General features: G+C 44.0%; 3 protein-coding genes and 1 long non-coding RNA gene across 47 annotated transcripts in view; 3 read left to right on the forward strand and 1 right to left on the reverse strand.

Moving 5' to 3' along the window:
• The first annotated feature begins 6,792 nt into the window (after window positions 1-6,792).
• nfil3 (nuclear factor, interleukin 3 regulated) lies at window positions 6,793-12,738 on the forward strand. Of its 2 annotated transcripts, none has more exons than XM_035775400.1 (2): window positions 6,793-6,960; window positions 10,931-12,738. In XM_035775400.1, exon 2 carries the CDS (start codon window positions 11,086-11,088, stop codon window positions 12,469-12,471), a length of 1,386 nt encoding a protein of 461 aa, XP_035631293.1. In that variant the 5' UTR covers window positions 6,793-6,960; window positions 10,931-11,085; the 3' UTR covers window positions 12,472-12,738. The 2 variants fall into 2 exon arrangements, with proteins under 2 accessions (XP_035631293.1, XP_035631294.1); XM_035775401.2 differs by lacking the exon at window positions 6,793-6,960 and adding an exon at window positions 7,066-7,414.
• Window positions 12,739-15,023: 2,285 nt separating this feature from the next.
• auh (AU RNA binding protein/enoyl-CoA hydratase) lies at window positions 15,024-76,397 on the forward strand. The gene is made up of 10 exons (XM_052525105.1): window positions 15,024-15,292; window positions 19,783-19,850; window positions 19,930-20,017; window positions 20,377-20,463; window positions 22,634-22,726; window positions 24,878-24,934; window positions 68,006-68,193; window positions 71,648-71,698; window positions 75,142-75,189; window positions 75,553-76,397. Exons 1-10 carry the CDS (start codon window positions 15,070-15,072, stop codon window positions 75,628-75,630), a joined length of 981 nt encoding a protein of 326 aa, XP_052381065.1. The 5' UTR covers window positions 15,024-15,069; the 3' UTR covers window positions 75,631-76,397.
• A 63,452-nt stretch (window positions 76,398-139,849) lies between these two features.
• The window catches only part of syk (spleen tyrosine kinase), a 40,989-nt gene continuing 36,659 nt past the window's right edge, over window positions 139,850-144,179 (reverse strand). For both annotated transcript variants that reach the window (XM_052525107.1, XM_052525106.1), the window contains 2 exons: window positions 142,787-142,899; window positions 139,850-141,105 (listed from right to left, as the gene is read on the reverse strand). In XM_052525107.1, the coding sequence (XP_052381067.1) occupies window positions 141,030-141,105; window positions 142,787-142,899 (189 nt within the window). In that variant the 3' untranslated portion in view covers window positions 139,850-141,029. The remainder of the gene's footprint in view (window positions 141,106-142,786; window positions 142,900-144,179) is intronic.
• LOC127931722 (uncharacterized) overlaps window positions 143,104-144,179 on the forward strand; it is a 1,649-nt gene continuing 573 nt past the window's right edge. For 16 of the 42 annotated variants that reach the window (XR_008142685.1, XR_008142683.1, XR_008142680.1 and 13 more), the window contains exons 1-2: window positions 143,311-143,674; window positions 143,968-144,179. The exon at window positions 143,968-144,179 is cut by the window's right edge. This is a non-coding gene — a long non-coding RNA (uncharacterized LOC127931722). Of the gene's footprint in view, window positions 143,741-143,835; window positions 143,902-143,967 lie in introns of all 42 variants that reach the window. The other 26 variants (XR_008142724.1, XR_008142715.1, XR_008142723.1 and 23 more) reach the window with 26 other exon arrangements.

Consider the following 144,179-nt stretch of genomic DNA (forward strand, 5'->3'; position numbering starts at 1 on the left):
GAAAACCAGCGGCATACATTGCAATATTTGCACAAATGGCATTATAACCATGGAGGCAGGTACACTATATATACAAAAGTATGTGGACACCCCTTCAAATTAGTGGATCGGCTATTTCAGTCACACAATTTGCTGACAGGTGTATAAAAATCGAGCACACAGCCATGCAATCTCCATAGAGAAACATTGGCAGTAGAATGGCCTGACTGAAGAGCTCAGTGAGTTTCAACGTGGCACCGTAATAGGATGCCACCTTTCCAACAAGTCAGTTGTCAAATTTCTGCCCTGCTAGAGCTGCCCCGGTCAACTGTAAGTGCTGTTATTTTGAAGTGGAAACATCTAGGAGCAACAGCGGCTCAGCCGCTAAGTGGTAGGCCACACAAGCTCACAGAACGGGGCCGTGATGTGCTGAAGCGCATAGCATAACTTTGGGTCTTCCTTTCCTGTGGCGTCCTCATGAGAGGCAGTTTCTTCATAGCGCTTGATGGTTCTTGAAATTTTCCAGATCGACTGACCTTCATGTCTTAAAAGTAATGATGGACTGTCATTTTTCTATGCTTATTTTAGGTGTTCTTGTTATGGTTCCACCTGTCACCAGGAGGCGGCAAAAACCGTCCTAGAGACATTAATGACACTCACGTGTGTTCTATAACTCATTATGATTTCCCTGTTAAGAGAGGTGTGTTTTCTGTTTCCTTTTGCAGAAGCTTGATTAGTTTGTCGTGTGTATTTGTCTCCTGAGTGAGTTTTCGAGACCTAGTGTTTGTTGTTTCCCCAGTGTTACTGTGATCCTCCTGTTATCGTTTCTCAGTAAAGTATTTATGTTTATCCTAAACCACTGATTCCTCCTCTGGTCTCTTCTCGGCTCCTGGGTGCAACCTCATCACATCACAGTTCTTGCCATAATATGGACTTGGTCTTTTACCAAATAGGGCTATCTGATGTATACCAAACCCTACCTTGTCACAACACAACTGATTGGCTCAAATGCATTAAGAAGGAAAGAAATTCCACAAATGAACTTTTAACAAGGCACACCTGTTAATTGAAATGCATTCCAGATGACTACCTCATAAAGCTGGTTGAGAGAATGCCAAAAGTGTGCAAAGCTGTCATCAAGGCTAAGGGTGGCTACTTTAAAGAATATTTTTGTTTAACACATTTTTTGGTTACTATATGATTATATATGTGTTATTTCATAGTTTTGATGTCTTCACTATTATTCTACAATGTAGAAAATAGTAAAAAATAAAGAAAAACCCTTGGATGAGTAGGTGTGTCCAAACTTTTGACTGATACTGTATAAAAAAACTATTTTTGCTTTGTCATTATGGGGTATTGTTTGTGGACAGGGGGGAAAAACGATTTAATAATTTGTAGAAAAACGCTGTAATGTAACAAAATAGAAAATGTAAAAGGGGTCTGAATACGTTCTCGAATCGACTGTATGTGTTCACTAAAAGTTTCAACTGATTTTTATTTATTTTTTTATTTCACCTTTATTTAACCAGGTAGGCTAGTTGAGAACAAGTTCTCATTTGCAACTGCGACCTGGCCAAGATAAAGCATAGCAGTGTGAACAGACAACACAGAGTTACACATGGAGTAAACAATTAGCAAGTCAATAACACAGTAGAAAAAAATGGGCAGTCTATATACAATGTGTGCAAAAGGCATGAGGAGGTGGGCGAATAATACAATTTTGCAGATTAACACTGGAGTGATAAATGATCAGATGGGCATGTACAGGTAGAGATATTGGTGTGCAAAAGAGCAGAAAAGTAAATAAATAAAAACAGTATAAAAACAGTATGGGAATGAGGTAGGTGATCAGAGTAAACCTGAAAATAAAAGTCAAACAAAACTATTTCTTATTTTTCATCATTCCACGGGAGTGTAACTGAATATGTACAATTCAATCAATACAGTGCCCTCCATAATTATTGGGACAGAGAAGCATTGTTTCTACAATTGGCAATGACTACAAGGTTAAATTGCTGTCAGAACTTTAATTTGAGGGTATTTTCATCCATATCTATAAGGTTCTGTATTTATATTCTTAGTCAACCTTGTGTTCTGTTTCTTTGTGTTCTTGAACGTAGCCCTGTTTTTCATTTTTTGTTCATTGATTTCACCTGTGTTAGTTACTCACCTGGTCTCATCAGCTCCTTATATTAAGTTCATTGTGTTTGTGCCTTTGTGAGGTATTGCTCGTTTTGACTCTATTAAGCATTTTCCTAGCTCGTTTGTGAGAACCAGTTATAGCCTTCAGTCCTAGTTTTTGATTCACCTGCTTGTTTGCCTGCCTGTGACCACGATTCCTGCCTTCTGCGAAGGCGAAATAAACACCTGCCGCGCTCTGCGCGTGAATCTAATCTATACCTTTTTCACTACAATATCGGGTAAACCGTTGAGACATTACAGCACTTTTTTGTACACAGTACACCCATTTTAGGGGACCAAGAGTATTGGGACAAATTAACTTATATATGTATTAAAGTAGTAAAAGGTTAAGTATTTGGTCCCATATGCATAGCACGCAATGACTACATCAAACGGTTCACTCAATATGGACGAAAATACCTTCAAATTGAAGCTGACAGTCTGCTCTTTAACCTCCTAGTCATTGTTTGATTTCAAATCCACATTTCTGGAGTGTAGAGCCAAAAGAAGAAAAAAATGCGTCACTGTACTAATAATTACGGAGGGTACTATATATATATATATTGTATTTGTTATACCCACTTCATCCCCTGAAGAAGAGCGATGTAATGTAAATTATTTTGTTGGTAAAATATCCTCTGCTGATATTTTTTTCAAAGAAAAAAGGGGAGAAGGTTCCTTTTACATAACCGTTACCATCAAAAGACAAAATATATAAATGCATTACAATGAACATACAATAGTATTAAAGTAAGAATATTTTAAATAATCCTAATCTTTGCAGTGAACATACAAATTGAGTAGTTTTGCTGGCATCCCATTTTACGTTTTTGAAATTGGCCTTGGTTCGGCTCAAAACGTCAAGCGCTGTAAAATGCTGCATTGTGATTAACAAAAGTGCATGAGCTGCCCGATGCTGGGCTGGCGCGTAAAAACATAACAGACACAGCTTCACTCGATTTATCCTTGTGGTTTTGCAAAGTGTAGGCGTGCCTCACTGATCCAACTGACAATGACAGCATCCTCGAATGTCATTCTGAATTCATTTAAAAGGCATGGACATAGATGGACCTCGAAATTGTGGCCTACAGAATGGACGTTGCCCGTGTACAGAAAAAAGGTTGGATTTACGCACATCATTTATGGCAAAACAATGGATAAGTGTAGGTGGGATGCAGACTAGCCAAGATACATCGCTTTATCCAAAAGTGATGTCCACGACCATCATGTTGTCCTCTCCTTCTCAGGAGTCTGGTGACAACACCAGCAGCCCTGTGCGTCTTTACGCAAACTCAGTTTTGGGATTAAATTCGACCTTTCGTCCTAAAGGGAGACTACGAGTGCGCAGAAAGAGAGAGTTCATACCCGAGGAGCAAAAAGATGGCAATTATTGGTTCAAAAGGAAAAGAAACAACGAGGCAGCGAAAATGTCAAGGCAGCGTCGGAGAATGGAAGGGATTATGTTAGAGGGACGAGCAAATGAGCTTCTCAGAGAGAACGAAAAACTAAGAGCGACCCTTTCAGCCGTCCAATATGGCGCCATTGGAGTGGACCGTGGTCTTGATAAACCCGTTGATGAACAACTCTTCTCAACGCATTGTTTTCATCCGGCCTCAACTAGTGTCCCTCGTGCGGCTCCATGGATGCTGCCACCTGATGTGTCATTTGGCACGACGTTAAATGTTTCAAAAGATGTGTCGGACAATACATTTACTCCTGGATTCACCCATAACCCAGATTCCCCCGATAATGGCACCTGTCGAAGAACCCATCTTATTAACTGTTCAGATGTTACTCACCAATTCCATTCTCCGGACAAGGAATGTTTTTCCGGAGCTGGAGTACCCGATTCTTATCCACCTGTGCCAATTTTGAATGACTATCAGTGCTACAGAAATGTTGGTATTGCATGCAATGTTGGACATTATCCTTCTCATATATTTGAATCACCATCCAGATATAGCACCTCTCCAAATGTCGGCATATCATACTCAGTGATTCGGACAAGCGCTCAATACTCCAATGCACGTGCGCACCATGCGCGAGATGCCAACATTGAAGATTTTGCAAATGGAAACACACCTGTGGATCTCGACCGCGCAAATAAAGTAATCTCAACTGACGGTCAGAGTCACGGTACAGAACCGTGCTCTTCGGAAATAACTGAAAGGGGCGCACAAGCCCATGACAGAACAACCACCGAAGCATCTGACGGTGGGACAATGTACCTTTTACCTCACAAATTGAGGTTCAAAGCTAACAAACCTCTAAAAGAACAAACGAATTTGTTGAACAGAGCTTCTACAGATAACGACAATGAAATAAAGAACAGTGGTCAACTGTGCATCTACAATGGGACTAGGCCTATGCGCCATATGGATGAGCAAGAATTGATACAATGGGATTGCGAAAAAGAAAGTAAGCCTAATTCAAGTAGGTCTAACACTCAACCTGAAAAAGATAACTTGCCGCAATATTTTGCCAGCTCTTGCAGTAAACTGTTAGAGTCAAAAGAAGCAACGACGCCAGAAATAATGACAAGTTCACCTGCTACAATCGTCTCAGGTGAAATGATTGAGAATGGACATTTACGGCATCAGTTGGCGTCGCTATGTGCCGAGGTGAAAAACCTAAAGCAAATAATTTTGGCAAAATCGCACAGATTGTTGGAATGAATCCCCATTGACTGTTCTAACCTTATTTTTTTTTGTCAAATTTAGTTGTTGATATTATGCTGCTGTGTTGCCCTTCCAAAATCAGTTTTGGCTTAAAACTATTGAAGCCTATTATAAAATGTAAGTTAACGGTATGTTTTGATTAAAATTCCCTAAATGACAATGGTCCTATTGTATGCCTAGTTCGTTTATTATTCAAACATACGTTGAACAGTAAATTACATGAATATGGACTTTGCCGCCAGGTGATGTCGCACTTTCTTTATAAAGAGCATGAGTCTGTAAGCCCTACCTACACATTAGTACTGCTCATACTAATTCGTTTTTCATCCTTCATCCCATAATTTAGCAATTTGGATAAATGATCTTACTTGTGTTAATAAATTAGTCTAGTCATTGTTGAGGGCAGGTGTAAATAGTCATTGTTGAGGGCAGGTGTAAATAGTCATTGTTGAGGGCAGGTGTAAATAGTCATTGTTGAGGGCAGGTGTAAAATAAATAGGCACGGTTATATTGCTCATGTTCCATTACTCCAAGTCTTTTTCTTGAGTAGCCTAGAAACTAAACTGCACTCGATTCATATAAATTGGCCTAAATTATGGTCATTTAAAAAAATATATATATATATATTATATATATTGTAACCAAAATTATTTAAACGGCCTATAAATATGGCATCAAATATGGCATCATATCTAGTTTTAATCTATTTTAGTCAATAGAGGACACTTGTTTTGCAGGGTCACGTCATTGTTATAAATGTACTATATATGGTGGTGTATGTTAGCTCACTAAAGAGTTGACTTTGGTTACTTTAATGCAAAAATCTTTAACATTCATGTTTTTTTTTCTAGAATCATATTTGTACTCGAAATGTTTCCATCTAATTCAAATATTAAAAATTGCCATCAATCAAAATTCACAATGTTTTAAATTCTTCCATTGATATGAATATCTCCTTGTTACTGTGTTTCCCGAAAAAGATTTGCGACTTCACGAGCATCGGACTTGATATGTCTACTGGAATAAAGAATCATTGGCTCAAAACAGAAAATGCTGGGTTTCAATTGGCTGCGTGGGCTTTCACTCACTGCACGCCGCCAATACACTTCTCCACTGACCTACTAACACAAATTCATTAGGCAGCGGTCACTTCGATTACTGTTCTCCTGGCAACAGGATATTATGCTCGAAGCACGATTGCAGATTTTTGTTTTTTTCTAAGTAGGGTTGGGAATACCCAGTAGGGTCTGTAGAATCTATATATGGGTTTTGTTTCTTGGGGGACTGTGGTCTAAAACACCCAGCATCACTTTCTACTCCACCCATTCCATTGGTCCAATTCCAACACACTGTAGGGCCTATCAATTACATATTGGCTTATAGAGAAATAAAATTTGCTAGTGTTATATATATATTTTTTTTATTACCTCATTTTTTCTTTATAAGCCAATGTATCATTTATAGGCATTACAGTGAATGGAATGGTTGGAGTATATACTGCTGCTGGTATATAGACCTAAGTACCCCCAAAACACCATCTATAGATTCTACAGAGCCTATTGAGTATACCCAACCACACTTTAATTAAAGGCACATAGAATCGTTTTTTCTCTATAAGCCAATATGTAATATATAGGCCCTACAGTGTATTGCATTCGGACCAATGGAATGGGTGGAGTGGAAAGCCCAATATTGTGAACATTGTCTGAACATTGTTTTTTCGATATGGTTGTCTTAAAAAATGTTTATAGAAGCATATGTGTAATTGTTTCCATAAAGTCCTTATTTCATTCGCTTCTAATCACAATAAAAATGTCCATTGATTCAAATCTAATGTCTTAAATGAATTAGTTAACCACATTGCAATGTTTTGAAATGCGGGCTTTTATTTTGAAGAATTCTTCATTAGCATACGTCACCGTTTGTGCTGCTGGCAGAATACTAGTGTCACTCCGAAAGGAAAAGCGAAGCAGACAAGGAACGTTTCTCCAAATGTACTGGATTTTTACCTCCGACAAAACTATTTGTTTTTGTAAATCAGAAACTCAGCCTATACTCTTTTACACGGTATACATCGGAAAACAATACTTTTTTAAAAATCAACCTGATGCTTGAAAAGGTAATTTTTATTTTAGTTAAGCGTTGGAAAGCCAGCCATACTGGTGGAAATTATGTTTACGCAGTCTAGTTGGCCGCCCTAACTATTTAGTCTCTATAGACACAATTTCTAGCTATTGTATTGCACCATATTAATTAATTTAAAAAGTTTACCTGTTATTTTTTTTTAAACGTATTACATTAACTCATAACAAGTGTATTACTGTGTAATTAGCTAGTTGGATAGCTGTGGTATCACGCATGATGTTACGTACGAGGTTCGCCTGCTTGGTTAGCTGTAACCGCTGGAGACTTCACATGTTGCTACAGTAGCGAGCGTGCGGGTTAGTTTGATATTTTGTATAATTTTAGGCTCGATAACTACCAGTAAACAATACGCGCAGACGGAACATGGCACAGTGACCTGGAATTCGATGTGGGTGGATTTGCTGCTGTCTCTCTGCGGATGGAAATAAGTAAAAACAAATGTTTTAAAAAATCTTATATATATATATAATAGCCTAATATGCCCGTGTTGGTAGTTTATCCAAGCACTTCTTTACATCACACCGTTGCAGTTTAAAATGGGCATTAGCCTACATACCCATACAGCAAGCAAAACATGCATGGGACTACCTATGTGTGATGCTTTCCATTGAGGAAATAGGCTTGGATAATGTATTTCAAGTCGACATGTATGTGTTCTTAGTGTTAGATATTTTTTCTTTAAACCAATTTACCAGTCCTGTATAGGATAACATTGCATAACCTCTTCAGCCACATAATTTGCTGGGGAGGGATGGAGTTGATCGCGCTTATTTTATAATCCTGACACAATGAAGTAATCAGGGGCAATGGGACATGACGGTGAACGAGCACCTCATTCTTTCGGGTCCTGTTCTGACTGACAATCAGAACATTCCGTCGCTGTTTAACGATTGAGGAACTTTGCACGCTACACCTATAGACTGTCTAGAGTTGTTGCCCATAGGCTAAAATGACTCACAAATCCGAGCATGGTATCAAAAAAAGAGCGGGGAATCAATATTTGCAGAGTGTATTGTTCAATTTGGTACGCGTTTGGCGACATTGTAAGCAACCGTAGTATAAAACGTTATTGTACCGTTGTTGCCTACACTATTGCCGCGATATTGACTCAAGTTCATTCCAAAAAACAACTCCATTATAAATGTATAAAAAACATCGCAGACTCATTCGCACGTGTTTCGGGCCTTTAGTTAGCATAGTGTCAATTGTGAGAGTCTGACGTCATTGTTCCCTGATTTTGTTTTTATTTTGTTGTTTTTTCTGTCCGACCACGTGTGATGATTATGACTGGACGCATTCCTTTGTTCCTTGTTTTGGGGAGTTATGGGAGCACCGTGTAGGCTTCAATATAGGAACACAATTTAACTACAGTATAGCTGTGTATTTTTTTTTATTCCATTGCTGCTTAATCTGACTATAAGCCTAGGCGGTGGTTACTAAAGGACCACGCCTTTTGTAAAGCCCACGCATTTGGCTCCGAGCTGTTTATCTCATTCGATTTGAACGCACCGCCGAGTTTGACCATTGAAGGTCATTGTCAGGCAGTCTCTCAGCTCTTTTACGACTGGAGCTAAACATCTATGTTTAGGGTAGTGGGTTTACGGCACTAATAGATCTTGCTGTTCAACTGACTTGCCGCAAGAAAATAGCAAATAGCTTTCCCTCCGAGACTGTTTTGAAACGGGCATTGTTTCAGTGTGCATGACTTAATGCTTAGACCTCTGGCGATGACATCATTTGTAGAGCCTGAATGGGGTCGTGCGCGCTCAAAAATCGCATAATTTTCGCAACTCTCCGACCAATGGATTTCGCAGTTGTGTTATCCTAAAATGTCAGATTAGTCTTGTCCTCCATTCGTCCTGGAAAACGTTGTACTTGTTACACGCATCTACTTTGTCTGTAGATACAGATGGACAGTCTAATGTATTTATGATAATGTTTTTACCTAATTCATACATGGTACTTTTAGAAGGAGAAAGAGAGAGAGGGAGAGAAAGAGATCAAGAAAGACTTGCTTTGGCAATGTAAACATGTTTCCCATGCCAATAAACCCATTTGAATTAGAATTTGAGAGGGAGAGAGAGAATGGGACCCAACTAATGGTAATAGTTGATACAACATTGAATCCACTGTAATACATTTTCTCTGGTGAAGAATGAAGATAGGGCATCTGATTGGTCTGTTATAATAGGGAAATAGAGACCTGATTCAGCAAGCATATCCCTCTTGATATGGTGATCTCAAGAGGTTGCAAAGTTTAACCGTTTATGTCCCCTCTTAGGATGAGTAGCATCAATCAATCAAATGTATTTATAAAGCCCTTTTTACATCAGCAGATGTCACAAAGTGCTGTACAGAAACCCAGCCTAAAACCCCAAACACCAAGAAATGCAGATGTAGAAGCACAGTGGCTAAAGAAAAACTCCCTAGAAAGGAGAGGACCTAGGAAGAAACCTAGAGAGGAATCAGGCTCTGAGGGGTGGCCAGTCCTCTTCTGGCTGTGCCAGATGGAGATTATAAACCTAGAGAGGAATCAGGCTCTGAGGGGTGGCCAGTCCTCTTCTGGCTGTGCCAGATGGAGATTATAAGAGTAGATGGCCATTAAGGCAAGATTGTTCTTCAAGATGTTCAAATGTTCATAAATGACCAGCAGGCTCAGAGTTGTAAGATGTGTGGCCAAGGGCCACCCTCAGTGGTGTAACCTGCTCACAGGCACCCTGTCAGTAAACAATACAGAATTAAACAATAAGGCCCGAGGGGGTGTGGTATATTGCCAATATATCACAGCTAAAAGCTTTTCTTACGCATGAGCCTGGATACAGCAATATTGTCCAAACACCACAAGCCCCTGAGATGCCTTATTGCTATTATAAACTGGTTGCCAACATAATTAGAGCAATAAAAATAAATGTTTTTGTCATACCCATGGTATACGGTATCTGATATACCACAGCTGTCAGCCAATCAGCATTCAGGGTTTGAACCATCCAGTTTATAATAAATAATAGTACATACCTATACCTAAACAGTGTATTGGACATCGACTGGTGTAAATCTACTGTTAAGCAGGAGGTGAATGTTAAAGCCATTACATAAGCTTACTATGCAGACATTCCGTCATTTGTTACGAAGCTCAACTGAGCTCAGACATTCATTTTCCTCTGCTGTAAAAGTCGCTTTACATTATGGTGTAATAATACAAGATGTCCAAAGTCTAGATTACAAAATGGGTTTTAAATAATGGCGTGGAGGATATTTCACGTCTCAAAACCGCTGGGGATTTCAGCTACTTTGAGAGTCAGTTTATACTAAACGTTATGAGATTATTATGGCATCACTAACTCCAGATCCAGTTTTTCAAGTTCATCCATCTATAGCTATAAGTTTGAAGACAAAACCATATTATGGTGCCTAGGCTTGCTTAACTAGCCTGGCTACTCCTTTTTGGGTATATATTTTATTTTACCTTTATTTAACCAGGCAAGTCAGTTAAGAACAAATTCTTATTTTCAATGACGGCCTAGGAACAGTGGGTTAACTGCCTGTTCAGGGGCAGAACGACAGATTTGTACCTTGTCGGCTCGGGGGCTTGAACTTGCAACCTTCCGGTTACTAGTCTAGCGCTCTAACCACTAGGCTACCCTGCCGCCCCATATATGATATGTTCTGCACAAAAAAATCCCCATCATAAACTTGAAACACAAAACTTGCCCTTTATTACGCAGTATGTAGAAAAGGTCAGCGTGCATATAATCTTCAAGAATGTGTTTCTTACAGTACTCTATGAGTACTAAGCAACATCTATGTTTACTCAACCGAAGGATTAATGTGATAGTGATGTACACTGTGACTAAACACATGAAATGGAAGCCAAAGACAAATGTGAAAAGCCATCTGATCTTAAACTTTGATATCTAAAACTTCCCCTTTTCTTTTCTCAACAGCTTTGGTGAATTCTAAAGGACCATTCCCCTGTTGGAACTACCATTGTTGGACACAAATGTCATTGGTACCTTTTGGTTTAAGATAACGAGATGTCCAGTCAAAAGGACTAAGGACCTATGAGTTTCTTGAACACAAATATCCCAATCGTTGAAATATGCAGACCATCAAGAGTGAGCCACTGTCAAATGGCTCCTACAGCGGAGAGGACGCCCTGGTTCTGGCTGTGGCCCTTCAAGGGGCCGACAGGGATCTGATGGACGACAAGCTCTCCACCATGCCCTTCAAGGCCAAAGGCACCTCCTGCCGCAGGAAACGGGAGTTCATCCCCGACGAGAAGAAAGACAATCTCTACTGGGAGAGGCGGCGCAAGAACAACGAGGCGGCCAAGCGTTCTCGGGAGAAGCGTCGCCTCAACGACATGGTGCTGGAGAACAAGCTGCTGGCCTTGGGCGAGGAGAACGCTTCCCTCAAAGGAGAGCTGCTGGCCCTGAAACTCAAATTCGGCCTTGTCAGCACTGCGGCCTACACGCAGGAAGTGCAGAAGATCTCTGTGTCAACGGCCGCCCTGTACCACGACTTTGTCTCGCCGGGCGAAGCCCGAGGCTCTTGCATCAGGGACCTAGAGTCCCCTCACCTGGGCAGCAGCTGCATATCGGTCATCAAGCACTCTCCTCACAGCACGCTGTCTGACATGGCTGAAATCTCTGCAGCGACCAAGGGTAGCATGTGCAGGACCCCCGAGATCATCAAGCAAGAGCCAGCCGAGCACGGAAGCTACGTGCGTGAGAGGAGCAGTCCATACGAACTGTACAGGAACTACATTGCCAGCCCTTTCTCCGGGGTTTACTCCCAACCCTCTCCGTTCCTGCCGCTCACCAGGTCTATCAGCAACTCCCCGAGGACCTCGGACGACGGGGCCGTGAGTAAGTCCTCGGACGGCGAGGATGAGCAGCAGGTCCCCAAAGGCCCCATGCCACATGCCGCTGACCCGAAGAGCGTCATCGTATCCCGCCTCAAAGTGCCAGATGCTTGTTCGTCGGCTCTGCCCCACAAACTGCGGCTCAAGAACAGGGCCATTCCAATAAAAGTGGAGGCCATCGACCCCGACTACAACTCTTCTGGAAAGTCCTCCTCTCCCATCGACATGTCGGTCAGAGAAGACTACCAGAGGGGCCAGGGTGCCGTGGCAGACTACATGCAGTCGCCCCTCAGCCCCTTGTCACTCCAAGTGACCAACATCCGGGATTGGACCCACCGGCCAGAGCACTGGCACAAAGACAGCTCAGAGAAGCCACAAAATGGCTACCAGAACAGGCTCTCCCCGGTCCCTGTCTCCAAAAAACTCACTCTGGACCTTGAAGACGGCTCCTACGCCCACTCAGACTCTGAGAACTTGTACTTAAAACGAGGCATAGCTGACCTGTCTGCAGAAGTTTTGTCTCTGAAAAGACTGATAACATCGAGGCAAGGGTCCGTGATAGAATCAACCAAAAGCACCTCTGATCATGAGTCATTATCGAAAGGATGTTACTCAAAATGAGTTCTGTTTGCACAATGCTTTGTTTTCCACTGTATTTACTATTGCACTGTGCAGTTGATATGGTGTATAAATGCAGTACATTTAAAATGAATGGTGTGTTGTGCACTTGCTGTTGTAGTTCGGCGTATCTTCTTCATAACTCCACCTGTAACCCAAAGCCAAATGTCAGGCTGAGGCTACTGTACATGCACATTTTATGTCAACTTTTGAAAGTTTTGTTGTAAATGGTGACTTTTTTGTTGACAATAAATATGTGTAAGCACTGAACCTTGTGCGTGTGTGTCTTTTAGCAGTATTATTTTCAGTTGATCCGTTAAGTATTTCAACAAACAGTTCACGACAAGGATGCAAATAAATCATTGTCTCTGACACTGGTAGGATTAATGCAATACACTCATCAGAAACTGTTCATGTCCATTACGATCTCTGAAGAGTTTAGCAGAGGAAGCAGGGGAAAAAGTACAGGTGAGACATGTATATGAAGGGAGCTCTGCAGATGCCCACTTTTGTGTTCCCAACCCAGACAAGTTAAAGAAACACTACGTGCGTTAAATTGCTTATTGTTTACATACAATTTTTGGATAGAATCTTTGCTGAATGGTTCAAGTCATATACATTTATGATAATTATCAATTTCTTACAGTATATCATGAAACCACACAAAGTATGAGGCCAACAATAGCCTATATGCTTTTTGCTGATAAGTGTGGGGAGGTGTTGCCCTTTCTGTCCAATGAGGTCATTTATGGACAATATTTCTGTCCATTTAAAGGGACCCTTTTTGGCCCAAGAGCACCCCTAAGCAAAACTAGTCTTTTTAACCATGAAAATCAGCTGATTAACATACAACTAACTATACACCCTTACCTTGAAATTAGAACATTACATTTACATATACAGTAAATTAATAATTATGAATAAATTAGTGCCATCTGAAGCCAACAAATATATCCCATTGAGAACTTGTTTTCTCACAGCAACCAGCCTAACTTGCATTATGTCAAAAATAGTTTATTGATTTCGGTCATATGGCCACAACTATAACAAAGTTGGCTCTGTCCCCAGTATCTTGGTCAAATCAAATCACATTTTATTAGTCACATGCGCGGAATACAACAGGTGTAGACCTTACAGGGAAATGCTTACTTACGAGCCCCTAACCAACAACGCAGTACAAATAAGAATAAGAAATAAAAGTAACAAGTAATTAAAGAGCAGCAGTAAAATAACAATAGTGAGACTATATACAGGGTACCAGCACAGAGTCAATGTGCGGGGGCACCGGTTAGTCGAGGTAATTTAGGTCATATGTACATGTAGGTAGAGTTATTAAAGTGACTATGCACAGATGATAACAACAGAGAGTGGCAGTGGTGTAAAAGAGGTGTGTGTGTGGGGGGGGGTCAATGCAAATAGTCTGGGTAGACATTTGATTAGATGTTCAGGAGTCTTGTGGCTTGTGGGTAGAAGCTGTTAAGAAGCCTCTTGGACCTAGACTTGACGCTCCGGTACCGCTTGCCGTGCGGTAGCAGAGAGAACAGTCTATGACTAGGGTGGCTGGAGTCTTTGAAATATTTTGGGCCTTCCTCTGATACCGCCTGGTGTAGAGGTCCTGGATGGCAGGAAGCTTTGCCCCTGTAATGTACTGGGCTGTACGCACTACTCTCTGTAGTGCCTTATGGTTGGGGGCCGAGCAGTTGTCATACCAGGCAGTGATGCAACCATGCTCTCGACGGTGCAGCTGTAGAACCTTTTGTAGATCCGAGGACCCACCTGAGGACCCATGCCAAATATTTTCAGTCTCCTCAATTACATTATAAGATAATGCCTGGGATGTAAGTCTAGACACATAATAATAACAATATCTCATTAAACCTGGGTCAGGAATCCAGCCTCATCACAGCAAAAACTACTATACAATCGGCCTGTCTACATTCCTTCACTGGCTGACTGGGGTACGACTGAAATTATTGGTTTAAAGACTACAGTCTCAGTCATTTAAAAGATTGAAATACCACATAATTTTCATGAATAGCCTACCTTAATGAGATCAATAGAAACTGTCTTTCTTAATCCATTATAACCATAAAACTAAGCCACAGGAGAACAATGGTGTCATGCACAGTCATGTTTGCTAATAGCCAAACTGCTTAATTTAATTGAATGTCATTCCTTGAGCACTGCACACAGGATCAAAGGGCAGTTACCATGTAAAGAGATACAGCACACTGCAGTGTTTACATTTTGTTGGTGGTTTCACTCTTTCATGGACAACCTGAGACCAATGCATCTTGAGTGCAAGCAACAATTCAAGTTGCTTCGTTTTTGTCCCATCTAATGCATGTTTGGGTAAAACATGCGTTTGTGCCATAGCTCAGAATTTCACTGTAGTGTTATTACGGCCTCGACGAAGATACACAGGTCAAAGTGATGGATTTCGATGGCGAGTTTTTTGTTTGTTTAAAAAAGTATGAAGAGAGCATTGTTTTATGGCTGTAACTAGCAGAGGGAATCATATTCTGCGGCTGGTCACGTGGTCAACCTCACGTCACACTCGGTTCAAAGTTGAAAGTCAAAACAACACTGCAGCACGACAGTATGGCGGTTCTTGTGGGTTGCCGAGTACTTCTGCAAGCTATTCGACCCCAAACGGGTACCATCGAAGGAGTGCGCAGATTGCAGGAGCATACGAAGTCTTTGCACAATGTCCTCAACAACAAACTACAGTACATTCGTCCGACAAGCAATGGAGCGACCCGTCATTACAGCTCCGATATTAAGGATGACTTGAGCATTAGATATCTGGACGGAGAAGATTCAGGTAGCTAGCCATTGCCATTAGTGTATAAAACAATCCCAAATCGTGTTGTTGGTGTAAGACGACTTTGTTTCAGGAAGTGTGTTGCCAAATCAAAAAGCTATAACAACTCAACGCGACACGCTTGAGTTGCCTGCAGATAAACCTGCTCTGTTAGCTGCTACGCTATCTATCGCTCAACGTCTTAACTGTCAAAAACAATGTTGCAGTGACTAATCCTTTGAAAGAGAAACATTGTTTCTAAAAAATGTTACAATGTCCTATGCTAATTATCAAACGTTGAAAGAAAACGTATAGAACGAATCCTATATCACGAGTGTAGACTGTAAAATAAATGCTGTGGTGAAACCACTAATCATATCACTTGGTCCAAGCTTCCTGACATCTAGACTCTTTATACCAGGCGGTGTCAGAGGAAGGCCCCCAAAAATGGTCAGACTCCAGTTACCCTAGTCATAGACTGTTCTCTCTGCTACCGCAGGGCAAGCGGTACCGGAGCGCCAAGTCTAGGTCCAAAAGCCTCCTTAACAGCTTCTACCCCCAAGCCATAAGACTGCTGAACAACTTCTACCCCCAAGCCATAAAGCTGAACAACTAATCAAAGGCCACCCGCCTTTGTTTTTACACTGCTGTTACAAGCTGTTTGTTATCTATGCAAAGTCACTTTACAAATTACCTCGATTAACTCTCTATAGCCTCGTTATTGTTATGTCCTTTTCTTGGTACTTTTTAATTTAATTATTTTACCTTAGTTTATTTCTTGAACTGCATTGTTGGTTAAGGGCTTGTAAGTAAGCATTTCACGGTAAGGTGTCTACACCTGTTGTACATGACCTATTGCCTACATAGCGGATTTGAATGACTGACACATAACACTAAAGAAAGCTTAAATTGCCAATATTTTCTTTATTTTAGTATTTTTGGGTGGGGACTATTTTGGTAGAACGATTCCCAACTGATCCAATTGTAAAACTAGATAAATCATCTCCAAAAAAGATTTGTCACATTTTCTCTAGCTATGTCAGAGATAACTATCCAGAAGTCAACTACATAGAAAAACCTTTAACTTTTTCAATGGAAACTACGTACAACATCCATGTTCAAATTGACTGCAAGGTATGTCAGTGTCAATTACTTGACTCTCGCAAGATCTCACCACTTCCCAACCTTGTGACCTTATCCTAATGTCAATATAAAGGATGACGAGTTTGGTATTATCCCTTCAATCCCCAGTCCAGGACTTGCCAGTTAATGTCAAAAGTATTTTGATCAATTCCTCGCCTGCTTATCGAAATATCAGAGAGAGTACTGCTTCCCTGTGACGTTTTTCATGACCCCCCCGCCTTTTTTCTGCTGCTGCTAATCGCTGTTTTCTATGCATAGTCACTTACCCCCTACCTACATGTTGATATTACCTCAATTACTTAACTATCCTGTACCGTGCACATTGACTCGGTACCGTTACCTCCTGTGTATGTATATGTGTGTGTGTATATATATATATATATATATATAATATAATCTTTAACTAGGCAAGTCAGTTAAGAACTAATTCTTATCTACAATGACGGCCTACCGGGAACAGTGAATTAACTTCCTTGTTCAGGGGCAGAGTGACAGATTTTTACCTTGTCAGCTCGGGGATGATTCAACCCAGCAACCTTTCGGTTACTGGCCCAAACCTCTAACCACTAGGCTATAGCCTCATTATTGTTATTTTGAGTTACTTTAAAATAAATAAAAAAACTTGAGTTTATTTTTCTTAAAACTACATTGTTTGTTAAGGGCTTGTAAGTATGCATTTCACTGTAAGGTCCAGGATTTTCCTTGTCGCCTCAATCAAATCAAATGTTATGTCACAGGTGTAGGTCACACCTGTTGTATTCGGCGCATGTGACATAACATTTGGTTTGTTTTGATTGAGGAGGCAAGGAAAATCCTGGAGGATTGTAGAAAAACACTTTTGATGTACTATATTGACTGTACTATATTCAATCATAGTGCTATGGTACTGTACTATATTCAATCATGGTACTATGGGTGTACTATATTCAATCATAGTGCTATGGTACTGTACTATATTCAATCATCGTGCTATGGTACTGTACTATATTCAATCATAGTGCTATGGTACTGTACTATATTCAATCATAGTACTATGGGTGTACTATGGGTGTACTATATTCAATCATAGTACTATGGGTGTACTATATTCAATCATAGTACTATGGTATTGTACTATATTCAATCATAGTGCTATGGTACTGTACTATATTCAATCATAGTACTATGGGTGTACTATATTCAATCATAGTGCTATGGTACTGTACTATATTCAATCATGGTACTATGGGTGTACTATATTCAATCATAGTGCTATGGTACTGTACTATATTCAATCATAGTGCTATGGTACTGTACTATATTCAATCATGGTACTATGGGTGTACTATATTCAATCATAGTGCTATGGTACTGTACTATATTCAATCATAGTGCTATGGTACTGTACTATATTCAATCATAGTGCTATGGTACTGTACTATATTCAATCATAGTGCTATGGTACTGTACTATATTCAATCATAGTGCTATGGTACTGTACTATATTCAATCATAGTGCTATGGTACTGTACTATATTCAATCATAGTACTATGGGTGTACTATATTCAATCATCGTGCTATGGTACTGTACTATATTCAATCATAGTGCTATGGTACTGTACTATATTCAATCATAGTGCTATGGTACTGTACTTTATTCAATCACAGTACTATGGGTGTACTATATTCAATCATAGTGCTATGGTACTGTACTATATTCAATCATAGTGCTATGGTACTGTACTATATTCAATCATAGTGCTATGGGTGTACTATATTCAATCAGTGCTATGGTACTGTACTATATTCAATCATAGTGCTATGGTACTGTACTATATTCAATCATAGTGCTATGGTACTGTACTATATTCAATCATAGTGCTATGGTACTGTACTATATTCAATCATAGTGCTATGGTACTGTACTATATTATAGTATTATGGTACTGTACTCTATTTTATCATCGTACTATGTTACTGTACTATATTATATAGTACTATGGGTGTACTATATTCAATCATAGTGCTATGGTACTGTACTATATTATAGTATTATGGTACTGTACTCTATTTTATCATCATACTATGTTACTGTACTATATTATATAGTACTATGGGTGTACTATATTCAATCATAGTGCTATGGTACTATACTATATTATATCATAGTGATATGGCACTATACTATATCATGCTACTATACTATATCATAGTACTATGGTGCTGTACTATATTATATAGTACTATGGGTGTCTATATTATATTGTAGTACTATGGTACTGTACTATAGTATAGTACTGTACTATATTATAGTATTATGGTACTGTACTCTATTTTATCATCGTACTATGTTACTGTACTATATTATATCATAGTACTATGGTACTGTACTATATTATATAGTACTATGGGTGTACTATATTATATCATAGTACTATGGTACTGTACTATATTATAGTACTATGGTACTGTACTATGTTTTATCATAGTAGTATGGTACTATATAATATCATATATCATGTCTGTTATTCATGGCCCCCCACTCTGTCTGTTATTCATGGCCCCCCACTCTGTCTGTTATTCATGGCCCCCCACTCTGTCTGTTATTCATGGCCCCCACTCTGTCTGTTATTCATGGCCCCCACTCTGTCTGTTATTCAAGGCCCCCACTCTGTCTGTTATTCATGGCCCCCCACTCTGTCTGTTATTCATGGCCCCCACTCTCTGTTATTCATGGCCCCCCACTCTGTCTGTTATTCATGGCCCCCCACTCTGTCTGTTATTCATGACCCCCACTCTCTGATATTCATGCCCCCCCACTCTCTGATATTCATGGCCCCCCACTCTGTCAGTTATTCATAGCCCCCCACTCTTTGATATTCATGGCCCCCACTCTGTCTGTTATTCATGGCCCCCACTCTTTGATATTCATGGCCCCCACTCTTTGATATTCATGGCCCCCCACTCTGTCTGTTATTCATGGCCCCCACTCTGTCTGTTATTCATGGCCCCCACTCTGTCTGTTATTCATGGCCCCCCACTCTGTCTGTTATTCATGGCCCCCACTCTGTCTGTTATTCATGGCCCCCACTCTCTGTTATTCATGCCCCCCACTCTCTGATATTCATGGCCCCCACTCTCTGTTATTCATGGCCCCCCACTCTCTGATATTCATGGCCCCCACTCTGTCTGCTATTCATGCCCCCCCACTCTGTCTGTTATTCATGGCCCCCCACTCTCTGTTATTCATGGCCCCCCACTCTCTGATATTCATGGCCCCTTCTCCGTCTGCTATTCATGGCCCCCCACTCTCTGATATTCATGGCCCCCCACTCTCTGATATTCATGGCCCCCACTCTGTAGTCCTAACGTTTCATCTATCTTTTAGGGATTGTCGTCTTTGGGATCAATCGACCAAAGCAAAAAAATGCCATCAGCAAAAACCTTGTCATTCAGGTATGTATGGAAATCCGTGAGGTAGCCTACACATAGTGTGGCTGTTATTAGCACCCGTTTTGATTGTGTTCTCTGTTAGATGACTGAGGCTGTGGAGAGTGTAAAAAAGAACAGCAAAGTGCGGACGGTCATCATTTGTAGCATGGTGCCTGGAATATTCTGTGCAGGTACACAACAACTTTATATTTTGGGTGACAATAGGGGTCAGACAGTTTGAATTATACCCATGATGCATTTACAGTGTAAGTGATAGTCTTAAAAATAAATACAAAATCTATGGGTATGTTGTTAATTTAAAGGCAGACATTTACGAGTGTACATTTCAAAATATCCTGCATGTATTTTTTTATAACTCACTGGAGTGTGGAATCAGTTACTGCTAGCCATAATCTGTGTACATTTTTGTTGCTTTTATGCTGTCTGTAACTGTAGCGTAGATACTGGCGGAAAAGCTGGGGGGGGGGGCACATTTTCATTCATTTCATGATTCATTGGATGACAATGACATGTTGTTTTCTCTGTACAGGTGCGGACCTTAAAGAGAGGGCCAAAATGCACCAAAGTGAAGTTGGACCCTTTGTGTCCAAGGCAAGGGCACTAATCTCAGAACTTGGTGAGGGAATTGTTGACGACTTATTTCATAGGGCCGGGACGGTACCAGTATCGCAATGTTTTTTTTTCCCAATACAAAAAAAAAAAAAATTTTAAAACACGAAGCAGACCAAACTCTTTGCTACTTTAAACAGACATATGTTTTGTATTATAGAAATTAGATTTCCGCAGGGGCGTGGACATCGACTCCTAGGATAGGATAAGTAATCCTTCTCACCCCCCCTTTAAGATTTAGATCCAGTATTATAAAGTGACTGTTCTACTGGATGTCATAAGGTGAATGCACCAATTTGTAAGTCGCTCTGGATAAGAGCGTCTGCTAAATGACTTAAATGTAATGTAATGTAAATGTTAAGGGGTTAAAAAACCTGCTGTATGTAAAATATTGTGTGCTATAGCTTGGAAAATCAGCTAATGTGACTCTGGATGACAACATAATGATGTTTTTCTTCTTCCAACATTAGGGACGTTTTTCCTAAAGAAGTTAAAATGCGCTTCGGGTTTTGTTTCCTTTCCACGGTACTAACTAGTATCGCGATACTGGTATTGTCGCGGCCCTGTTGTCGCGGCCCTAGTATTTCACACAAATTAGTCTGGACATTATGTCTCAAATTGTTTCATGTTCACAAAGCAGCACATGAATCATTTCATCATCCTCAAATCCATTCGAGTCATTGATGATAATTGCTCATTTCCTGTGGTTATAAATTCATGCCAGGTGGACTGGAATGAGATGACTCATTCCATTCCATTTTTAGAGTCTTGTTATTCACTAGGCCAGGGGTATTCAACTCTTACCCCACGAGGTCCGGAGCCTGCTGGTTTTCTCATCTACTTGATAATTAATTGCACCCACCTGGTGTCCCAGGTCTAAATCAGTCCATGATTAAAAGGGAACAATGTAAAAAAACAGTGGAACTGGCTTGGAGGTCCAGAGTTTAGTTTGAGGGCACCTAGGCTATATGGGATTAACACTGAGCTGCCACACTGCACCTACAGTGCATTCAGAAAGTACACAGTCCCCTTGACTTTCCCCACATTTTCCCCTTCTAAAATTGATTAAATAGTTTTTTTCCCCCTCTTCAACCTACACACTATACCCTTTTAATGACAAAGCAGAAAAAGGCTTTTAAATAACAAAATGGAAATATTACATTTACATAAGTATTCAGACCCTTTACTCAGTACTTTGTTTAAGCACCTTTGGCAGAAATTATAGCCTTGAGTCTTCTTGGATATGATGCTACAAGCTTGGCACACTTCTATTTGGGGAGATTCTCCCATTCTTCTCTGCAGAACCTGATGGTCACTTCCCTGACCAGGGCCCTTCTCCCCCAATTGCTCAGTTTGGCCAGGCAGCCAGCACTAGGAAGAGTCTTGGTGCTTCCAAACTTCTTCCAATAAAGAATGATGGAGGACACTGTGTTCTTGGGGACGATTCAATTGTGCAGAAATTTGTTGTGACACAATCCTGTCTCGGAGCTCTACAGACAATTCCTTCGACCTCATGGCTTGGTTTTTACTCTGACATGCTCTTCCAACTGTGGGACCTTATATAGACCGGTGTGTGCCTTTCCAAATCATGTCCAATCAATTGAATTTACCACAGGTGGGACTCCCAAGTTGTAGAAACATCTCAAGGGTGATCAATGGAAACAGGATGCACCTGAGCTCAATTTCGAGTCTCATAGCAAAGGGTCTAAATACTTATGTAAATAAGGTATTTCTATTTTTTATTTCTTATACCTGTTTTTTCTTTGTCATTATGGGGTATTGTGTGCAGATTTGATGAGGGGAAAAAAGTGTTTTAATCAAGTTTAGAATAAGGCTGTAACGTAACAAAATATGTGAAAAAAGTTAAAGGGTCTGAATACTTTCCCGAATGCGCCATATGTATTTACACATTGGTTTACACAAGGTTCAGTTCTTCAGGGAGAGGTGTTCATATTGCCTGTACACATTTTACTCTGTTGTGATTGAGGGCTAAGGACTCATTGCTAATTCATAGAGTCATTTATACATATTTCATTTTGTTTTTGTTTTATGTTGTGGATGTGTGTGTCTTCAGATAGATGATCGATGACATGTCTTCTTATATTCTTTGTGTCTACTGGAGGAAAAATGCTTTCCATCCATACTCCATTTTGACAAATACCCCCGTTTCTGTGTAGGTAATCTGCCCATGCCAACGATCGCAGCTATCGATGGAGCCGCCCTTGGTGGTGGTCTGGAGATGGCTCTGTCCTGTGACATCAGAATTGCCTGTAAGTAACCCATTGTGCTAAAATGGGTGTGCCGGTGCTTGTATGTAAACAGGTACATATAGGTAGCAGGTAGCCTAGTGGTTAAGGGTTTTGGGCCAGTAACCAAAAGGTCACTGGTTCGAATCCCAGAGCAGACTAGGTGGAAAATCTGTCGATGTGCCCTTGAGCAAGGCACTTAAACCCTAAATTGTTCCTGCAAGTCGCTCTGGATAAGAGAGTCTGCTAAATGACTAATATATAGGGGTGTAGCACAGACATTACAGTACACACAGCTAGAATTTCTCTAGAGCCTCCAAAGATTCATACTAGCAAAACAAAGTGTTGACACAGTGTCTTTGTGCTTGGTCGATTATGAGACATGATAACATTCCTGTTCAACAGAGTTAATGTACATGTTTTTTCAAATACTCTACTGCTCTAGTTGAAAAATGATCACGAGCAAATATAAGAGGGTGTACATGCCCCCACATGCCCTGATGATTGAATAGACTGTACAGAACAGATTTAGTAGAATGTACCTGACCTATATTTTGTTTCCCCACATTGAGAGATTAGACTATGGCAGTTGGTTGATTCATTTACTGATGAAATGAGTATAATTTGATTTGGCGTTATGATATTTGTAAGATGAATGCCTATCTAAAACATCACTGGTTTTGATCAAATTGTTGTTGAACATACACGTTGTTGTCCTCGTCAAGCGTTTACAAGTCCCTTCCATTGAGATGCACACGGCTTCCATTCGCTGGAGCGAATCAACGCTCCATCTTTAAAATGACCAAGGAACAGATGTCAGCGTGTGCAATGTTTTTCCTCAGCCTCAGAATTAAATCTGTTCCTCGTTTCTAGCACGTCACTCCCCTTCCCCGTACGAGAGAGCTGCGATATTCCGTATTTTTTCACACATGTTCTCTGATGAGTTTATTAGCATCTATTTTAAGCATCGGATTGGATGGGGGGGTGTACACAGATGAAAGTGGCTTTAAAGTTGGCATCATAGCACCATAGCACCACATCATAGCACCACAGATTGGATGTGATCATGCATGCCAGACTTGAGTGACTCAAGAGTCCTCTCTGAATGAATCAACTGTCGACTGTCAACTGTCGACAGCCATAGTGGTTGTCATTGTTGTTAGTGAGGGATGAAACTAAAGTATTTTGTGAGGGCCGACTCAGTAGCTGTGTGGTTCTTGGTGCCTGGGTGGGTGCAGAAAACATTTTACAACCTAGAATGTATAAGTCCCTCCTTTATTTACATTAAAGATACCTGCAGCAGTTCTGTGGCCTGTAAGCCAAAGGTAAACACCAAAATAAGGACCAATGGGATGGTAGATATGTTTTTAACCATTGCCGTCTGTTACCGATATGAATATATGGTGCATCCTTACAACAACAAAAAAGGTCACTCACATTTCACACCCTATGTAGGGATGGAGAGCAACTTACACCCTCTCTCTTGTTTCCCTTGTTTTCGCAAACAAACAACTAGACTTAAAGTCTTTCCATATTTCCCTTGTTTTTAAACAACACCTGCAATGGTAAGAAAGCATACACAAACACGCTTCAGCCCAGCTTGAAACTAAAAGGGGAATCGGGTGCTCGACCCAGGGACTCCCCAAAATATTTTTTACCCCAGGACACGTCAACTGGTGAAATAAAGAAAAAAGAGCACTTTGTTTCTGCATTATTCATCCAATATTTATTGGCAGGACATGAACAGGCTTACCTTCCTGCAATGGATTCACTTTATAAGTTACTGACTTCAAAACTGGGTGGTTCGAGCCCTGGATGCTGATTGGCCGACAGCCATGGTATATCAGACCATATACCACGGGTATGACAACATTTATTTTTACTGCTGTAATTATGTTGGTAACCAGTTTATTATGGCAATAAGGCACCTCAGCGTAGCGCCGAAGAACAGCCCTTAGCCGTGGTATATTGGCCATATACCACACCCCCTCAGGCCTTATTGCTTAAGGATAAGTCCCTCTAAATATACATATTCAAGCCAAGACATGTGGGATTTGTTAGTTTGCTCTGAGCGATGCTGGAATTCCCTTTCCATTGAAAGGAAATAGATCAAAGATGTTTGTCTAGAACTGATTGATTCCAGATATTCTAACTCACATTTCCCTTTTTCTGTAGCTAACAATGCAAAGCTCGGCCTGACTGAAACCAAACTCGCCATCATTCCAGGAGCAGGTAAGGTTTCATTTCCTAGAGTGCTGTTGTGCCTTTGTGTGCTAAGACTACAATTCGTGAAATTGACAATCAAACCAAAAATGCTTACCTTTCAAATTTGATCACAAGCGATATGGTGAATATACAACCACCTTCTAAATTACACCCTTTTGTATTTCTAAGAAATGTCAATATCAAGTGCATGTTGTTGTTTGAAATAAATTGCGGCATTTGTCCAGGCGTGACGTGTGGCGACATTCTCTCTCTTGGCTGTTAACACGTCCTACGTCGATGGGCCACATGGCTTTTTTCTTTCCCAGAATCCCTGAGGGTTCTTTATTTAGTATCCCTGGTGTACCAACTCTCAAATGTTGACCAGATATTTTTTTATTTATTTTTTATTTCACCTTTATTTAACCAGGTAGGCAAGTTGAGAACAAGTTCTCATTTACAATTGCGACCTGGCCAAGATAAAGCAAAGCAGTTCGACAGACACAACGACACAGAGTTACACATGGAGTAAAACAAACATACAGTCAATAATACAGTATAAACAAGTCTATATACAATGTGAGCAAATTAGGTGAGAAGGGAGGTAAAGGCAAAAAGGCCATGGTGGCAAAGTAAATACAATATAGCAAGTAAAACACTGGAATGGTAGTTTTGCAATGGAAGAATGTGCAAAGTAGAAATAAAAATAATGGGGTGCAAAGGAGCAAAATAAATAAATAAATTAAATACAGTTGGGAAAGAGGTAGTTGTTTGGGCTAAATTATAGGTGGGCTATGTACAGGTGCAGTAATCTGTAAGATGCTCTGACAGTTGGTGCTTAAAGCTAGTGAGGGAGATAAGTGTTTCCAGTTTCAGAGATTTTTGTAGTTCGTTCCAGTCATTGGCAGCAGAGAACTGGAAGGAGAGGCGGCCAAAGAAAGAATTAGTTTTGGGGGTGACTAGAGAGATATACCTACTGGAGCGTGTGCTACAGGTGGGAGATGCTATGGTGACCAGCGAGCTGAGATAAGGGGGGACTTTACCTAGCAGGGTCTTGTAGATGACATGGAGCCAGTGGGTTTGGCGACGAGTATGAAGCGAGGGCCAGCCGACGAGAGCGTACAGGTCGCAATGGTGGGTAGTATATGGGGCTTTGGTGACAAAACGGATTGCACTGTGATAGACTGCATCCAATTTGTTGAGTAGGGTATTGGAGGCTATTTTGTAAATGACATCGCCAAAGTCGAGGATTGGTAGGATGGTCAGTTTTACAAGGGTATGTTTGGCAGCATGAGTGAAGGATGCTTTGTTGCGAAATAGGAAGCCAATTCTAGATTTAACTTTGGATTGGAGATGTTTGATATGGGTCTGGAAGGAGAGTTTACAGTCTAACCAGACACCTAAGTATTTGTAGTTGTCCACGTATTCTAAGTCAGAGCCGTCCAGAGTAGTGATGTTGGACAGGCGGGTAGGTGCAGCTAGCGATCGGTTGAAGAGCATGCATTTAGTTTTACTTGTATTTAAGAGCAATTGGAGGCCACGGAAGGAGAGTTGTATGGCATTGAAGCTTGCCTGGAGGGTTGTTAACACAGTGTCCAAAGAAGGGCCGTAAGTATACAGAATGGTGTCGTCTGCGTAGAGGTGGATCAGGGACTCACCAGCAGCAAGAGCGACCTCATTGATGTATACAGAGAAGAGAGTCGGTCCAAGAATTGAACCCTGTGGCACCCCCATAGAGACTGCCAGAGGTCCGGACAGCAGACCCTCCGATTTGACACACTGAACTCTATCAGAGAAGTAGTTGGTGAACCAGGCGAGGCAATCATTTGAGAAACCAAGGCTGTCGAGTTTGCCGATGAGGATGTGGTAGTTGACAGAGTCGAAAGCCTTGGCCAGATCAATGAATACGGCTGCACAGTAATGTTTCTTATCGATGGCGGTTAAGATATCGTTTAGGACCTTGAGCGTGGCTGAGGTGCACCCATGACCAGCTCTGAAACCAGATTGCATAGCAGAGAAGGTATGGTGAGATTCGAAATGGTCGGTAATCTGTTTGTTGACTTGGCTTTCAAGACCTTAGAAAGGCATGGTAGGATAGATATAGGTCTGTAGCAGTTTGGGTCAAGAGTGTCCCCCCCTTTGAAGAGGGGGATGACCGCAGCTGCTTTCCAATCTTTGGGAATCTCAGATGACACGAAAGAGAGGTTGAACAGGCTAGTAATAGGGGTGGCAACAATTTCGGCAGATAATTTTAGAAAGAAAGGGTCCAGATTGTCTAGCCCGGCTGATTTGTAGGGGTCCAGATTTTTCAGCTTTCAGAACATCAGCTGAATGGATTTGGGAGAAGGAGAAATGGGGAAGGCTTGGGCGAGTTGCTGTTGGGGGTGCAGTGCTGTTGACCGGGGTAGGAGTAGCCAGGTGGAAAGCATGGCCAGCCGTAGAAAAATGCTTATTGAAATTCTCAATTATGGTGGATTTATCAGTGGTGACAGTGTTTCCTGTCTTCAGTGCAGTGGGCAGCTGGGAGGAGGTGTTCTTATTCTCCATGGACTTTACAGTGTCCCAGAACTTTTTTGAGTTAGTGTTGCAGGAAGCAAATTTCTGCTTGAAAAAGCTAGCCTTGGCTTTTCTAACTGCCTGTGTATAACGGTTCTAGCTTCCCTGAACAGCTGCATATCACGGGGGCTGTTTGATGCTAATGCAGAACGCCATAGGATGTTTTTGTGTTGGTTAAGGGCAGTCAGATCTGGGGAGAACCAAGGGCTATACCTGTTCCTGGTTCTACATTTCTTGAATGGGGCATGTTTATTTAAGATGGTTAGGAAGGATTTTTTTAAAATATCCAGGCATCCTCTACTGACGGGATGAGATCAATATCCTTCCAGGATACCCCGGCCAGGTCGATTAGAAAGGCCTGCTCGCTGAAGTGTTTCAGGGAGCGTTTTACAGTGATAAGTGGAGGTCGTTTGACCGCTGACCCATTACGGATGCAGGCAATGAGGCAGTGATCGCTGAGATCTTGGTTGAAGACAGCAGAGGTGTATTTAGAGGGGAAGTTGGTTAGGATGATATCTATGAGGGTGCCCGTGTTTAAGGCTCTGGGGGGGTACCTGGTAGGTTCATTGATAATTTGAGTGAGATTGAGGGCATCAAATTTAGATTGTAGGATGGCTGGGGTGTTAAGCATGTTCCAGTTTAGGTCGCCTAGCAGCACGAGCTCTGAAGATAGATGGGGGGGCAATCAGTTCACATATGGTGTCCAGAGCACAGCTGGGGGCAGAGGGTGGTCTATAGCAGGCGGCAACGGTGAGAGACTTGTTTTCAGAGGGGTGGATTTTTAAAAGTAGAAGTTCAAATTGTTTGGGTACAGACCTGGATAGTAGGACAGAACTCTGCAGGCTATCTTTGCAGTAGATTGCAACACTGCCCCCTTTGGCAGTTCTATCTTGTCTGAAAATGTTGTAATTTGGAATTAAAATGTCAGAATTTTTGGTGGTCTTCCTAAACCAGGATTCAGACACAGCTAGAACATCCGGGTTGGCAGAGTGTGCTAAAGCAGTGAATAGAACAAACTTAGGGAGGAGGCTTCTAATGTTAACATGCATGAAACCAAGGCTATTACGGTTACAGAAGTCATCAAAAGAGAGCGCCTGGGGAATAGGAGTGGAGCTAGGCACTGCAGGGCCTGGATTCACCTCTACATCGCCAGAGGAACATAGGAGGAGAAGAATAAGGGTATGGCTAAAAGCAATAAGAATTGGTCGTCTAGAACGTCTGGAACAGAGAGTAAAAGGAGGTTTCTGGGGGCGATAAAATAGCATCAAGGTATAATGTACAGACAAAGGTATGGTAGGATGTGAAAACAGTGGAGGTAAACCTAGGTATTGAGTGATGAAGAGAGAGATATTGTCTCTAGAAACATAATTGAAACCAGGAGATGTCATTGCATGTGTGGGTGGTGGAACTAATAAATTGGATAAGGTATAGTGAGCAGGACTAGAGGCTCTACAGTGAAATAAGCCAATAAACACTAACCAGAACAGCAATGGACAAGACATATTGACATTAAGGAGAGGCATCCTTAGTCGAGTGATCAAAAGAGTCCAGTGAGTGGAGTGGTTGGTTTGGGGGTCACGGCGATTTAGACAGCTAGCCAGGACATCGGTAGCAAGCTAGCATAGGATGGAGGTCTGTTGTTAGCCACCTCTTGCGTCAGTAGATTAGTGGGGTTCCGTGTGGTAGAGGGGATTAGTCCAAATCACAAAAAAAACAAAAAAAACAATAGATATAGTTATAGAGGCCCAAGAAGAAACATAATAATAAAAATAAATAAATTGTCAGATTGTCTATTCTGAGAGCAGCCGGTAAGACAGCTAACGGTTAGCAGGCCGCAGATGGGCGTTCAGGTAACGACGCGACGGAGGAGCCAGCCGGATCTCCTTCGGGTAGATAACGTCGGCAGTCCAGTCGTGAAGGCCCGGTGGGGCTCCGCGTAGGCGGTAAAACGGGTCCGGATAGGTGACTGCAGCCCAGGAGTGATTGACGGAGCTCAGGAGTGATTGACGGAGCTGGCTAGCTCCGGAGTAATTTATGTTTGCTCCGGAATCGACGAGAGCAGATAGACACACGGATAGCAGCTAGCTAGCTGTGAGATCCGGGAATGAATGTCCAGAGAGCAGTTGAAATCCAAGGACATGGAGACGCCGTACAAAACGGGCGATAGATTTTCCAGCTAAAGGATAGCTGATGACCACAAACCGTGGTTAGCTGAATACTAACGATTTGCCAGTAAAGAAGCTAACTAGCTTCTGAACTAGCTTCTGATTAGCTTCTAGCTAGCTCCTGGCTAGCTTCTTGGAGTTTCTGGCTAGCTTCTGGCTAGCTTCTTGGAGGATTGCAGATTTGAGGTAAATAATACTTATTTATAAATATAAATTGGTGAGGCGGGTTGCAGGAGAGTGTTTTTAAGATGAGTTGATGGAAAATAAAAATAAAATGTATGTGAAAAAAGTTGTAAATATATATATGTGGTCCTTCTGTGGCTCAGTTGGTAGAGCATGGCGCTTGTAACGCCAGGGTAGTGGGTTCGATTCCCGGGACCACCCATACGTAGAATGTATGCACACATGACTGTAAGTCGCTTTGGATAAAAGCGTCAGCTAAATGGCATATATTATTATTATTATTATATATTATATATATATACACAGGACACGACAAGACGAGGACAAAAGACGTCTGAACTGCTATGCCATCTTAGTTTCAAGGTTGACTGGGACAATTTGGATAAAATGGTGCACCGCATGAAAATGTACACAGAGATATATTTTGGTTGCAGAATTGTTTAATGTGGCATGAAAATCAAAGCTTAAGAGAGTGTCTGTGTCTCTGTCTAACCTAAAAGAAAAGCTGCTCCGATATGTTAGCAAGGGGGAGATATGTATCATTGTGTCCTAGCTATGTATGTGGTAAATGCCTGTTTGTTTCCTGCCTTTTATCATCAATTGTAACCAGGAAGGAACACACTTCTCATTTGTTCGCCTACAAATGTACACAACCTTGACCTGCTGTGGGTCAGCCTTTTATTAGGAGAAGCTTACACTGACTCATTCTAGCACATATTCCTCAACCGTTTTTATGGCACATTCAGTATACTACCCAAACTCTTTGGACATCACTTAACCAATATAATTGTGCCATATTTGCAACATGAATTGATGAGTAGTTATAAGGGAGGTCACAGTAGGGAACTTTGTCAATCCATGTCTGATTGAGCTACACTGGTGTTGAACCCTCTCCAAGGATTGTTTAATAAAACCAGCTTACTTCTCTCCAGTCTAAGAGTAGAGAGGCATCAACAGAGGTCTTGTGTCTGTTTATAGCTATTAGCTGCACAGCCACCCAAAGGGGAACGGAGAGAATTCTGAAGATGTGTAGAAACCTGTCGAGCATAATGCAATGTAGTTCTCTATGGTAGACTGCATCTAACGGCTTTAATGAAGTGACAGCTGCGTTCAAATAGATGATGTCGCCGTAGTCTAGGACCAGTACGAAAGTCGACTGAATGATCCTCGTTCTACTATGAAGCGAGAGGCTTGACCTGTTTCTATCTTTCTTGTTTTTATAGAAGTCCCTTTTTATTCTCAGATTAATAGTTAACTCATCAATGTGTTTTTTTTAAAGACAACGTGTTGTCTATCCAGATACCCCCCCCCCCCCCCACCAATGTGCCACCAATGACATTTCTCTCACTCAAATGTATGGAGCACCATGTTGGGCCTATCTGTCACAGAGATGTACATTCGTCTGTCGGTGTGAATTCTGTTTGGACAGGTGTTCTGATAGGTGTTCTACATTACATGGAGCATGTCAGTCATTTCTGAGGCACCACCAGCCCATTGCTGTACGATTCATCAGGGCTGATGTCGGACCTTTGTCCGTCTCTGTTCAGTCTCATCCAGGGATTCAGGTGCCCTTTGTCTTCGTCTCTCGCAAGGCCTAAGGGATTTAGCTCTTGACATTTCGCTGGCTGCCTCTCTGAAAAACAATTTCTCTCTCGGCTGATCCTCTCCTCACACTTTATTTTTTTGTGGGATATTTGACAGCCACAGTTATCACGCGTTTCATTATTTTTAAAGTCAAATTTGACTATTGAGGATTGACCTAATGAACTGTCAATGGCCTAAAATGTATCATTTTAAATTGTAAATTATTTTATTTGATTGCTTTTCTGGTTTTTGTGAAAATGTTGCGTGCTAATTGCTACGATAAATGCTAAAATTCGTCTCGGTCCTTCTGTAGCTCAATCTTGTAACGCCAGGGTCCACGGACCAAATGTATGCATGACTTGCTTTGGATAAAAGCGTCTGCAAATGGCATATATTATTATATTATATTATTATTATTATTATTATTATATTATTATCATTGAAGTTTTACTTGTGATTTGTTTTCATTACAGTATCAATCGTGTCCACGGAAAAGCTCTTGCAGCGTCAAATGTTTCCCAAAATAACAGATTTGATGTCGATGGATTCAAACCCAAATTAACTTTAGGAAGACAGCTGGTGGGTGATTGCATCGCATGCAACTCATTGTTGCACTATTTACTTAAATCTCGTGTAAATAACCTCTGCCTTCTCGCTGGGCATCGTTTAACATTTTACATATCACTTCCCCTTAAAAATAATGTTCTACGGATTATTAGGGGATTCTTTTTTTTTTTTGGGGGTGTATGAAAGGTCCTCTAAATTAAGAGCAACAAAGAGCTCTTGAGGTTCTCCAGTATCCACAGCTGAGAAACTGAAGGAAGTCAGTCCAAGGGTGTGTCCCAATAATATCTCCTTTCTCCTGAAGTGTGCACTTGCATTGGATTGGTGTAGCCGGAGGCTAGTGGGAGTGTTTCCACCGTATTTCTGACACATGTCATTTCCTTTCAAGTCAGTGAAGGGAACGGAACAAGTGCACACTTATGGAGGAAGGAGAGATAATTGGGACATTATTCAACACTATCCTCCCCTCCCACTCCATCAGGCTGAAGGAGCTTCTAGAGCCCTGTAAAAGCAGTCATTTTATTATTCGCCCCCAAAATTCTCACAAATGTCGTTTTTCCCATTTTGTTTTTCCAGGTTTCAGTTTTCAAATTTTTTTTCCTTCAGATTTTTGCTTTCAAAATCACACTTTTTGAAATAGAAAAAAAACAAAAATGTATGTTTTAAGTCCACAACATTAACCCACATCAGTAGACCACTTTTTTAACTCTTGGGGAAAAAAATCTAAGAAATGTAGATTTTTTAAAACATTTTAGTAATTTAGCAGAGGCTCTTATGCTGATTTGCAATTAGTGCATTCATTTTAAGATTGCTAGGTGGGACAACAACACATCACAATCGTATCAAGTACATTTTCTCTGAATTTTGGGGGTAGTTACGTTTGTAATGCAAGTGCAGACCAACCATTGTTTTGCTGGTGTTTCTTAAGTGCTCATGGGATTGCAGAGCTTGCAAAACAAATGGCCACTGGAAGGATGCCAATAATCATAATTTAATTATGCAAGGTAAGGCATAGGCTACTTTGTAGTTAACATTTTATTGAAAAGGTTTTTGGGAAAGCATTTCCATCTACTAGCAGACAGTTATCGTTAGCATTATCGCTAATGGCTACACAAAGTGTAGACTAGACATACCTGCGCCACGCAACACACACTGACGGGAATTCCTATGCCCTTTAAGAAATTTGCAGGAAAATACCAATCACTGATTCAAATTTGTTCATGTCTTATGATTAACTTGGCCAAATTAAATAATTGTCTATGAAGTTCAATACATTTAGTTGAGTTCCTACTAAATTCAATACATTTTGTTGGTATTATACTAAGTTCAACACATTTTTGAAAATTCTGTGATTCTGTGATTCCGTTCGTGTTTTCCGCAACATAGATTTTATACGGGCCCAAAGCTTCACTACAACAGCTGAATAGACCCGTGACCAAGCAGCGGATCAGAGAAGACTGCCTGTCTTCTAATGAGGTCTCACTAATGCACCCAAATGCCTTTATTTATTTATTTTTAAATCTGTTCGGTCTCTATTGAAATTTGAGAGCGAGATATTCTTATAGAGAGAGAGAGGGGAGAGAGAGAGGGGAGAGAGAGAGGAGAGAGAGAGAGGAGAGAGAGAGAGAGGAGAGAGAGAGAGGGAGAGAGAGGAGAGAGGAGAGAGAGAGAGAGAGAGAGAGAGAGAGAGAGAGAGAGAGAGAGAGAGAGAGAGAGAGAGAGAGAGAGAGAGAGATCCATGAAAATAGGTCACCAAATCCTTGGCACCCGTCCAAGTCTTTAGAGATTTATTCACCGCTGCCGCCGCACTCCCTGGAAATGTGGGGGTGGGGTGACGTCAGCAGGATACAGTTTTTGTGGGGGTGGCGTGTCGTCCTGTGCCCTGGAAGACATTTACTCACTGGCCTGTTATTAAGCGGTATCTATCTGAAGGGCTGTTGCAGTTACCCACGGAAATGTCTGGCCCACCATGTCTGACCACTGGCCCTCCAACCTGTCTGTCTGGGTGTGCGCTGTCTGTCTTTCTGTCTCTCTCTTTGTGTGTGAGCTGTCTGTGTGTTGTGTGAGAATTTCCATGAGAAAAATGTGGGAGAAGATTTTAATTTCTTGGCCGTTTTCAGAAATGTACCGGTGCGTAAATAATTAGCATTCATCTTAACATACCGTGCAACTCCTGTAATCAAATAAAACATAAACACTGCACCTGATGTGAACGGTACGTAACAGAGAGGAGAATCTCCCTCATAGGTACACTTCAACTGTGAGAGACGGAATCTAAAACAAAAATCCAGAAAATCACATTGTATGATTTTTAAGTAATTCATTTGCATTTTATTGCATGACAAAGTATTTGATACATCAGAAAAGCAGAACTTAATATTTGGTACAGAAACCTTTGTTTGCAGTTACAGAGATCATACGTTTCCTGTAGTTGTTGACCAGGTTTGCATACATTGCAGCAGGGATTTTGGCCCACTCCTCCATACAGACCTTCTCCAGATCCTTCAGGTTTTGGGGCTGTCGCTGGGCAATACGGACTTTCAGCTCCCTCCAAAGATTTTCTATTGGGTTCAGGTCTGGAGACTGGCTAGGCCACTCCGGTACCCTGAGATGCTTCTTACGGAGCAGCTCCTTAGTTGCGTGTTTCGGGTCATTGTCATGCTGGAAGACCCAGCCACGACCCATCTTCAATGCTCTTACTGAGGGAAGGAGGTTGTTGGCCCAATCCATCCTCCCCTCAATACGGTGCAGTCGTCCTGTCCACTTTGCAGAAAAGCCTCCCCAAAGAATGATGTTTCCACCTCCATGCTTCACGGTTGGGATGGTGTTCTTGGGGTTGTACTCATCCTTCTTCTTAAAAGCTCTATTTTTGTCTCATCAGACTACATGACCTTCTCCTATTCCTCCTCTGGATCATCCAGATGGTCATTGGCAAACTTCAGACGGGCCTGGACATGCACTGGCTTGAGCAGGGGGACCTTGCGTGCGTTGTAGGATTTTAGTCCATGACGGCGTAGTGTGTTACTAATGGTTTTCTTTGATACTGTGGTCCAAGCTCTCTTCAGGTCATTGACCAGGTCCTGCTGTGTAGTTCTGGGCTGATGCCCCACGAGGTGAGATCTTGCATGGAGCCCCAGACCGAGGGTGATTGACCGTCATCTTGAACTTCTTCCATTTTCTAATAATAGCGCCAACAGTTGTTGCCTTCTCACCAATCTGCTTGCCTATTGTCCTGTAGCCCATCTCAGCCTTGTGCAGGTCTACAATTTTATCCCTGATGTCCTTACACAGCTTTCTGGTCTTGGCCATTGTGGAGAGGTTGGAGTCTGTTTGATTGAGTGTGTGGATAGGTGTCTTTTATACAGGTAACGAGTTCAAACAGGTGCAGTTAACACAGGTAATGAGTGGAGAACAGGAGGGCTTCTTAAAGTAAAACTAACAGGTCTGTGAGAGCCGGAATTCTTACTGGTTGGTAGGTGATCAAATACTTTGGTCATGCAATAAAATGCAAATGAATTACTTAAAAATCCTACAATGTGATGTCTGGATTTTTGTTTTAGATTCCGTCTCTCGCAGTTGAAGTGTACCTATGATAAAAATGACAGACCTCTACATGCTTTGTATGTAGGAAATCCACAGTGTATCAAATTCTTGTTCTCCCCACTGTATGTGAGAATGCTATTCATTACAGCTCAGCGTTCAACACCATAGTGCCCTCAAAGCTCGTCAATAAGCTAACAACCCTGGGACTAAACACCTCCCTCTGCAACTGAATCCTGGACTTCCTGATGGGCTGCCCCCAGATGGTAAGGGTAGGTAACAACCCATCCGCCACACTGATCCTCAACACGGGGGCCCCTCAGGGGTACGTGCTCAGTCCCCTCGTGTACTCCCTGTTCACTCTTGACTACACGGCCAGGCACGACTCCAACACCATCATTACATTTGCCGATGACATAATAATGGTAGGCCTGATCACCGACAATGACGAGACAGCCTATAGGGAGGAGGTCAGAGACCTGGCCATGTGGTTCCAGGACAACAACCTCTCCCTCAACGTGAGCAAGACAAAGGAGATGATTGTGGACTACAGGAAAAAGTGGACCAAGCACGCCCCCAATCTCATCGACGGGGCTGCAGTGGAGCAGGTTGAGAGCTTCAAGTTCCTCGGTGTCCACATCTCCAACGAATTATCATGGTCCAAGCACACCAAGACAGTCGTGAAGAGGGCACGACAAAACCTATTCCCCTTCAGGAGACTGAAAAGATTTGGCATGGGTCCTCAGATCCTCAAAAGGTTCTACAGCTGCACCATCGAGAGCATCCTGACCGGTTGCATCACTGCCTGGTATGGCAACTGCTCGGCCACCAACCACAAGGCACTAAAGAGGGTAGTGCGAATGGCCCAGTACATCACTGGGCCAAGCTTCCTGCCATCTAGGACCTCTATACCAGGCGGTATCAGAGGAAGGCCCAAAAAATTGTCAAAGACTCCAGCCACTCTTTTTAATTTTTTTATTTCACCTTTATTTAACCAGGTAGGCAAGTTGAGAACAAGTTCTCATTTACAATTGCGACCTGGCCAAGATAAAGCAAAGCAGTTCTACACATACAACGACACAGAGTTACACATGGAGTAAAACAAACATACAGTCAATAATACAGTATAAAGAAGTCTATATACGATGTGAGCAAATGAGGTGAGATAAGGGAGGTAAAGGCAAAAAAAAGGCCATGGTGGCAAAGTAAATAAGATATAGCAAGTAAAACACTGGAATGGTAGATTTGCAGTGGAAGAATGTGCAAAGTAGTAATAAAAATGACGGGGTGCATAGGAGCAAAATAAATAAAATAAATACAGTAGGGAACGAGGTAGTTGTTTGGGCTAAATTATAGGTCTGCTATGTACAGGTGCAGTAATCTGTGAGCTGCTCTGACAGTTGGTGCTTAAAGCTAGTGAGGGAGACAAGTGTTTCCAGTTTCAGAGATTTTTGTAGTTCATTCCAGTCATTGGCAGCACAGAACTGGAAGGAGAGGCGCCCAAAGAAGGAATTGGTTTTGGGGGTGACCAGAGAGATATACCTGCTGGAGCGCGTGCTACAGGTGGGTGATGCTATGGTGACCAGCGAGCTGAGATAAGGGGGGACTTTACCTAGCAGGATCTTGTAGATGACATAGAGCCAGTGGGTTTGGCGACGAGTATGAAGCGAGGGCCAGCCAACGAGAGCATACAGGTCGCAATGGTGGGTAGTATATGGGGCTTTGGTGACAAAACGGATTGCACTGTGATAGACTGCATCCAATTTTTTGAGTAGGGTATTGGAGGCTATTTTGTAAATGACATTGTCGAAGTCGAGGATTGGTAGGATGGTCAGTTTTACAAGGGTATGTTTGGCAGCATGAGTGAAGGATGCTTTGTTGCGAAATAGGAAGCCAATTCTAGATTTAACTTTGGATTGGAGATGTTTGATGTGGGTCTGGAAGGAGAGTTTACAGTCTAACCAGACACCTAGGTATTTGTAGTTGTCCTCGTATTCTAAGTCAGAGCCGTCCAGAGTAGTGATGTTGGACAGGCGGGCAGGTGCAGGCAGCGATCGGTTGAAGAGCATGCATTTAGTTTTACTTGTATTTAAGAGCAATTGGAGGCCACGGAAGGAGAGTTGTATGGCATTGAAGCTTGCCTGGAGGGTTGTTAACAGTGTCCAAAGAAGGGCCAGAAGTATACAGAATGGTGTCGTCTGCGTAGAGGTGGATCAGAGACTCACCAGCAGCAAGAGCGACATCATTGATGTATACAGAGAAGAGAGTCGCTCCAAGATTTTAACCCTGTGGCACCCCCATAGAGACTGCCAGAGGTCCGGACAGCAGACCCTCCGATTTGACACACTGAACTCTATCAGAGAAGTAGTTGGTGAACCAGGCGAGGCAATCATTTGAGAAACCAAGGCTGTCGAGTCTGCCGATGAGGATGTGGTGATTGACAGAGTCGAAATCCTTGGCCAGATCAATGAATACGGCTGCAAAGTAATGTTTCTTATTTAGGACCTTGAGCGTGGCTGAGGTGCACCCATGACCAGCTCTGAAACCAGATTGCATAGCAGAGAAGGTATGGTGAGATTCGAAATGGTCGGTAATCTGTTTGTTTACTTGGCGTTCGAAGACCTTAGAAAGGCATGGTAGGATAGATGTATGTCTGTAGCAGTTTGGGTCAAGAGTGTCCCCCCCTTTGAAGAGGGGGATGACCGCAGCTGCTTTCCAATCTTTGGGAGTCTCAGACGACACGAAAGAGAGGTTGAACAGGCTAGTAATAGGGGTGGCAACAATTTCGGCAGATAATTTTAGAAAGAAAGGGTCCAGATTGTCTAGCCCGGCTGATTTGTAGGGGTCCAGATTTTGCAGCTCTTTCAGAACATCAGCTGACTGGATTTGGGAGAAGGAGAAATTGGGAAGGCTTGGGCGAGTTGCTCTAGTCATAGACTGTTCTCTCTGCTACCGCACGGCAAGCGGTACCGGAGCGCCACGTCTAGGTCCAAGAGGCCTCTAAACAGCGTCTATCCCCAAGCCATAAGACTCCTGAACATCTAATGGCAAACCAGACTATTTGCATTGACCTCTGTTGTTTTCATCTATGCATACATTGAGGGAAAAAAGTATTTGATCCCCTGCTGATTTTGTATGTTTGCCCACTGACAAAGAAATGATCAGTCTATCATTTTAATGGTAGGTTTCTTTGAACAGTGAGAGACAGGATAACAACAACAAAAATCCAGAAAACGCATGTCAAAAATGTTATAAATTGATTGGCATTTTAATGAGGGAAATAAGTATTTGACCCCCTCTCAATCAGAAAGATTTCTGGCTCCCAGATGTCTTTTATACAGGTAACGAGCTGAGATTAGGAGCACACTCTTAAAGGGAGTGCTCCTAATCTCAGCTTGTTACCTGTATAAAAGACACCTGTTCACAAAAGCAATCAATCAATCAGATTCCAAACTCTCCACCATGGCCAAGACCAAAGAACTCTCCAAGGATGTCAGGGACAAGATTGTAGACCTACACAAGGCTGGAATGGGCTACAAGACCATCGCCAAGCAGCTTGGTGAGAAGGTGACAACAGTTGGTGCGATTATTCGCAAATGGAAGAAACACAAAAGACCTGTCAATCTCCCTCGGCCTGGGGCTCCATGCAAGATCTCACCTCATGGAGTTGCAATGATCATGAGAATGGTGAGGAATCAGCCCAGAACTACACGGGAGGATCTTACTTACGAGTCCCTAACCAACAATTCAATAAAAAAAAAAAGATGGTTAAGAATAAGAGGTAGAAGTAAAAAGTAATTAAAGAGCAGCAGTAAAATAACAATAGTGAGACTATATACAGGGGGGTACCAGCACAGAGTCAATGTGCGGGGGCACCGGTTAGTTAAAGTAGTATGTACATGTAGGTAGAGTTATTAATGTGACTATGCATATGGGGGGGCAATGCAAATTGTCTGGGTAACCATTTGACGATATGTTCAGGAGTCTTATGGCTTGTGTGTAATGATCGTGGGTCAGGTTTCTCTGTTAAAGTTGAGGGTGTGTGCACACCTGAGCACATATAGACATAGCCTACCTGACCTGCTGCTCATAAATGTAAGGAAGTGTCCATTGGGGGATGTCTGATTGTCTTAACTCACCTCGTCCACCACTAATAAGCTCTGCTTCTCAGTATTTTTTTTCCTTCACCTCACACAGTAAGTCAACAAAGTATATGTATTGCGAATGATAGCCTAATAGTTCCTCACAATAGTCCTATTTGAAAAATCTTTTCAACAATCTCCCCCTCGATAATCACCAAGCCTCATGTAAAAGAGCAAAATATCATCATCTGATGATTCCATATATCCGGTATAAACATCTTAAAATATATTTTCCTTGCTCAAAAATAGCTGTCTGTCCTAAACTCACTGGCAAATATACCTCTGGAATAGACTAGTTTATACAATGTTGCAAATTCGCCAGAGACAGCTTTTGGCTGGATCCAGTTGATTGATTTGATACAATGTTGCGCTTCACAAGCAGTAGCTCAAGTCAAGACAGATAGAAGGGCAGACAGACAGGCTTGTAGAGAGATTCATGTGATTGAATGAACCTGAATTTTAATCAGTATATTTTCTACTGTTTTTATTTGTCGGCTTTATGTATTTTTACTTGGTTGACAATGGAAGTTATAGGTCAAGGGCTGCATTGGCCATCTCAGTTCCATGTGCTCATTTAGGCTATTTTTATCTGCCAATGATGACGGTGTATCACTGTGTCCATATAGCAGAGGCCAATGATCACTGTGTCCATATAGCAGAGGCCAATGATCACTGTGTCCATATAGCAGAGGCCAATGATCACGGTGTATCACTGTGTCCATATAGCAGAGGCCAATGATCACTGTGTCCATATAGCAGAGGCCAATGATCACTGTGTCCATATAGCAGAGGCCAATGATCACTGTGTCCATATAGCAGAGGCCAATGATCACTGTGTCCATATAGCAGAGGCCAATGATCACTGTGTCCATATAGCAGAGGCCAATGATCACTGTGTCCATATAGCAGAGGCCAATGATCACTGTGTCCATATAGCAGAGGCCAATGATCACTGTGTCCATATAGCAGAGACCAATGATCACTGTGTCCATATAGCAGAGGCCAATGATCACTGTGTCCATATGCCAATGAACGGTGTATCACTGTGTCCATATAGCAGAGGCCAATGATCACTGTGTCCATATAGCAGAGGCCAATGATCACTGTGTCCATATAGCAGAGGCCAATGATCACTGTGTCCATATAGCAGAGGCCAATGATCACTGTGTCCATATAGCAGAGGCCAATGATCACTGTGTCCATATAGCAGAGGCCAATGATCACTGTGTCCATATAGCAGAGGCCAATGATGATCACGGTGTATCACTGTGTCCATATAGCAGAGGCCAATGATCACTGTGTCCATATAGCAGAGGCCAATGATCACTGTGTCCATATAGCAGAGGCCAAGCAGAGGCCATATGCCAATGATCACTGTGTGAGGCCAATGATCACTGTGTAGCAGAGGTATCACTGTGTCCATATAGCAGAGGCCAATGATCACTGTGTCCATATAGCAGAGGCCAATGATCACTGTGTCCATATAGCAGAGGCCAATGATCACTGTGTCCATATAGCAGAGGCCAATGATCACGGTGTATCACTGTGTCCATATAGCAGAGGCCAATGATCACGGTGTATCACTGTGTCCATATAGCAGAGGCCAATGATCACTGTGTCCATATAGCAGAGGCCAATGATCACTGTGTCCATATAGCAGAGGCCAATGATCACTGTGTCCATATAGCAGAGGCCAATGATCACTGTGTCCATATAGCAGAGGCCAATGATCACGGTGTATCACTGTGTCCATTTGCTGGTGCTCTCGATTTAGTTCAGTTTTTACTTTTATATTTGTATCGTTTTCATTCAGATTTATACAGCATGATTAACCACGTGATTTTGAGAAACAAAAACATAATTATTGAAATTAAACTGTTCCACATGTGCACATGAAAATCATAACTGGCACGCAAATCGCTAGAAATAGTAGCTTGAATACATTATATGCTTCCCCAAACTTCAAATTCTCGCGCCTCCTATGAAGTCTTTATAATGCTTTTATGGTTGGATTTTCGAGCAAGGTAAAACCTGAAGTAAAACATTCAGGTTTCAAACAGGTTTTCCAATTTTTTTGTTGTTGATAAAAGCCGTTGATTACCGGCTAACGGAAACCCTGGTGTGGGTGTGTGTGTGGGTGGGTGTGTGTGTGCGCTGTCTGTAAATAGTCATTAAGGATGTAACCATATTTTGTGTCTTCATTTTTAGCCCCAGTCAGAGTGTAGCCCCAGTCAGAGTGTAGCCCCAGTCAGAGTGTAGCCCAGTTACTTCCTCACTAAGGAATTGGAGCACACTAGAATGCGAGATGTGTTTGAACTATTTTCATGGCTCTCTGTGTGTTTTATTATAAAAAATAACGAGTTGTAGTCTCTATTTATCATTAGCTGACGGATCTCAAGTCAAGCGGACTATAAAGCTTAATTCCGGAAGAAGATATACATTGACACGCAGATCTAGATTTAGGAAATGAGAAAACACCGGCCCAGAGGCCACCACCAGTTAGGTTAGAACCACCGATTAGAACCACCAGTTAGAACCACCAGTTAGAACCACCAGTTAGAATCACCAGTTAGAATCACCAGTTAGAATCACCAGTTAGAACCACCAGTTAGAACCACCAGTTAGAATCACCCGTTAGAATCACCCGTTAGAATCACCCGTTAGAATCACCAGTTAGAATCACCCGTTAGAATCACCAGTTAGAATCACCAGTTAGAATCACCCGTTAGAATCACCCGTTAGAATCACCCGTTAGAATCACCCGTTAGAATCACCCGTTAGAATCACCCGTTAGAATCACCAGTTAGAATCACCAGTTAGAATCACCAGTTAGAATCACCAGTTAGAATCACCAGTTAGAATCACCAGTTAGAATCACCTGTTAGAATCACCAGTTAGAATCACCAGTTAGAATCACCAGTTAGATAGCTAACTTTTGAATCCATTAGACTTTTGACTCCATTGGCACCCAGCAAGCACATTCACTGCCGTCTTCTGAGGGCTTTGTATGTCTTATAAACAAAGGGACCTTTGACTGATGCAGCTCTTTCTCCTCAGCAATGACAGAAGCCAAAAATCAACAGACTAGTCCAGTGGTCACCAACCTTTTCTGAGTCAAGATCACTTTCTCAGTCAAAAAGCAAGCTGAGATCTACAGCTCAGATTCTTTTTTAAACATGTAACATTAACTTAATAAAAATGAGGTTTATGCAGTGGGCCTAGTACATTACCACAGCATATTGGCTACATGCCTGGCCTGGCCTGCCATTCTTTTCTTTTCTTCTCAGGCGATATTATATTTTAAAACGCTAGCTTTGATAACAAAATATATCAGTTGGTGTAGCACTTGTGAGGTACAGCTGAGAATACATTGAAATAATTAGCAAATAATTAGCTTTTCTATTTTACTGGCCTGATGGCACTTGCATCTGATAGTCATGGTGCTTTCAAGACTAGGAATTCGGACAAACAAGATCAAAACGTGACGTCAGTGATCTTATGGTCAGAAAGTCAGAGCTCTAGAAAAATATTTAAAAAGTTTCCGAGTTGGATGACCATTCGAAACTATTTTTCACAGTCAGATCTCTATTTTTATTTTCTTCCAGTTGTCTCGAATGCACTGAAGTCGGAAGTCAGAGATTTCCGAGTTCCCAATTGTTTTTAACACAGCATTCATCTCAGAGGAGGGAGGAAGCGAGCAGCAGAGGGTCTGCCTCACACGGTCCCTGCTTTCTCCTTCCTTTCCTCCGGTGAGACTGACCAGAGAGAGGAGACACCGTCTTCCACGTGATGGCGAACCCTGAATCGCACCGCATCTGCCTCGTGCACAAATTCATGTTGTTCCTATGACCAGAGAAAGTGAAATATTCCTCGATATTAAAATAGACACGACGAGCTGCTAATAATAATAAAAAAGCAGGCTATCGATACACTTGGCTACTCATTTGTTACAGGGCCAGTGGAAGTACGGAGGAGTTTTGTAATAGTTTTGAATAAAAACAGTCTTGTCTAAGTTTGTATTCAGCACTGTCATGAATTCACTTGTAAAAACAGCAGCTCTTTGCTGTATTCTTTGACAGTTTCTCTCTGGTCAAGGTTTTAAGTTATGAATCTCATGTTTTTTTAAAAATGTATTTGACCTTTTTTTAACTAGGCAAGTCCGTTAAGAACAAATTCTGCTTTGTTCAGAGGCAGAACGACAGATTTTTACCTTGTTAGCTCGGGGATTCGATCTTGCAACCTTTCGGTTACTAATTTAACACTCTAACCATGAGGCTACCTGCTGCCCACGTAACTTAGTATAAAAAAAAGCAGTTCAAACCTTTATCGTTGGCTTTTCTACTGAAATGTTTGATCGCGATCCATTGTTATTGAAAGAAAACACAGGTAGGCTATAACCCCATCTTCTCATAAAATTTGCTCATGAAACAGTAGTTTCACATCAGTAGATCTGCGTATTCCCACAAAACTGATTGTGATCAGATGGTTAGTATACGCAGATGCAGCTCACGTAAAACGTGAAGAAATATAATTCACTATTGACAGTGATGATGGACTATTTTGAAATTAGATCTAATTTAAAGGGTATTAAAAATAGAAGAAAAAAAATGTGAGCCAATATGTGTATGTATAGGCAGACATTGCATTGCAACTTTGATTGAGAAATGATGGTCATTTTTTTTTTAAACCGCTTGGCACCTGAAGAAATGGCACTACACCACTGGTCCCTCCACGTTTTGGCCTGTTGGCTTCCATTTAGTTCCTATTGAACACAACAACCCCAGTCCTCTGAACTGTTGTTGTTTACAGTGACCAAGGCTTGTCATTATCTCTCTATGTGATCCTCATGGGAATAGTGTATCACTTAGTGCCTGACTGTGGTTCCCTATGTGAGGAGACACCCATTGTAGTATAACAAATGTGATATTTTACTACTAACGGCTACCGGTAAGTACCGACATAGTGTCTTAATAGGGTGTTAGGCCACCATGAGCCAGAACTGCTTCTATGCGTCTTTACATAGATTCTACAAGAGTCTGGAACTCTATGGGAGGGATGTGACATCATTCTTCCACGAGAAATTCCATAATTTGGTGTTTTGATGATGGTGCTGGACAACTACAACTGTCTTAGGCACCACTCCAGGATCTGACATAAGTGTTCAATTGGGTTGAGATCTGGTGTCTGAGACATACACACACACACACACACACACACACACACACACACACACACACACACACACACACACACACACACACACACACACACACCCTTTAAACCCCCTATGGTCCTTTGAGACCTCTTTCAAAGTCTCAGATCTCTTCTAACCACGGTAGCCAAAATAATGGGAAAGTGAGCGTTTTTATACATGACCCTAAGCATGATGGGAATTTAAATTGCTTAATTAAATCAGGAACAACACCTATGTAGAAGCACCTGCTTTCAATATACTTTGTATCCTGCATTTACTCAATTGTGTCCTTTATCTTGGCAGTAGCTGTGTATATAAGTGTTTGAACACCTGTATAGCCAGAACATAGAACAAAGAGTGGTTGTTTCACCTGCTAACTAACCTGTGATGTTTGGTATTTGGGAAGTAAGTGGTTAACCCGTGAACTGAATTACTGTTGTATACAATGAAATAACAGCAAGAATGTAAAACTTCTCTATGTAGGCCATTGCTATTGTAGAGAGTATTCCAAGCCTCAAATGCACGTCACTTTCAGTCATTTGCTAATCCGCTCACTCAGTTGTTACAAACGGGATATAATCAAAATAATGTTTCTCTCCAACTATAAACACGAAACAAAACCTTAAAAGGTCATGTGCATGCCATTCTCCCTTTGCCCTTCCAAAGTACCCTACGTTGAAACCCTTAGCTCCCTGGCAAACCTTTTGGCAGCCGACTGAGACATTTTCAGTGATTCAGCATTCAACGCCAAGGCCAGAGAGCGGTCTGTACAGAGACCATGTTTTCACACTCAGACCTGACCTATCAGGTGACAGTGTGTCTTAGAGGTTGATGGATGCCTTGACATGTGAGGTGCAGGCAGGAAGGGGTCAGGAAGGGGTCAGGGATCTCCAGACATCCCAGGGGGATCTTAAAGGTGATGTGTTATCCGAGCGCCAGGTGGATTATGCTGGGGTTAAAAGTCGAGGGCTGTCCAAGCTGTTTGGATTGAATAACACTCCTTGGACAATATAGAAGTTGTATTCTTTCCACATTGTTGTGTTGGAAATGTGTATTGTTGTAGTTTATAATGCCCCCATGTAAAGTATATTTGCCATGTTTTTTTTTGTATTTGAGGGAATCTATAAGGAAGGAAGGGGAATTAACACATTAAGCGCAACTGAGCACTCCGTGGGTCTGTCTGTATAATGAAAGAATTTCAGATATTGCTTGTTTTCTTTGTTGGAAATGGTTTGTACTTTATTTTTAATGATGTCGATAAGCCTGGGAGCTGTTGTTATCGGGGGTTATCTGCCTTGCTACCACACTGGGAGCTGTTGTTATCGGGGGTTATCTGCCTTGCTACCACACTGGGAGCTGTTGCTGTGGGGGTTAACTGCATTGCTACCGCACTGGGAGCTGTTGTTGTGGGGGGTTAACTGCCTTGCTACCGCACTGGGAGCTGTTGCTGTGGGGGGTTAACTGCCTTGCTACCACACTGGGAGCTGTTGTTATCGGGCGTTATCTGCCTTGCTACCACACCGGGAGCTGTTGTTTATCGGGGTTTATCTGCCTTGCTACCACACTGGGAGCTGTTGCTGTGGGGGTTAACTGCCTTGCTACCACACTGGGAGCAGTTGTTGTGGGGGGTTAACTGCCTTGCTACCGCACTGGGAGCTGTTGCTGTGGGGGATTAACTGCCTTGCTACCACACTGGGAGCTGTTGTTGCGGGGGGTTAACTGCCTTGCTACCACACTGGAAGCTGTTGTTGTGGGGGGGTTAACTGCCCTTCTACCACACTGGGAGCTGTTGTTGTGGGGGGTTAACTGCCTTGCTACCGCACTGGGAGCTGTTGCTGTGGGGGATTAACTGCCTTGCTACCGCACTGGGAGCTGTTGTTGTGGGGGGTTAACTGCCTTGCTACCACACTGGGAGCTGTTGTTGTGGGGGGGTTAACTGCCTTGCTACTACACTGGGAGCTGTTGTTGTGGGGGGTTAACTGCCTTGCTACCGCACTGGGAGCTGTTGTTGTGGGGGGTTAACTGCCTTGCTACCACACTGGGAGCTGTTCTTATCGGGCGTTAACTGCCTTGCTACTGCACTGGGAGCTGTTGTTATCGAGGGTTAACTGCCTTGCTACCACACTGGGAGCTGTTGTTGTGGTGGGTTAACTGCCTTGCTACCGCACTGGGAGCTGTTGTTGTGGGGGGTTAACTGCCTTGCTACCGCACTGGGAGCTGTTGCTGTGGGGGGTTAACTGCCTTGCTACCGCACTGGGAGCTGTTGTTGTGGGGCGTTAACTGCCTTGCTACCGCACTGGGAGCTGTTGCTGTGGGGGGTTAACTGCCTTGCTACCACACTGGGAGCTGTTCTTATCGGGCGTTAACTGCCTTGCTACCGCACTGGGAGCTGTTGTTATCGGGGGTTAACTGCCTTGCTACCACACTGGGAGCTGTTGTTGTGGTGGGTTAACTGCCTTGCTACCGCACTGGGAGCTGTTGTTGTGGGGGGTGTAACTGCCTTGCTACCGCACTGGGAGCTGTTGTTGTGGGGGGTTAACTGCCTTGCTACCGCACTGGGAGCTGTTGCTGTGGGGGGTTAACTGCCTTGCTACCACACTGGGAGCTGTTCTTATTGGGCGTTAACTGCCTTGCTACTGCACTGGGAGCTGTTGTTATCGAGGGTTAACTGCCTTGCTACCACACTGGGAGCTGTTGTTGTGGAGGGTTAACTGCCTTGCTACCGCACTGGGAGCTGTTGTTGTGGAGGGTTAACTGCCTTGCTACCGCACTGGGAGCTGTTGCTGTGGGGGTTAACTGCCTTGCTACCGTACTGGGAGCTGTTGTTGTGGGGGGTTAACTGCCTTGCTACCGCACTGGGAGCTGTTGCTGTGGGGGGTTAACTGCCTTGCTACCGCACTGGGAGCTGTTGTTGTGGGGGGTTAACTGCCTTGCTACCGCACTGGGAGCTGTTGCTGTGGGGGGTTAACTGCCTTGCTACCAGACTGGGAGCTGTTCTTATCGGGCGTTAACTGCCTTGCTACCGCACTGGGAGCTGTTGTTATCGGGGGTTAACTGCCTTGCTACCACACTGGGAGCTGTTGTTGTGGTGGGTTAACTGCCTTGCTACCGCACTGGGAGCTGTTGTTATCGGGGGTTATCTGCCTTGCTACCACACTGGGAGCTGTTGTTGTGGGGGTTAACTGCCTTGCTACCACACTGGGAGCAGTTGTTGTGGGGGGTTACATGCCTTGCTACCGCACTGGGAGCTGTTGTTGTGGGGGGTTAACTGCCTTGCTACCGCACTGGTAGCTGTTGCTGTGGGGGTTAACTGCCTTGCTACCACACTGGGAGCTGTTCTTATCGGGCGTTAACTGCCTTGCTACCGCACTGGGAGCTGTTGTTATCGGGGGTTAACTGCCTTGCTACCACACTGGGAGCTGTTGTTGTGGTGGGTTAACTGCCTTGCTACCGCACTGGGAGCTGTTGTTATCGGGGGTTAACTGCCTTGCTACCACACTGGGAGCTGTTGTTGTGGTGGGTTAACTGCCTTGCTACCGCACTGGGAGCTGTTGTTGTGGGGGGTTAACTGCCTTGCTACCACACTGGGAGCTGTTGTTGTGGGGGGTTAACTGCCTTGCTACCGCACTGGGAGCTGTTGTTGTGGGGGGTTAACTGCCTTGCTACCGCACTAAAGCTGTTGCTGTGGGGGGTTAACTGCCTTGCGACCACACTGGGAGCTGTTCTTATCGGGCGTTAACTGCCTTGCTACTGCACTGGGAGCTGTTGTTATCGAGAGTTAACTGCCTTGCTACCACACTGGGAGCTGTTGTTGTGGTGGGTTAACTGCCTTGCTACCGCACTGGGAGCTGTTGTTGTGGGGGGTTAACTGCCTTGCTACCGCACTGGGAGCTGTTGTTGTGGGGGGTTAACTGCCTTGCTACCGCACTGGGAGCTGTTGCTGTGGGGGGTTAACTGCCTTGCTACCGCACTGGGAGCTGTTGTTGTGGGGGGTTAACTGCCTTGCTACCGCACTGGGAGCTGTTGCTGTGGGGGGTTTACTGCCTTGCTACCACACTGGGAGCTGTTCTTATCGGGCGTTAACTGCCTTGCTACCGCACTGGGAGCTGTTGTTATCGGGGGTTAACTGCCTTGCTACCACACTGGGAGCTGTTGTTGTGGTGGGTTAACTGCCTTGCTACCGCACTGGGAGCTGTTGTTGTGGGCGGTTAACTGCCTTGCTACCGCACTGGGAGCTGTTGTTGTGGGGGGTTAACTGCCTTGCTACCGCACTGGGAGCTGTTGCTGTGGGGGGGTTAACTGCCTTGCTACCACACTGGGAGCTGTTGTTGTGGGGGGTTAACTGCCTTGCTACCGCACTGGGAGCTGTTGCTGTGGGGGATTAACTGCCTTGCTACCGCACTGGGAGCTGTTGTTGTGGGGGGTTAACTGCCTTGCTACCACACTGGGAGCTGTTGTTGTGGGGGGTTAACTGCTTTGCTCAAGGGCAGAACGACTGATTTTTCACCTCGTTAGGTTGAGGATTCAAACTGGCAACCTTTTGGTTATTGGCCCAACGCCCTAACCAGTAGGCCACCTGCCGACGTTGATAATAAAGATGTTGATGATTTAGACATAATTAATAAGATGTTGATAATAGACATAATTAATAAGATGATGATCATATAGACATAATTAATAAGATGCTGATAATAGACATAATTAATAAGATGTTGATCATATAGACGTAATTAATAAGATGTTGATAATATAGACGTAATTAATAAGATGTTGATAATAGACATAATTAATAAGATGTTGATAATATAGACGTAATTAATAAGATGTTGATAATATAGACGTAATTAATAAGATGTTGATAATATAGACATTGGTAATGAGATAATAAGACGTTGTTAATAAAGACGTTGCTAATATAGACGATAATAAGATTTTGATAATAAGACGTTAATAAGACATGGATAATAAGACATGGATAATAAGACGTGGATAATAAGACGTGGATAGTAAGATGTGGATAATAAGATGTGGATAATAAGGCGTGGATAATAAGGCGTGGATAATAAGGCGTGGATAGTAAGACGTGGATAGTAAGACGTGGATAGTAAGACGTGGATAATAAGACGTGGATAATAAGACGTGGATAGTAAGACGTGGATAATAAGACGTGGATAATAAGACGTGGATAATAAGACGTGGATAATAAGGCGTGGATAATAAGACGTGGATAGTAAGACGTGGATAGTAAGACGTGGATAGTAAGACGTGGATAATAAGGCGTGGATAATAAGACGTGGATAGTAAGACGTGGATAATAAGGCGTGGATAATAAGACGTGGATAGTAAGACGTGGATAGTAAGACGTGGATAGTAAGACGTGGATAGTAAGACGTGGATAATAAGACGTGGATAGTAAGACGTGGATAGTAAGACGTGGATAATAAGACGTGGATAATAAGGCGTGGATAATAAGACGTGGATAGTAAGGCGTGGATAATAAGACGTGGATAGTAAGACGTGGATAGTAAGACGTGGATAGTAAGACGTGGATAGTAAGACGTGGATAGTAAGACGTGGATAATAAGGCGTGGATAATAAGACGTGGATAGTAAGGCGTGGATAGTAAGACGTGGATAGTAAGACGTGGATAGTAAGACGTGGATAGTAAGACGTGGATAGTAAGACGTGGATAGTAAGACGTGGATAGTAAGACGTGGATAGTAAGACGTGGATAGTAAGACGTGGATAGTAAGACGTGGATAGTAAGACGTGGATAGTAAGACGTGGATAATAAGACGTGGATAATAAGGCGTGGATAATACGGCGTGGTTAATAAGATGCTGCTAATATAAACGATAATAAGATGTGGATAATAAGGCGTGGATAATATGGCGTGGTTAATAAGATGCTGCTAATATAGACGATAATAAGACGTGGATAATAAGACGTGGCTAATAACGACGCGGATAATAAGACACCGATAATAAGACACCGATAATAAGACACCGATAATAAGACACCGATAATAAGACACTGATAATAAGACACCGATAATAAGACACCGATAATAAGACACCGATAATAAGACACCGATAATAAGACACCGATAATAAGACACCGATAATAAGACACCGATAATAAGACACCGATAATAAGACACTGATAATAAGACACTGATAATAAGACACCGATAATAAGACACCGATAATAAGACACTGATAATAAGACACTGATAATAAGACACTGATAATAAGACACTGATAATAAAGACATTGATAATGAGATGGTAAAGATATTGATAATGAGATAATAAAGACATTGATAATGAGATGGTAAAGATACTGATAATGAGATAATAAAGACATTGATATTAAAATAATAAGTGCCCTTGTCATCTGAGGGGATTTCCGAAATACTCAGGGAAGTGTGGTTCCTGTGCCCTATTTGGCACCCTTTTCCCTATATAGTGCCTTACTTTTGACCAGAGCCCTATTAGAGTAAAAGTGTTGGTCACCAGTATGTTGTAAATATGGTGCCTTTTGGGATGCAGCCGTGTCCCGGGCAAACTTTTACCAACTATGACACACCTAAATTCAAAGAATACAGTATCCTTACACAGAATCTTGGCATGTTCTTTAATGAGAAAACCAGTTAGGATTTACGGGAAAAGAAATGAAAGCTCATTTGTTTGGCATGGCCATGACTAGGGATTTTCCTCATTTATTTGCCTCAAAGTCTGCTGGTTTCCAAGTGAGCTCTACTTGGATCAATGCATATCGTGCTTTGACTAAAGTCTGGACTGCAATGCCATCATTTTATGATTTCAATTAGTTTACTGCCAAGTAAACGAATGGACATTTTCGTTATGTGTCGGACCCCTGTAAGACTACCTGTCGCCATTGGCGTCGGCTAATTGGGATCCTGACAAATCTAATAACGAATAATAATAGAAAGTATTAATGCTTCTTATTGTTTGGTAAGTATGTTGTGTCATACCAGAATTAGGCCTAATTCTGAAAGACTTTGATACGTTATGAAGGTGTAATGAATCTTACGTTGTTGTCCTTCTGTTTAAGTATTACTCAACTGTGAATGTTACAATCTTCATTTTATATCAACAGTGATTTCCTGTGATGATGGTGTTTGCATCAGCTCTGATTCTAAGAATTCAGGATGTGCTTTACTCCTCTCAGGATGTAGTGGTGGTTACCAGGATGCAAATTGGACAGAAAACATTCTACCTTGTTATTAATTTCTTGACATTGCCAAAGAAGCTTTTCTTTTCTTTCAAAAAAAGGTCATTCACCATTTCTGAGAAGTCTGAATTTCCTCTGTACTAATGACAACCTCATCCCCATTTAGTTTATTTTAGTAAGGGTGACCAAAAGGTTAGAGCGAGCAGCGAAAAATTGCTGCAGTGAAATATTTTAATACAGCTCGTTGTTCAAAGGGTTGTCTAATTCAATTTGCCTTTTTCACACAGTTCCAATTTGGCTTTTTGAAAGCATACTTAGTAACCGGGTTCAAAGTTTTCTGTAGAGATTTTTAAAAAGTGCACTTGGAAGTATTGTTCAAACCTGAGATTACTTATTCCCTTTTTCATTCCTTGTCATCTGGTACGTCTATGAAGACTGTGGCTGAATCCCAAATGGGTCCCTATATAGTGCACTGCTTTTGACCCGGGAATAGAGTGCCATTTGGGACGCATGTTTAATATATAAGTACCAGACACCAATACTGAGAACATGGTGTTATGACATGTTTTGCTCCCAATCATAAAGTGTGCCAACAGGTACCACGTGCTGTGAAGTGCAACATACTGTATCTGTGAAGTACAACATTCTGTGTCTGTGAAGTACAACATACTGTGTCTGTGAAGTACAACATACTGTATCTGTGAAGTACCACATAGTGTATCTGTGAAGTACCACATACTGTATCTGTGAAGTACCACATACTGTGTCTGTGAAGTACAACATAGTGTATCTGTGAAGTACCACATAGTGTATCTGTGAAGTACCACATACTGTATCTGTGAAGTACCACATACTGTATCTGTGAAGTACCACATACTGTATCTGTGAAGTACCACATAGTGTATCTGTGAAGTACAACATAGTGTATCTGTGAAGTACCACATACTGTATCTGTGAAGTACCACATACTGTGTCTGTGAAGTACAACATTCTGTGTCTGTGAAGTACCACATAGTGTATCTGTGAAGTACCACATAGTGTATCTGTGAAGTACCACATAGTGTATCTGTGAAGTACCACATAGTGTATCTGTGAAGTACCACATACTGTATCTGTGAAGTACCACATACTGTATCTGTGAAGTACCACATACTGTATCTGTGAAGTACCACATACTGTATCTGTGAAGTACCACATACTGTGTCTGTGAAGTACCACATACTGTGTCTGTGAAGTACCACATACTGTGTCTGTGAAGTACAACATTCTGTGTCTGTGAAGTACAACATAGTGTATCTGTGAAGTACCACATAGTGTATCTGTGAAGTACCACATAGTGTATCTGTGAAGTACCACATAGTGTATCTGTGAAGTACCACATACTGTATCTGTGAAGTACAACATTCTGTATCTGTGAAGTACAACATACTGTATCTGTGAAGTACAACATTCTGTATCTGTGAAGTACCACATAGTGTATCTGTGAAGTACCACATACACTATGTGGTACTTCACAGATACAGTATCTGTGAAGTACAACATACTGTATCTGTGAAATACAACATTCTGTGTCTGTGAAGTACCACATACTGTATCTGTGAAGTACCACATACTGTGTCTGTGAAGTACAACATACTGTATCTGTGAAGTACAACATACTGTATCTGTGAAGTACAACATAGTGTATCTGTGAAGTACCACATAGTGTATCTGTGAAGTACCACATACTGTATCTGTGAAGTACAACATTCTGTATCTGTGAAGTACAACATACTGTATCTGTGAAGTACAACATTCTGTATCTGTGAAGTACAACATTCTGTATCTGTGAAGTACCACATAGTGTATCTGCATGACTCCACTGACCCAGTTCCAGGTCTCCTCATAACAGTCAGTGCTTGGCCCAGATCCTTTTAAAAGAGCCTCTTTGTCTCAGAAGTAGGCGTTTTTAATATCACAGGCCCATTATTAATGTCCAGCAACCCCGTGGGGATAACAGACAGGACATTATATAAGCATATCTAAAAGCACTGTATCAGGTAACTCAGTAGCATAGTGGAACAGGGTTTGCCCCCCCCCTTTGACCTACAGTAAATAGAAAGACAGTGTAGGAATATAAGTATTTGTTTGGTGCAGATAATAAAAAATGTTTCTCTTGTTTGTGAGCTCGCTTCGGAACCATAGTTACGCATTTGCCACGGTCAGAGTTCAAAACTGGGCCAGCTGAGATAGAACTCAATTGATAAATTGGATAATGGCAAATGTTGTCAACAGCAGTGTGAGCAGAAATGTTAACAAACCCAGGTTGAATGGAGCGCCTTGAAATAGGCTAGCACAGTAGAGCCCTGTTGCCTAGTGATGAGCAACGGTAACACAAGAAGTAGATCCCTGCCTGTAACTATATATATATACGTGGTCCTTCTGTAGCTCAGTTGGTAGAGCATGGCGCTTGTAACGCCAGGGTAGTGGGTTCGATCCCCGGGACCACCCATACGTAGAATGTATGCACACATGACTGTAAGTCGCTTTGGATAAAAGCGTCTGCTAAATGGCATATATTATTTATTATATATTATATATATATATCTCCCTATTTTTCCCCTGAACAAAGTTCCAAGCATGCGCCAAGGTACATGTTCGTGACATCGCTGCCAAGTCTCTCGCAAAGCATCCTGCTACAGTAAAGTTTTGTTTTAGTGCCACAAGTTGCTGTCAACAAAAACATAGCCCTATGTAGGCAACACTTTATGTAGGCCACAAAGGAGGAATTCAGAGGTGAAATGTAGCCTAGATGTGTAAATTTGTATTGCTCACTTAAATTTTTTTTAAATTATTATTATTTTTTTTTATACAGATTATGCTCATGAAAGTGATGGGTTATTGAAACAGATCAAAGCATTAATCAAAGGAGTTACCATGTGTTGTACCATGCTCTGTACAATTTGGAGTGTATTTTGTAATTTATTTAGAATGGTTTGCTTTCCAAAGCCATGTGGTTTTTGTTTTGTGTCTAATGAAATAGAGATCGTATTCTATTTACTTTTCAAGATTGCAATACAGCGATGTTTCTTGGGGGGGTCAAAGTGGGGCTTGGGTGGTGGGCGTAGGGGGGACCGAAACATTTTAGAGGCCCTCCTTTTGCCGTCATTGTATATAAGAATTTGTTCTTAACTGACTTTCCTAGTTAAATAAATAAATACAAATAATACATCTAAATTTAATTTTGCATTTGACAAAATCAGGTCTGTCCTATCAAGATTGTTTTTATCATCTTCATAAAAAAACATTTAAAAAAGTACTTTTGATATAGATATTGAAAAATGTCTTCTGTTATAGTGTATACATAGTATGTGATAAATCACATTAAGTTAATGTTGTTCAAACGTAATTTGTCACGTATTGTGACGTGGAATCTATGTGGAAAATACATTTGATTTGCAAAAAAGTTTCCAAATTATATCTCCAATTTAACCAAAAATGAAAGTTAAGGAATAGGATTAATTTTTATTTATTTTTTATTTTACCTTTATTTAACCAGGTAGGCTAGTTGAGAACAAGTTCTCATTTGCAACTGCGACCTGGCCAAGATAAAGCATAGCAGTGTGAACAGACAACACAGAGTTACACATGGAGTAAACAATTAACAAGTCAATAACACAGTAGGAAAAAAAGAGTCTATATACATTGTGTGCAAAAGGCATGAGGAGGTAGGCGAATAATTACAATTTAGCAGATTAACACATGAGTGATAAATGATCAGATGGTCATGTACAGGTAGAGATACTGGTGTGCAAAAGAGCAGAAAAGTAAATACATATAAACAGTATGGGGAAGAGGTAGGTAAAATTGGGTGGGCTATTTACCGATAGACTATATACAGCTGCAGCGATCGGTTAGCTGCTCAGATAGCAGATGTTTGAAGTTGGTGAGGGAGATAAAAGTCTCCAACTTCAGCGATTTTTGCAATTCGTTCCAGTTACAGGCAGCAGAGAACTGGAACGAAAGGCGGCTAAATGAGGTATTGGCTTTAGGGATGATCAGTGAGATACACCTGCTGGAGCGAGTGCTACGGGTGGGTGTTGCCATCGTGACCAGTGAACTGAGATAAGGCGGAGCTTTACCTAGCATGGACTTGTAGATGACCTGGAGCCAGTGGGTCTGGCGACGAATATGTAGCGAGGGCCAGCCGACTAGAGCATACAGGTCGCAGTGGTGGGCGGTATAAGGTACTTTAGTAACAGAACGGATGGCACTGTGATAAACTGCATCCATTTTGCTGAGTAGAGTGTTGGAAGCAATTTTGTAGATGACATCGCCGAAGTCGAGGATCGGTAGGATAGTCAGTTTTACTAGGGTAAGTTTGGCGGCGTGAGTGAAGGAGGCTTTGTTGCGGAATAGAAAGCTGACTTTAGATTGGAGATGTTTGATATGAGTCTGGAAGGAGAGTTTACAGTCTAGCCAGACACCTAGGTACTTATAGATGTCCACATATTCTAGGTCGGAACCATCCAGTGTGGTGATGCTAGTCGGGCGTGCGGGTGCAGGCAGCGAACGGTTGAAAAGCATGCATTTGGTTTTACTAGCGTATAAGAGCCGTTGGAGGCCACGGAAGGAGTGTTGTATGGCATTGAAGCTCGTTTGGAGGTTAGATAGCACAGTGTCCAAGGACGGGCCGGAAGTATACAGAATGGTGTCGTCTGCGTAAAGGTGGATCAAGGAATCGCCCGCAGCAAGAGCAACATCATTGATATATACAGAGAAAAGAGTCATCCCGAGAATTGAACCCTGTGGCACCCCCATAGAGACTGCCAGAGGACGGGACAGCATGCCCTCCGATTTGACACACTGAACTCTGTCTGCAAAGTAGTTGGTGAACCAGGCAAGGCAGTCATCAGAAAAGCCGAGGCTACTGAGTCTGCCGATAAGAATATGGTGATTGACAGAGTCGAAAGCCTTGGCAAGGTCGATGAAGACGGCTGCACAGTACTTTCTTTTATCGATGGCGGTTATGATATCTTTTAGTACCTTGAGCGTGGCTGAGGTGCACCTGTGACCGGCTCGGAAACCAGATTGCACAGCGGAGAAGGTACGGGGGGATTCTAAATGGTCAGTGACCTGTTTACTAACTTGGCCTTTGAAGACCTTATATAGGCAGGGCAGGATTGTTATAGGTCTGTAACAGTTTGGGTCCAGGGTGTCTCCCCCTTTGAAGAGGGGGATGACTGCGGCAGCTTTCCAATCCTTGGGGATCTCAGACGATATGAAAGAGAGGTTGAACAGTCTGGTAATAGGGGTTGCGACAATGGCGGTGGATAGTTTCAGAAATAGAGGGTCCAGATTGTCAAGCCCAGCTGATTTGTACGGGTCCAGGTTTTGCAGCTCTCTGCAGAACATCTGCTATCCGGATTTGAGTAAAGGAGAACCTGGAGAGGCTTGGGCGAGTAGCTGCGGGTGGGGCGGAGCTGTTGGCCGAGGTTAAGCCAGTAGCTCTGATGAAACTATCCGAGGAGTTTTGTTATTCAACCCCAAAATGTGTAACTCATCCATGGCCACATTTTGAGGTTACTGTAACTACAAGAGTTTTATTATGTAATCATACAAAGTCTTCACAATGTTGATAATCTGTGGAGAATCTCACTTGCACAATATACATTTAAAGTAATCTGAACTATAATCCAGGTCATTTGGTTCTGCTGTTATATGTGGTAACACATTATGTTGTATTTTAAAAACAGACATTGTATTTCACATTTTAACTTTGTTGTGCTTTTAAATGGATGAATACGCAGTGATAACACCTTAAGATGACAACTAAACCAAAAGCATTGTTTTTCTATTAGAATTTGGTTGTGCTTTTAGATGGTTGAAAGCATGGTGATAACACGTTGGGAATTCAACAAACTTTTTGTAATTCGGTACTCAGCAGAGCTAAGGTCCGTTCCAGCAAGATTTCAGTTATTGAGGTATTTCACCATGTTACACTTGACGAATTGTCTGGTCATTTCAATCCTGAATTGACCCCAACCTTCTGTGGTAAACAGCAACATTGTAGTAGACATAAGTCTATAGTGCTGGCTATTGGGAAGGGTTAATGTTGCGATTCTAGGAGCCTCATTTCTGCAGAAAGTGTCTTGACTCCTTACAAAGCTGTCACGAGTCCTCTTCAGCACCGACCTTGAACTTTTCTTTGAAGCCAAAATGCATTTTCACTTCACTTCGTTTTGCTGTCCGGCTCACTGATTTCAAACACACGCCCCTAAAGGCAGCTCCTTGACATGATAGCACTGTGCAACACTATTTGCACTACATCATACTTTCTCAAGGCATGTCAAGACACTAACTGTAGCTTTTCCCCATTGTGCAATGTTTACGGTTCAGGCAATGGTTAAGCAATGAGAAAATTGACCAACCGCCATGAGGAAAATGGCATTGTGACAATGATTTCTCAGAAGTTGTTGCACCATTTTCCCCCTGGTGTATTTAAACTTAGTTACACAATGTTATGCAAGGCTATGAGGTCGAGCCACAGAAGTTACCAGAATTGTGTGGTTAATAATGTGACGAGTGACACAACGATTCCATGTAACATCTTATCTCTCATCTGCCTTTTTCTTCACTTGTGTGTTTGTCGAGGATGTCTTGAATATGTTGTCTGAGAATTTGCAGTGCACTATCTTGCACTCTGTAGAATGGGTAAACAATAGCTACATTTTTTTGGCTAATCAAAATGTTTAGCCTTCAAAGTTCTGTTATTATGTTATGTTGCGCTATTTTAAGCTAACTGTTATGAGTTGATGACGCAAGTAAGAAATGAGGCAATCCAAAGCAAATAGATGTAGACAGAGAAAACAGTCCAGAGAGATGTAGACAGAGAAAACAGTCCAGAGAGATGTAGACAGAGAAAACAGTCCAGAGAGATGTAGACAGAGAAAACAGTCCAGAGAGATGTAGACAGAGAAAACAGTCCAGAGAGATGTAGACAGAGAAAACAGTCCAGAGAGATGTAGACAGAGACACAGAGAAAACAGTCCAGAGAGATGTAGACAGAGACACAGAGAAAACAGTCCAGAGAGATGTAGACAGAGACACAGAGAAAACAGTCCAGAGAGATGTAGACAGAGAAAACAGTCCAGAGAGATGTAGACAGAGACACAGAGAAAACAGTCCAGAGAGATGTAGACAGAGAAAACAGTCCAGAGAGATGTAGACAGAGACACAGAGAAAACAGTCCAGAGAGATGTAGACAGAGAAAACAGTCCAGAGAGATGTAGACAGAGACACAGAGAAAACAGTCCAGAGAGATGTAGACAGAGACACAGAGAAAACAGTCCAGAGAGATGTAGACAGAGAAAACAGTCCAGAGAGATGTAGACAGAGAAAACAGTCCAGAGAGATGTAGACAGAGACACAGAGAAAACAGTCCAGAGAGATGTAGATAAGAGAAACAGAGAAAACAGTCCAGAGAGATGTAGACAGAGACACAGAGAAAACAGTCCAAAGAGATGTAGACAGAGAAAACAGTCCAGAGAGATGTAGACAGAGACACAGAGAAAACAGTCCAAAGAGATGTAGACAGAGACACAGAGAAAACAGTCCAGAGAGATGTAGACAGAGAAAACAGTCCAGAGAGATGTAGACAGAGAAAACAGTCCAGAGAGATGTAGACAGAGACACAGAGAAAACAGTCCAAAGAGATGTAGACAGAGACACAGAGAAAACAGTCCAGAGAGATGTAGACAGAGACACAGAGAAAACAGTCCAGAGAGATGTAGACAGAGACACAGAGAAAACAGTCCAGAGAGATGTAGACAGAGACACAGAGAAAACAGTCCAGAGAGATGTAGACAGAGAAAACAGTCCAGAGAGATGTAGACAGAGACACAGAGAAAACAGTCCAGAGAGATGTAGACAGAGAAAACAGTCCAGAGAGATGTAGACAGAGACACAGAGAAAACAGTCCAGAGAGATGTAGACAGAGACACAGAGAAAACAGTCCAGAGAGATGTAGACAGAGACACAGAGAAAACAGTCCAGAGAGATGTAGACAGAGACACAGAGAAAACAGTCCAGAGAGATGTAGACAGAGACACAGAGAAAACAGTCCAGAGAGATGTAGACAGAGACACAGAGAAAACAGTCCAGAGAGATGTAGACAGAGACACAGAGAAAACAGTCCAGAGAGATGTAGACAGAGACACAGAGAAAACAGTCCAGAGAGATGTAGACAGAGACACAGAGAAAACAGTCCAGAGAGATGTAGACAGAGACACAGAGAAAACAGTCCAGAGAGATGTAGACAGAGAAAACAGTCCAGAGAGATGTAGACAGAGACACAGAGAAAACAGTCCAGAGAGATGTAGACAGAGACACAGAGAAAACAGTCCAGAGAGATGTAGACAGAGAAAACAGTCCAGAGAGATGTAGACAGAGACACAGAGAAAACAGTCCAGAGAGATGTAGACAGAGAAAACAGTCCAGAGAGATGTAGACAGAGACACAGAGAAAACAGTCCAGAGAGATGTAGACAGAGAAAACAGTCCAGAGAGATGTAGACAGAGAAAACAGTCCAGAGAGATGTAGACAGAGACACAGAGAAAACAGTCCAGAGAGATGTAGATAGAGACACAGAGAAAACAGTCCAGAAAGATGTAGACAGAGACACAGAGAAAACAGTCCAGAGAGATGTAGACAGAGACACAGAGAAAACAGTCCAAAGAGATGTAGACAGAGAAAACAGTCCAGAGAGATGTAGACAGAGACACAGAAAACAGTCCAAAGAGATGTAGACAGAGACACAGAGAAAACAGTCCAGAGAGATGTAGACAGAGACACAGAGAAAACAGTCCAGAGAGATGTAGACAGAGAAAACAGTCCAGAGAGATGTAGACAGAGACACAGAGAAAACAGTCCAAAGAGATGTAGACAGAGACACAGAGAAAACAGTCCAGAGAGATGTAGACAGAGAAAACAGTCCAGAGAGATGTAGACAGAGACACAGAGAAAACAGTCCAAAGAGATGTAGACAGAGACACAGAGAAAACAGTCCAGAGAGATGTAGACAGAGACACAGAGAAAACAGTCCAGAGAGATGTAGACAGAGACACATAGAAAACAGTCCAGAGATATGTAGACAGAGAAAACAGTCCAGAGAGATGTAGACAGAGACACAGAGAAAACAGTCCAGAGAGATGTAGACAGAGACACAGAGAAAACAGTCCAGAGAGATGTAGACAGAGACACAGAGAAAACAGTCCAGAGAGATGTAGACAGAGAAAACAGTCCAGAGAGATGTAGACAGAGACACAGAGAAAACAGTCCAGAGAGATGTAGATAAGACACAGAGAAAACAGTCCAGAGAGATGTAGACAGAGACACAGAGAAAACAGTCCAGAGAGATGTAGACAGAGACACAGAGAAAACAGTCCAGAGAGATGTAGACAGAGACACAGAGAAAACAGTCCAGAGAGATGTAGATAAGAGACACAGAGAAAACAGTCCAGAGAGATGTAGACAGAGAAAACAGTCCAGAGAGATGTAGACAGAGACACAGAGAAAACAGTCCAGAGAGATGTAGACAGAGACACAGAGAAAACAGTCCAGAGAGATGTAGACAGAGAAAACAGTCCAGAGAGATGTAGACAGAGACACAGAGAAAACAGTCCAGAGAGATGTAGACAGAGAAAACAGTCCAGAGAGATGTAGACAGAGACACAGAGAAAACAGTCCAGAGAGATGTAGACAGAGAAAACAGTCCAGAGAGATGTAGACAGAGAAAACAGTCCAGAGAGATGTAGACAGAGACACAGAGAAAACAGTCCAGAGAGATGTAGACAGAGACACAGAGAAAACAGTCCAGAGAGATGTAGACAGAGAAAACAGTCCAGAGAGATGTAGACAGAGACACAGAGAAAACAGTCCAGAGAGATGTAGACAGAGAAAACAGTCCAGAGAGATGTAGACAGAGAAAACAGTCCAGAGAGATGTAGACAGAGAAAACAGTCCAGAGAGATGTAGACAGAGAAAACAGTCCAGAGAGATGTAGACAGAGACACAGAGAAAACAGTCCAGAGAGATGTAGATAAGACACAGAGAAAACAGTCCAGAGAGATGTAGACAGAGACACAGAGAAAACAGTCCAGAGAGATGTAGACAGAGACACAGAGAAAACAGTCCAGAGAGATGTAGACAGAGACACAGAGAAAACAGTCCAGAGAGATGTAGACAGAGAAAACAGTCCAGAGAGATGTAGACAGAGACACAGAGAAAACAGTCCAGAGAGATGTAGACAGAGAAAACAGTCCAGAGAGATGTAGACAGAGAAAACAGTCCAGAGAGATGTAGACAGAGACACAGAGAAAACAGTCCAGAGAGATGTAGACAGAGACACAGAGAAAACAGTCCAGAGAGATGTAGACAGAGACACAGAGAAAACAGTCCAGAGAGATGTAGACAGAGACACAGAGAAAACAGTCCAGAGAGATGTAGACAGAGAAAACAGTCCAGAGAGATGTAGACAGAGAAAACAGTCCAGAGAGATGTAGACAGAGACACAGAGAAAACAGTCCAGAGAGATGTAGACAGAGACACAGAGAAAACAGTCCAAAGAGATGTAGACAGAGAAAACAGTCCAGAGAGATGTAGACAGAGACACAGAGAAAACAGTCCAAAGAGATGTAGACAGAGACACAGAGAAAACAGTCCAGAGAGATGTAGACAGAGAAAACAGTCCAGAGAGATGTAGACAGAGACACAGAGAAAACAGTCCAGAGAGATGTAGACAGAGACACAGAGAAAACAGTCCAGAGAGATGTAGACAGAGACACAGAGAAAACAGTCCAGAGAGATGTAGACAGAGACACAGAGAAAACAGTCCAGAGAGATGTAGACAGAGAAAACAGTCCAGAGAGATGTAGACAGAGACACAGAGAAAACAGTCCAGAGAGATGTAGACAGAGACACAGAGAAAACAGTCCAGAGAGATGTAGACAGAGACACAGAGAAAACAGTCCAGAGAGATGTAGACAGAGAAAACAGTCCAGAGAGATGTAGACAGAGACACAGAGAAAACAGTCCAGCGAGATGTAGACAGAGAAAACAGTCCAGAGAGATGTAGATCAGAGACACAGAGAAAACAGTCCAGAGAGATGTAGACAGAGACACAGAGAAAACAGTCCAGAGAGATGTAGACAGAGACACAGAGAAAACAGTCCAGAGAGATGTAGATAAGAGACACAGAGAAAACAGTCCAGAGAGATGTAGACAGAGAAAACAGTCCAGAGAGATGTAGACAGAGACACAGAGAAAACAGTCCAGAGAGATGTAGACAGAGACACAGAGAAAACAGTCCAGAGAGATGTAGACAGAGAAAACAGTCCAGAGAGATGTAGACAGAGACACAGAGAAAACAGTCCAGAGAGATGTAGACAGAGACACAGAGAAAACAGTCCAGAGAGATGTAGATAAGAGACACAGAGAAAACAGTCCAGAGAGATGTAGACAGAGAAAACAGTCCAGAGAGATGTAGACAGAGAAAACAGTCCAGAGAGATGTAGACAGAGACACAGAGAAAACAGTCCAGAGAGATGTAGACAGAGACACAGAGAAAACAGTCCAGAGAGATGTAGACAGAGAAAACAGTCCAGAGATATGTAGACAGAGACACAGAGAAAACAGTCCAGAGAGATGTAGACAGAGAAAACAGTCCAGAGAGATGTAGACAGAGAAAACAGTCCAGAGAGATGTAGACAGAGAAAACAGTCCAGAGAGATGTAGACAGAAAACAGTCCAGAGAGATGTAGACAGAGACACAGAGAAAACAGTCCAGAGAGATGTAGACAGACACAGAGAAAACAGTCCAGAGAGATGTAGACAGAGACACAGAGAAAACAGTCCAGAGAGATGTAGACAGAGAAAACAGTCCAGAGAGATGTACACAGAGAAAACAGTCCAGAGAGATGTAGACAGAGAAAACAGTCCAGAGAGATGTAGACAGAGAAAAGAGTCCAGAGAGATGTAGACAGAGAAAACAGTCCAGAGAGATGTAGACAGAGAAAAAAGTCCAGAGAGATGTAGACAGACACAGAGAAAACAGCAATTGGCAACAAATGAGTGTTTGTCATTGCGCCATCAGGGTTCTGTGATAATTCATGCAGGCTCCTCCACGGGTAAACACTTTCCCATCCAAGTTCTTGTGTAAGAGTTGAGCAACAAGGACGGCTTCAAACCAACTACTTTCATGACAACAAAAACAGATGCCATTTATTTATATACGAAAGTCTGGAACATTCTACATTCTACCTTGTGTATAGTTTACCTGTAATTTATAGAAATATACAATAATAATAATAATATCTAACTTTTTAGTGATGTCCCTTATTTTCCCCCGTGTTATCATTTTGTCTTAGTCGACACAACGTGGGCTGTAGCAGCTGTCAGAATGATAACACAACTAACAGAGAATACTGTTGTCACCACCACTCCTCTGCCCTGTTCGATCAGCTCAACCTGACCAATTCAGAATGACTGAATACGTGTGAGCATCCTGTCCGGGAGGTGAGAATGTGTCTGTGATCACTGTCAACATACTGATAATACACGCTGCTAATGAAGTGACTGACCCATATTCACTCTTTAAGCCCTATATTACCAAGGAATTACACTGCCATTTGTTTAAAAGGTGTTGTTTTATTTTCCTCCGGACTATGTGCATTACATTGTATGTAAATGTTTGATTTCCTGTAGAAATGCATCTGGACTGAGTTTATTACCTTGGTGAGCAATGCCATGAGCAATATAACCGCCATTCTAGTCTGATAAGGAAGTTAGTCATATTATTCGTCTTAACTAAACTCCAGACGAGCTTCAATGCTATACAACACTCCTTCCGTGGCCTCCAACTGCCTTTAAATGCTAGTAAAACTAAATGCATGCTCTTCAACCGATTTGTTGCCCACACCTGCCCGCCCGACTAGCATCACTACTCTGGACGGAGAATTTGTGGACATCTACAAATACCTAGGTGTCTGGTTAGACTGTAAACTCTCCTTCCAAATTCACATTAAGCGTCTCCAATCCAAAATTTAATCTAGAATCGGCTTCCTATTTCGCAACAAAACCTCCTTCACTCATGCTGCCAAACATACTCTCGTAAAACTGACCATCCTACCGATCCTTTTCTTTGGCGATGTGGTCATCTATGGTCATCTATAAGTCTTTGCTAGGTAAAGCCCCGCCTGATCTCAGCTCACTGGTCACCATAGCAACACCCACCCATAGCACGTGCTCCAGCAGGTATATTTCACTGGTCATCCCCAAAGCCAACACTTAATTTGGCCGCCTTTCCTTCCAGTTCTCTGCTGCCAATGACTCAAACGAATTGCAAAAATCACTGAAGTTGGAGTCTTATATCTCCCTCACTAACTTTAAGCATCAGCTGTCAGAGCAGCTCACTGTACCTGTACACAGCCAATCTGTAATTAGCACACCCAACTACCTCATCCCCATATTGTTATTTATCTTCTTGCTCTTTTGCCCACCAGTATCTCTACTTGCACATCATCTTCTGCACATCTATTACTACAGTGTTAATGCTAAATTGTCATTATTTTTGCCTCTATGGACTATTTATTGTCTTACCTCCCTACTCTTCTACATTTGCACACACTGTACATAGATTTTTCTGTTGTGTTATTGACTACGTTTGTTTATGTGTAACTCCGTGTTGTTATTTTTATCGCACTGCTTTTCTTTATCTTGGCCAGGTCACAGTTGTAATTGATAACTTGTTCTCTACTGGCCTACCTGGTTAAATAAAGGTGAAATAAATAAATACACATTTCAGGAAAGCTATCTACTTTAGCATTTTTAAGAGAAGCCCAATAAAAAGCACATTGCTGTTTATCTCAAATTTCTCCCTTTTTTTTGTACCCCTCATTTAGTTGTGTTCACCTTCTAGATATTTGATGCATCTAGATCAAGGCTTGACATAACTGCTGTCAAGTGCATCACAGCTCCTGCAAGATGAGGTTACTGTATATTCAGGTGGTGAGAAGCCAAGACCTTCTTTGTCTTTGTATTTCACCTCCCAGATATGTGACTTCCATAGTTGGAGTGAGGAAATTGCTTTGCCCTGAATGAGAAAGGTCAGGATTTCAACAAGGAAGAAATTGATTCACTACTGTACATGTTTTCCACCCCAAAGATACAGAGAAGTGGAGTATTATAGAATGTTTAACCATAATCCACAGTCCAGTACATCACAGTCCAGTAAATCACAGTCCAGTACATCACAGTCCAGTACATCACAGTCCAGTACATCACAGTCCAGTACATCACAGTCCAGTACATCACAGTCCAGTACATCACAGTCCAGTACATCACAGTCCAGTACATCACAGTCCAGTACATCACAGTCCAGTACATCACAGTCCAGTAAATCACAGTCCAGTAAATCACAGTCCAGTACATCACAGTCCAGTACATCACAGTCCAGTAAATCACAGTCCAGTAAATCACAGTCCAGTAAATCACAGTCCAGTAAATCACAGTCCAGTACATCACAGTAAATCCAGTAAATCACAGTCCAGTAAATCACAGTCCAGTACATCACAGTCCAGTACATCACAGTCCAGTACATCACAGTCCAGTACATCACAGTCCAGTACATCACAGTCCAGTAAATCACAGTCCAGTAAATCACAGTCCAGTACATCACAGTCCAGTAAATCACAGTCCAGTACATCACAGTCCAGTAAATCACAGTCCAGTACATCACAGTCCAGTACATCACAGTCCAGTAAATCACAGTCCAGTACATCACAGTCCAGTACATCACAGTCCAGTACATCACAGTCCAGTACATCACAGTCCAGTACGTCACAGTCCAGTACGTCACAGTCCAGTACGTCACAGCCCGCGAGGAACGTGCTATGACCCACAGCATTGTTCAAACACTGCTTTTCATCCTTATCTCATTTGTGGGGAATATTCCTTGTCAAATCATCACAATAAACTCAACTGAAAACTTCAACAAAGATGCACAGTAGACCAGGGGTCTCCTCTCCAGCTCCAAAGGTCCTGGACAGCTTCACAGAGTGTGCAGGCTTTCATTCCATGATTGGTTAATGTTTTAAATCAGGTGTGTTAGTGTTGTAGGCTGTCTTTGGGTGTTATAAACCATGAATAATCCTACATGTATGAATAAAAACAGCCAGCTTTCACAAATAGAATTATAGCTCATATTTTGTTCTGTTTCAGCAGGCTAGCCATATTTATTCATTAACATAACGTTACTCACTGTAGCATCCAATCTCTTCTCTTCTTTCACCTCCTCTTCCTTCTCCTCCCCCTCCACCCCCTCTTCCTCCTCCACTTCCTTCTCCTCCACCCCCCCCTTCTTCCTTCTCCTCCTCCTCCACCCCCTCCTCCACTTCCTTCTCCTCCACCCCCTCCTTCTCCTTCTCCTCCACCCCCTCCTCCACTTCCTTCTCCTCCACCCCTCCTCCACTTCCTTCTCCTCCACCCCTCCTTCTTCTCCTCCTCCACCCCCTCCTCCACTTCCTTCTCCTCCACCCCCTCCTTCTCCTTCTCCTCCACCCCCTCCTCCACTTCCTTCTCCTCCACCCCCTCCTCCACTTCCTTCTCCTCCACCCCTCCTTCTTCTCCTCCTCCACCCCTCCTCCACTTCCTTCTCCTCCACCCCCTCCTTCTCCTTCTCCTCCACCCCCTCCTCCACTTCCTTCTCCTCCACCCCCCTTCTTCCTTCTCCTCCTCCTCCACCTTATTCTCCTCCACCCCTCCTCTTCCTTCTCTTTCACCTCCTCCACCCCCTCCTCCACTTCCACTTCCTTCTCCTCCACCCCCTCCTCTTCCTTCTCCTCCACCCCTCCTCTTCCTTCTCCTTCACCTCCTCCACTTCCTCCTCCTCCACTTCCTCCTCCTCCACCCCCTCCTCCACTTCCTTCTCCTCCTCCATCCAGGTGGTACCCAGCGACTTCCCAGGGCCATCGGGGTAGCCCTGGCTAAGGAGCTGATCTTTGCGGCGCGGGCGATTGACGGAACGGAGGCGAAGAGACTGGGCCTGGTCAGCCATGCCGTGGAGCAGAACAAGAGCGGAGATGCCGCCTACCTCAGAGCACTGGACCTGGCTCGCGAGTTCAACCCAAATGTGAGTATATGATAAAGCATGTACGTACAGTGCATTCAGAAAGTATTCAAACCCCTTGACATTTTCCACATTTCGTTAACTTACAGCCTTATTCTAAACATTTTTTATATTTTTTATTCTTCCTCGTCATTATGGTGTATTGTGTGTAGATAATGACATCACAATACACCATAATGACAAAGCAAAAAACAGGTTTTTAGAAATGTTTGCAAATGTATTAAAAATACTACATTTAAATATCACATTTCCCCAAGTATTCAGACCCTTTACTCAGTACTTTGTTGAAGCACCTTTAGCTTCTTGGGTATGACACTACAAGCTTGGCACACCTGTATTTGGGGAGTTTCTCCCATTCTTCTCTGCAGATCCTCTCATGGTCTGTCAGGTTGGATGGGGAGCGTCGCTGCACAGCTATTTTCAGGTCTCTCCAGAGATGTTCGATCGGGTTCAAGTCCAGCCTCTGCCTGGGCCACTCAATGACATTCATAGACTTGTCCCGAAGCCACTACTACGTAGTCTTGGCTGTGTACTTAGGGTTGTTGTCCTGTTAGAAGGTGAACCTTCGCCCCAGTCTAAGGTCCTGAGTGCTCCGGATTAGGTTTTCATCAAGGATCTCTCTGTACTTTGCTCCGTTCATCTTTCCCTCGATCCTGACTAGTCTCCCAGTCCCTGCCGCTGAAAACATCCCCACAGCATGATGCTGCCACCGCCATGCTTCACTGTAGGGTTTCCTCCAGACGTGACACTTGGCATCCAGGCCATAGAGTTCAATCTTGGTTTCATCAGACCTGAGAATCTTGTATCTCATGTTCTAAGAGTCCTTTAGGTGCCTTTTGGCAACCTCCAAGCGGGCTGTCATGTGCCTTTTACTGAGGACTGGCTTCCATCTGACCACTCTACCATAAAGGCCTGATTGGTGGAGTGCTGCAAAGATGGGAGAACCTTCAAGAAGGACAACCATCGCCACAGAGGAACTCTGGAGCTCTGTCAGAGTGACCATCGGGTTCTTGGTCACCTCCCTTACCAAGGCTCTTCTCCCCCGATTGCTCCCCCGGTCGGCCAGCTCTAGGAAGTGTCTTGATGTTTCCAAACTTCTTCATTTAATAAGAATTATAAAGGCAACTGTGTTCTTGGGGACCTTCAATGCTGCAGAAATGTTTGGTACCCTTCCCCAGATCTGTGGCTCGACACAATCCTGTCTCGGAGCTCTACCGACAATTCCTTCAACCTCATGGCTTGGTTTTTGCTCTGACATGCACTGTCAACTGTCAATCAGTTTTTTATTTTGTATAAATTTCTACAAAAAAATGTAAACCTGTTATCACTAGGTCATTATGGGGTACTGTGTGTAGATTGATGAGGGGGGAAAAGTATTTGATCCATTTTAGAATAAGGCTGTAACGTAACAAAATGTGGGAAAAATCAAGGGGTCTGAATACTTGACGAATGCTCTGTACATTGTACACTGTACAAACCAGAGTAATACCACCTTTAAGCAGGGATGTTATTACACATTGGCTGTGTCTGAAATCTTGTCCCCTTACTTGATTATCAGCTGGGTCTAAAAATGTAATTTTCTTCCTCAATTTGTGCAGCGAATTCATACTAGATTAAAAAACTGAAATTTATTTTACATCCTGGCATATAAAGTGTACTAAATGTTTGGAAATTTCACATAATATGAAACGTTTTATTTTTGCATACCCAATCAGCGTACTCTTTAGATGCAAGTATGGGTGTTCCGACATGGTCGTTGACTCTGTGGTTTCCCTGAAATCAAACCTGTTCTCAGATTCTCAGAATAGGCTGCTACACTGAATGATTTGGAGTGTAGCCTACAGTCGTGATGTATCAACTTCTTAGAAATAACACCTGAGCGAATGCAGATGTTGTACCTTTTCATGTACGGATTAGATTTCTAGTGACCTGCAACATTATACCGGGGAACCACCTGTTATAGACTCAGGGTAGACACAACAACCATTGTTATCTTGTTACGGCTGAAATCCCGTTAACGGAATCGATTTGACAACAGCCAGTGAAAGTGCATGTCGCCAAATTCAAACAACAGAAATCTCATAATTAAAATTCCTCAAACATACAAGTATTATACACTGTTTTAAAGACAAACTTGTTGTTAATCCCACCACAGTGTACGATTTCAAAATGGCTTTACGACGAAAGCGTACCATGCGATTATGTTAGGTTAACGCCTAGTCACAAAAAACACAGCCATTTTTACAGCCAAAGAGAGGAGTCACAAAAAGCATAAATAGAGATACAATTAATCACTAACCTTTGTTGATCTTCATCAGATGGCACTCATAGGACTTCATGTTACACAATACATGTATGTTTTGTTCGATAAAGTTTATATTTATATCCAAAATTCTAAGTTGACATTGGCGCGTTATGTTCAGTAATGTTTTGCTTCTAAAACATCCGGTGATTTTGCAGAGAGCCACATCAATTTACAGAAATACTCATCATAAACGTTGATGAAAGATACAAGTGTTATGCATATAATTAAAGATATACATCTCCTTAATGCAACCGCTGTGTCAGATTTCAAAAAAGTTTTACGGCAAAAGTACACCACGCAATAATCTGAGTACAGCACTCAGCCACAAAAACAAGCCATACAGATACCCTCCATGTTGTGGAGTCAGTAAAAGTCAGAAATAGCATTATAAATATTCACTTACCTTTGATGATCTTCATCGGAATGCACTCCCAGGAATCCCAGTTCCACAAAAAATATTTGTTTTGTTTGATAAAGTCCATCATTTATGTCCAAATACCTCCTTTTTGTTTGCGCGTTTAGTCCAGTAATCCAAAATGCACAAGGCGCGAGCACTAGGTCCAGACGAAAAGTCTAAAAAGTTATATTACAGTTCGTAGAAACATGTCAAACGATGTATAGAATCAATCTTTAGATGTTTATATCATAAATCATCAATAATGTTTCAACCGGACAATTCCTTTGTCTTTAGAAATGAAAAGGAGCGGAGTTCTTACTCACGCGTGACTAAACTAATGGCTTTCTTCCAGACCCCTGATTCAAACAGCTCTTATTTGCTCCCTCTTCATAGTAGAAGCCTGAAACAATGTTCTAAAGACCAAATTTACACTGTATATTGGATAGGCAATCACTTGAAAAACTACAAACCTCATATTTCACACATCCTGGTTGGATTTCTCTCAGGTTTTTACCTACCATTTGAGCTCTGTTATACTCACAGACATCATTCAGACAGTTTTAGAAACTTCAGAGTGTTTTCTATCCAAATCTACTAATACTATGCATATCTTAGCTTCTGGGCCTGAGTAGCAGGCAGTTTACTCTGGGCAAGCTTTTCATCCGAACGTGGAAATAGCTCCTCCCAGCCATAAGAAGTTATTTACATGCACTTTTGACCCTAAACAAACTATTGTTTTGCTTTGATCTCTTCAGGGTCCCATTGCAATTAGGATGGCAAAGTTGGCAATCAACCAGGGCATAGAGGTAAGACTCATACATACCGGTACTTTTTCCATCTCTGTAATAAGTGATCAAATGTCCCCAAATTCAGTCAACATACTGGTCTCTACAGTATTTTATAATTTGACCAAATATGTTTATATGTTTATTATTGAATGGTTAGAGCACAGGTTAAGTCATGTTGATGTTCTAAGCAGACCTGGGTTCAAATAATATTTGAGATTGACCCCTTAGGAATGACCTTTTAAGGATGACCTCTTGTGTCTAGCAATAGTATTTGGGAATGATCTCCTAGGTCTAGTAATAGTATTTGGGTATGATCTCCTAGGTCTAGTAATAGTATTTGGGAATGACCTCAGGTCTAAGAAATAGTATTTGGGAATGATCTCCTAGGTCTAGTAATAGTATTTGGGAATGATCTCCTAGGTCTAGTAATAGTATTTGGGAATGATCTCCTAGGTCTAGTAATAGTATTTGGGAATGATCTCCTAGGTCTAGTAATAGTATTTGGGAATGATCTCCTAGGTCTAGTAATAGTATTTGGGAATGATCTCCTAGGTCTAGTAATAGTATTTGGGAATGATCTCCTAGGTCTAGTAATAGTATTTGGGAATGATCTCCTAGGTCTAGTAATAGTATTTGGGTATGATCTCCTAGGTCTAGTAATAGTATTTGGGAATGACCTCCGGTCTAAGAAATAGTATTTGGGAATGATCTCCTAGGTCTAGTAATAGTATTTGGGAATGATCTCCTAGGTCTAGTAATAGTATTTGGGAATGATCTCCTAGGTCTAGTAATAGTATTTGGGAATGATCTCCTAGGTCTAGTAATAGTATTTGGGAATGATCTCCTAGGTCTAGTAATAGTATTTGGGAATGATCTCCTAGGTCTAGTAATAGTATTTGGGAATGATCTCCTAGGTCTAGTAATAGTATTTGGGCCTCTTGGGTCTTGCTGCATTTAGGGATTGGTGCCACAAAGCATGGTGGAGGATTGAAGTAAGCATCTGATTCAGTAGTCAGTGAGCCAAAGGGATCCATGTCACATCTGAAGGCCGTCAGAGAAACCTGAGAGAATCTGTTGAGTGCCTTCGTTATCCCAGAGGCCAACGGTCACAACTGACAAATGAACCGCACTTTCTGACAGGTGCTGTGTCATTTGTAGACAGCCTGTTCTACCATGTTAATGTATCATAGGCTACACAAACTGCCAATATCCATATTGGGGCCAACTTTGACAAATGGTCAAATCACACGCAAGATCAGCCTGGTTTCATGTAGTTTTCTCAGGCTATATGAATACAGGTCAACAGCTGGCCCACTTGAAATATGCACATTTTTAAACAGAGAGAAATTCTTCTGTGCATTCCTTTATAAAATTGCTCAACAACGATCTCTTTAAATGTAGGTTATTTTCTAAAGGAGAGTATGGCACAGGAGATATTTCTGGTTCAGTTAAATGCCAAGGTAACCTATGAAAGTAGGTTTCTCCTCTCTGTGCTGTCATGGAAAATAAATGCTGCCCCTAATTCTGTATAATTCAAACTTTAACGTGTGAATTTGGAATGGGTCTTGGATCTAGGTAGCTTTGTTAAAGTTGGTGAAGTTGGTACCAATGCACAGACATATATATGCTCAATACAGATATAGGATCATAATTTGAGCCAGTTTTCTACAGCTAGAAAATAATCCTACAGCAACAGGAAATGTGAATTATTATGTGGATTATACACTGAACAAAAATATAGACACAACTTCAAACATTTTACTGAGTTACAGTTCATAGAAGGAAATCAGTCAATATGAATAAATTCATTAGGCCCTAATCTATGGATTTCACATGAATGGGAATACAGATATGCATCTGTTGGCCACAGATACCTTTAAAAAAAGTAGGGGCGTTGATCAAAAAAACATTCAGTACCTGGTGTGACCACCATTTGCCTCCTGCAGTGCGACATGTCTCCTTCGCATACAGTTGATCAGGCTGTTGATTGTGGCCTGTGGAATGTTGTCCCACTCCTCTTCAAAACTGTGCAAAGTTACTGGATATTTGCGGGAACTGGTACACGCTGTCGTACATGTCGATCCAGAGCATCCCAAACATGCTCAATGGGTGACATGTCTGGTGAATATACAGGCCATGGAAGAACTGGTACATTTTCAGCTTCCAGGAATTGTGTACAGATTCTTGCGACACGGGGCCATGCATTATCATGCTGCAACATGAAGTGATGTCGGCGGATGAATGGCACAACAATGGGCCTCAGGATCTCGTCATGGTATCTCTGTGCATTCAAATTGCAATCGATAAAATGCAATTGTGTTCATTGTCCATAGCCTATGCCTGCCCATACCATAACCCCACCATGGGGCACTCTCTTCACAACATTGACATCAGCAAACCGCTCACCCACACGACACCGTACACGCGGTCTACCATCTGTGCGGTACAATTGAAACCTCCATTCATCCGTGTAGAGAACACTTCTCCAGTGTGCCAGTGGCCATCATAGATGAGCATTTGGTGATGTCGACGAGCTCGCAGATGAGTTTCCTTGACAATTTGTGCAGTAATTATTCGGTTGTGCAAACCCACAGTTTCATCAGCTGTCCGGGTGACTGGTCTGAGACGATTCCGCAGGTGAAGAAGCCGGATGTGGAGGTCCTGGGCTGGCATGGTTACACGTGGTCTGCGTTTGCGAGGCTGGTTGGACGTACTGCCAAATGATCTAATACGACGTTGGAGGCGGCTTATGGTAGAGAAATTAACATTAAATTCTCTGGCAACAGCTCTGGTGGATATTCCTGCAGTCAGCATGCCAATTGCACACTCCCTCAAAACTTCTGTGGCATTGTGTTGTTTGACAAAACCGCACATTTTAGTGGCCTTTTATTGTCCCCAGCACAAAGTGCACCTGTGTAGTGATCATGCTTTTTAATCAGCTTCTTGATATGCCACACCTGTCAGGTGGATGGATTATCTTGGAAAAGGGGAAATGCTCACTAACAGGGATGTAAACAAATTTGAGAGAAATAAGCTTTTTATGCGTATGGATAATTTCAGGGATCTTTTATTTCAGCTCATGAAACATATGACCAAGGCTTTACCATTTGCGTTTATGTTTTTGTTCAGTGTAATTAATGGACATTTTTGTAGGTGTTGATACATTTTCCACAAGGGAAAATCAAGTCTGAAATTTCAGTGGAAATTACAAACGTGAGAAGCCTTTTTAAATCTCAAATAATACACTACAAGTTTTACATTTCCATTGCAGGAATGTTCTTCTGCAACAGGGTGATCAAATTAAGACGCTACATCTGTAGTTTCGATCCTGTAGGAATGACAGGAAACGATGAAACAAGGAAACCTCATAGCTGAATAAAGATGGTAGAAAATAGTTATTTTATATGGTTTATATTGCTGCATATGTTTGTTATTTTCTCTAATATCTTGATATTTTTCAGGTGGATTTAAATACGGGATTAGCTATTGAAGAAGCATGCTATGCCCAGGTACGTCTAGTCATGAACAAGAACTTCAATTCCACAACCCTTCTGTTAAATAGCCCATATTCTGTTAAATATGCTGTAGATTTCCGAAGCTTATTTTTCTGCTAGAACTATTTAAAATGTACACTCATTTTATATGCAGTTCACATACAATGACGCCACGATTTTGTCAAGGTTAGATAGTGTCTATTGACATAGTGTACCTCTTCCACCTGCTGCATATTTACGCTCACTTTGGACACCACTTTGAACAGTCTTCAGTTGTACATTAAACAACTCACACAGTATGACGCATAAACAACAACCACCATCGCTCGCAGGATCACTCAAAATAGAACATATATGTTGTTGTCTTTCGTTTCCAAGGTGATTCCGACGAAAGACAGGCTGGAGGGACTGGCTGCGTTCAAGGAGAAGAGGCCTCCTCGCTTCAAGGGAGAGTAAACGCCACCCTGGGCCAATCAAGGTGGAGTAAACGTTCACCCTGGGCCAATCAAGAGAGAGTAAACGCTCACCCTGGGCCTATCAAGGTGGAGTAAACGCCACCCTGGGCCAATCAAGAGCAATCGCAAATAGCTACCTTCAGTTCTCCTCCTTTCACTGCTTCTGTCAGATTCCCATAAAACGGCAATATAGGCAGTACCATCCTCTCTATAACTGGAGTGGGGTGTCCTAACCGAGACGTGAGATGTCACATAAAAGTACTGTATCCGGACAGAGATAGAAGTTAGGGAGAGAACAACTTTACAGCTGATTTAATAACCAGAACTGCTAATCTGCATGATGACTTTATTTTTTTCAGTTTCTAATGTCATGAGTTGCCTTTCCTTGTTGTCGTGCCCAACATGTGGTCTGTCTGCTGTATAACATCATCGAATGTTTGTGCCTCAGTGATTCAGAAGATCAGAATAATTAAGAATTTGCAAATATGATGAGATGAGATTGGATCCTTAATATTACGCAGAAAAGAATAGTCCCCGAAATTCCCTATTTATTTGATGAGCGTGTGGTCGTCAGCGCATCCAATCCATTTTCTAATTACATTTCATGATATCAGGCAGGCTAACAGCAAATCACATGATAAAAGCCATGCACTTCCCAAGTTCGCTGTGTTTTCTAATGTTTGAATGTTAGAGAAAGGATCTGTTCCTAGATCACAGAGGAAACCTTTGTAGAGCTATCACAATAAAGTTCTGTCTCAAACTCTGTCACCTGTCTATGCTTCTCGTCTCATGTTTTGTAGCCAGTTACACATGACATACTGTAGTGTAAAAAGACCTTCTGCCAACCTTGGATCTAAACCCAGTTTCTTGACACCAAATTATTATCAATGTATTGATGTTTTATGACCTTTCACCCTAAGAGAAACTCTCTCATGAGAACAAGTCAGTAGTTTATGAAATGTACTGTTTAAATGCTTTAGGCCTTACAGCGAACATGTTTTCCATGAAGAAATATTGGAGAATGGCTTTTCATCCCCCTTCAAACGCCCACTGGTCTTTTTTTTTTTAAACCTTTATTTAACTAGGCAAGTCAGTTAAGAACAAATTCTTATTTTCAATGACGGCCTAGGAACAGTGGGTTAACTGCCTGTTCAGGGGCAGAACGACAGATGACCTTGTAAACCAGTTACAGAGTTAAATGGTTGTGATAGGAGGAAACTGAGAATGGATCAACAACATTGTAGTTACTCTTCAATACTAACCTAAATGACAGAGTGAACTGAAGGAAGCCTGTACAGAATAAAAAATATTCCAAAACATGCATCCTCTTTACAATAAGTTTGCAATACTACAACAAATGTCAGAAAAAAAATCACTTTTTGTCTTGAATACAAAGCATTATGTTTTGGGCAAATCCAACACAACACATCACTGAGTACCACTTCATATTTTCAATCATGGTGTTGGCTGCATCATGTTATGGATATGCTTGTCATTGGTAAGGTACTAGGGAGTGTTAGCCACTTTGTCTGCTTAAGGACACATAGTTTCCCTCAGAAATGTCCTATTTATATTTTATTTAACCTTTATTTAACTAGGCAAGTCAGTTAAGAACATATTCTTATTTACAATGACGGCCTACCAAAAGGCAAAAGGCCAGGATTAAATAAACAGGACAAAACACACATCACGACAAGAGAGACTTAAGACAACAACATAGCATTGCAGTAACGCATGATAACAAAGCATGGTAGCAACACATGACAACCACATGAGAACAACACAGCATGGTAAGCAACACAACATGGCAGCAGCACAAAACAGGGTACAAACATTATTGAGCACAGAAAACAGCACAAAGGGCAAGAAGGTAGAAACAACAATACATCACACAAAGCAGCCACAACTGTCAATAAGAGCGTTCCTCCTGTTACATATCATAGCACTCATCCATATGTATATACTGTATTCTACTATACCTTAGTCTGTGCCTCTCTGACATGGCTCATCCATATGTATATACTGTATTCTACTATACCTTAGTCTGTGCCTCTCTGACATGGCTCATCTCATATGTATATACTGTATTCTACTATACCTTAGTCTGTGCCTCTCTGACATGGCTCATCCATATGTATATATTCTTAATTCATTTCCTTTACTTGATTTGTGTGTATTAGGTATAGGTGGAATTGTTAGATATTGCTGCACTGTCGAGAAGTAGAAGCACAAGCATTTAATATAATAATAATAATAATATATGCCATTTAGCAGACGCTTTTATCCAAAGCGACTTACAGTCATGTGTGCATACATTCTACGTATGGGTGGTCCCGGGAATCGAACCCACCACCCTGGCGTTACAAGCGCCATGCTCTACCAACTGAGCTACAGAAGCTACACGATTTGATTTGAAGTACTGTTTATTAACTGAGCTGGAACTGTGCTTCAAGGGGTCATGGGGGGGGTGGGGGGTCACCTTTTACTGCGGCATTTTGGGATTGATTAGCCAACATGATGTAATGCTTATCTTAGAAACACAGAGGGAACAGGGAATAATTTGCATTGTTTTTCCTCACGATCCACATTCGGCACATAAAGCTAATTTCTTCCATGTAAAACTAGCCGCTTATCAAGGAAGTTAACACAGAATTTGTACAGACGCAAGATCGATCTGTACACAATCTGTTTAAAGGATTTTTATTACACTTTTTTGCTCTTGTTTCAGCAGTTTGTGTAGATAGTTTTGTCTTTGACTTAACGCTCATAAAAAAAGGTTTTAAAGTAGTGATGGGAAGGGTTCGTCGGAAATATTAAGCAAACATGCCCCGTTACAGGGCGGCAGGTAGCCTTGTGGTTAGAGTATTGGGCCAGTAAAAGAAAGGTTGCTAGATCAAATGCCAGAGCCGACAAGGTAAAAATCTGTGGTTCTTCCCCTGAAGAAGGCAGTTCCTATGCCGTCATTATAAATAAGAATTTGTTCTTGACTAGATTGCCTAGTTAAATTATTTTATTTTACAAAAGAGCAATAAAACTTCAACAGGGTAGGAACTGTGTAGGCGTTTGAACAGGTTGGAGCCTGATAATGTCTTATGATGCAACAATAATACAGTTGAAGTCGGAAGTTTACATACACTTAGGTTGGAGTCATTAAAACTCGTTTTTCAACCACTCCACAAATTTTTATTGTTTTATAGTTTTGGCAAGTCGGTTAGGACATTTACTTTGTGCATGACACAAGTAATTTTTCCAACAATTGTTAACAGACAGATTATTTAACTTATAATTCACTGTATCACAATTCCAGTGGGTCAGAAGTTTACATACACCAAGTTGACTCTGCCTTTAAACAGCTTGGAAAATCCCTTAAAATTATGTCATGGCTTTAGACGCTTCTGATAGGCTAATTGACATCATCTGAGTCAATTGGAGGTGTACCTGTGGATGTGTACCTTCAAACTCAGTGCCTCTTTGCTTGACATCATGGGAAAATCAAAAGATATCAATCAAGACCTCAGAAAAAGGATTATAGACCTCCTCAAGTCTGGTTCATCCTTGGGAGAAAGGTACCACATTCATCTGCTAACACATGAGAATGCAGGGAATGTTTCATTTCATATCACGTCAAGTTTCTTTGTTTGGGCCAACCGAGTGCCGCATCGGTCTAAGGCACAGCATTGGAGTGCTAGCTGCGTTACTACAGATCCTGGTTCGATACCGGGCTGTGTCGCAGCGGGCCACGACCAAGAGACCCATGAGGCGATGCACAATTGACCCAGCGTCATCCGGGTTAGGGGACGGCCCGGATGTCCTTGTCCCATCGCGCTCTAGCGACTCCTGTGGCGGGCCAGGTGCAGTGCACGCTGACACGGTTGCCAGTTGTGCGGCGTATCCTCCAACACATTGGTGCAGCTGGCTTCCGGGTTAAGCGATCATTGTGTCAAGGAGCAGTGTGGCTTGGCGGGGTTGTGTTTCGTAGGATGCACGGCTCCCGACCTTCGCCTCTCCCGAGTCCGTACAGAAGTTGTAGCGATGGGACAAGACTGTAACTACCAATTGGATACCACGAAAAGGGGTAAAAAAAAAAAATATCAGGTAAACCGATTCAAAGCCGTTTCATCGCAGCACATGACGTGCTGTTTTGTCTGAAACCGTTTAGAAACTCTTCTAAATGACAAGAGCCTCTATTATGGTTAGTGAGCCTGCAGGGAAAACAGTGACTGCACAGGCAAATCATGAACTTAACCCATTTCCCCCTGTCACAGTGAACAGAAACCCAGAGTATTGTTCTTATCACAAACATTTCACCACTGTAGACCATTTCACCACTGTAGACCATTTCACCACCAGGCTACTGTCCCCCTTAGTCAGTGTGACAGCACTGGCTCCCCCAACTGTCCCCCTTAGTCGGTGAGAGCACTGGCTCCCCCAACTGTCCCCCCTTACTCAGTGAGAGCACTGGCTCCCCCAACTGTCCCCCTAGTCAGTGAGAGCACTGGCTCCCCCAACTGTCCCCCCTAGTCAGTGAGAGCACTGGCTCCCCCAACTGTCCCCCTAGTCAGTGAGAGCACTGGCTCCCCCAACTGTCCCCCTTAGTCAGTGACAGCACTGCCTCCCCCAACTGTCCCCACTAGTCAGTGAGAGCACTGGCTCCCCCAACTGTCCCCCTTAGTCAGTGAGAGCACTGGCTCCCCCAACTGTCCCCCCTAGTCAGTGAGAGCACTGGCTCCCCCAACTGTCCCCCCTAGTCAGTGACAGCACTGGCTCCCCCAACTGTCCCCCTTAGTCAGTGAGAGCACTGGCTCCCCCAACTGTCCCCCCTAGTCAGTGAGAGCACTGGCTCCCCCAACTGTCTCCCCTAGTCAGTGAGAGCACTGGCTCCCCCAACTGTCCCCCTAGTCAGTGACAGCACTGGCTCCCCCAACTGTCCCCCTTAGTCAGTGAGAGCACTGGCTCCCGCAACTGTCTCCCCTAGTCAGTGAGAGCACTGGCTCCCCCAACTGTCTCCCCTAGTCAGTGAGAGCACTGGCTCCCCCAACTGTCCCCCTTAGTCAGTGAGAGCACTGGCTCCCCCAACTGTCTCCCCTAGTCAGTGAGAGCACTGGCTCCCCCAACTGTCCCCCTTAGTCAGTGAGAGCACTGGCTCCCGCAACTGTCTCCCCTAGTCAGTGAGAGCACTGGCTCCCCCAACTGTCCCCCTTAGTCAGTGAGAGCACTGGCTCCCACAACTCTCCTATGCTCTCTAAAGTTAAACAATCGAGGAAGACACACACACACACACATGAGGAAGCACAGTTGACCACCACACAAAGAGACCCAGCTGCCAGCTCATAGCCTGTGTGTTTATAGGCCCCGGGGTCCAGGCCTACGTGTTCCTCCACCCCCTTTCAGCTGTGCTGACGAAATACCTTGCATTCCTTCCTGGAATAGAGAGGCCACAGAAGCAGGCTGCCACAGCCCTGCGGGGCTTTGCCCGGTTGAAGGCAACGCAGTCGTAATAGTCATCAGTGGAGGCAGGGTTGACAGGCATGGCTGCATTTAACAAGGAATTGTTTGTTTTAGAGCGATATACAGGTAACTGCCAAAATAAAGGAAACACCTTATGTCACCTTGGCATCGGTTCTACAAATGTCTGGAACTGATTCTTCCATCATTTGTTGTTTTGTTAATGGTGGTGCAAACCTCTGCCTCAGGTGCAGCTCCAGAATCTCCCAGAAGTTTTCAATTTGGTTGAGATCTGGTGACTGAGACGGCCATGGCATGTTTACCTAATTTTCATGCTCATCAAACCATTCAGGGCCCAGCTAGCAATGAGGAATTGGCCCAGAAGTGGCACTGTTCCAGGGGGCCGGAACTGATAGAATCGGGACGGAATCTGGTGTTGGACTCGCCCCGGAATCAAAATTAATGACTGCCCAGAATCGGACCAAGTACACCGGGCCGTTTCCGTCTACATCGGGCCGTTTCCGTCTACATCGGGCCGTTTCCGTCTACATCGGGCCGTTTCCGTCTACATCGGGCCGTTTCCGTCTACATCGGGCCGTTTCCGTCTACATCGGGCCGTTTCCGTCTACATCGGGCCGGTTCCGTCTACACCGGGCCGTTTCCTTCTACATCGGGCCGTTTCCGTCTACATCGGGCCGTTTCCGTCTACATCGGGCCGTTTCCGTCTACATCGGGCCGTTTCCGTCTACACCGGGCTGTTTCCGTCTACACCGGGCTGTTTCCGTCTACACCGGGCCGTTTCCGTCTACACCGGGCCGTTTCCGTCTACTACACCGGGCCGTTACCGTCTACACCGGGCCGTTTCCGTCTACATCGGGCCGTTTCCGTCTACACCGGGCTGTTTCCGTCTACACCGGGCTGTTTCCGTCTACACCGGGCCGTTTCCGTCTACACCGGGCCGTTTCCGTCTACTACACCGGGCCGTTTCCGTCTACATCGGGCCGTTTCCGTCTACATCGGGCCGTTTCCGTCTACACCGGGCCGTTTTCGTCTACATCGGGCCGTTTCCGTCTACACCGGGCCGTTTCCGTCTACACCGGGCCGTTTCCGTCTACACCGGGCCGTTTCCGTCTACTACACCGGGCCGTTTCCGTCTACATCGGGCCGTTTCCGTCTACATCGGGCCGTTTCCGTCTACACCGGGCCGTTTTCGTCTACATCGGGCCGTTTCCGTCTACATCGGGCCGTTTCCTTCTACATCGGGCCGTTTCCGTCTACATCGGGCCGTTTCCGTCTACATCGGGCCGGTTCCGTCTACACCGGGCCGTTTCCTTCTACATCGGGCCGTTACTGTCTACATCGGGCCGTTACCGTCTACACCGGGCCGTTTCCGTCTACACCGGGCCGTTTCCGTCTACACCGGGCCGTTTCCATCTACACCGGGCCGTTACCGTCTACACCGGGCCGTTACCGTCTACATCGGGCGTTTCCGTCTACACCGGGCCGTTTCCGTCTACACCGGGCGTTTCCGTCTACTACACCGGGCCGTTTCCGTCTACACCGGGCCGTTTCCGTCTACGTCGGGCCGTTTCCGTCTACTACACCGGGCCGTTTCCGTCTACTACACCGGGCCGTTTCCGTCTACATCGGGCGTTTCCGTCTACATCGGGCCGTTTCCGTCTACACCGGGCCGTTTCTGTCTACACCGGGCCGTTGCTGTCTACACCGGGCCGTTTCCGTCTACATCGGGCCGTTTCCGTCTACACCGGGCCGTTTCCGTCTACTACACCGGGCCGTTTCCGTCTACTCCGGGCCGTTACCGTCTACATCGGGCCGTTTCCGTCTACACCGGGCCGTTTCCGTCTACGTCGGGCCGTTTCCGTCTACTACACCGGGCCGTTTCCGTCTACATCGGGCCGTTTCCGTCTACATCGGGCCGTTTCCGTCTACACCGGGCCGTTTCCGTCTACACCGGGCCGTTTCTGTCTACACCGGGCCGTTTCTGTCTACACCGGGCCGTTTCCGTCTACATTGGGCCGTTTCCGTCTACCGGAATTCACCCGACTTTGCCGGCATCTTACTAGAACCCCCCCCCAGAAGCGGCCCGATGCAAATTTAAATAAATGCATACAAATTGCTCGATTTAATAATTTTAAATATTACTGTTACACATTTTATGCATACAAATTATACCCATCCACCCCCCAAAAATGATGTCGGAGGAATCACCATACACCTGGTGACCGTGTCAGTCAGTGTGCATGCGCCTGGCCTGTCACAGGAGTTGCTACAGCACGATGGGACAAGGACATCCTGGCCAGGCCAAAACCTCCCCTAACTTGGACGACGCTGGGCCAATTGTGAGTCACCTCATGGGTCTCCCGGTTGCGGCTAGCATCGAACCAGCATCTGTAGCAACACAGTGTACATTGTGATGCTGTCTTTAAGACCGGTGCGCCACTCGAGGAGGATCCATCAAAAAAGTTTGTGATGCTTATCAATTGCATTGCACAAAGTATCAAAATACTAAAATACAACTTAAACAGGACTCTTTAAAGAATGTAATTTAAATGTGAATTGTGTTTTATGATCACAGAAAAAAAATATGGATAAATAAATAAATAACGAACTGTTAATTATACAAAGCAGCCCGTGTAATCATCTGCCAGAGAGTAGTCTCAATCGGCCCGAGACCCAAGTAATACATTTGGGCCAGATAACTCACACCGGAATCGGCCCGAGCTCAATCCCCGCATCCTAGCCTTAAGTAATACTGCCGAAGGCGGCCAAGACTCGGGCCACATGACATCGGCCGAGTCTGACTCTCAGCCGAGTGCCCCGACTCTCAGCCGGAATCGGCCCAGATCCAGTGTGCTAGCTGGGGGACTAGTCGTACCCTGTGGATGAGGGCATTATCATCCAATGGGCGCATAGCCATGGTTGCCAAGGTGATTCATTTGATATAGGGGTGGTGCTGGAGGTGATTCATTTGATATAGGGGTGGTGTTGGAGGTGATTCATTTGATATAGGGGTGGTGTTGGAGGTGATTCATTTGATATAGGGGTGGTGTTGGAGGTGATTCATTTGATATAGGGGTGGTGTTGGAGGTGATTCATTTGATATAGGGTTGGTGCTGGAGGTGATTCATTTGATATAGGGGTGGTGTTGGAGGTGATTCATTTGATATAGGGTTGGTGCTGGAGGTGATTCATTTGATATAGGGGTGGTGTTGGAGGTGATTCATTTGATATAGGGGTGGTGTTGGAGGTGATTCATTTGATATAGGGGTGGTGTTGGAGGTGATTCATTTGATATAGGGGTGGTGTTGGAGGTGATTCATTTGATATAGGGGTGGTGTTGGAGGTGATTCATTTGATATAGGGGTGGTGCTGGAGATGATTCATTTGATGTTGGAGTGGTGCTGGAGGTGATTCATTTGATATAGGGGTGGTGCTGCAGATGATTCATTTGATGTTGGAGTGGTGTTGCAGATGATTCATTTGATATAGGGGTGGTGCTGGAGGTGATTCATTTGATATAGGGGTGGTGCTGGAGGTGATTCATTTGATGTTGGAGTGGTGCTGCAGATGATTCATTTGATGTTGGAGTGGTGCTGAAGATGATTCATTTCATATAGGGGTGGTGTTGCAGATTATTCATTTCATATAGGGGTGGTGTTGCAGATGATTCATTTCATATAGGGGTGGTGTTGCAGATGATTCATTTCATATAGGGGTGGTCCTGCAGATGATTAATTTGATGTTGGAGTGGTGTTGCAGATGATTCATTTGATGTTGGAGTGGTGCTGCAGATGATTCATTTGATGTTGGAGTGGTGTTGCAGATGATTCATTTGATGTTGGAGGGGTGCTGCAGATGATTCATTTGATGTTGGAGGGGTGCTGCAGATGATTCATTTCATATAGGGGTGGTCCTGCAGATGATTCATTTCATATAGGGGTGGTCCTGCAGATGATTCATTTCATATAGGGGTGGTGCTGCAGATGATTCATTTCATATAGGGGTGGTGCTGCAGATGATTCATTTCATATAGGGGTGGTGCTGCAGATGATTAATTTGATGTTGTGTGGGAGAACAGCTGTTTATGGTGGTAAAGTGCTTTTTATCTGCAAAGAATAGTGAGCATAGTGAACAAACTTATATAACCCTATCCTAACAACCAAACAAGAAACAGGTGATACCAATCAGACAAAACCAAAGGAATACAGAACAACGGATCGGTGATAGCTAGTAGACCGGCGACGACGACCGCCGAGCGCCCCCCGAACAAGAAGGGGAGTCACCTTCGGTAATATTCGTGACAAATATATTATAGTCCTAGTAAGGAATAGATTATACTCCTAGTAAGGAATAGATTCCAGTCTTAGTAAGGAATAGATTATAGTCCTAGTAAGGAATAGATTCCAGTCCTAGTAAGGAATAGATTATACTCCTAGTAAGGAATAGATTATAGTCCTAGTAAGGAATAGATTATAGTCCTAGTAAGGAATAGATTATAGTCCTAGTAAGGAATAGATTATAGTCCTAGTAAGGAATAGATTATAGTCCTAGTAAGGAATAGATTATAGTCCTAGTAAGGAATAGATTATAGTCCTAGTAAGGAATAGATTATAGTCCTAGTGAGGAATAGATTATACTCCTAGTGAGGAATAAATTATACTCCTAGTAAGGAATAGATTATAGTCCTAGTAAGGAATAGATTCTAGTCCTAGTAAGGAATAGATTATAGTCCTAGTAAGGAATAGATTATACTCCTAGTGAGGAATAAATTATACTCCTAGTAAGGAATAGATTATAGTCCTAGTAAGGAATAGATTATAGTCCTAGTAAGGAATAGATTATACTCCTAGTGAGGAATAAATTATACTCCTAGTAAGGAATAGATTATAGTCCTAGTAAGGAATAGATTCTAGTCCTAGTAAGGAATAGATTCTAGTCCTAGTAAGGAATAGATTCCAGTCCTAGTAAGGAATAGATTATAGTCCTAGTATAAACTCACCCAGCTATCCAATGATGTCGTCTTCCACGTGTAATGTTAGCCACTTGACATGTCTTTGGTAGCTTTTATGTGTGTGAATGTACTGAATGTGTCGTGTGAGTGTGTTTTCGTGCGTGAGTGCGTGCGTGCGTGCGTGAGTGTATATCCATGTCAGCTCTAGTTTAATAATAATCCCCTCCATTGGTGTCAGTGGTTTTGAAACCCTAGCTGCTGTTAAGACTGGGTGGTGAAAGGCCATGAAAGGCCCCCATCAATGAAGAACACATCATGAAAGGCCCCCATCAATGAAGAACACATCATGAAAGGCCCCCATCATTGAAGAACACATCATGAAAGGCCCCCATCAATGAAGAACACATCATGAAAGGCCCCCATCAATGAAGAACACATCATGAAAGGCCCCATCAATGAAGAACACATCATGAAAGGCCCCATCAATGAAGAACACATCATGAAAGGCCCCCATCAATGAAGAACACATCATGAAAGGCCCCATCAATGAAGAACACATCATGAAAGGCCCCCATCAATGAAGAACACATCATGAAAGGCCCCCATCAATGAAGAACACATCATGAAAGGCCCCCATCAATGAAGAACACATCATGAAAGGCCCCCATCAATGAAGAACACATCATGAAAGGCCCCCATCAATGAAGAACACATCATGAAAGGCCCCCATCAATGAAGAACACATCATGAAAGGCCCCCATCAATGAAGAACACATCATGAAAGGCCCCCATCAATGAAGAACACATCATGAAAGGCCCCCATCAATGAAGAACACATCATGACAGGCCCCCATCAATGAAGAACACATCATGAAAGGCCCCCATCAATGAAGAACACATCATGAAAGGCCCCATCAATGAAGAACACATCATGACAGGCCCCATCAATGAAGAACACATCATGAAAGGCCCCCATCAATGAAGAACACATCATGAAAGGCCCCCATCAATGAAGAACACATCATGAAAGGCCCCCATCAATGAAGAACACATCATGACAGGCCCCATCAATGAAGAACACATCATGAAAGGCCCCATCAATGAAGAACACATCATGAAAGGCCCCCATCAATGAAGAACACATCATGAAAGGCCCCCATCAATGAAGAACACATCATGACAGGCCCCCATCAATGAAGAACACATCATGAAAGGCCCCCATCAATGAAGAACACATCATGAAAGGCCCCCATCAATGAAGAACATCCCTTTATCAATGTCCCTCCTTCCTGCTGTCACATTCCTGTCCACTTCCCAAATGGCATTTTGTTTCTTATGGGCCCTGGTCAAATGTAGTACACTACAAAGGGAATAGGGCCCTGGTCAAATGTAGTGCACTACATAGGGAATAGGGCTCTGGTCTAAAGTAATGCACTACATAGGGAATAGGGAGCCATTTGGGGGCAGCCCTGCTGAGCTCCTAGAGTCCAGCTCTCCCTCAAAGGACAGCTGCTCTCTCTCTCTTCACATGTGTGCTATTCCGGGAGAAGATCTTTAAATAGACTCACTGTTTCACAGTCTGTGCCCCCCTTACCAACAAGTGCCGTCAGCTCTTCAAGCCAAGGGCTTGGAGTGCTTGCGAGTCCGCAACTGTCCCACTGTTTATTCCTATCCCTCTCTCTCCCACTCCCTTTCTCCCTCTCCCTCTCTCTCTTACTCTCTCCCACTCCCTTTCTCCCTCTCTCTCTCGCTCTCTCCCACTCCATCTCTCTCTCTCCCTCTCTCTCTTTCTCTCGATCTCTCCCACTCCATATCTCTCTATCTTTCTCTCGCTCTCTCCCACTCCATATCTCTCTCTTTCTTTTTCTCTCTCGCTCTCGCTCTCTCCCACTCCATATCTTTCTCTCTTTCTTTTTCTCTCTCGCTCTCTCCCACTCCATATCTTTCTCTCTTTCTTTTTATTTTTCTCTCTCGCTCTCTCCCACTCCATCTTTCTCTCTTTCTCTCGCTCTCTCCCACTCCATATCTTTCTCTTTCTTTTTCGCCCTCGCTCTCTCCCACTCCATATCTTTCTCTCTTTCTTTTTCTCTCTCGCTCTCGCTCTCTCCCACTCCATATCTCTCTCTTTCTCTCGCTCTCTCCCACTCCATATCTCTCCATCTTTCTCTCGCTCTCTCCCACTCCATATCTTTCTCTCTTTCTTTTTATTTTTCTCTCTCGCTCTCTCCCACTCCATCTTTCTCTCTTTCTCTCGCTCTCTCCCACTCCATATCTTTCTCTTTCTTTTTCGCCCTCGCTCTCTCCCACTCCATATCTTTCTCTCTTTCTTTTTCTCTCTCGCTCTCGCTCTCTCCCACTCCATATCTCTCTCTTTCTCTCGCTCTCTCCCACTCCATATCTCTCCATCTTTCTCTCGCTCTATCCCACTCCATATCTTTCTCTCACTCTTTACTCTCTCCCACTCCCTATCTCCCTCTCTCTGTCTCACTCTCTCTCCCACTCCATCTCTCTCGCTTTCTCTCGCTCTCTCCCACACCATATCTTTCTATCTTTCTCTCGCTCTCTCCCACTCCCTATCTTTCTCTCTTTCTTTTTCTCTCTCGCTCTCTCCCACTCCATATCTTTCTTTTTCTCTCTCGCTCTCTCCCACTCCCTATCTTTCTCTCTTTCTTTTTCTCTCTCGCTCTCTCCCACTCCATATCTCTCTCTCTTTCTTTTTCTCTCTCGCTCTCGCTCTCTCCCACTCCATATCTTTCTCTTTCTTTTTCTCTCTCGCTCTCTCCCACTCCATATCTTTCTTTCTTTTTCTCTCTCGCTCTCTCCCACTCCATATCTCCCTCTCTTTCTTTTTCTCTCTCGCTCTCGCTCTCTCCCACTCCATATCTTTCTCTCTTTCTTTTTCTCTCTCGCTCTCGCTCTCTCCCACTCCATATCTTTCTCTCTTTCTTTTTCGCTCTCGCTCTCTCCCACTCCATCTTTCTCTCTTTCTCTCGCTCTCTCCCACTCCATATCTTTCTTTTTCTCTCTCGCTCTCTCCCACTCCCTATCTTTCTCTCTTTCTTTTTCTCTCTCGCTCTCTCCCACTCCATATCTCCCTCTCTTTCTTTTTCTCTCTCGCTCTCGCTCTCTCCCACTCCATATCTTTCTCTCTTTCTTTTTCTCTCTCGCTCTCGCTCTCTCCCACTCCATCTTTCTCTCTTTCTTTTTCTCTCTCGCTCTCTCCCACTCCATATCTTTCTCTCTTTCTTTTTCTCTCTCGCTCTCGCTCTCTCCCACTCCATATCTCTCTCTTTCTCTCGCTCTCTCCCACTCCATATCTTTCTCTTTCTTTTTCGCTCTCGCTCTCTCCCACTCCATATCTCTCTCTCTCCCTCGCTCTCTTTCTCTTGCTCCATCCCACTCCATATCTTTCTTTCTTTTTCTGTCTTGCTCTCTCCCACTCTCTCTCTCTCTCCCTCTCTTTCTCTCTCTCTTACTCTCTCATCCTCTGTCTTTCTCACCCCCTGTTGAGTAACTGACCTCCCATATGGTTTGCAAAGGCTCTATGATGCCCTCCTTTGAAATGAAACCATTTTCATAGATTGAGCTATCTAACCGTTGAATTAATCCAGCATGTCTGTTCTGTGTAACCATACTCTGAACCAAAGCACATGTACTTATATTACCAGAGCTTAGCGTAGCTTCTTGTTTCTTGTTGTTGAAACTGGAATGACATCAAATGTGTGTCAAGTGGCCTATTTTATGGTCCCCAGGTCCCCATTTCAGAGTTTGGGGTCAATTCCTTTGCCATGCCTTATAGAAAACCAAAGGGCCCGTTTCAATTACAAAATTACATTTGAAATAATTTACGCCTGCCGACTTGAACCAGAAGTATTTTTATTTTGTCCTCAACCGAAAGAAATGAATAAGAAGGGGGATGAAACAAGCAGAATGTCCTTGTCCTTTCATCCGTGTGTCCTTGTTTGTGTTCCATCCTCTATTCAGGGTCAGTCTCACCCTTGTCTCCCCATGCTCTCAACCCTCTTTCTGTTGAAGGCATTCAGATGTTCACCTGACTAGATATCCCCATTTACCCTTTCCCTTCTTCCGCATACCCCTCTATGTTCAGTGAGTTACCTTAAGTTCAGGTGTTTCGAACATCTGAGATGAACTCCAGTTGCTCGGCAACCCAGCAAAGAGACAAATATTTAGCGCAGGCCTAATAACTACGGTGAATGACGCAAACTACACTTATAATCGTCTTTTAAGGTCTCTATTCAGTCTGTATCGCTGAAGTGGTACAGGTTTGCGTGACAGAAATGTAAAAGTCATTTTTAGATTGAGCTGACATATGCACCGTTTATCGTGAATGCGGTCTCCGCCAACGCGGGAATGTTGCCTTTAAATTTCAATGGGGCTTCAGCTCTAAACTTCCGCTTTACGGATTGAATAGAGCCCAAAGTCTACCTTTAGTGGTCTAGCTAGATCTTCTTAACATTTAGCCCTGAAAATACTTGTCAGTGCATCAGATCCTAGCCATACCTCCATATGAATAACAGCCATACCTCCATATGAATAACAGCCATACCTCCATATGAATAACAGCCATACCTCCATATGAATAACAGCCATACCTCCATATGAATAACAGCAATACCTCCATACGAATAACAGCCATACCTCCATACGAATAACAGCCATACCTCCATATGAATAACAGTCATACCTCCATATGAATAACAGCCATACCTCCATATGAATAACAGCCATACCTCCATATGAATAACAGCCATACCTCCATATGAATAACAGCCATACCTCCATATGAATAACAGCCATACCTCCATATGAATAACAGCCATACCTCCATATGAATAACAGCCATACCTCCATATGAATAACAGCCATACCTCCATATGAATAACAGTCATACCTCCATATGAATAACAGCCATACCTCCATATGAATAACAGCCATACCTCCATATGAATAACAGCCATACCTCCATATGAATAACAGCCATACCTCCATATGAATAACAGCCATACCTCCATATGAATAACAGCCATGCCTCCATATGAATAACAGCCATACCTCCATATGAATAACAGCCATACCTCCATATGAATAACAGCCATACCTCCATATGAATAACAGCCATACCTCCATATGAATAACAGTCATACCTCCATATGAATAACAGCCATACCTCCATATGAATAACAGTCATACCTCCATATGAATAACAGCCATACCTCCATATGAATAACAGTCATACCTCCATATGAATAACAGCCATACCTCCATATGAATAACAGCCATACCTCCATATGAATAACAGCCATACCTCCATATGAATAACAGCCATACCTCCATATGAATAACAGCCATACCTCCATATGAATAACAGCCATACCTCCATATGAATAACAGCCATACCTCCATATGAATAACAGCCATACCTCCATATGAATAACAGCCATGCCTCCATATGAATAACAGCCATACCTCCATATGAATAACAGCCATACCTCCATATGAATAACAGCCATACCTCCATATGAATAACAGCCATGCCTCCATATGAATAACAGTCATACCTCCGTATGAATAACAGCCATACCTCCATATGAATAACAGCCATACCTCCATATGAATAACAGTCATACCTCCGTATGAATAACAGCCATACCTCCATATGAATAACAGTCATACCTCCATATGAATAACAGCCATACCTCCATATGAATAACAGCCATACCTCCATATGAATAACAGCCATACCTCCATATGAATAACAGCCATACCTCCATATGAATAACAGTCATACCTCCATATGAATAACAGCCATACCTCCATATGAATAACAGCCATACCTCCATATGAATAACAGCCATACCTCCATATGAATAACAGCCATACATACCTCCATATGAATAACAGCCATACCTCCATATGAATAACAGCCATACCTCCATATGAATAACAGCCATACCTCCATATGAATAACAGCCATACCTCCATATGAATAACAGCCATACCTCCATATGAATAACAGCCATACCTCCATATGAATAACAGCCATACCTCCATATGAATAACAGCCATACCTCCATATGAATAACAGCCATACCTCCATATGAATAACAGCCATACCTCCATATGAATAACAGTCATACCTCCTGTGAAGGTAGGATTCTGATTGGGTCTTGATGTCGCCATGGAAACTACCACCTTGCTGAAAACCATTAATTAATTACAGTGATCTGTGTGCAGAGACGAGGCCTTGTCTGATTCATTCAGCCTTTCCCTGTTGCCACGGTGAAAAGTTGTTGCTGTGGCGTAGCTCGTGCCGTTTTTAGAATAAAAAAAAACGTTGATTGCACTACGCTAATTTAAGTCATATGGCTATATCAGACATCTTTGGGGTTGTTTTGATCCTGGCTATACCCCTCACACATAAAACTTTCCCATACTTGACTTCGGCCTCCATTTAATGAAAAGATACACTATTAAAAATTGAATTTACTGTACTGAAATATGTACACACTCAGGGGCGCAACTTTGGTTATAGTAGGGGGGACATAAATTAGAAAGAAAAAAAATAATAATCCAGACAGCCTACCCGACCGCTTGGAGACGTCCTCATGGTCCTAAAGCACACACTTGCCTAGTTTTGTATCACATTCCGATGATAAAACTGGGGATGACAAAAATGCCATTTCAGAATGTGTGTGTGTGGGGGGGGTTCAATTCCAGTGAAAGCTGCGTCTCTGTGGTGGCAGAGAAGGCATAGCATGCAAGAGGCCATAGTAAAGGTGTATAGTAGCCACCTTGCCTGTGTGTGCACTGAACCAAAGGGTAAGGGGAGATACCTGCTCAGTTGTGCAACTGAAATGTGTCTTCCGCATTTAACCCAACCCGCTCTTAATCAGAGAGGTGCGGGGGGCTGCCGTAATCAACTTCCACGTCTTCGACACCCGGGGAACAGTGGGTTAACTGCCTTGCTCAGGGGCAGAACAACAGCTTTTCACCTTGTCAGTTTAGGGATTCGATTCAGCAATCTTTCGGTTACTGGCCCAACGCTCTAACCACTAGGCTACCTGCGTATGGGGTACACCAGTTATCACTCTGTGAGCTGAGCTATCTTGTCTTACATATAGTTGAACACTTCACATACCTGTTACATTAACAACTGTGTTTAACTCAATCACAGTTTCACCATAACTTCTGTTCTAATGTTACTGCTTGAAATGAGCTTTCAAATAACTCAGAGAAGGTTTCTATTGGGCAATTTTAAGGCTCTACATTCACCACACAGAGGGGACTACATTCACCACCCAGAGGGACTACATTCACCACCCAGAGGGGACTACATTCACCACCCAGAGGGACTACATTCACCACCCAGAGGGGACTACATTCACCACCCAGAGGGACTACATTCACCACCCAGAGGGACTACATTCACCACCCAGAGGGGACTACATTCACCACCCAGAGGGGACTACATTCACCACCCAGAGGGACTACATTCACCACCCAGAGGGACTACATTCACCACCCAGAGGGGACTACATTCACCACCCAGAGGGACTACATTCACCACCCAGAGGGGACTACATTCACCACCCAGAGGGGACTACATTCACCACCCAGAGGGGACTACATTCACCACCCAGAGGGACTACATTCACCACCCAGAGGGACTACATTCACCACCCAGAGGGACTACATTCACCACCCAGAGGGACTACATTCACCACCCAGAGGGGTCTACATTCACCACCCAGAGGGGACTACATTCACCACCCAGAGGGACTACATTCACCACCCAGAGGGGACTACATTCACCACCCAGAGGGACTACATTCACCACCCAGAGGGACTGCATTCACCACCCAGAGACTACATTCACCACCCAGAGGGGACTACATTCACCAACCAGAGGGGACTACATTCACCACCCAGAGGGTCTACATTCACCACCCAGAGGGGTCTACATTCACCACCCAGAGGGGACTACATTCACCACCCAGAGGGACTACATTCACCACCCAGAGGGGACTACATTCACCACCCAGAGGGACTACATTCACCACCCAGAGGGACTACATTCACCACCCAGAGGGACTACATTCACCACCCAGAGGGACTGCATTCACCACCCAGAGACTACATTCACCACCCAGAGGGGACTACATTCACCAACCAGAGGGGACTACATTCACCACCCAGAGGGGTCTACATTCACCACCCAGAGGGGACTACATTCACCTCCCAGAGGGGACTACATTTACCACCCAGAGAGGACTACATTCACCACCCAGAGGGGACTACATTTACCACCCAGAGAGGACTACATTCACCACCCAGAGGGGACTACATTCACCACCCAGAGGGACTACATTCACCACCCAGAGGGACTACATTCACCACCCAGAGGGGACTACATTCACCACCCAGAGGGACTACATTCACCACCCAGAGGGACTACATTCACCACCCAGAGGGACTACATTCACCACCCAGAGGGACTACATTCACCACCCAGAGGGGACTACATTCACCACCCATAGGGGACTACATACACCACCCAGAGGGGACTACATTCACCACCCAGAAGGGACTAAATTCACCACCCAGAGGGACTAAATTCACCACCCAGAGGGACTACATTCACCACCCAGAGGGGACTACATTCACCACCCAGAGGGGACTACATTCACCACCCAGAGGGACTACATTCACCACCCAGAGGGGACTACATTCACCACCCAGAGGGGACTACATTCACCACCCAGAGGGGACTACATTCACCACCCAGAGGGGACTACATTCACCACCCAGAGGGGACTATATTCACCACCCAGAGGGGACTACATTCACCACCCAGAGGGACTACATTCACCACCCAGAGGGGACTACATTTACTACACAGAGGGTACTACATCCACCACACAGAGGGGACTACTTTCACCACCCAGAAGGGACTACATTCATGACCCAGAGGGGACTACATTCACCACCCAGAGGGGACTACATTAACTACCCAGAGGGACTACATTTACCAGCCAGAGGGGACTACATTTACCACCCAGAGGGGACTACATTCACCAGCCAGAGGGGACTACATTTACCATCCAGAGGGGACTACATTCACCACCCAGAGGGACTACATTCACCACCCAGAGGGGACTATTATTTGAAAATAGAAACATAGACAGAAGATAGACAGTGCTTTCCATCCGCAAAGATGAGATCTCAGTTTTGTCAGTAACTTACCTTACGGTGGTGATTATGTTGCATTGATAAAGCCTTAAATGCATGACATAAAGAGTCATAATGAAGATATGACTTCTCCTCTTGAGTTCAGAGTAGGAAGCTGGGAAAGTGGAGGCATAGAACCAACAGACAGGACAGGCTATTGTAAGGGAGTGTGTATATTGCATACCTCGTTCTCTACAGTAAGCTCCTGTTTGCCACCCACAGCTGATTGTGGATCAGTGTGGAAGTGGATGTGTGGAATGTGACATGGGCCTGACATGGCGTAAGCACAGCTGTTGTTTCCCCCTGGACACACACTGGACACACACTGGACACCACACTGGACACCCCACTGGACACCACACTGGACACACACTGGACACCCCACTGTATACCACACTGGACACCACACTGGACACAAACTGGACACCCCACTGGACACCACACTGGACACCCCACTGGACACACACTGGACACCCCACTGGACAAAACACTGGACACCACACTGGACACACACTGGACACACACTGGACACCCCACTGGACACCACACTGGACACCACACTGGACACACACTGGACACCCCACTGGACACCACACTGGACACCACACTGGACACCACACTGGACACAAACTGGACACCCCACTGGACACCACACTGGACACCCCACTGGACACACACTGGACACCCCACTGGACAAAACACTGGACACCACACTGGACACACACTGGACACCCCACTGGACACCCCACTGGACACCCCACTGGACACCACACTGGACACCCCACTGGACACCACACTGGACACCCCACTGGACACCCCACTGGACACCACACTGGACACCACACTGGACACACACTGGACACGACACTGGACACCTCACTGGACACACACTGGACACCACACTGGACACACACTTGACACCCCACTGGACACCACACTGGACACCCCACTGGACACGACACTGGACACCTCACTGGACACACACTGGACACCACACTGGACACACACTTGACACCCCACTGGACACCACACTGGACACACACTTGACACCCCACTGGACACACACTGGACACCACACTGGACACCATGCTGGACACCACACTGGACACACACTTGACACCCCACTGGATACCACACTGGACACCACACTGGACACACACTGGACACGACACTGGACACCTCACTGGACACACACTGGACACCACACTGGACACACACTTGACACCCCACTGGACACCACACTGGACACCACACTGGACACCCCACTGGACACACACTGGACACCACACTGGACACCTCACTGGACACACACTGGACACCACACTGGACACACACTTGACACCCCACTGGACACCACACTGGACACACACTTGACACCCCACTGGATACCACACTGGACACCCCACTGGACACACACTGGACCACACTGGACACCATGCTGGACACCACACTGGACACACACTTGACACCCCACTGGATACCACACTGGACACCACACTGGACACACACTGGACACGACACTGGACACGACACTGGACACCTCACTGGACACACACTGGACACCACACTGGACACACACTTGACACCCCACTGGACACCACACTGGACACCACACTGGACACCCCACTGGACACACACTGGACACCACACTGGACACCACACTGGACACCTCACTGGACACACACTGGACACCACACTGGACACCCCACTGGACACCACACTGGACACACACTTGACACCCCACTGGATACCACACTGGACACCCCACTGGACACACACTGGACACCACACTGGACACCATGCTGGACACCATGCTGGACACCCCACTGGACACACACTGGACACCACACTGGACACCACACTGGACACCCCACTGGATACCACACTGGACACCACACTGGACACCCCACTGGACACCACGCTGGACACACTGCCAACTGGCCTCTTGTCCATTGGGTTATGTAACCCGTCTGACCACTATCTGGACTCACAAACACAGTATGTCTCCCTACATGGTGACACTTTGCATCTTGCAAGTCCAATAACTTAAACACCTGACTGCTGACATGCAAAACATCAGTGGGCTAATGAAAAAATACCAACAGATAGTTTTAATAAATCTCTCTGTTTGTCTAAGGCTATGTCCCTTCTGCCTAGAGCTATGTCCCCTTTGTGTAAGGCTATGTCCATTCTGTCTAAGGCTATGTCCCTTCTGTCTAGAGCTATGTCTCCTCTGTCTAAGGCTATGTCCATTCTGTCTAAGGCTATGTCCCTTCTGTCTAGAGCTATGTCTCCTCTGTCTAGAGCTATGTCTCCTATGCATAGGGCTATGTCTCCTCTGTCTAGAGCTCTGTCTTCTATGCATAGGGCTATGTCTCCTCTGTCTAAGGCTATGTCCCTTCTGTCTAGAGCTATGTCTCCTATGCATAGGGCTATGTCTCCTCTGTCTAGATCTATGTCTCCTCTGTCTAGAGCTATGTCTCCTCTGTCTAGAGCTATGTCTCCTATGCATAGGGCTATGTCTCCTCTGTCTAGAGCTATGTCTCCTATGCATAGGGCTATGTCTCCTCTGTCTAGAGCTATGTCTCCTATGCATAGGGCTATGTCTCCTCTGTCTAGAGCTATGTCTCCTCTGTCTAGAGCATGTCTCCTATGCATAGGGCTATGTCTCCTCTGTCTAGAGCTATGTCTCCTATGCATAGGGCTATGTCTCCTCTGTCTAGAGCTATGTCTCCTATGCATAGGGCTATGTCTCCTCTGACTAGAGCTATGTCTCCTCTGTCTAGAGCTATGTCTCCTATGCATAGGGCTATGTCTCCTCTGTCTAGAGCTATGTCTCCACTGTCTAGAGCATGTCTCCTATGCATAGGGCTATGTCTCCTCTGTCTAGAGCTATGTCTCCTATGCATAGGGCTATGTCTCCTCTGTCTAGAGCTATGTCTCCTCTGTCTAGAGCATGTCTCCTATGCATAGGGCTATGTCTCCTCTGTCTAGAGCTATGTCTCCTCTGTCTAGAACTATGTCTCCTATGCATAGGGCTATGTCTCCTCTGTCTAGAGCTATGTCTCCTATGCATACGGCTATGTCTCCTCTGTCTAAAGCTATGTCTTCTATGCATAGGGCTATGTCTCCTCTGTGTAGAGCTATGTCTCCTCTGTCTAGAGCTATGTCTCCTATGCATAGGGCTATGTCTCCTCTGACTAGAGCTATGTCTCCTCTGTCTAGAGCTATGTCTCCTATGCATAGGGCTATGTCTCCTCTGTCTAGAGCTATGTCTCCACTGTCTAGAGCTATGTCTCCTATGCATAGGGCTATGTCTCCTCTGTCTAGAGCTATGTCTCCTATGCATAGGGCTATGTCTCCTCTGTCTAGAGCTATGTCTCCTCTGTCTAGAGCATGTCTCCTATGCATAGGGCTATGTCTCCTCTGTCTAGAGCTATGTCTCCTCTGTCTAGAACTATGTCTCCTATGCATAGGGCTATGTCTCCTCTGTCTAGAGCTATGTCTCCTATGCATACGGCTATGTCTCCTCTGTCTAAAGCTATGTCTTCTATGCATAGGGCTATGTCTCCTCTGTCTAGAGCTATGTCTCCTCTGTCTAGAGCTATGTCTCCTCTGTCTAGAGCTATGTCTCCTATGCATAGGGCTATGTCTCCTCTGTCTAGAGCTATGTCTCCTATGCATAGGGCTATGTCTCCTCTGTCTAGAGCTATGTCTCCTATGCATACGGCTATGTCTCCTCTGTCTAAAGCTATGTCTTCTATGCATAGGGCTATGTCTCCTCTGTCTAGAGCTATGTCTCCTCTGTCTAGAGCTATGTCTCCTATGCATAGGGCTATGTCTCCTCTGTCTAGAGCTATGTCTCCTATGCATAGGGCTATGTCTCCTCTGTCTAGAGCTATGGCTCCGCTGTCTAGATATATGTCTCCTCTGTCTAGAGCTATGTCTCCTCTGTCTAGAGCTATGTCTCCTATGCATAGGGCTATGTCTCCTCTGTCTAGAGCTATGTCTCCTATGCATAGGGCTATGTCTCCTCTGTCTAGAGCTATGTCTCCTCTGTCTAGAGCTATGTCTCCTATGCATAGGGCTATGTCTCCTCTGTCTAGAGCTATGTCTCCTATGCATAGGGCTATGTCACCTCTGTCTAGATCTATGTCTCCTCTGTCTAGAGCTATGTCTCCTCTGTCTAAAGCTATGTCTCCTATGCATAGGGCTATGTATCCTCTGTCTAGAGCTATGTATCCTCTGTCAGTAAATGATGTCAGTAATAAACAAAGTAATCAGTTCACTAGTACTCATTACCAACAGGCCTGAAACAGCCTTATCTCTTTTTCATTACCAACAGGCCTCAAACAGGCTTATCTCTGCTTCGTTACCAACAGGCCTGAAGCAGCCTTATCTCTTTTTCATTACCAACAGGCCTCAAACAGCCTACTTCATTACCAACCGGCCTGAAACAGGCTGATCTCTGCTTCGTTACCAACAGGCCTGAAAAAGCCTTATCTCTGTTTCATTACCAACAGGCCTGAAACAGCCTTATCTCTGCTTCATTACCAACAGGCCTGAAACAGCCTTATCTCTGCTTCATTACCAACAGGCCTGAAACAGCCTTATCTCTGCTTCATTACCAACAGGCCTGAAACAGCCTTATCTCTGCTTCATTACCAACAGGCCTGAAACAGCCTTATCTCTGCTTCATTACCAACAGGCCTGAAACAGCCGTATCTCTGCTTCATTACCAACAGGCCTGAAACAGCCTTATCTCTGCTTCATTACCAACAGGCCTGAAACAGCCTTATCTCTGCTTCATTACCAACAGGCCTGAAACAGCCTTATCTCTGCTTCATTACCAACAGGCCTGAAACAGCCTTATCTCTGCTTCATTACCAACAGGCCTGAAACAGCCTTATCTCTGCTTCACTACCAACAGGCCTGAAACAGCCTTATCTCTGCTTCATTACCAACAGGCCTGAAACAGCCTTATCTCTGCTTCACTACCAACAGGCCTGAAACAGCCTTATCTCTGCTTCATTACCAACAGGCCTGAAACAGCCTTATCTCTGCTTCACTACCAACAGGCCTGAAACAGCCTTATCTCTGCTTCACTACCAACAGGCCTGAAACAGCCTTATCTCTGCTTCATTACCAACAGGCCTGAAACAGCCTTATCTCTGCTTCATTACCAACAGGCCTGAAACAGCCTTATCTCTGCTTCATTACCAACAGGCCTGAAACAGCCGTATCTCTGCTTCACTACCAACAGGCCTGAAACAGCCTTATCGCTGCTTCATTACCAACAGGCCTGAAACAGCCTTATCTCTGCTTCACTACCAACAGGCCTGAAACAGCCTTATCTCTGCTTCACTACCAACAGGCCTGAAACAGCCTTATCTCTGCTTCACTACCAACAGGCCTGAAACAGCCTTATCTCTGCTTCATTACCAACAGGCCTGAAACAGCCGTATCTCTGCTTCATTACCAACAGGTCTGAAACAATATAGATTTACAGCAGCTGCTGTAGCCACAGCTGAAGAGCCCATCCCCTTTTAGTTCATTTCTATTTAATTTTCTATCTCTTTTGACTTTCTTCCAGATTACTGTTGAGCAGTATTGTCTCTTGGTCTAAGTGTAGTAAATGAGATGTATCTAAATTTAGTAGGCCTATATAGATAGGCCTGCGCTTGCAGTAGATAGTTACATATACACAGTTACCGAAGACACAAGCCAAACATGCTTTGAAGTCCAAAGTCCAGTTTGTTTTAGCCCCGGCACAGCTGCTTTTTTAGGCCGACAGCTGACCCAATTTCAGCTGCTTATCAGTGACTAGCTGTACGCCACAATTCTGATATAATGTTGGTCCACGATTATGAACTAGCTCGATGTGCTGAATGCAGCTGGAATGTTGAACGGTGAGCCATGCCCACTGCACTCATTCCAGAAGCCAAATGCTAGCTAGCCAGCGCTTGTGTATCGTCCCTCTCACGTGGCCCAGTCAGACAGGCATGTTTGCCCCCGGGGGGTCAACAAGTTCGGCCGTGGTGTATTATGAATAAGGGTGGGGGGGAAGGAGTTTGTTTCTGTTTGTGTGTGTGTGTCTGAATTTCTATGTGAATGTGTGTTTCTATCCGTTGTGTGTGTTTCCAAGCTGCAGGAAGTCACCCCATTGAGTGTGATGATGTCATAGTGCTGAATGTACTGTAGCGGCTTTGATTAAGCAAAGAACCAAGTAAGACGAGTGGCCTTTTCACGTGGTCTGTAGTCCCGCAAACAGCCACCTGCCGCACACACTTTCTACTGGCTGGGGGGGACCCCTCTATTAAACAGTGGAGTATATTGGTTCAGAACCCCTCCAGTTGAGCCTTACTGACATGTGGGTGGAATAAACATTGGAGTGTATTGGTTCAGCTAGAGGTGAGATGTGTTGTATATTCTACCCATCTGACATTTTAGTCGTTTAGCGGATGTTCTTATGCAGAGCAGTTAGGGTTGAGTTACCGGCCTAACCGAAGTTTCACATGTACACAGCCTTCAGAAACTATTCACACCCCTTGACTATTTCCACATTTTGTTGTGTTACAAAGTGGGATTCAAATGGATTTTTGTCGTTTTGATTTTATGTCACTGATCTACACATTATACCCCATAATATCAAAGTGGAATTATGTTTTTAAAAATGTTTATAAATGAATAAAACACGAAAAGCTTGAAATGTCTTGGGTCAATAAGTATTCAACCCCTTTGTGATGCCTAAATAACTTCAGGAGTAAACATGTACTTTAAAAGTTAGATAATAAGTTGCATGGACTCACTTTGTGTTCAATAATAGTGTTTTTGAATGACTACCTCATCTATATATACCCCATACATGCAATCATCTGTAAGGTCCCTCAGCCGAGCAATGAATTCCAAGCACAGATTCAACCACAAAGACCAGGGAGGTTTTCCAGTGCCTTGCAAAGAAGGTCACCTATTGGTAGATGGATAAAAAAGTAGACATTGAATATCCCTTTGAACATGGTGTATTAATTACACTTTGGATGATGTATCAATACACCCAGTCACTACAAAAAACAGGTGTCCTTCCTAACTCAGTTGACGGAGAGGAAGGAAACCGCTAAGGGAATTTCACCATGAGGCCAATGATGATTTTTAAACCAGTTACAGAGTTATATGGTTGTGACAGGAGAAAACTGAGGATGTATCAACAACATTGTAGTTACTCTTCAAAACGAACCTAAATGACAGAGTGAAAAGACAGAAGTCTGTACAGAATAAAATTATTCCAAAACATGCATCATGTTTGCAATAAGGCACTAAAGTAATACTGCAAAAAAAATGTGGCAAAGAAATTAACTTTTTGTCCTGAATAGAAGTGTTATTTTTGCCGCAAATTCAACATAACTGAGTACCATGCCTCATTATTTTCAAGCATGGTGTTGGCTGCATCATGTTATGGGTATGCTTGTCATCGGCAAGGACTGGGGAGTTCTTTAGGATAAAAAGAAAAGGAATAGAGGTAAGCACAGGTAAAGTCCTAGAAGAAAACCAGGTCCAGCCTGCTTTCCCACAGACAAATGTACCTTTCTGCAGGACAATAACCTAAAACGCAAGGCCAAATATATGCTGGAGTTTCTTACCAAGATGACATTGAATGTTCCTGAGTGGCCTTAGTTACAGTTTTGACTTCAATCAGATTGAAAATCTATGGCAAGACTTAAAAATGGCTATCTAGCAATAATCAACAACTAATTTGACAGAGCTTGAAGAATTGTTTTAAGAATAATGGGCAAATATTGTACAATTCATTAATATTATTGTTACCATATTTATTTCTCTTCCACTTTGACATTATAAAGTGCTTTGTGTAGATTGCTGACAAAAAATGACAAATCCATTTGAATCCCGCTTTGTAACACATGTCACGCCCTGACCTTAGAGATCCTTTTTATGTCTCTATTTTGGTTTTGTCAGGGCATGAGTTAGGGTGGGCATTCTATGTTTTGTGTTCTATGTTTTCTATTTCTTTGTGTTTGGCCGGGTATGGTTCTCAATTAGGGACAGCTGTCTATCGTTGTCTCTGATTGGGAACCATACTTATGTATCCCTTTTCCCCACCTGTATTTGTGGGTAGTTTGTCCATGTATAGTTGCCTGTGAGCACTACGTTGGCGTCACGGTTTAGTTTTTGATGTTTATTGTTTTGTTGGCGACATCTTATAAGGAAGAATTATGTACGCTGCACCTTGGTCCACTGTTTCCACCTTAGACGATCGTGACAACACAACGAAATGGAGAAAACGTCAAGTGGTGTGGATACTTTCGGAGGTCACTGCATCTATTCAAACTGAGTGGATCTATCCCTTTGTTTTCATCCTGAATGTAGATGAAAATAGTTGGTTTTGCATTACAATGTCTAGAAATAGGCTATATTAAATGTAACCATCAGCTCCCTTAGAAAGGTAAGCACTCCTCTCTATCGATGGTTGAACTGTACAAATTTGGCCTTGACTAAGGCACCACCCACTGGGCAAAAAAAAGCTGGTAGAATCAACATCGTTTCCACATCATTTCAACCAAAAAAGAGAGAAATGTGATGACATTGAATCAATGCGGGAAACTGATTGGATTTGAAACAAGTAATCAAGGGGATTTCGGCTTGTTTTCACCCAACTTTTAACCTAAATCCAATGAATGGTGAAATGTTTGGGTTCATTTCACACTGATTTCACGTTAGTTGACAACTCAACCAAATGTAAATCAATGCTAGAACCTTAAATAGAAACATAACGACAAATATAACAGTCAACTGGAAATGACCCAAATGAAGATGTAATTCTAGAAAGATTCCGTCTACAGTTTACTGTGATGGTTTTGTAATTTATCTACTGTAGATAAATTACTCTGCTGTAAAAAAAAACTACTCTACTGTAGTTAAAGTACTGTACAGGAGATAAAATCACTCTTCTGTAGATACAATACTCTACTGTAGAAAAAAAGCACTCTACTGTAGATAAAATACTCTACTGTAGATAAAATCACTCTTCTGTAAATAAAGTACTCTACTGTAGATAAAATACTCTACTGTAGATAAAATACTATACCGTAGATAAAGTACTCTACTGTAGATAAAATACTCTACTGTAGATAAAATCACTCTTCTGTAAATAAAGTACTCTACTGTAGATAAAATACTCTACTGTAGATAAAATACTATACTGTAAATAAAGTACTCTACTGTAGTTAAAGTACTCTACTGTAGATAAAATACTCTACTGTAGATAAAGTACTCTACTGTAGTTAAAGTACTCTACTGTAGATAAAATACTCTACTGTAGATAAAGTACTCTACTGTAGATAAAGTACTCTACTGTAGATAAAATACTCTACTATAGATAAAGTACTCTACTGTAGATAAAGTACTCTACTGTAGATAAAATACTCTACTGTAGATAAAATCACTCTACTGTAGATAAAATCACTCTTCTGTAGATAAAGTACTCTACTGTAGATAAAATACTCTACTGTAGATAAAATCACTCTTCTGTAGATAAAGTACTCTACTGTAGATAAAATCACTCTTCTGTAGATAAAGTACTCTACTGTAGATAAAATCACTCTTCTGTAGATAAAGTACTCTACTGTAGATAAAATCACTCTTCTGTAGATAAAGTACTCTACTGTAGATAAAATCACTCTTCTGTAGATAAAGTACTCTACTGTAGATAAAATCACTCTACTGTAGATAAAGTACTCTACTGTAGATAAAGTACTCTACTGTAGATAAAATACTCTACTGTAGATAAAATCACTCTACTGTAGATAAAATCACTCTTCTGTAGATAAAGTACTCTACTATAGATAAAATCACTCTTCTGTAGATAAAGTACTCTACTGTAGATAAAATACTCTACTGTAGATAAAATACTCTACTGTAGATAAAATACTATACTGTAGTTAAAGTACTCTACATTAAATAACAGATCTGTAAAGAAAAACACAACAACAATGTTTAGTTCTTAACACACCTCTACACCTGCTTGTGGTTAATGCACCCACATGCCCATTCATGGAATTATGCAACAGGACCTTGATCAGGACCTTGATTACTGTGGAATGTTTGAGTGACGGGCACAAATACAAATCAGGCAAAACAGGCCCTTTACTTCCTGTGACTGCCCCTATTGGCCTGTTGGCCCGGGAGCATTTAAGGAGGCTGCTTTTGCAAGATTGTTTTTGGTCCACGTTCACAATCATTTATTTTGATTTCCAGACCTGGTTGATGATTTGTTTAGCCTTGTTTCTTCTCTACACATATAGAGTTGGTCTCAATTAGGAGGCTGTGATAAAACCAGCATCAAGGTCATTTATCTCATACTAGACGGAACACTTCATCAGTTATTTCTAGCTCTCAAGCAGGAAGTAGTTGATGCCTCTGTCGAAATGTCTTGTAACATCTGTCAGAAGCATGTATGAGCATTTACAATGTCTTATTACAAGGCTTATAATGTATTATGTCTATCCATCTAGCAAATTTTCGACTGATTTAAAATGGCTACCATATAAGACATTATAAGGAGGTCATACATGCTGATGTTACAATGCATTACAACCACATCATAATGCATTATAACGGTTGGCTGTACGTAGTGCTACCAAATGTCCATAAGTTGAGTAAATGGTAAAGGTATATCGCCTTGAGTTTGTGATTGAGACTTATTTCCATTGAGTCAGTCTGTCCACTATGTCTGTGGATCACTACTGCATGCCTAGCATGCCTGACCGTGGGGCATTTTCAACTGGGTGTGGCTCTACCAAAACCTGATGTCACCACCAGCCAGTAGAAACAGAAGCCAAGAAGTAGTCCACTGTATTTGTTTAAGGTCCTTGCTATCCGGGATCCTTGTTACGTCCCTACCCCGTTGAAGTTGAAAAGTAAAATGGTTAATGGTACGGGTTAAGGTTAAGGTTAGGCACCAAACCTTATCACCAAGGTACAGCGAGCAAATATGATCAACTTCAAGTTTAATCCTGTACCAAACACCTTTAACTTCCAAATGAGACACTCTCAAGCCACAATAAAGGAAGTTAAATTTACATAAGCCTACAAATATTTTTCTTAAGTCAGGCCAAGCCGTGAATAACCCTATTGCGTCTGCATGTCATAGTCCTGAATCACCAGCGTGGGCTGGACTATGTCAACATCCACTTCCTGTGGATGAAGGTATGAGGTCTTTGGCACAACATGTGTGAAGCATGTGTACATGATGATATAACATGCAGAGGTTGTTATAGCAATTCAGTGGATTTCCAACTGGCACGCCACAGTTGATTTTATTTGCCCCCTCCCCCAAGTCTTATTATTTTTGGACATAAAAACTGCAAAAACACCAGCCAATCAGCACCAAGTGATTTTTTAAATTATGTAAATCTGTTCCAAAGTATCCCGCACCCCTGACCAACTGCTCAGGAAAGAATCGTCCCACTGCTGAATTAGTTGATGATACCTGCTGTAGAGGATGCAATAGACAAGCAGTTGTTGGTTGGGACAGTTTGTGACACTGGTAAGACAAGGCCCTGAGACGGTGGTAAGACAAGGCCCTGAGACGGTGGTAAGACAAGGCCCTGAGACGGTGGTAAGACAGTGCCCTGAGACGGTGGTAAGACAAGGCCCTGAGACAGTCAGTCTTCCTCTGTGCACGGGCCTCCTCTAGTGGTTGATAAAGGGACTAAGCATGTGTTCAGTGACTCACTTGGTACACGAGCTCCCACTGTACTCCAAATCCATTTTTAACATCCCTTTCTCATGTTTTATGTAGTGTATATTCAACTTGTCGACAAGTCGGCTGTTCTGCAGCTGAATGATGACGACGAAGATTTAAAACTAGTTGACTGTTCTGGTCGACTAGTTCAGGGGTTCCCAAAAATGTTCTGTCGGGGCCCCCCTTCCAGCATTGCCCCCCACTTCCAGCATTGCTCCCCTTCCAGCATTGCCCCCCTTCCACTATTGCCCCTCTCTCAGCATTGCTACCCTTCCAGCATTGCTACCCTTCCAGCATTGATCCCCTTCCAGCATTGCCCCCCTTCCACTATTGCCCCCTCTCAGCATTGCTACCCTTCCAGCATTGCTCCCCTTCCAGCATTGCTCTCCTTCCAGCATTGCTCCCCTTCCAGCATTGCTCTCCTTCCAGCATCGCTCCCCTTCCAGCATTGTCCCCTTCCAGCATTGCCCCCTTTCAACATTGTTTCCCTTCCAGCATTGCTCCCCTTCCAGCATTGCTCCCCTTCCAGCATAGCTCCCCTTCCAGCATTGCTCCCCTTCCAGCATTGCTCCCCTTCCAGCATAGCTCCCCTTCCAGCATTGCTCCCCTTCCAGCATTGCTCCCCTTCCAGCATAGCTCCCCTTCCAGCATAGATCCCCTTCCAGCATAGCTCCCCGTTTCATCATTGCCCCCTTTCAGCATAGCTCCCCTTCCAGCATAGCTCCCCTTCCAGCATAGCTCCCCATCCAGCATTGCCCCGTTTCATCATTGCTCCCCTTTCAGCATTGCTCCCCTTCCAACACTGTTCCCCTTCCAGCATTGCCCCCCGAACTAGCATTGCCCCCCTTCCAACATTGCACCCCTTCCAGCATTGTGAAACATCCTGCGCTCCCTCTATGCCCCCCTGCACATGTCACATCTATTTCTATGGGCACAAGCATTGTTCATGACACAAACGGTTCACACCCCTCTTGTTGCAGGTTTCAAGCATATTTCCTTAAATTCTACACATTCTGTCATGGGGTGCAGAGAACATTTTGCACCTTTTAAAGCTCCAATTCTATACATTATGCATAACGTGTGTAATGTGTATTCCCTACCGTTTGGGAACCAATGGACTAGTCGACTGTTCTGCAGCTGAACAATGATGATGATGATGATGATATTCAACTGGCAGTTTTCGGTTGGCGGCAGATGGCAGTCCGCTAACACAATGTTAACTTTTAAGCCTTTCTCTAACCTTACTGAAACTAAACCTAACCTTAATCTTAACCTAACTCTTGTCCCTAAACCTAACCTTAATCCTAACCTTAATTCATTTAGACCCCTATGCTTAATCTTCTTCTTTTGTTCTGCCAGTGTAATATACTCTTTACATGTTTCATAGCTAAGGGTTAATCAATTCTGTTGAGATTCAGAGTGACATTAAATAACACACAACCCATGATTTAGCATATATTTGACCTGTGAAGTCACATCAGAATAAAACAATCATATCGATGTAGATTATTGGACCAACAACGCCTGTGTGCTAAAGGAACCTACAAGAACCTACAGGAGTCCACAGGAACCTAAAGGAACCTACAAGAACCTACAGACATTTACATTTAAGTCATTTAGCAGACGCTCTTATCCAGAGCGACTTACAAATTGGTGCATACACCTTATGACATCCAGTGGAACAGCCACTTTACAATAGTGCATCTAAATCTTTTTAGGGGGGGTGAGAAGGATTACTTACCCTATCCTAGGTATTCCTTGAAGAGGTGGGGTTTCAGGTGTCTCCGGAAGGTGGTGATTGACTCCGCTGTCCTGGCGTCGTGAGGGAGTTTGTTCCACCATTGGGGGCCAGAGCAGCGAACAGTTTTGACTGGGCTGAGCGGGAACTGTACTTCCTCAGTGGTAGGGAGGCGAGCAGGCCAGAGGTGGATGAACGCAGTGCCCTTGTTTGGGTGTAGGGCCTGATCAGAGCCTGGAGGTACTGAGGTGCCGTTCCCCTCACAGCTCCGTAGGCAAGCACCATGGTCTTGTAGCGGATGCGAGCTTCAACTGGAAGCCAGTGGAGAGAGCGGAGGAGCGGGGTGACGTGAGAGAACTTGGGAAGGTTGAACACCAGACGGGCTGCGGCGTTCTGGATGAGTTGTAGGGGTTTAATGGCACAGGCAGGGAGCCCAGCCAACAGCGAGTTGCAGTAATCAAGACGGGAGATGACAAGTGCCTGGATTAGGACCTGCGCCGCTTCCTGTGTGAGGCAGGGTCGTACTCTGCGGATGTTGTAGAGCATGAACCTACAGGAATGGGACACCGCCTTGATGTTAGTTGAGAACGACAGGGTGTTGTCCAGGATCACGCCAAGGTTCTTAGCGCTCTGGGAGGAGGACACAATGGAGTTGTCAACCGTGATGGCGAGATCATGGAACGGGCAGTCCTTCCCCGGGAGGAAGAGGAGCTCCGTCTTGCTGAGGTTCAGCTTGAGGTGGTGATCCATCATCCACACTGATATGTCTGCCAGACATGCAGAGATGCGATTCGCCACCTGGTCATCAGAAGGGGGAAAGGAGAAGATTAATTGTGTGTCGTAAAGGAACCTACAATAACCTACAAGAACCTACAGGAGTCCACAGGAACCTAAATGAACCTACAATAACCTACAGGAGTCCACAGGAGCCTAAAGGAACCTACAATAACCTACAGGAGTCCACAGGAGCCTAAAGGAACCTACAAGAACCTACAGGAGTCCACAGGAGCCTAAAGGAACCTACAATAACCTACAGGAGTCCACAGGAACCTAAAGGAACCTACAAGAACCTACAGGAGTCCACAGGAACCTAAAGGAACCTACAATAACCTACAGGAGTCCACAGGAACCTAAATGAACCTACAATAACCTACAGGAGTACACAGGAACCTAAAGGAACCTACAATAACCTACAAGAACCTACAGGAGTCCACAGGAACCTAAATGAACCTACAATAACCTACAGGAGTCCACAGGAACCTAAAGGAACCTACAATAACCTACAGGAGTCCACAGGAACCTAAAGGAACCTACAAGAACCTACAGGAGTCCACAGGAACCTAAAGGAACCTACAAGAACCTACAGGAGTCCACAGGAACCTAAAGGAACCTACAATAACCTACAGGAGTCCACAGGAACCTAAAGGAACCTACATGAACCTACAGGAGTACACAGGAACCTAAAGGAACCTACAAGAACCTACAGGAGTCCACAGGAACCTAAAGGAACCTACATGAACCTACAGGAGTCCACAGGAACCTAAAGGAACCTACAAGAACCTACAGGAGTCCACAGGAACCTAAAGGAACCTACAATAACCTACAGGAGTACACAGGAACCTAAAGGAACCTACAGGAGTACACAGGAACCTAAAGGAACCTACATGAACCTACAGGAGTACACAGGAACCTAAAGGAACCTACATGAACCTACAGGAGCCCACAGGAGCCTAAAGGAACCTACATGAACCTACAGGAGCCCACAGGAACCTAAAGGAACCTACAGGAGTCCACAGGAACCTAAAGGAACCTACATGAACCTACAGGAGCCCACAGGAACCTAAAGGAACCTATATGAACCCACAGGAGCCCTCAGGAACCTAAAGGAACCTATATGAACCTACAGGAGCCCACAGGAACCTAAAGGAACCTATATGAACCCACAGGAGCCCTCAGGAACCTAAAGGAACCTATATGATCCTAAAGGAACCTAAAGGAAGTAATAAGATATTGCTTTAGATATAAAACACAATTCTGGTCTTGGGGACAGACAGGGTGTGCAGGCATTTGTTCCAGCCCTGCCCTAACACACCTGATTCATCCCAGGCTTTATGATGATTTGATTAGTTTAGTTAGATTGTGGTTCCCCAGGATCAGGCTCAAAGATCCCTGCTTTACAGACCAGAAAGGACAACCAAATATGATTCAAAATAAGTTACATGTTCTCTATAGAAAGCACTAAATATTTTAACCTTTTCAAATATATATGTTTTTGATAGCAAAATACAAAAAAAATGTGAATTGGTCAAGTTGATAGATTTGGCAATTTCTGACTAAATATAACTGAATTTCAGATTTGTATACCTTTATACAATATGTTCCATCACACGTCAATGCTTTTCATCCACTTTCATGTGATTTTTATAGAATTTCACAGTTGTCTTACCACAAGTTTCTAACCATTTATTTAACTAGGCAAATCAGTTAAGAATAAATTCTTATTTTCAATGACGGCGTAGGAACAGTGGGTTAACTGCCTGTTCAGGGGCAGAACGACAGATTTGTACCTTGTCAGCTCGGGGGTTTGAACTTGCAACCTTCCGGTTACTAGTCCAACGCTTTAACCACTAGGCTACCCTGCTGCCCCATTGAAGCCCAACGTAGCATATTTCCTGATTTTTATTTTTTTATAAACAGAATCCTATTACAAGTATTTCTGAGGAGTAGTGAACATGTTTCCTCATTTGGATCTATGCTTGGGGTCTCACAGGGTTGTTAAGGATTCTACACACCTATCCAACTTTAGTCACAGGGTTGTTAAGGATTCTACACATCTATCCAACTTTAGTCACAGGGTTGTTAAGGATTCTACACACCTATCCAACTATAGCCAACCCAACCACCTATGGACAGTTGTTGAAAGAATCTGCTCTGTGTGTAGTCTGTGGATCTGCTAGTTTGCCGTAGTTAGATAGCCTCTGGGCATTAGCTTAGCATTAGCTCCCAGCTAGTGGCTCTGCAATACAGTTACTGGCAAAGGTCTACCGCAGGTCAACCACACAGGACCCAGGGAAGATTCAGTCTGACTGTATAGACTTCTAATGGATATCCGGTGGTTTGAAACTGGCAGCCGCTTCCACTGCACACAGTGTAATAAATTAAACTTCACACCACATAGGACCTTTATCACTGTCTCCTCATACGGGGGTTATTCAATACTGTAGTTGAGCACTTAGTAATTACACGTCAGTATGACATGCAAGTGACTGTTGGGATTAGAGATATTGTTGGTCGACTGTGATAATATTTGTTTAGTTCACTCTTCGTTGACTTTAGAGAGGGCACAGTTTTATTTACACAATATGTACACTGAGCTCCAAAAGTATTGGGACAGTGACACATTCTTTGTTGTTTTGGCTCTGTAATCCAACACTTTGGGTATGAAATTATACAATGACTATGAGGTTAAAGTGGAGACTGTCAGCTTTAATTTGAGGGTACTTTCATCCATGTCGGGTGAACCTTTTAGAAATTACAGCACTTTTTGTACATAGTCCCCCCATTTTACTGCAGTAAATGGGGTAGTAGTAAAAAGTATTTGGTCCCATATTCTTAGCACTCAATGACTACATCAAGCTCGTGACTCTACACATTTGTTGGATGCATTTGCTGTTCGTTTTGGTTGTGTTTCAGATCATTTTATGGCCAATAGAAATGAATGGTCAAATCCAAAGTGCTGGAATACTAAGCCAAAACAACAACATAAAATGTACCGTCCCAATGCGTTTGGAGGTCACTGTTGGTGACAGATGCATCCCAATGCTTTTGGAGGTCACTGTTGGTGACAGATGCATCCCAATGCTTTTGGAGGTCACTGTTGGTGACAGATGCATCCCAATGCGTTTGGAGGTCACTGTTGGTGACAGATGCATCCCAATGCTTTTGGAGGTCACTGTTGGTGACAGATGCATCCCAATGCGTTTGGAGGTCACTGTTGGTGACAGATGCATCCCAATGTGTTTGGAGGTCACTGTAGGTGACAGATGCATCCCAATGCGTTTGGAGGTCACTGTAGGTGACAGATGCATTCCAATGCGTTTGGAGGTCACTGTTGGTGACAGATGCATCCCAATGTGTTTGGAGGTCACTGTTGGTGACAGATGCATCCCAATGTGTTTGGAGGTCACTGTTGGTGACAGATGCATCCCAATGCGTTTGGAGATCACTGTAGGTGACAGATGCATCCCAATGCTTTTGGAGGTCACTGTTGGTGACAGATGCATCCCAATGCTTTTGGAGGTCACTGTAGGTGACAGATGCATCCCAATGCTTTTGGAGGTCACTGTAGGTGACAGATGCATCCCAATGTGTTTGGAGGTCACTGTTGGTGACAGATGCATCCCAATGCTTTTGGAGGTCACTGTTGGTGACAGATGCATCCCAATGTGTTTGGAGGTCACTGTTGGTGACAGATGCATCCCAATGCTTTTGGAGGTCACTGTTGGTGACAGATGCATCCCAATGCTTTTGGAGGTCACTGTTGGTGACAGATGCATCCCAATGTGTTTGGAGGTCACTGTAGGTGACAGATGCATCCCAATGCTTTTGGAGGTCACTGTTGGTGACAGATGCATCCCAATGTGTTTGGAGGTCACTGTAGGTGACAGATGCATCCCAATGCTTTTGGAGGTCACTGTTGGTGACAGATGTGCATCTAAATCTTAAAGGGGGGGGGGGGTGAGAAGGATTACTTATCCTATCCTAGGTATTCCTTAATACATATGTAGATGGATGGGGTTAGGAGCACTGTCGCAGAAGTTCACAAATGCTGTGAAGGAATGGATGTAGGCCAGCTATTTACTTTTTTTACTACGCTAGTAGTTTGCGGATGCTTGACTTTCTAAGATATTTTTTGTTACTTGGTGTTAACCAGGACACAGACACTTGGCGATAATCAGAGCAGGCCTTTTTTTCAGTTGATGTAAACACTAATTTTCTTCCCTTGTGGCAAGGAAGAATGGATTTCAGTCCTGCTTTGCTCTTTGAATTTAACTAATTGCGCTGTTGTAGAATAATATAGAGTAGAAAATATATATATCTGCACACTGTTATGCTGCTCCCAAAGTGTTTAAGAAGAAAAGTACAACTAGGTCTTTGTCAGGACCTGACGTGATATTATTGTAGAACAATAACAGGTGAAAATGAACAGGGAGCATAGAGGTGAATTTAGCGCAGAGTCCTGCAAGTCCGCTTGCGCTTAGAAGTGCAAACTGTGCCTTTAACTCAAATTGACAGTTGAACCGCTCCAAAGACCAAAATACCTCAGAACCAGGAGTAACAGGTGTCACTTTCCACTAGAACCCAGTCTACCACAAGCAGACACAATGCCTCTCAGAACTATTCTTAATTTTGTCAGAAATAATATCTGGTTTACCAGTCCTGTGTGTGTGTGTGTGTGTGTGTGTGTGTGTGTGTGTGTGTGTGTGTGTGTGTGTGTGTGTGTGTGTGTGTGTGTGTGTGTGTGTGTGTGTGTGTGTGTGTGTGTGTGTGTGTGTGTGTGTGTGTGTGTGTGTGTGTGTGTGTGTGTGTTTGCGTGTGTGTGTGTGTAGAAGTCTTCGGGGGGCCTCTGGCTATCTATCACACCCTTGCAGACAGGCAGACAGACTGTTAGGGCCCTGACCAGAGCTGCTGTTTCAGGCCTGTGAAGCCTGAGACAAGGCTGCATGCACATCCCCACTGTGGCTGCCCTGTTTCCGGCAGATGCCCCAGCACTGAGCCGAGGGGGATCCCACCACAAAGTGAAGTTGCGTAAAAAAAAACAATAAAAGAGTTTTAAAAAAAGAAAAAGAGAGGCTCCCTCCTTCAACCTGAGGGCCGACTCTTTCCGCTGGCCGGGCTCGTGGGAGACATCCTAGGTGCACTGTGGTCGACATCCACTCCGAGCAGATGTTTGAGAAAGTCAACCTTTTTTGTTGAGTTGTCACCGCAGCCCAACCAGCGTAACGGATTTGTCTTCCTCCTCATTTCGAGTAACCGTTTCTCTTCTACTGTACGTCTAAACAAAGCTGGAGAATGTGGTTCATCTGGAGCATTCTTCAGCAACACACCATTTCAATATATATATTGTAGCATTAGCAAATTCTTTAGGAGATAAGTGTCTCAGTTGTTTATTCATAGTGTAAAACATGTACTCCACGTCACAGTCATGTCTGTATTATATCAATAGACTGAATTAACTTATATGTACTGTATGTGCATGTGGAACGGCTGGTAGTGTGTCCTAGTTCTGTCAGACTCCTAGTTCTGTCTGACTCCTAGTTGTGTCAGACACTCCTAGTTCTGTCTGACTCCTAGTTCTGCCTGACTCCTAGTTCTGTCAGACTCCTAGTTCTGTCAGACTCCTAGTTCTGTCTGACTCCTAGTTTTGTCAGACTCCTAGTTGTGTCTGACTCCTAGTTGTGTCTGACTCCTAGTTGTGTCAGACTCCTAGTTCTGTCAGACTCCTAGTTCTGTCAGACTCCTAGTTTTGTCAGACTCCTAGTTGTGTCTGACTCCTAGTTGTGTCAGACTCCTAGTTCTGTCAGACTCCTAGTTCTGTCAGACTCCTAGTTGTGTCTGACTCCTAGTTCTGTCAGACTCCTAGTTGTGTCTGACTCCTAGTTCTGTCAGACTCCTAGTTCTGTCAGACTCCTAGTTGTGTCAGACTCCTAGTTGTGTCTGACTCCAAGTTGTGTCTGACTCCTAGTTGTGTCAGACTCCTAGTTCTGTCTGACTCCAAGTTGTGTCAGACTCCTAGTTCTGTCAGACTCCTAGTTCTGTCAGACTCCGAGTTCTGTCAGACTCCTAGTTCTGTCTGACTCCTAGTTCTGTCTGACTCCTAGTTGTGTCTGACTCCTAGTTGTGTCTGACTCCTAGTTGTGTCTGACTCCTAGTTTTGTCAGACTCCTAGTTCTGTCTGACTCCTAGTTCTGTCTGACTCCTAGTTGTGTCTGACTCCTAGTTGTGTCTGACTCCTAGTTGTGTCTGACTCCTAGTTTTGTCAGACTCCTAGTTCTGTCTGACTCCTAGTTTTGTCTGACACTCCTAGTTCTGTCTGACTCCTAGTTCTGTCTGACTCCTAGTTGTGTCTGACTCCTAGTTGTGTCTGACTCCTAGTTGTGTCTGACTCCTAGTTGTGTCTGACTCCTAGTTCTGTCTGACTCCTAGTTGTGTCTGACTCCTAGTTTTGTCAGACTCCTAGTTCTGTCTGACTCCTAGTTGTGTCTGACTCCTAGTTTTGTCAGACTCCTAGTTCTGTCTGACTCCTAGTTGTGTCAACTCAAGGGCCTGTATCAACTAAGGGTCAAGAGTTTGTCATTCACCAGCTCAGATGCCTCTAGTGCACAGTACACCACGTCCACTGTATTAATAAAATACAACAATCTTATGTCATGTGAGGTTGACAGTTAATGCACGAGGTGAAACTGCGTCCACCACTGGTCTCCCCAGGCGCATTTAGTTATTGTCTGGTTAATGACATGGAGCAGAGGATCATTCCGCACCGTGGTAAAACCTAAATATGTACTACCTAGTCTGCTGTTCTATCGCACTGGCAATTATGTCAGAGGGTATAAAACAGTATTTTGTTGTTTCAATTAACGTCTTTGTCGTTGTAGTATCGCAAACGGACGAGGCACTTTCACCTCTACGGATTACGGCTTTAAAGGAAACCCAAACTTAACCGTTACATTAGTTAGCAACTGATTCTCATCTCCATGATTTTAAACCGTTAAAGCAGTGGAATATTAACCTGAAATTTAAAATGTATTAAAGACCACGCCTGTTCTTAAAGGGCATGTAGTGTGGCAATACCAAATTAATACCAAATTTACAAATTACTGGAGTAGTTTGAGGTAGATGTGTACATGTAGGCAGGGATTAGGAGAAAGTGACTGGTAGCAGGATGAATAATTATAATAATAGTAAACATTTTACTCCATGTGTAACTCTGTGTTGTCTGTTCACACTGCTATGCTTTATCTTAGCCAGGTCGCAGTTACAAATGAGAACTTTGAGAACTCAACTAGCCTACCTGGTTAAATAAAGGTGAAATATATATATATATTTTTTTAAATGGCAGCAGATTAAGTGGTATAAGATAATGAGAACAGTTTAATTTCACTTAAAATATGGAAATTATTGTTATTATATGAGTAGTAATATATACTTTAATAAAACAAATACAAATAAACCTTATGGAACAGCAGAGACTGTGAAGAGACACACAGGCACAGACACATGTATACACACACACACATGATAACATGGGGCGGCAGGGTAGCCAAGTGGTTGGAGCATTGGACTAGTAACCGAAAGGTTGCAAGTCCAAATCCCAGAGCTGACAAGGTACAAAATCTGTCGATCTGCCCCTGAACAGGCAGGTAACCCACTGTTCCTAGGCCGTCATTGAAAATAAGAATTTGTTCTTAACTGACTTGCCTAGTTAAATAAAGATTTAAAAAATACACACTATACACACACGTACACGTTCATTTTGTGTTATAGATATGTGGTAGTAGAGTAGTGGCATGAGGGAACACAATGTGTTTTGAAATCTGTTGTGAAATGTATTGTAATGTTTAAAAAAAATGTTTTTTGCTGGACCCCAGGAAGAGGAGCTGCTGCCTTGGCAGGAACTAATGGGAATCCTTAAGGCCAGGCACCACAGGCTAATAAGGATTCATTTTTTCTTCTTTACTCTCATCAGACTGAAACTTTACCAGTTGAAAGTATACATAAATTCAATATATTATTGTATTACAAGTTTTATTTATTTGTAAATTAAAATATGCAAATTAGGCAACCTATCCTTAAATATGCGTTAATTTGCATATTCCAATCATCTGTTTTTCAACACATTGCTTCAATGCAGAATGTTTAAAAAAATTGTTTGGTTACAGATCAGTTCATCAAAAATATTGTAATTTCATTGAATTATTTAAAAAACACTATTCACATGTATGGTGGATGCATATTTAGCATATATTTACACATAAAATGACACTTAAAATCAAAACGACACAAGATATTTAAAAAAACTCCTCTGTAAAAGTCTGACTATAAGACCTAAGAACCTGTGTAGAATAATGGGAATGTATGTCGTTTGAAGACTGAGAAACATGAATTGGCACACCGGGAACATAAAGATAGGCTCATGCAATTAAAATCTACTTTCCATAAATATGACAATATATGTCACATTAATTAAACTCTTATTCATATATCACTTCTAAATTGACAAATTAACATCAAATATACCTTTTACACATACAGTATATTAGCACATTTAATATGTTTGTTTCAAGCAGTAGAGCATATGCTTTGAATACTGGTCTGTTGGGCAAATATGCCGTTTTGGGCAAATTCTCATATCACTTTGCTCAATTTGTCACATATAAGGATTTTGTATGGCTGTTGAAATGTGCAGAACATTAATCCGCTATGCCTGCCCCATATGTAAGGTCCTCTTTGAGTTGTTGCTGGTGACGCTTTACTTTCTTGACTGTACCTACGCTTGGCACACTCCATTGAAGAAGCATTAACTCTCACAAATCCTCTCTGATTGCTCCAGTGTCACCAAAGTGCAGTCAAGCCATAATTTGTTCATCACATTTGCTATAGCAGTGGCTCCCTCATTGAACGTGGCTACTGCCATACTGGATGCTCTGTCAATGTGGCTTTTGCTCACAAAGACAGATTTGTGGCTTCCCGACTATATTACAGAGTTCAGACATTCATTTGCATTCTGGGTACCTCCGTGCTACATTCTTCTGAGGACGTTATCATTTGACATCCTATGATTTACAGCTACCATTTTCTGTGCAACCTCTCTATTAAACATGTATGGCCTCTAAGGTTTTTGTGACAGGTTGGATCTTCCCCATTTTCTATGGCTCGCTGGTACCAGAACCAATGCACACACCTATCCCGTAGTTGGAAGTGAATCCTCTCTTGTGCCATTGAAGGATGCATTAATGTCTATGATTGTCATCCTCATCCTCCTTCAGCATCTCTGCTATATCTGCTCTTCTAATTATCTTTGCAGAACTCTCCATTGACTGTAGCCCTCTCTGAATCTCTGTGGGGGGAAAAAGTACTTATTAAGGATGCATTAATGTCTATGATGTCATCCTCATCCTCCTTCAGCATCTCTGCTATATCTGCTCTTCTAATTATCTTTGCAGAACTCTCCATTGACTGTAGCCCTCTCTGAATCTCTGTGGGGGGGAAAAGTACTTATTAAGGATGCATTAATGTCTATGATGTCATCCTCATCCTCCTTCAGCATCTCTGCTATATCTGCTCTTCTAATTATCCTTGCAGAACTCTCCATTGACTGTAGCCCTCTCTGAATCTCTGTGGGGGGAAAAAGTACTTACTACAGTGCCTTGAAAAAGTATTTATCCCCCTTGGTGTTTTTCCTATTTTGTTGCATTACAACCTGTAATTTAAATAGATTTTTCTTTGGATTTCATGTAATGGACAAACACAAAATAGTCCAAATTGGTGAATGGAAATGTAAAAAAATTACTTGTTTCAAAAAAAAAAAAAAAAATCAATAATGGAAAAGTGGTGCGTGCATATGTATTCACCCCCTTTGCTATGAAGCGCCCAAATAAGATCTGGTGCAACCAATTACCTTCGGAAGTGACATAGTTAGTTAAATAAAGTTCACTGTGTGCAATCTAAGTGTCACATGATCTGTCACATGAACAGGTGTATATCTACACCTGTTCTGAAAGGCCTCAGAGTCTGCAACACCACCAAGCAAGCGGCACCACCAAGCAAGCAACACCACCAAGCAAGCAACACCACCAAGCAAGCAACACCACCAAGCAAGCAACACCACCAAGCAAGCGGCACCACCAAGCAAGCAACACCACCAAGCAAGTGGCACCACCAAGCAAGCGACACCACCAAGCAAGCGACACCACCAAGCAAGCGGCACCACCAAGCAAGCGGCACCACCAAGCAAGCAACACCACCAAGCAAGCAACACCACCAAGCAAGCGGCACCACCAAGCAAGCAACACCACCAAGCAAGCGGCACCACCAAGCAAGCAACACCACCAAGCAAGCGACACCACCAAGCAAGCGGCACCACCAAGCAAGCAACACCACCAAGCAAGCGGCACCACCAAGCAAGCAACACCACCAAGCAAGCGGCACCACCAAGCAAGCAACACCACCAAGCAAGCGGCACCACCAAGCAAGCGGCACCACCAAGCAAGCGGCACCACCAAGCAAGCAACACCACCAAGCAAGCGGCACCACCAAGCAAGCAACACCACCAAGCAAGCAACACCACCAAGCAAGCAACACCACCAAGCAAGCAACACCACCATGCAAGCGGCACCACCAAGCAAGCGGCACCACCAAGCAAGCGGCACCACCAAGCAAGCGGCACCACCAAGCAAGCGGCACCACCAAGCAAGCGGCACCACCAAGCAAGCGGCACCACCAAGCAAGCAACACCACCAAGCAAGCGGCACCACCAAGCAAGCAACGCCACCAAGCAAGCGGCACCACCAAGCAAGCAACACCACCAAGCAAGCGGCACCACCAAGCAAGCGGCACCATGAAGACCAAAGAGCTCTCAAAATAGGTCAGGGACCTTAAAAAATATCTTAAACTTTGAACATCCCATTATTAAAGAATGGAAAGAATATGGCACCTGCCAAGAGAGGGCAGCCCACCAAAAGTCACGGACCAGGCAAGGAGGGCATTAATCAGAGAGGCAACAAAGAGACCAAAGATAACCCTGAAGGAGCTGCAAAGCTCCACAGCGGAGATTAGAGTATCTGTCCATAGGACCACTTTAAGCAGTACACTCCACAGAGCTGGGCTTTATGGAAGAGTGTCCAGAAAAAAAGCCATTGCTTAAAGAAATAAATAAGCAAACATCTTTGGTGTTTGCCAAAATGCATGTGGGAGACTCCCCAGACATATGGAAGGTACTCTGGTCAGATGAGACTAAAACTGAGCTTTTTGGCCATCAGGAAAACGCTATGTCTGGCACAAACCCAACACCTCTCCTCACCCTGAAAACACCATCCCCACACTAAAGCATGGTGGTGGCAGCATCATGCTGTGTTTTTCATTGTCAGGGACTGGGAAACTGGTCGGAATTGAAGGAATGATGGATGGGGCTAAATACAGGGAAATTCTTGAGGGAAACCTGTTTCAGTCTTCCAGACATTTGAGACTGGGAAGGAGGTTCACCTACCAGCAGGACAATGAACCTAATCATACTGCTAAAGCAACACTCAAGCTGTCATGTCTCTGATATGAACTGAGAAGCAAGGAAGGAATCCCTAAGACTGACTGCATAACCAAGTCCAAGTTCATGGGCTAGAAGAATAATCAAATGCCACATCTCCCCATGGAGTAGTCCTGCAGCATGGAGGAAGTGTAAACACTCATCTTAAATGCATCATGATCACCTTCACAGTCTGCACATTCTATCATGACAGAATTACGGAATCACTGGTTGGTGAAGTCTATGGTGATTTTCAGTCCAGTGTTTAGACAATTAGGGCAAATCAAATCATGTACTGTTTGGTTTATTTGAGAGATGTGGAATAAAAGCCACTGTTGTCTGGCTACTGTCTGCTTGATCGCTGCTTGTTGTCATCTTCATTTCAACTCATTTGTGTCTCAACGCGCTGCTGCGGGCTAACTCCTTCTCCTCCTCTACCTGTAGTGCCACTGCCTCGATCGGAGGATCAGGAAAATGTTTTCTTTCATTCACTGCTTTTCTCGCATTGGCTAACTGAGATCGCCTATTTTTATTCACATACCGTAGGTATATTCTTTGACATTTTCTCATTTGGTCTCTCTTTACATTTGATTCTTCGCGGGAGATATTTTTAAACGAGGAAGCGCTTTGCCGGAAAGGGCCTTTAAATGCCAGTAACCAATCGGATGTCAGGAAATTACTAATCTTTCAGCACTAGGCACTACGTCTACAAAGGATATAGCCATGTATGGACAAGCTAACAATATGCTCCGGAAAACAAGCTTTTAAATGATGTATGATTCTATATATGATTCTATTTTAAAATAGTGGTTGAAGTTCTGCATGAAACATGCTATCAAGAACGATATTTATGTTAGGTGTAGTTGACAGAGTTGGGATAAAATTATACAAATAAAGTATTTATGTACATTATTGCCAATATATTTTTGTACATTTTATAAAAGTATTAGTTGCAAAATATCCCAAAATCTGAAAATGGACAGATGGAAGCAAAATTGCATTTTTTTGCCTGTGGTGCCTGGCCTTAATGTATACAAATGTCTCTGTTTTACTCGTGTCAATATAGTGGACTGTATGCTTAATTAACACTATCCGGTTCGATCTAAAAATACATTTTTGTGAAATTAGCAAGCCTAGTGGTGGTCTTTAATTAAATTAAATTCAATTCAAGGGGCTTTATTGACATGGGAAACGTGTTAACATTGCCAAAGCAAGTGAGGTAGATAATATACAAAAGTGAAATAAACAATACAAATTAACAGTAAACATTACACATTCAGAAGTTTCAAAACAGTAAAGACATTACAAATGTCATATTATGTATATATACAGTGTTGTAACAATGTACAAATGGGTTGTATTTACAATGGTGTTTGTTCTTCACTGGTTGCCCTTTTCTTGTGGCAACAATTCACAAATCCTGCTGCTGTGATGGCACACTGTGGAATTTCACCCAGTAGATACGGGAGTTTATCAAAATTGGATTTGTTTTCGAATTCTTTGTGGATCTGTGTAATCTGAGGGAAATATGTCTCTCTAATATGATCATACATCTTTATCAGAAGTGGGTCACTTGATGAGAAGTGCCGGTCTGTCTGTCTTGAGCCGACATCAAAATGAATCAATACTGCCATCTAGTGTTAATGGGTAATATAATAACACGTATTTTTAAATATATTTTTTTAGTGGATGGATGGACGGGTTTGAAGTCTATTCTAGTTGGTTTAGGACTATAATGGAGTTCAACGTCTAGACGGTCTAGGTCTGTAATCAAGTTGGATGTCTAGTCTATTAAATTAGTTCTATAGTGGAGTACAATATCTAGTCTGTCTAGTCTGTCTAGGTCTATAGTGGAGGTGTTGGATGTCTAGTCTAGTTCTGGTCCATCTATATTTATAGAGTTGAATATCTAGGCTGAGCAAACGCTGCAGTTGTAGGCTCAAGCTGAAATGACATTTAAATGTAAAGCACTGTGCTTTTGTAGACAACAGGCCTTTGATTGAATCCTGGCCCTATACTCTAGATAAGGGGCGTCAAACTCAATCAGTACAAAAAGCCATATTGAAACAACACAAGGGATTCCCGGGCCACATTGAAAAAAACACAAGGGATTTGCGGGCCTTATTGAAAAGAACACAAAGGATTGGCATGTCATATTGAAAAGACAAGGAATTCACAGGCCTTATTGAAAGAACACAAAGGATTGGCATGTCATATTGAAAAGACAAGGAATTCACAGGCCTTATTGAAAAGACACAATGGATTACCGGGCCATACATAGACTGTTATGGTATGATTGTTTTACATATGATAAAATATGTCCCTTTATAATACATATAGCCATATTAACATATTAAAACAAAAGATGATATGAATATTTGTCCAGCCTTTGCTGCTATTCTGGCAGATGTGCATAATATGCTGCGATACTAATCAAAAGGTATTTAACTCCAAATACCAAAAACTTGGTAGTGAAATAGTCTACTTTTGCTCTACTAACCTTAGTTACATAATATCTTCACAGGAAATACTGAGTGTTTACATTTCGCACCTCTGTTTGCTGACATTTGATCAATGCAGGCAAATTCATAATAAATCAGTTGTCCCTGCCCCTGCCTGGTGCCAGGCCCAACAGATGCAGCTTCAGGCTCAGCAGCCCTGTCTCCCCATCCCCATACCCCTGAACCAGCCCTGTCTCCCCATACCCATACCCATGAACCAGCCCTGTCTTCCCATACCCCTGAACCAGCCCTGTCTCCCCATACCCATCCCCATCCCCATACCCATGAACCAGCCCTGTCTCCCCATCCCCATACCCCTGAACCAGCCCTGTCTCCCCATACCCATCCCCATCCCCATACCCATGAACCAGCCCTGTCTCCCCATCCCCATCCCCATATCCCCATGAACCAGCCCTGTCTCCCCATCCCCATCCCCATGAACCAGCCCTGTCTCCCCATCCCCATACCCCATGAACCAGCCCTGTCTCCCCCCCATCCCCATGAACCATCCCCATTCCCATACCCATGAAACAGCCCTGTCTTCCCATCCCCATACCCCTGAACCAGCCCTGTCTCCCCATCCCCATCCCCTGAACCAGCCCTGTCTCCCCATCCCCATCCCCATGAACCAGCCCTGTCTCCCCATTCCCATCCCCATCCCCATGAACCAGCCCTGTCTCCCCATCCCCATACCCATGAACCAGCCCTGTCTCCCATTCCCATCCCCATACCCATGAAACAGCCCTGTCTCCCCATCCCCATACCCCTGAACCAGCCCTGTCTCCCCATCCCCATCCCCTGAACCATCCCCATACCCCTGAACCAGCCCTGTCTCCCCATCCCCATACCCCTGAACCAATCCCCAGCCCTGTCTCCCCATCCCCCCTGAACCAGCCCTGTCTCCCCATCCCCATACCCCTGAACCAGCCCTGTCTTCCCATCCCCATACCCCTGAACCAGCCCTGTCTCCCCATCCCCATCCCCCTGAACCAGCCCTGTCTCCCCATCCCCATACCCCTGAACCAGCCCTGTCTCCCCATCCCCATACCCATGAACCAGTCCTGTCTCCCCATCCCCATCCCCATGAACCAGCCCTGTCTCCCCATCCCCATACCCATGAACCAGCCCTGTCTCCCCATCCCCATCCCCATGAACCAGCCCTGTCTCCCCATCCCCATACCCATGAACCAGCCCTGTCTCCCCATCCCCATACCCCTGAACCAGCCCTGTCTCCCCATCCCCATCCCCATGAACCAGCCCTGTCTCCCCATCCCCATCCCCCCCATGAACCAGCCCTGTCTCCCCATCCCCATACCCCTGAACCAGCCCTGTCTCCCCATCCCCATACCCCTCCCATCCCCATACCCATGAACCAGCCCTGTCTTCCCATCCCCATATCCCCATGAACCAGCCCTGTCTCCCCATCCCCATACCCATGAACCAGCCCTGTCTCCCCATTCCCATCCCCATACCCATGAAACAGCCCTGTCTCCCCCATCCCCATACCCCTGAACCAGCCCTGTCTCCCCATTCCCATCCCCATACCCATGAAACAGCCCTGTCTTCCCATCCCCATACCCCTGAACCAGCCCTGTCTCCCCATTCCCATCCCCATACCCATGAAACAGCCCTGTCTTCCCATCCCCATACCCATGAACCAGCCCTGTCTCCCCATCCCCATCCCCATGAACCAGCCCTGTCTCCCCATCCCCATACCCCTGAACCAGCCCTGTCTCCCCATTCCCATCCCCATCCCCATCCCCATGAACCAGCCCTGTCTTCCCATCCCCATACCCCTGAACCAGCCCTGTCTCCCCATTCCCATCCCCATACCCATGAAACAGCCCTGTCTTCCCATCCCCCCATGAACCAGCCCTGAACCAGCCCTGTCTCCCCATCCCCATACCCCTGAACCAGCCCTGTCTCCCCATCCCCATCCCCATGAACCAGCCCTGTCTCCCCATCCCCCTGAACCAGCCCTGTCTCCCCATCCCCATCCCCATGAACCAGCCCTGTCTCCCCATCCCCATACCCCTGAACCAGCCCTGTCTCCCCATCCCCATCCCCATGAACCAGCCCTGTCTCCCCATCCCCATCCCCATGAACCAGCCCTGTCTCCCCATCCCCATCCCCTGAACCAGCCCTGTCTCCCCATCCCCATCCCCATGAACCAGCCCTGTCTCCCCATCCCCATACCCCTGAACCAGCCCTGTCTCCCCATCCCCATCCCCATGAACCAGCCCTGTCTCCCCATCCCCATCCCCATGAACCAGCCCTGTCTCCCCATCCCCATACCCCTGAACCAGCCCTGTCTCCCCATTCCCATCCCCATATCCCCATGAAACAGCCCTGTCTTCCCATCCCCATATCCCCCTGAACCAGCCCTGTCTCCCCATTCCCATCCCCATACCCATGAAACAGCCCTGTCTTCCCATACCCATACCCCTGAACCAGCCCTGTCTCCCCATCCCCATACCCATGAACCAGCCCTGTCTCCCCATCCCCATCCCCATGAACCAGCCCTGTCTCCCCATCCCCATACCCCTGAACCAGCCCTGTCTCCCCCCATCCCCATACCCATGAACCAGCCCTGTCTCCCCATCCCCATACCCCTGAACCAGCCCTGTCTCCCCATCCCCATCCCCATGAACCAGCCCTGTCTCCCCATCCCCATCCCCATGAACCAGCCCTGTCTCCCCATCCCCATATCCCCCTGAACCAGCCCTGTCTCCCCATCCCCATCCCCATATCCCCCATGAAACAGCCCCCTGTCTCCCCATCCCCATACCCTGAACCAGCCCTGTCTCCCCATCCCCATCCCCATGAACCAGCCCTGTCTCCCCATCCCCATCCCCATGAACCAGCCCTGTCTCCCCATCCCCATACCCCTGAACCAGCCCTGTCTCCCCATTCCCATCCCCATATCCCCTGAACCAGCCCTGTCTTCCCATCCCCATACCCATGAACCAGCCCTGTCTCCCCATCCCCATACCCCTGAACCAGCCCTGTCTCCCCCCATTCCCATCCCCATCCCCCCCTGAACCAGCCCTGTCTCCCCATTCCCATCCCCATACCAGCCCTGAACCAGCCCTGTCTCCCCATTCCCATATCCCCTGAACCAGCCCTGTCTTCCCCATCCCCATACCCATGAACCAGCCCTGTCTCCCCATCCCCATACCCTGAACCAGCCCTGTCTCCCCATTCCCATCCCCATACCCTGAACCATGAACCAGCCCTGTCTCCCCATCCCCATCCCCATGAACCAGCCCTGTCTCCCCATCCCCATACCCCTGAACCAGCCCTGTCTCCCCTGTTCCCATCCCCATACCCATGAAACAGCCCTGTCTTCCCATCCCCATACCCCTGAACCAGCCCTGTCTCCCCATCCCCATAGCCCTGTCTCCCCATCCCCTGAACCAGCCCTGTCTCCCCATCCCCATCCCCATGAACCAGCCCTGTCTCCCCATCCCCTGAACCAGCCCTGTCTCCCCATCCCCATCCCCATGAACCAGCCCTGTCTCCCCATACCCCATGAACCAGCCCCCATACCCCTGAACCAGCCCTGTCTCCCCATCCCCATCCCCATATCCCATCCCCTGAACCAGCCCTGTCTTCCCATCCCCATCCCCCCATGAACCAGCCCCAGCCCTGTCTCCCCATTCCCATCCCCATATCCCCCTGAACCAGCCCTGTCTTCCCATCCCCATACCCCTGAACCAGCCCTGTCTCCCCCCATTCCCATCCCCATACCCCTGAACCAGCCCTGTCTCCCCATCCCCATCCCCATGAACCAGCCCTGTCTCCCCATCCCCATACCCCCTGAACCAGCCCTGTCTCCCCATCCCCATCCCCATACCCATGAAACAGCCCTGTCTCCCCATTCCCATCCCCATACCCATGAACCAGCCCTGTCTCCCCATCCCCATCCCCATGAACCAGCCCTGTCTCCCCATCCCCATACCCCTGAACCAGCCCTGTCTCCCCATTCCCATCCCCATACCCATGAAACAGCCCTGTCTTCCCATCCCCATACCCCTGAACCAGCCCTGTCTCCCCATCCCCATACCCCTGAACCAGCCCTGTCTCCCCATCCCCATCCCCATGAACCAGCCCTGTCTCCCCATCCCCCTGAACCAGCCCTGTCTCCCCATCCCCATACCCATGAAACAGCCCTGTCTCCCCATCCCCATACCCCTGAACCAGCCCTGTCTCCCCATCCCCATCCCCCTGAACCAGCCCTGTCTCCCCATCCCCATACCCCTGAACCAGCCCTGTCTCCCCATCCCCCTGAACCAGCCCTGTCTCCCCATCCCCATACCCCTGAACCAGCCCTGTCTTCCCATACCCATACCCCTGAACCAGCCCTGTCTCCCCATCCCCCTGAACCAGCCCTGTCTCCCCATCCCCATACCCCTGAACCAGCCCTGTCTTCCCATACCCATACCCCTGAACCAGCCCTGTCTCCCCATCCCCCTGAACCAGCCCTGTCTCCCCATCCCCATACCCCTGAACCAGCCCTGTCTTCCCATACCCATACGCCTGAACCAGCCCTGTCTCCCCATACCCCTGAACCAGCCCTGTCTTCCCATACCCATACGCCTGAACCAGCCCTGTCTCCCCATACCCCTGAACCAGCCCTGTCTCCCCATACCCCTGAACCAGCCCTGTCTCCCCATCCCCATCCCCCTGAACCAGCCCTGTCTCCCCATCCCCATACCCCTGAACCAGCCCTGTCTCCCCATCCCCCTGAACCAGCCCTGTCTCCCCATCCCCATACCCCTGAACCAGCCCTGTCTCCCCATACCCCTGAACCAGCCCTGTCTTCCCATACCCATACGCCTGAACCAGCCCTGTCTCCCCATACCCCTGAACCAGCCCTGTCTCCTCATCCCCATAACCCTGAACCAGCCCTGTCTCCACATCCCCATACCCCTGAGCCAGCCCTACTTCCACCTGAAGGAGGTGAGCAGCATTGTGTTGAATGACATGTCAGTTGGCATAATTGCAGGTACAGTAATGCATTGATGACAGGAATGTGATTCTCCAGTCAGGAAAAATCTCACTTGACACAGAGGCAGCCAATATCAGAGCCTTAAAGGAAGAGATGCAGGCTCTTAGAGATGGATGAGAGTCTCTCCTGTCTGAGGCAACACTAACTGCTACATAAATGGATGTTGCACCTCAATTTAGTAAGGAACACAGCCCGCCAGAGGAAAAGGAAGAGATTCCATGATGAGACCTCTCAAGAGGAGACAGCTCAGGACAGTGCAGCAACGGTGTTTTGGAACACAGTGTTTTTTTTAATGCTATGGACAACATCATAAGTGACTTGGACACACGGTTCCACACCACTGCAAAAATTGTTGAAGAATTTTCTGCTGTTTTGGCAGATTAGTGAGGATAAAGTCCCTTCTGTGTGCCAACCACTGATCATGAAGTATTCCAGAGATCTGACACCTGAGTTTCAACATGAAGTAAGACACCTGAACACTGTATATTCTGCCACTTTCCACCACTTTCCCCTCTTGGTCTCCTGAATGCAATTTGTAAGATGCAGCTGCAAAACATTTTTTTGTAGAAGTGTGCATTGCTTTATGTATATTTTGCACACTACCTGAAAACTATTTGAGGTCCACTATGTCCCAGGACAGGCTTTACAGTCTTGACATGCTGTCCATTGAAAGTCAGTTAGCTAGAAAGCTGGACTTCAAAGATTGTATCAATGACTTTGTGTAACCGATGTGAGTTGGCGGTGGCTAATACTGTTTCAATCGGTGACGTCACTCGCTCTGAGACCTTGAAGTAGTGGTTCCCCTTGCTCTGCAACGGCTGCGGCTTTTGTGGAGCGATGGGTAACGGTGCTTCGTGGGTGGCTGTTGTTGATGTGTGCATAGGGTCCCTGGTTCGAGGCGAGGAGAGGGACGGAAGCTATACTGTTGCATTTGAGCAAGGGCCAGTGATAACTGTTAAATGGCATGGCTGTGGATATTGGATCACTACACATGATGGCCCCAGACTGAGAACAAGATATATCTCAAAGTAATGGCTGGATTGCCATAACATTTGTTGTGCACAATCAAGACCCCAAGTGGAAGAAACCTATTGATTTGGTGACCACTTGACCTTTCCTCTAGCGTCACCATCAGGCCTTTTAATTACCATTTTGTTTTCCATTTTCCATTTCCACTTTTACAGCTGCTTATTGTCTAGTTGGTATGTAAAACTTAGTTCAAAAATCTGCTGCTGATTTTTTTATTTTGTTATATCATTCTATAGATGATAATGTTAATTGATTTTAATTGAAGAGGTTAATGTATATTTAAGTTATATTTATTTTAACTTTAATGTTAAGAGAATTTTCCCATTAAAAATACATTTAGACTGTAAAAGATGGCACATTTCTTATAGAGGGTATCAGTCTTGCATCAGATAGTGAATTCCACTGTTTCCAGAATGTTGTCTGCATGTCTGCACAGTGTTATATATTCACAGCTCACTGTCAGGAAATATCAGACAGTCAATATTTTGACTACAAGAGAGTTGCAAGCCTGCAAAGGTAGAGTTATTTAAAGCTTTGAATGGGTCGATTGGGTTCTGGAGGTGTGGGGTTACAGCAATTGTGCAGGGTTGGTGTGGCCCGTGGTGGTGGGGCCCAATCTGATATCTTTTCATGGGGGCCCAAAATCCCTGGTGGTGCCCCTGGCCCAACCTAGAACACTTTTAAACTTTTGGTACAGTAGAAGACTCAGTCATTGCTATTAGTTATGATATTATACTGGCTGGCTGGCTCATGAGTGGGTCTGGGATGAGAGGTGTGTGTGTGTGTGGCAATGCACTGTTGTTTGGCAGTGGGGTTACAGCACATTGGCAGTGCATAGAAATGTGTCACAGCCCTCGGGCCTTGTTTATTTAATTAACCTTTGTTTAACTAGGCAAGTCAGTTAAGAACAAATTCTTATTTACAATGACAGCCTAGGAACAGTGGGTTAACTGCCTTGTTCAGGGGCAGAACGACAGATTTTTACCTTGTCAGTACAGAGATTCAATCTAGCAACCTTTCGGTTCCTGGCCCAACGCTCTAACCACTAGGCTATCTGCCGCCCTAGGCCGTGTTTTTGACACATCAAATAAAATGTGATTATCTTTCACATGCGCTGAATACAACAGGTGTAGGTAGGCCTTACAGTGAAATGTTTAGACATGCTGTATGTAGATCTACGGTTGTCCAGGTCAGCTTTGCCTTAGATTAAATCCGTATCACACAAGTTCAGCGCTATAGCGCAATTGAGATTTAAAAGTAAATTCCTATGGAGCTGACATACAGTGCCTTCGGAAAGTATTCGGACCCCTTGACTTTTCCCACATTTTGTTATGTTACAGCCTTATTCTAAAATGGATTACATTGTTTTTTCCCCTCATCGATCTACACACAATACCCCATAATGACAAATCAAAAACAGTTTTTTTGAAAATGTTACTAATTTATTACAAATACAAAACAGAAATATCACATTTACATATTCACACCCTTTACTCAGTACTTTGTTGAAGAAACCTTTGGCAGCGATTACAGCATCAAGTCTTCTTGGGTATGACGCTACAAGCTTGGCACACCTGTATTTGGGGAGTTTCTCCCATTCTTCTCTGCAGATCCTCTCAAGATCTGTCAGGTTGGATGGTGAGCGTTGCTGCACAGCTATTTTCAGGTCTCTCTAGAGATGATCGATCAGGTTCACGTCCGGGCTCTGGCTGGGCCACTCAAGTATATTTAGAGACTTGTCCCGAAGCCACTCCTCCGTTGTCTTAGCTGTGTGCTTAGGGTCGTTGTCCTGTTGGAAGGTGAACCTTCGTCCCAGTCTGAGGTCCTGAACGCTCTAGAGCAGATTTTCAACAAGGATCTCTCTGTACTTTGCTCTGATCGTCTTTGCCTCGATCCTGACTAGTCTCCCAGTCCCTGCCACTGAAAATCATCCCCACAGCATGATGCTGCCACCACCATGCTTTACCGTAGGCATGCCAGGTTTCCTGCAGATGTGATGCTTGGTATTTACGCCAAATAAATCTTGGTTTCATCAGACCAGAGGTGCTTTAGGTGCCTTTTGGCAAACTCGAAGTGGGCTGTCCTGTGCCTTTTACTGAGGAGTGGCTGCCGTCTGACCACTCTACTATAAAGGCCTAATTGGTGGAGTGCTGCAGAGATGGATGTCCTTCTGGAAAGTTCTCCCATCTCCACAGAGGAACTCTAGACCTCTGTCTGAGTGAGCATCGGGTTCTTGGTCACCTACCTGACCAAGGCCCTTCTCCCCAGATAGCTCAGTGTGGTCGGCAACTGTGTTCTTGGGGACCTTCAATGCTGCAGAAATGTTTTGGTACCCTTCCCCAGATCTGTGGCTCGACACAATCCTGTCTCAGTGCTCTACGGACAATTCCTTCAACCTCATGGCTTGGGTTTTGATCTGACATGCACTTTCAACTGTGGGACCTTATATAGACAGGTGTGTGCCTTTCTAAATCATGTCCAATCAATTTAATTTACCACAGGTGGACTCCAAGTTGTAGAAAAATCTCAAGGATGATCAATGGAAACAGGATGGACCTGATCTCAATTTCAAGTCTCATAGCAAAGGGTCTGAATACTTGTGTAAATAATGTATTTGTGCTTATTTATTTTTTACTAGCAAACATTTAGCTTTGTCATGATTAGAGGTCTACCGATTATGATTTTTCAACTCCGATACCGATACCAATTATTGGAGGATCAATTAAAGGCAATACCGATTAATAGGCCGATTTTTAAAATGTATTTGTAATAATGATAATTACAACTATACTGAATTAACACTTATTTTAACTTAATATAATACATCAATAAAATCAATTTAGCCTCAAATAAATAATGAAACATGTTCAATTTGGTTTAAATAATGCAAAAACAAAGTGTTGGAGAAGAAAGTGAAAGTGCAATATGTGCCATGTAAGAAAGCTAACTTTTAAGTTCCTTGCTCAGAACATGAGAACATATGAAAGCTGGTGGTTCCTTTTAACATGAGTCTTCAATATTCATAGGTAAACACTTTGTTTACAGACTCATCTCATATGTTATGTATATACTGTACTCGATACCATCTACTGCATCTTGCATATGCCGTTCTGTACCATCACTCATTCATATATCTTTATGTACATATTCTTTATCCCTTTAAACTTGTGTGTATAAGGTAGTAGTTTTGGAATTGTTAGTTAGATTACTCGTTGGTTATTACTGCATTGTCGGAACTAGAAGCACAAGCATTTCGCTACACTCGCATTAACATCTGCTAACCATGTGTATGTGACAAATAAAATTTGATTTGATTTGGTTTGTAAGAAGTTTTGGGTTGTAGTTATTATAGGAGTTATAGGACTATTTCTCTCTATACGATTTGTATTTCATATACATGTACCTTTGACTATTGGATGTTCTTATAGGCACTTTAGTATTGCCAGTGTAACAGTATAGCTTCCGTCCCTCTCCTCGCTCCTTCCTGGGCTCGAACCAGGAACACATCGACGACAGCGTTACCCATCGCTCCACAAAAGCCGCGGCCTTTGCAGAGCAAGGGGAACAACTACTCCAAGTCTCAGAGCGAGTGACGTTTGAAACGCTATTAGCGCGCACCCCACTAACTTGCTAGCCATTTCACATTGGTTACACCAGCCTAATCTCGGGAGTTGATAGGCTTGAAGTCACAAACAGCGCAATGCTTGAAGCATTGCGAAGAGCTGCTTGCAAAACGCACAAAAGTGCTGTTTGAATGAATGCTTACAAGCCTGCTGGTGCCTACCATCGCTCAGTCAGACTGATCGACCAAATCATTGACTAAATTATAACAGATTAACACATAAATTCATGTTAGCAGGCAATATTTAAGAAAGGCATTGATGTTTATGGTTAGGTACACGTTGGAGCAACAGCAGTCCTTTTTCACGAATACGCACCGCATCGATTATATGCAACGCAGGACACGCTAGATAAACTAGTAATATCATCAACCAGGTGTAGTTAACTAGTGATTATGATTGATTGATTGATTGTTTTTTATAAGATAGGTTTAATGCTAGCTAGCAACTTACCTTGGCTTCTTACTACATTTGTGTAACAGACAGGCTCCTCGTGGAGTGTAATGTAAAGCAGGTGGTTAGAGCGTTGGACTAGTTTACCATAAGGTTGCAAGATTGAATCCCTGAGCTGACAAGGTAAAAATCTGTTGTTCTGCCCCTGAACAAGGCAGTTAACCCACCGTTCCTAGGCCATCATTGACAATAAGAATGTGTTCTTACCTGACTTGCCTAGTTTAAATAAAGGTGTTAAAAAATTATATACCAAAAAAAATCTGACAAATCGGTGTCCAAAAATACAGATTTCTGATTGTTATGAAAACTTGAAATCGGCCCTAATTAATCGGCCATTCCGATTAATCTGTCGACCTCTAGTCATTATGGGGTATTGTGTGTAGATTTCTGAGATTTGTTAGAATTTTTTATCCATGTTATAATTCAGGCTGTAACATAACAAAATGTGGAAAAAGTCAAGGGGTTTGAATACTTCCCGAAGGCAGTGTTGTGCATAGTGCTGAACATAGTGCCATAGTGCTGAACATAGTGCCATAGTACTGAACATCGTGACATAGTGCTGAACATAGTGCTGAACATAGTGCCATAGTGCTGAACATAGTGCTGAACATAGTACTGAACATATTGCTGAACATAGTGCCATAGTGCTGAACATAGTGCCATAGTGCTGAACATAGTGCTGAACATAGTACTGAACATAGTGCCATAGTGCTGAACATAGTACTGAACATAGTGCCATAGTGCTGAACATAGTGCCATAGTGCTGAACATAGTGCCATAGTGCTGAACATAGCGCCATAGTGCTGAACATAGCGCCATAGTGCTGAACATAGCGCCATAGTGTTGAACATAGTGCCATAGTGCTGAACATAGTACTGAACATAGTGCCATAGTGCTGAACATAGTACTGAACATAGTGCCATAGTGCTGAACATAGTACTGAACATAGTGCCATAGTGCTGAACATAGTACTGAACATAGTGCCATAGTGCTGAACATAGTACTGAACATAGTGCCATAGTGCTGAACATAGTATTGAACATAGCGCCATAGTGCTGAACATAGTACTGAACATAGTGCCATAGTGCTGAACATAGTGCCATAGTGCTGAACATAGCGCCATAGTGCTGAACATAGCGACATAGTGCTGAACATAGTGCTGAACATAGCGCCATAGTGCTGAACCTAGCGCCATAGTGCTGAACATCCTGCAACTAATGATGTCCAGCCGCTCGACATCCTGCCCACTCAACCCCATCATCACTCCCCTTCTCTAGACGATCACGTCCCTCATCAACTCATCCCTGACCCCTGGCTGCATACTTCAAAAAGTCGCTCCCCTCCTCAACAAACGAACACTCGAACCCTCTGATTCCAACTACAGATCAGTATCCCTTCTTTCTTCTCTTTCCAAAACACTTGAAAATGCTGTTTCTGACCACCGCTCTCGCTATCTCTCTCTTGACACTAACCAGTCATGTTTCAAGACGGGTCACTCAACTGAGTCTGTTCAGCCTCTGTGTCACAGATGATCCCCGCACTGCCAATGCTGACTCTCTCTCCTCTTCTCATCCTCCTATTTCCATCCGCTGCCGTTAACCATCAGCTCCTCCTCTCCACCCTCTCAGGGCTGGGTGTCTAAGGCTCTATCGGCTCCTCCTCTCCACCCTCTCAGGGCTGGGTGTCTAAGGCTCTATCAGCTCCTCCTCTCCACCCTCTCAGGGCTGGGTGTCTAAGGCTCTATCAGCTCCTCCTCTCCACCCTCTCAGGGCTGGGTGTCTAAGGCTCTATCAGCTCCTCCTCTCCATCCTCTCAGGGCTGGGTGTCTAAGGCTCTATCAGCTCCTCCTCTCCACCCTCTCAGGGCTGGGTGTCTAAGGCTCTATCGGCTCCTCCTCTCCACCCTCTCAGGGCTGGGTGTCTAAGGCTCTATCAGCTCCTCCTCTCCATCCTCTCAGGGCTGGGTGTCTAAGGCTCTATCAGCTCCTCCTCTCCACCCTCTCAGGGCTGGGTGTCTAAGGCTCTATCAGCTCCTCCTCTCCACCCTCTCAGGGCTGGGTGCCTAAGGCTCTATCAGCTCCTCCTCTCCACCCTCTCAGGGCTGGGTGTCTAAGGCTCTATCGGCTCCTCCTCTCCACCCTCTCAGGGCTGGGTGTCTAAGGCTCTATCGGCTCCTCTCCATCCTCTCAGGGCTGGGTGTCTAAGGCTCTATCAGCTCCTCCTCTCCACCCTCTCAGGGCTGGGTGTCTAAGGCTCTATCAGCTCCTCCTCTCCACCCTCTCAGGGCTGGGTGTCTAAGGCTCTATCAGCTCCTCCTCTCCACCCTCTCAGGGCTGGGTGTCTAAGGCTCTATCAGCTCCTCCTCTCCACCCTCTCAGGGCTGGGTGCCTAAGGCTCTATCAGCTCCTCCTCTCCACCCTCTCAGGGCTGGGTGTCTAAGGCTCTATCGGCTCCTCTCCATCCTCTCAGGGCTGGGTGTCTAAGGCTCTATCAGCTCCTCCTCTCCACCCTCTCAGGGCTGGGTGTCTAAGGCTCTATCAGCTCCTCCTCTCCACCCTCTCAGGGCTGGGTGCCTAAGGCTCTATCAGCTCCTCCTCTCCACCCTCTCAGGGCTGGGTGTCTAAGGCTCTATCGGCTCCTCCTCTCCATCCTCTTAGGGCTGGGTGTCTAAGGCTCTATCAGCTCCTCCTCTCCACCCTCTCAGGGCTGGGTGTCTAAGGCTCTATCGGCTCCTCTCCATCCTCTCAGGGCTGGGTGTCTAAGGCTCTATCAGCTCCTCCTCTCCACCCTCTCAGGGCTGGGTGTCTAAGGCTCTATCGGCTCCTCCTCTCCATCCTCTCAGGGCTGGGTGTCTAAGGCTCTATCAGCTCCTCCTCTCCACCCTCTCAGGGCTGGGTGTCTAAGGCTCTATCCGATCCTCCTCTCCATCCTCTCAGGGCTGGGTGTCTAAGGCTCTATCGGCTCCTCCTCTCCACCCTCTCAGGGCTGGGTGTCTAAGGCTCTATCAGCTCCTCCTCTCCACCCTCTCAGGGCTGGGTGTCTAAGGCTCTATCAGCTCCTCCTCTCCACCCTCTCAGGGCTGGGTGTCTAAGGCTCTATCAGCTCCTCCTCTCCACCCTCTCAGGGCTGGGTGTCTAAGGCTCTATCGGCTCCTCCTCTCCATCCTCTCAGGGCTGGGTGTCTAAGGCTCTATCAGCTCCTCCTCTCCACCCTCTCAGGGCTGGGTGTCTAAGGCTCTATCAGCTCCTCCTCTCCACCCTCTCAGGGCTGGGTGTCTAAGGCTCTATCAGCTCCTCCTCTCCACCCTCTCAGGGCTGGGTGTCTAAGGCTCTATCAGCTCCTCATCTCCACCCTCTCAGGGCTGGGTGTCTAAGGCTCTATCAGCTCCTCCTCTCCACCCTCTCAGGGCTGGGTGTCTAAGGCTCTATCGGCTCCTCCTCTCCATCCTCTCAGGGCTGGGTGTCTAAGGCTCTATCGGCTCCTCTCCATCCTCTCAGGGCTGGGTGTCTAAGGCTCTATCAGCTCCTCCTCTCCACCCTCTCAGGGCTGGGTGTCTAAGGCTCTATCCGATCCTCCTCTCCATCCTCTCAGGGCTGGGTGTCTAAGGCTCTATCGGCTCCTCCTCTCCACCCTCTCAGGGCTGGGTGTCTAAGGCTCTATCAGCTCCTCCTCTCCACCCTCTCAGGGCTGGGTGTCTAAGGCTCTATCAGCTCCTCCTCTCCACCCTCTCAGGGCTGGGTATCTAAGGCTCTATCCGATCCTCCTCTCCATCCTCTCAGGGCTGGGTGTCTAAGGCTCTATCGGCTCCTCCTCTCCACCCTCTCAGGGCTGGGTGTCTAAGGCTCTATCAGCTCCTCCTCTCCACCCTCTCAGGGCTGGGTGTCTAAGGCTCTATCAGCTCCTCCTCTCCACCCTCTCAGGGCTGGGTATCTAAGGCTCTATCAGCTCCTCCTCTCCACCCTCTCAGGGCTGGGTGTCTAAGGCTCTATCAGCTCCTCCTCTCCACCCTCTCAGGGCTGGGTGTCTAAGGCTCTATCGGCTCCTCCTCTCCATCCTCTCAGGGCTGGGTGTCTAAGGCTCTATCAGCTCCTCCTCTCCACCCTCTCAGGGCTGGGTGTCTAAGGCTCTATCAGCTCCTCCTCTCCACCCTCTCAGGGCTGGGTGTCTAAGGCTCTATCAGCTCCTCCTCTCCACCCTCTCAGGGCTGGGTGTCTAAGGTTCTATCATCTCTTCCTCTCCACCCTCTCAGGGCTGGGTGTCGAAGGCTCTATCAGCTCCTCCTCTCCACCCTCTCAGGGCTGGGTGTCTAAGGCTCTATCGGCTCCTCCTCTCCACCCTCTCAGGGCTGGGTGTCTAAGGCTCTATCGGCTCCTCCTCTCCATCCTCTCAGGGCTGGGTGTCTAAGGCTCTATCAGCTCCTCCTCTCCACCCTCTCAGGGCTGGGTGTCTAAGGCTCTATCAGCTCCTCCTCTCCACCCTCTCAGGGCTGGGTGTCTAAGGCTCTATCGGCTCCTCCTCTCCATCCTCTCAGGGCTGGGTGTCTAAGGCTCTATCAGCTCCTCCTCTCCACCCTCTCAGGGCTGGGTGTCTAAGGCTCTATCAGCTCCTCCTCTCCACCCTCTCAGGTCTGGGTGTCTAAGGTTCTATCAGCTCCTCCTCTCCACCCTCTCAGGGCTGGATGTCTAAGGCTCTATCAGCTCCTCCTCTCCACCCTCTCAGGGCTGGGTGTCTAAGGCTCTATCAGCTCCTCCTCTCCACCCTCTCAGGGCTGGGCGTCTAAGGCTCTATCAGCTCCTCCTCTCCACCCTCTCAGGGCTGGGCGTCTAAGGCTCTATCAGCTCCTCCTCTCCACCCTCTCAGGGCTGGGTGTCTAAGGCTCTATCAGCTCCTCCTCTCCACCCTCTCAGGGCTGGGTGTCTAAGGCTCTATCAGCTCCTCCTCTCCACCCTCTCAGGGCTGGGTGTCTAAGGCTCTATCAGCTCCTCCTCTCCACCCTCTCAGGGCTGAGCGTCTAAGGATCTGCACACTCTTGGATTGCATCCTACCTGGCAGGCCGCACCTTCCAGGTGACTTGGAGAGGATATGTGTCTGCACCACGTGCTCTCACTACTGGTGTCCCCCAGGGTATGGTTCTTGGCCCTCTCCCCTTTTCTCCATCATATCCTCACACGGTCTCTCCTATCGTTGCTATGCAGTTGACACTCAACTACTTTTGTCATTCCCCCCTTCTGACACCCAGGTGGCGACACGCATCTCTGCGTGCCTGCCAGATATCTCAGATTGCATGTCGGCCCACTAATTCAATCTCAATCTCAACAACATGGAGCTGCTCTGACTCCCGGGGAAGGCCTGCCCGCTCCAACACCTCTCCATCACGGTTGACAACTCCACGGTGTCCCCTTCACAGAGTGCAAAGGACCTTGGCGTGACCCTGGACAATACCCTATTGTTCTCTGCAAAACAGTGACTCGCTTCTGCAGGTTCAAATTGTGCAACATTTGTAGAGTACAACCTTTCCTCACGCAGGGAGAGGCGCAGGTCTTAATCCAGGCACACTACTGCCGCTAGAGGGAGCTGTGACGTCAATGGTGGGCGTTAGTGGGATCGTGAGATCTAGAGCAACTTAAACAAGATATCTGTTGTACCCCCCCCCCAAAAAAAATACAAATAAAATGCATTTGTCTTTTCCTACTAGCACTGACTTCTTTATTGAGGAAAAATGTACTTACTTCGACTGTGATATGTAGTTGTCTCACCTCGCTATCTTAAGATGAAGACACTAACTGTAAACCGCTCTGGATAAGAGCGTCTGCTAAATGACTTACATGTAAATGTAATGTGTTGTTAGCATAGCTATGCTTTAGCCATCAAAAGGGGTTTAAGCCCACTCAGCTGAACTCACTCCTGTGTGGACAGAGCAGTCAGGTTTAACCTCACACATGTTAAGCCAACAAAGTTCCCCGTTTTAGTGGAATCGTTCTTAAACCGTAGCTAAGGTAAGTGACAAACGTGCAATAGAGCCTCTATTTCTATGACGGCTGATGTACAGTAAAACTCCAGCCCACATGTTGCAGGTGGTCCCATAACACCATTCTACAGTACATGACAATATATTTTAGAATTCAATTGCCATGTATGAAACACAAAAATTAATAATAATTTTATTTTGTTCAATCGGTGATGTTGAACGTTCTCCCTCGGTTCTATTTCTTGTCAAATCAATTCAAAGACAGTGAGACAGTCTAAAATAATTGTATTGATACATTTTTGTTGTTGTTGTTGCACTAAATTACAATTCTCATCAGAATGTATTTAACCAGAATGTTATATATATATAATATATAATAATAATATATGCCATTTAGCAGACGCTTTTATCCAAAGCGACTTACAGTCATGTGTGCATACATTCTACGTATGGGTGATCCCGGGGATCGAACCCACTACCCTGGCGTTACAAGCGCCATGCTCTACCAACTGAGCTACAGAAGGACCACATATGTTATAATTTACATCAGATATATCTTCGCCCGTTGGATTATACAACATGTGTGAGGAAAACAGAACATAACATCCTGAGGAAAATGTGGAAGCATTTTGATACATAACTCCAGAAGAATCATAAAATATATATATGTTTTTAAATGTCAAAAAAGAGAAGTAGAAAAGTAATGATAAAATAAATAAAATCACCTGGACCCTTTTTATTGTACATTAACCAGAACAAAAACATATTCAAAGCTCTTTTATGTCCTGGCACCCAAATTGTGGAACCAGCTTCCCCTGAAGCTAGGACAGCAAGAGTCCCTGCCCAACTTCCCAAAAACCCTACCTCTTCAAAGAGTACCTTAAATAATCACACAACATCCCTCCTCCCACCCCCCACAATAGCTTATTCCCCCTTACAAGCTCTGACTTTGCTGATAGCTACTTTATTGAGGAAAGATGTACTTACTATGACTGTGATGTATGGTTGTCCCACCTAGCTATCTCAAGATGAACGCACTAAACGTAAGTCGCTGTGGATAAGAACGTCTGCTAAATGACTAAAATATTAATGTGTGTTTCAATCAAGTGGTTTTAAATATATTTTTCTTCATTTTCCAACATTGTTTAAAACTGATATTTGTAATCGATTTACAATATGTTCAATCTTTAAATCTATACTAATCAGGTTTCTCGGTTTTAATAACACTTTATTGAGAGGAACTCCCAAGAAGCCACCGGTGCCAAGAGCAAAACACGCGCACCCAACAGCAGCAGTATCTCCTGAGGTCCAGAGTCAAATGCTCTTTACACTCCAGTGGTTGCTGATTGAGGTGACCGATCATTGTGACGATATGTCATAGTAGTAATCCCTCAGTCTGGGCTCAACAACCGCAAATCCAGGCCTTTCATCCGCCCTGTAGGAGATAAACAAACGATAAGTGCACAGTATAGTGTACTATACCAGAGCTATAGCATCAACAAGATGCCAGATAAGCAACAATAATATCCAGATAGTCATATCCACTTTTGCCTCAGAACAGTGGTGTAAATTACTTAAATATAAATACTTTAAAATACTACTTAAGTCGTTTTTTTTTGGTATCTGTACTTTACTATTTATATTTTTGACAACTTTTACTTTTACTCCACTACATTCTTAAATATAATAATGTACTTTTTACTCCATACACTTTCCCTGACACCTAAAAGTACTCGTTACATTTAGAATGCTCAAGCAGGACAGAATTATGGCACCTGTCAATATAACACTTTGTTATCCCTACAGTCTCTGATCTGGCAGACTCACTAAACACAAATACTGTGTCTGATCTGGCAGACTCACAAAACACAAATACTGTCTCTGATCTGGCAGACTCACTAAACACAAATACTGTCTCTGATCTGGCAGACTCACTAAACACAAATACTGTGTCTGATCTGGCAGACTCACTAAACACAAATGCTGTGTCTGATCTGGCAGACTCACTAAACACAAATACTGTCTCTGATCTGGCAGACTCACTAAACACAAATACTGTGTCTGATCTGGCAGACTCACTAAACACAAATACTGTGTCTGATCTGGCAGACTCACTAAACACAAAGACTGTCTCTGATCTGGCAGACTCACTAAACACAAATACTGTGTCTGATCTGGCAGACTCACTAAACACAAATACTGTGTCTGATCTGGCAGACTCACTAAACACAAAGACTGTCTCTGATCTGGCAGACTCACTAAACACAAATACTGTCTCTGATCTGGCAGACTCACTAAACACAAAGACTGTCTCTGATCTGGCAGACTCACTAAACACAAAGACTGTCTCTGATCTGGCAGACTCACTAAACACAAAGACTGTCTCTGATCTGGCAGACTCACTAAACACAAATACTGTGTCTGATCTGGCAGACTCACTAAACACAAATACTGTGTCTGATCTGGCAGACTCACTAAACACAAACACTGTCTCTGATCTGGCAGACTCACTAAACACAAATACTGTGTCTGTAAATGATGTCTGAGTGTTGGAGTGTGCCTCTGTCTGTCAGTAATTAACAATAATACACAAATTGTGCGATTTGTTTAATATAAAGGAATTTGATGTATAGCCTTTACTTTTACTTTGTATAAAAAAATGAAGTACTTTTTCTACCACTGTAATTACGTACAATTAAAACCAGATACTTTTAGACTTTTACTCAAGTAGTATTTTACTGGGTGACTTTCAATTTTATTTGAGTCATTTTCTGTTAAGGTATCTTTACTTTTACTCAAGTAGGACTATTGAGTAGTTTTTCCCACTACTGCCTCAGAATACAATATTGCTTGTAAATTATGGGATAGTTCTGATATCTCCCTTTCTCCATTGTCATACTGTATGGAAATTGTAACAAGGTTTTGGATTATATTTTCTTTCCACAGATAGGCTACAGTTTCTTCGAAAACCCTGTTCTAAGGTCAGTGTTAGATTTGACCTCCTAACTACTGAACCAGGGTTAGATATTATTCATACTCCTCATAGTTATAATTCCCTTCTGATTCCCGGGTAATCTGATTCTAGATCTGTAATTTGGGCTCCCATCATCACTCACTTGTATGTCCAGCACTTCTTCATGAGGTCATACATCTCCGCGGGACAGTTGGGGGGGATGTCCATACGCTCACCATTCTCGATCATCTGGATCACCTCATTTCCTTTCATGCCCTGGGGGGCACAGAGGGTGACATAATGACACCATTCACACACTGATGGCATACCAGACAGAGGCAGTCCCAAATGGCACTCTATTCCCTACGTAGTGCACTACTTTTGACCAGGGCTATAGTTTAAAAGTAGTGCACTATGTAGTGAATAGGGTGCCATTTTGGAACACGTACACGTGTTGCAAAAGTGCTTTGACTGACGGCTACTACACGACAGGAGACTCAGACTATTAGATAAGCTTTCACTTAAGGTGTCATTATGTCAAATAAAGGCCAAAGGATGTGTTGTTAAGAACACCTTCCTAATATTGAGTTGTATGTGTCTTGTATGGTGACGTAATGTGTATTGTATGGTGAGGTAATGTGTCTTGTATGGTGACGTAATGTGTCTTGTATGGTGACGTAATGTGTCTTGTATGGTGACGTAATGTGTCTTGTATGGTGACGTAATGTGTCTTGTATGGTGAGGTAATGTGTCTTGTATGGTGAGGTAATGTGTCTTGTATGGTGACGTAATGTGTCTTGTATGGTGAGGTAATGTGTCTTGTATGGTGAGGTAATGTGTCTTGTATGGTGAGGTAATGTGTCTTGTATGGTGAGGTAATGTGTCTTGTATGGTGAGGTAATGTGTCTTGTATGGTGAGGTAATGTGTCTTGTATGGTGACGTAATGTGTCTTGTATGGTGAGGTAATGTGTCTTGTATGGTGAGGTAATGTGTCTTGTATGGTGACGTAATGTGTCTTGTATGGTGAGGTAATGTGTCTTGTATGGTGAGGTAATGTGTCTTGTATGGTGAGGTAATGTGTCTTGTATGGTGACGTAATGTGTCTTGTATGGTGAGGTAATGTGTCTTGTATGTAATGTGTCTTGTATGGTGTAATGTGTCTTGTATGGTGAGGTAATGTGTCTTGTATGTAATGTGTCTTGTATGGTGAGGTAATGTGTCTTGTATGGTGAGGTAATGTGTCTTGTATGGTGATGTAATGTGTCTTGTATGGTGACGTAATGTGTCTTGTAATGTCTTGTGTGGTAATGTCTTGTATGGTGTAATGTGTCTTGTATGGTGAGGTAATGTGTCTTGTATGGTGACGTAATGTGTCTTGTATGGTGAGGTAATGTGTCTTGTATGGTGAGGTAATGTGTCTTGTATGGTGAGGTAATGTGTCTTGTATGGTGAGGTAATGTGTCTTGTATGGTGACGTAATGTGTCTTGTATGGTGAGGTAATGTGTCTTGTATGGTGAGGTAATGTGTCTTGTATGGTGAGGTAATGTGTCTTGT

This window comes from Oncorhynchus keta, chromosome 9 (genome assembly GCF_023373465.1).
Source record: "Oncorhynchus keta strain PuntledgeMale-10-30-2019 chromosome 9, Oket_V2, whole genome shotgun sequence".
Classification (NCBI taxonomy): domain Eukaryota; kingdom Metazoa; phylum Chordata; class Actinopteri; order Salmoniformes; family Salmonidae; genus Oncorhynchus; species Oncorhynchus keta.

Coding starts and splice junctions, on each gene's coding strand:
- nfil3 (XM_035775400.1), top strand. CDS start 11,086: ATGCAGACCATCAAGAGTGAGCCACTGTCAAATGGCTCCTACAGCGGA.
- auh (XM_052525105.1), top strand. CDS start 15,070: ATGGCGGTTCTTGTGGGTTGCCGAGTACTTCTGCAAGCTATTCGACCC. Junction 24,935..68,005: donor CGCCATCATTCCAGGAGCAG/GTAAGGTTTCAT, acceptor TCCTCCATCCAG/GTGGTACCCAGCGACTTCCC. Junction 68,194..71,647: donor CTCGCGAGTTCAACCCAAAT/GTGAGTATATGA, acceptor TGATCTCTTCAG/GGTCCCATTGCAATTAGGAT.